Source organism: Rousettus aegyptiacus, unplaced genomic scaffold (genome assembly GCF_014176215.1).
Source record: "Rousettus aegyptiacus isolate mRouAeg1 unplaced genomic scaffold, mRouAeg1.p scaffold_m13_p_10, whole genome shotgun sequence".
NCBI lineage: Eukaryota > Metazoa > Chordata > Mammalia > Chiroptera > Pteropodidae > Rousettus > Rousettus aegyptiacus.
Genome location: NW_023416285.1, coordinates 27,039,042 through 27,183,220, shown reverse-complemented (window position 1 = coordinate 27,183,220; position 144,179 = coordinate 27,039,042). Strand labels below are relative to the sequence as shown.

Below are 144,179 nucleotides of genomic sequence, written 5' to 3'. Positions count from 1 at the left end.
ATAATAATTCCTTTTGCAATTGCAACAAAAAGAATAAAATATCTAGGAATAAATTTAACAAAACATGTGAAGGACCCATATAATGACAACTACAACATTCTATTAAAAGAGATCAAAGAATATGCAAAGAAATGGAAAGATATTTCTTGTTCTTGGATTGGAAGAATCAACATAGTTAAAATGACCATATTACCTAAAGCATTATACAGATTTAATGCAATCCTCATCAAAATTCCTTTGGTATTTTTTAAAGAAATAAAACAAAAAAACCCCATCAGATTTGTATGGAAGCACAAAAGACCTTGAATTGCCAAAGCCACCTTGAGAAAAAAAATTGAGGCTGGAAGCATCATTCTTCCCAACTTCAAATTATACTACAAAGCAATAGTAATCAAAACAGCATGGTATTGGCAGCAAAACAGACACATGGACCAGTGGAACAGAATCAAGAGTCCAGAAGTAAACCTATATTTATATGGGCAAATAATTTTCAACAAAGAAGCCAAAATCATAAAACATACAATGGAGAAAGGAAAGCCTCTCAATTAATGGTGCAGGGAAAACTGGAAAGCTGCCTGCAAAAGAATGAAACTAGAGTGTTATCTATCACCACACACCAAAATTAACTCAAAATGGATTAAGGACCTGAATATAAAACCTGAAACAATAAAATGCATAGAAAAAAATGGGAACTAAACTTAAGGACCTTGGATTTAAAGAGGATTTTATGAATTTGACCTCAAAAGCAAGAGAATTAAAAGTTAAAGTAAATGAATAGGACTGGATCAAACTAAAAAGCTTCTGCTCGGCAAAAGAAACCATTAACAAAATAAAGAGACAACTATCTAAATGGGAAAATACATTTATAAGCAATGTCTCCAATAAGGGACTAATATCCAAAATATACAAAAATCTCATATAACTCAATAATAACAAAAAACCAAACAATCCAATTAAAAAAAAATGGACAGAGGACCTGAAGAGATACTTCTCCCTAGAGGACATACAAATGGCCAACAAATATATGAAAAGATGTTCAACATCGCCTGTTCTTAGGGAAATACAAATCGAAACCATAATGAGATATCATCTCACACCTGTTAGAATAGCTATAATCAACAGGACAAGTAATAATAAATGTTGGAGAGGATGTGGAGAAAATGGAACCCTAACGAACTGCTGGTGGGATTGCGAATTGGTACAATGACTATAGAAAACAGTATGGAGTTTCCTCAAAAAACTAAGAATTGATCTACCATATGATCCATCAATCCCTCTACTAGGTATTTACTCCAAAGACTTGAACACCCATTTCCTAAAAGATATTTTCACACTGATATTCATAGCAGCATTATTCACTGTGCCCAGGACATGGAAGCAACCAAAGTGTCCTATGGTAAGTGATTAGCTAAAGAAGCTGTGATACATATATACAATGGAATATTACTCAGCCATAAGAAGAAATTAAATACTGCCATTTACAACAACATGGATGGACCATGAAATAATCATACCAAGCAAAATAAGCCAGACAGAAAAAGTTGAAAATCACATGTTATCACTTATATGTGGGATATAAACCTAAAAGCACCAGATGAACAGGACAAACAAACAGAGACTCATGGACATGGACTATAGACTAGTGGTTACCAGAGGGTAGGGAGTGGGAGAGGAGGGGGATGGTAGATGGGGTAAAGGGGTTCAAATTGGGTAGGAGTAGGGCAAAGTGGGTAAAGGGGATCAAATACATAGTAGCTGAAGGAAACTGGACTTTGGGTGGTAAACACACAATAGAATATACAGATGTCAAATTATAATGTATACTTGAAAATTATATAATTTTATTAACCAATGTCACCCCAATAAATTAATATAAATAAATGAATACTTCCATACACACACACACACACACACACACAGGGATTTGCCTTTGACTTATTTCACTTAGCCTAATATCCTTTAGGTCCATCCATGTTATTGCAAATGGTAATATTTCATTCCTTTTTATGGCTGAGAAATATTCTTACATTCTATAAAAAAATAACACACCACCACTCCTTTACCCAAGTACATATAGATGGGCTCCTAGGTTGCTGCTATATCTTTTCTATTGTAAATAATGCTGCAATGAACATAGGGGTGCATATATCTTTTTAAATTAGTGTTTTGGATTTCTTCAGATACATACACAGAAGTGGATTTCCTGAGTCATAAAGTACTTCTATTTTTAATTTCTTAAGGAAACACTATATAATTTTCCATAGTATAGTATGTGCCAATTTGCAAGCCCATAAACAATGCATGAGGGACTCGGGGGACTGAATGAAAAAGGTGAAGGGATTAAGAAGAACAAAGTGGGTAATTATAATAGCTTGTATACATCTTCAGGAATATTATTCTTGAAATAGCTGTCTTTAGAACATTTCTGATAGATGGCTGCATGTGGTTTAAGAGGCAGCATCTACACTATAGGGGAACAAAATTCCTGTTTTTGCTCTTATTATCTTCTTATAATCTAAACAACAACATGATTTCTTTTTAATTACCAATGATATATTTAGATATACGTGACCTAGAGAAAGGTGGTTAAGGCACTCTGTTCTCTGGTCTGCGTTAGTCTAAAATGTCTCTTACATTAATCATGCACAAATTTCTTCACTGGATCCAGGTTGGTTCACAGGGAACACGACTTGGACTAGGTTGGATTCCCTGGTTCAACCTACTCTGAAGTTATTGCACATTCCTTAAGTATATATAAATGATCCATTAGTCATTCATTCATTCTTGAATTTAGTAAATATTTGAGCACTCAAAATGTGTCACACGCTGTTCTTGGAACAGGAGACATAAAAGTGTGCTCGCTACAAAAAGAGAGTCTTGGCTGTCATGAAGCTAATATTTGGGGGGGCAGTGGAGGAAGTACAAATTGAGAGTTACAAAATAGTTATGAGGATGTAAAGTACAGCAGAGGGAATATAGTCAATAATGTTGTAATAACTGTGTATAGTGCCAGGTGGTTACTAGACTTATCAGGGGAATTACTTTGCAAATTATATAAATGTCTAACCACTATGCTGTACATCTGTAACTAATATAAAATAATACTAAATGTCAACTGTAATTGAAAAAAAAATACACAAGGATGCAAGTGTGGTCGCATAAAACAGATGTGTATTTTTGATCACATTAAAATTAAGATAATCTCTTCAATCCTATACTAATTAATGAATACTCTATTATGTAGACTAAGTACATACAGTTCTTCCAAATGTATATGTAAAGAAATAAACTAAAATGAACAAAACAAATATTCACTGAAAAATAAAAATGCTAATAAATATTTTTAAAAGTGTTCACCCTTACAATCATGAGAGAAAATTAAAATCACATCCACCAAATTAGTAAAAAAAATTATATAATTTCTGACATTACTGTTAGCAAAGATAAAGTGTAATAGGAACTCTTAAACACTGTGAGATGAGATGAATATTGGTATGTTCACTTTGGGGAGCTATTTGAAACTATGATGGGAAGTTGAAAATGAAGATGCCCATAGCATGTAAACATAATGCTTTCTATTCATAACCCTTGAGTAACACCTGCAAGTGAATGTTCAGGAAACATAGTCTATATTAGCAAAGTGCAGGGAAAAATCCAAATTCCATTAGTAAAGTGATAATAAACTATTTTAGACAATGCAATACTATTCAACATTGAAAATAACTGTTACTACATAAATCAATGTGTGTGAATCCTCGAATATAAAGAATGTATGCCCTTAAAAGGATTAAAAGGATAAAAAAGAATAGAGAGCAGAATATCCTTTTGATACATTGAATTTATGAAAAATTACTGTCAATTTTTAGATATATTAATATATATAAATGCTGTAAAATATACACATGAATAAGGTAGATGGTATGACTATTAATATTGTTTATACATTGTTTTTAACATTCCATGTAGGTTTCTGTCTTTTAAATTAAAAAAAATAATAAATCACATTTTATTTCAGTCATTTCTTTTATTTAATATCCACAGTACAAACCCTCTCACTCTCATGCTTCAGAAAAAGTAAGCATTCCTCAATTCCTTTTGCCAAGTTCTTCCTTTTTATATTCTGTGGCAACACCACCTGCTCCCAGTGTGTCAGCATTCAACTTTATGAAAATATCCTTCAAATTTACATCTCCAGACTAAACCACTCCCTCAGTAATTCTGCATGTCCAGTTTCCTGTCGGGTATTACCAGCTGAGTGTCCTCCTGGCAACTCAAAGAGGAATATTTTATGGCACAAAGCTCAAACAAGATTTAGTGAAAGCTCATTGAGCATTACTACAATTAGCTGACAATGATATGGAAGTCTTTGCTATGGGCACTGATTTCTCCTACAGCTATAGTAATTTATGAACCTCTTTTCTGATGTATTATAAAAAGAATCTCACACATATAGGTAACCAGAATCTAAGATGGAAGTCTCTCTTATGAGGTAAAATTCTAATTTTAAATGAGATAAAACATGATTATGTCCCCCAAACCTGAGTATTTTTTCATATGTCTATTGGCCATCTGTATTTCTTCTTTGGAGAAGTATCTGTTCAAGTCTGCCTGTTTTTTAATTGGATTGTTTGTTTTTTGTTATTGTTGAGTTGTATGAGTTCTTTATATATTTTGGATATTAACCTCTTATCAGATGTATCATAAGTGAATATCTTCTCCCAATCAGTTGGTCATCTTTTTGTTTTGTTGATGGTTTCCTTTGCTATACAAAAACTTTTAGCTTGATATAGTCCCATTTGTTTATTTTTTCTTTTGTTTCCCTTGCACGAAGAGATATATCCAAAAATAAATTACTGTTAGCAATATCAGAGAGTCACTGCCTATGTTTTCTTCTAGAAGTTTTATGGTTTCGGGTCTTACATTTAAGTCTTTAATCTATTTTGAGCCTATTCTTGTATACAGTGTAAGAAGTCAGTGTAGTTTCTCTTTTTTTGCACATATCTATCCAATTTCCCCAGCACCATTTATTGAAGAGACTGTCTTTACCCCATTGTATATTTTTACCTCCTTTGTCATATATTAAGTGAGTGTATAGGTGTGGATTTATTTCTGGGCTCTCTATTCTGTTCCATTGATCAATGTATCCATTTTTATGCCAGTACCATGCTTTTGATTACTGTCAACTTGTAGTATAGTTTGATATCAGGTAGGTAGTGTGATACCTCCAACTTGGTTCTTCTTTCTCAAGATTTCTGTGGGTATTTGGGGGTATTTTATGGTTCCATATACATTTTTAATAGGGTAATTAGGATGAAACTCATTGATGAATTGACATTTGGGCAAAGACTTGAAGAATGTGATTTAAAAGGATATCTATGAGAACTGCTTTCCAAGGGCCTAAGTCAGGATTTTGCTGTAGTGTTGAAGAAATAGCAAGGACACCGGTGGAGTAAAAGAGGAGAAGAGTAGGAGATAAGGTAAAATTGCTAATAGAGAAGGGATAGATCATATAAAGCCTATCTGCCTCTGTATCATATTCATGTAGAATAAAATGGCCTTATGTTATATCTAGGCCACTGTAAGCACATTGGTTTTAATAGCTTAGGGAAATGTGGAATCATTGCACAATCTTGAGTAAGGAATTGACAAGATCTGACCTGCATTTTAAAAAGATAACTCTTTAGAAAAGACATAGCAAGGACGTTGATAGAAAAAGGGAAATTTTTTGAGAGATCATCAATTAATTTAGGCAATAGATTATGGTGACTCAGATCACGGTTATAGCAGAAGTGATAAGAAATGGTCAGATTCTGAATATCTGTCTACCTACTTGCCTATTAAGAAATTTATTTGAAGAAATAGGCCTTACTACTGTGGGGCTAGCAAGTTTGAGATCTGCAGTATAGGACAGCAGGCTGGATACTCGGCAAAGAGTTGATGTTGTAGTCTTAAATCCAAAGAGAGTTTGAAGGCAGAATTCCTTCATCCTCCAGGGACTTCAGTTTTTTCTTTTAAGACATTCAATTGATAAGATGAAGCCTACCTCTATCATAAAGGTAATCTACTCAAAATTCTTCTGATGTAAATTTCATCACGATTAAAAATTGCTTTCACATTAATACCTTTACAGCAACTGTTATTAACCAAATGACTAAGTACCAAACCTAGCCAAGTTGCCATACAACTAACCATTTAGAGGTCACTGATAAAATTGAGAAGTTTTTATGGAGTATTATTCACTACCATACCCCAATGTCTTAGCATAGTATTTAGCTCAAAAAATATTTGTTGAATAAATGGATTTTCTACTTATTTTTTTTTCTTTTAAATATTACAACCTCACTTAAACCAAATTAGATAAAACATGCCGGAAAGAAAAAAAAAATACTTGATTTTGGTTTGTAAAAACACATAGAGGTTAAGGAATAATAAAAATTATTTAAAAATCAGTCAGTCAAAAGCCACAAAGATAATTTTATCAAGTATGACAGGAAAATATATGGTATGAATGATTAAATAATTCTAAAACATATTAAATAGCCAAGTATTTTGTTTTCTGTATGCCTTTCTATACTACAAATAATTTAGGACTGCTTTTTATATACCCTCTATTTAAAAGGCTTGAAAACAGAGATGATAACTACTGATATTCCCTAAATACTGGAGAAACAGCGCTAAGTAAGATCCATAGATAATTAAATATTTTCATTGACGACATCTAGCAGATTTAATTTTGTTTATCATAAGTTTTTGCTAGAGTTGTCAAAATACTAGATAGAGAAATTTTTTTTTTTTTTCCTTCTGAGTAATCACTGTCTGGTAACATCAGACTCCCCAAAGTTATCTTTCCCACTGAACAACTTCCTGATATCGTTTGACTTTTTACATTCCAAGAGCTGAACTTTCCACAACAATTTTCAGATTTCTAAAAGTTCTTAAAATGAATGTGACTGTTTATTTCCTTTCTTAATCTAATTATGCTTAGTTGAGTTGCCTGATTTATTGGTACAACTGATTATTTGACCATATCCTAGATCAAAAGAGTTTTTATGGATTACCTTTAAAGTTTCTAAATTAGCTAGACTGAAGATACATGGTGAGGTAAAAATAGAGCACTTCAGACATTCTAGCTCTCATTACAGTTTAGTTTCATGATATAATTTGTCAGAGTATGTAAACTTAGGTTTTTCCATATGCAATGTTGCTACAAGTTATGTTTCTGTTACAACAATGATTTTATATACTTTGAGAATGTTTAGATCAGTTATTTCCACCATTCGAAATGATTTAAAATAAGATTCTGCTCATGAATCGCCAATTCAAAATAAAATCACAGTTTATCAATTAGCCATTTCTGAGGAAGAATAATTTTGACTCTAAAAACTATGTATTATTAATGTTAGGTTAACTGTTCTTTGAATTGAAATAATATATAACATTTTCCAGTTTTTAAATTTGTCACTCAATGTCCATTGGTAATATAGTATTAAGGTTTTAAAACAAAACAAAAAATCTCTTCTAGATTATATCTATCTTCTGAAAAAAAATTGTTTTATTTTTTTCACAGTTGTCTTTGCCAAAATCTTTAATTCTTGGAACTAGGTCTTATTGCATAGTACTTAGCATATATTAATCATGAAACAGATGGTTATTGTTTGAATGTATAAATGAATGAATGAATGAATACATTAATGAATGATTCCATTAATTATTAAAATTGGCTCTGAACTTCTTCATAGGAAAACACAAAGAAAATATGGCAGTCTATAACATTTTTAGTGCCTAATAGAAGAAAAAAAATATCAAGTGAAATTTCCTTCATGTTTCTCTCCTGCCAGATTCTATTTCCTTAATTTTCTCCTTCTCAAGTCAGTAGAATATGAAAATTTCTTCCTATGTAAAGGTTATTCTACTAAAGACAGACCATATTCACTCATACTTTTCCTATAGTTGCCTAATTGGTCTCCTTGCTCTTACTCTTGTTCTTTTATGGTGCAATTTCAGCATAGCAGGGGTTCTGTTAAAATGTAAACTGGATTACAGCCTCCGATCAAAATCTTTAAATAATTTTTGTTTTTTTACTGAAAAAACAACAAAAAACACAAAACCATAGAAATTACAATGGGTTACAATATCTGTCTTCTTTGTTAACCTCTGTCATCCATGTCTCCTTTCTTTGCCTTATTTTTTTTCCTATTCTATGCCTAACTCATTCTGCTCTAATCACGTTGGCCTCCTTTGTCAAACATGCTAAGCCAATTATTCTATAAGTTATGTTTTTTCTGTAGATACCTATAAATTTATTTCCCCACTTTCTTTAGGTTTCCACTCAAATGACTCTTTAGTTATGAGTTTCTTTATTGACAACCTAATTGACAACCTTATATAAAATAGCAGCCCCCTTCAACTATGTGGTGACAGAAAGAAATCTATGGTCAGTGAACATACAATGCAAAATATATATGACTTACTGTTGAATTGTACACCTGAAACTTATTGGATTTCATTAACCAATGTCACCATAATATAAATAAGTAAGTAAGTAAGTAAATAAATAAATAATTTTACTCCAAAAAAAATTGCATCCCTCTTCCTTATCAATTTCACTGTCATTCGCCACCTTAATTTTTTTCCACAGCAATTTTAAGGAATAAAATAATGAATGAGTTTCTACTTTTCAGCCACTTAGCCCTTTGCATTTATATCTTTAATTTATTCCTCTTTTTTTAAGCATATAAAAACACTAAGATTTTTCCCATATTTTTTTTCTGAGGGCTCTGTGAACTCATTCAAATAATAGCCCACTTGTGCATGCTTTAGCAGATGTGGTACAATATGTTGCTAGAGATGATTAATAAGGCTTCAAGTTTGTGAAATATGGCCACTGATTTAGCACATTCATTGTTTTCTGTTTTGATTAGAAAAGAAAATTAGAAGAGTTTTCATTTATGTGGAACTAACTAAATAGTTATTTACAGTTTTCACTTAAAAAAAACTGTCATAAAATATTTCAGAAAGGTCTGGATTACACTGATATCTCATAGAACGCTGATATATTACCTTGATAATATCTTGCAGATTTGATAGAATGATCAAGAATGATCTCTCTATATATTCTAAAGGGTAGGTTTAAGTTTCAGGAACCTGCCACTTTAGTAATGATTTTAGGGTTCCAATGGTCAGGAGTATGCTAATATGCTCTCCAAAGTAGGACAAACTGCTGCATCTTGCATCTCCTACAAAAAAGAGGGAATGAAGTGTCTAGTGACCTCTGCATTCTGGGGGCAGCACACTTCACATGTAGAAATAGTGTTTGGACCACATATTAGGTGGCACAGTGTGCTGCCAGTGTTGAATGGGATCAGGAACAGTATAGGAATCTGCAGTAATCCAGGCTATGATCCAGACAGCCCCATTGCCTGGGCCATATCATTCATATGCTGTTAGAAGTGTTAATGTTAGAAAAAGAAGCAGTGTGGAGTTTATGGCAAGCCGCAGCTGGAGAATCACAGTGCAGTTATCTGGGATTCTGGAGCAAAGCCGTGTCATTCATAGAAGAGAATTATATACCTTTTGAAAAGTAGCTCTTGGCATGTTACTTGGCCCTGGTAGAGATAAACTACTTAGCCATGATGTTCCAAATAAACTTGTGTCCAAAACTACCTATTATTACCTGGGTGGTATCAGACCTACAAAGTCATAAATTTGGGTGGGTCCAGCAGCAGTCTATTGTAAGATGGAAATGGCACATCTGGGATCAAAGTCAAAGTAGTACCAAAGATCACAAGCACACTGCATGATCAGGTTGCTCAGATCTCCATGTCACCAATTATAGTGCACCAATACCCCTCCCTCAGATCACATCCATTTAGAAAGTCCTGTATGACTAAGGAGAAGGAGAATAAAAAGCCTAAGCTTTGTTAATAAATGGTCAGCTCAATATAAGGATGCCATATGAAAGTTAATGATGACTGCATTACAGCCACATTCACTGGGAGAGTCTTGAAAGACAGTAAAAATCTTCCTGATGTGTGGGATTGTGAATGGTGACATAGGTCATTTACTTTGTGTGAAACAGGAAGTGTCCTGAAGGCCTTGGCTAATGGCCTGGCCAGGTGGCTAAGAATTTAGTAGAAAAATGACTAAAGAAGATTAAAGTTAAGAGGTAGGCAGATGGACTTATGGGAGTGGGCCAGAAGTGTAAAGATTTTTTTTATCACAAGTTAATGTCTAACGGAGAGCATTCACCACAAAAGAAACACTAAACAACCAGTAGACAAAATAACTGAGGCTTTAACATTAGCTAGCCTTTGTCATTGGCCATGCAGGAATTTGCATAAAGAACACATGAATGGAATATACCCATTATGGCAGAGATGGAGTCTATATGTGAACCCAAGAGCCTGAACTCCCAGAAAGGCTGATCTAGTTATTGCTGCCTCTGAACATCTAAAATACCAGCAATGGTGATGAAAACTGAGTCCTCAATATAACACTATTCCTAGAAGAGACAAAAAAGGCACTTTTAGCAAGTCAACTACATTGGTTCCCTCCACTGAGATAGATACTTATTCTGGATCTGGCTTCGCTTTTTTTGCTTGCAGAGAGAGCCTTGCGCAACACCACTAGCTAAGGCTCTATGGAATGCCTTTTCAATAAGGTAAAATCATTTGCCTGTTTCTTGCCCTCAGCCAGATTTCCTGATCGACATGGATTCCATGCAACATAAAATCAGACCAAGAAACTTACATATTGTATAAAGTATAGAAGTGGGTCCATGACCTTGGGATCAACTGGTCATTTCATAATCCACAAATTCCAGAAGCAGCAAGACTCATAGAGCAGCGGAGTGGCTTTCTGAAGGCAGAGCTGAAGTGCCAGTTCAGAAGTAACACAATATATCTATTAAATCAGACACCTCCATAGGATTTTGTTTCCCCAATAGGAATACATGAATCTGAGAACCAAAATCATGGAAGCAGGGCTGACCCACGAGTATTTTGTGCTTTCGATTCCTGCAACTCTGGGATGAAGATTCTGATCCTCAAAGGGGTTGCATTCTTATGGAACACAACATGAGTCTCTGGAATTATAAGCTATGGCATATCTAAGTATATTTGATCTTAGAACTTCTTTTTATGGAGTATATTATGGCACTAAAATTTTAAAGTAGTACTTTGAAATGTAATCTTTGCTGTTTCTAATACATACTTTAATAACATATTAAATATTTAATAATATATGCCTTTAATAATAATTCTAAACATCACATCTCTTATCATATTTCTACCTCACTATGCTTAGTTTCTTCTCTGTATTTTCTGATATTTTCCAATGTTGCTTGTGTATTCTTAATCCTCCCCCAAATCCTATCATTTTTATATTTATTAACTTTACAGTGGGTAGTAGAGTCTTTTTGATAAGTTACAGAGTTATAGACAGAATCTCTCTCTCTCTCTCTCTCTCTCTCTCTCTCTCTCTCTCTCTCTCTCTCTCTCTCACACACACACACACACACACACACACACACATACACACACACACACACAAGTTGGATTAAATTACTGAATTATTTAACTGAGGATATAAAATCTTACCCACACAAGATGGTTACTCAGGACAAATACTATGTAGCATATCTATTAGACTTTTACATATATATGAAGTGGGCAGCTGGATGTGTAATGAATCTGGAAAACACTGGAAAGATCATATCCAGAAATAGAATTTTGGAAGTCAGTTCTGTGTGGATCGTATTTGGAGCTATAGAACTGAGTGAAATCACCTATGAGGAATTGGACAAAAGAAGGTGTCTAATAAATCCTGGGTCATTGAAGGAGAGCTAGTTATGTGCACTGAAATAGGAGAACAAGTAGAGTGTGGTGTCACAGAAACCAAGAAATGAGAGTTATGAGGAATGTTTTGTCACTGTCTTGAATTCTGCTGAGTGTTCAAGTAATATAAACATACTTGGCCACCTAGAAGCATTACTAATTGGGGCAGAAACTACTTTGTTATTTTGTTTTTTCCTCCCAGGCACACAGTTATACTCCCCCCACCCCACCCGACCCACCGCAGCTTCCCTCGTAGTTAGATATAGCCATGTAAATAAGTTATTTATATCCGATGGATTCTCCCACAATATGATTCTACTTCCCCATCCTCCAGATGAGTGGATCTGGAGATGGATCTTGGGTCTGTGAATCCATGAAGGAGAGAGATTCAGGAGAACTTCTGGCATGGAACACCTGTTGCTTCAGACTACTCACTGCATGAGAAAATAGTAGTCTTTTATTTTGTTCAACTACTGGGATGTTGGGTCTGTTTGTTATACATAAGTCTGGACTGTAGTAGACTGGTAGGAGTGGGGGATCCTGAAGTCAAATTAGAGAAAGATGTCTAGAATATCCACAGGTATTTGTGAACTCAGTTCTGATAGTCTACTAGGTGGTGGTGACAGCTTGTAGTCTACAATTTTCAATGCTTTAATTTCTTCATTGTTTGAAATAATGCATCTCTGTGAGTGGCCTAATCAACTATTGGCTGGACTAATTCTACCTAGCTGTTTTCTCGTATTTTCTCTTCCTCTTGACTCCTTTATATGGTAAATCTTAACAGTTAAAATGTCCAACAGTTGTTTAGATGGAGCAATACCAAGCAATTTCCTCAATAGTAAGCACTCTAGCAAAGATCATTAACCAAAGGGCATTAGTCCACTGGGAGCAAAAGGCTCCCTGATACCAGCCAGTGTTTATAAACAGCTTTCCTTCAGGATGATGTCAAGAAAGTTTCTGTTGTCTCTTCTGCCTTGAAGAATATTACCAAATTCCTTCTTCCTTCCAAGGTTCAAAATATTTCAAGGCCCATAAGGAGGGATGGGAGAGGAGAAGAAAAAGTTTCTCAACACATTTTTATGCAATAGACTCAAAAGTAAAAGGTAGATCTACTGTGTTCCATTCATTCTAAGGGGTGTATTTTTCATATTTCAGCATATGTCTCTTATGCTCAATATAGTTAGAAAGCATTATGTCATAATTCAATTGGCACCACATTTTTTTACTTGTATTTAAAATATGGTCTTACAATGAACTGAAATTTTTTTCTCCTTTCTTAGCTGTTCTTAGAATAATAGTTTATCTTACAATTGACAGTGTCTTTGATTTGATGAAATATAGTCATAGCTACATATTTTCTGGATCACCATTCTGTCTTTTAAATTTACATATTAAACAGAATTTACCAGGCTATTTTTTGTTCTATTATAAGAGCCATGTGTTTTAACATTATGTATTGTTTCAACACTGACCTGACTTCTACATATTTGAAGTTCTAGTGTCTTTCCTACAACAATGCAACCACTCCAGTGATTATTAAAATAGTATTAAAGTGTTGAGGGTTACGCTTTGGTTTCCAAATCTGTCACATTTATTAAAAAAAATGTCTCATTCAAGTTCTCACCCAGATCACTTAATTCTCTTCTCCAAAGAGAAACAGATTTCCTGTTGATTCCTAGAAAACTTGTTTTGGCATCGATACTACAATGATGTGACAAAAAGGATAGTAGTATTCTTAATGAATTGAGACATGTGAAGTCACTCGAGCAGCTTTAAAACCATTATTTCAAACTTTATGGTAAAGTGGGGTGGTATATTTCCTTTTTTTTCCTACATTCTAACTCTCTTCTGTTATGACTACTGGGTCCATAGATGATTTGACCCAGTGTGGAGAAAATGTTTTATCCCAAAACAACCCTTTCATGCTTCAGCGTTAAGATCTGGCATAAAGATGAACCATATCAACCTGCACAGAAGGCACATTCACAGTTCAGTTACTATAAGTGGTGGGCTTTTGACACTTGTATCATCTCTATTTTGAATGGGAGAAGATAAAGCATTCCATTGGAAGAATCAGGTATCTCAAATATATACATCAAACCAGTGGCAAAACAGAATGTACGTAACCCATCATTTTTTTTTCACTTCCTCCTAGCTCATCATCACATTTGCAGACCAGGGTCTTTTTCCACCTAAGATAAAACTCAATCACCTACGATGCCCACTATTAGCTTTAGCCTTTTAGGAAGATCAAACAAATTGGCTACAAAGAAACAAACAAAAGCAAAAATTCACATATATCCAGAAAATCTGGTGAAATAACATTTTTTATAACAAATATTTCTTACTTGAAAGATGAAAATGACAGGATGACAAGATGTTTAAAATATTGATTGGGAAGAGGAGGTATTAATTCAAAGTATTCAAGTTTAGTAGAAGTGTAAACTCATTTTCAGCCTATGTAGTGGCTGAAGAAAAAAAGACCTATGTGTTTTGTATTAGTTATGGTTTCCTTAAAATTTTTTTAGAGTTTTGCAGATTGATTTTTTAAAAAGTCCACAAGTTTGCAAAACTAATAAAACCAGTAATGAGGATGGGTAAAGAGAATAGAGACAGGGAAAGGAGGAGACAGTACAAAAGAACTGAAACACATGTCTGAGCTGTAAGCTTTAGAGGCAAGCAGAGATCTTCAAGACAAAAGAGCACCAAAAGGAAACTACTTTTTGCCAATAGTTTGCAAGCTGAGTTCCAGATTAAAGAGTTTAAATGTGTATTGGCATGAAAATGGTATTTTGCATGAAAGGGACATTGTACTATTGGTTGAAAAGGAAGCATAATTTCACTTTTTCTGAAATACTCAGGAGTGATTCTTAAAGAGCTTTGTCACTCTGAAACGGAACAAAAGAGAACAAACATTTTTATGGTGCTTAGTGAATTATTTCTCATCACTACTCAGTCAAACACGTTTTCCCCTTTCAACAGAAGGATGGAAGTGAACATATTTAGGACATATGCTAGAGCAGAGTTTCTCGTTCTTGGCACTGTTGACATTTTGGGCCAGAGAATTCTTTGTTGTGGGAAGATGTCTAGTGCCACATAGATGTTTAGCAGCATCCCTGGTTTCTATCCTCTAGATATCAATAGAAGCCTCCTATAATTGTGACAACCGAACTCCGCACACTGCCTGGGAAGCAAGGGCAAAGTCACCCCTGATGAGAACCACAATGCTAGAGGCAGGTCTAACAAAATTAGTATATTTTTTGCCTTTACATTTTTTTTTTTCATTGTCTTTACTTCTACTCATTTTCCTCTGGAATTGAAAACATACAGAAGGCCCTTCTGGCCATTGTTTTGTGGCTGCTCACACGCAGGAGCTAAGCTCCCGATGTTCATGCAGCAGAGAGACTGGAAAGTCTTGAAATGGCCACTCAAGGTAGGGACTGAGGAGGTGACGTGGGAGTTGGGTCATACTCTCTCTCCGAAGGCTCTAGGGGAGAAGATGTTTTATGCAATTTTTTTTTTTTTTTTTTTTTTTTTTTTAGCTTCTGGTGCTGCTGCGAATTCTTGGAGCTCTGTGGCTTATAGGTGCATCACTCCACTCTCTGCCTCCATTTTCATATGGTGTTTTCCCTGTGTCTGTCTCTCTTTCATCCTCTAATTAAATATGGCCTCCTCTAAATTTGATTATATTTGCAAAGACTCCATTTCTAAATAAAGTCACATTTATAGGCACTGGGTGTTAGGACTTCAACATATTTAGAAGGGGCACAATTCAATCTATATAATAGGATTCAAAAAGGAGGGGTTTGTTCTCAAATGGTTCCAAGAGAAATAGTCACCAGGGAGGCTTTAAGAGCATTAATCAAAGGCCCAGCCTCATTGAGAAAATGGATAGGAAATGAATATAGTAAAAAAGACAATGCTGGAGCCTCATCTCACTGTGGGATCTCTGGGGGTTGAAAGATACAACTAAAATCTGAAATAAAGGAATATTTTTTACTTTGTGACTTTTTTGTATATATGAACAGCTAATGGGGAAGTTGTTCAATAATGGACAGTATTTCCTTCTTGTTCACTATTGGGGATGTCAGATCATGGATATATAGGTTACAGATAGACATTCAAGTTAGGATAATTTGAGGACATTTTTTAAAAATACTTTAGTGGGGGAGGGAAGAAGTTAGGAATGGTAAGGAGGTGGAAGGGAGAGAGAGAAAGACAGAGACAAACAGAGACAGAGAAACAGAGAGACAGAAAGAGAGAGATAGAGACAGATAGAGAAACAGAGAGAGAAAATATCCTGGTCTCTTCCTTCCCTTCCTCCTTCCAGTGCTACCCAGCTTTTGGTTGATCAAACCCAACCAAAAGCCAGAGGGCAACTTGTTGGTATAGTGCATACAGCTCAGACCTTAGCCACTAGCTCTCCCAACCCCCATACTGCCATCAAGCCATCGCATAAGCGAGTTTAAGAAGGGTGAAGAATGTTATACATAAGAAAGTATAACAAATATATTTTCTTCTTTACATTGTTTCCTCTATTAAAAAGTAAAATTCAATTTCAATTTACTTGGCCATATTTTGACCTTTTTATTTGAAAGTGTTTTACTTGGTTAATTTAATAGCTTTTGAATAAAACCAAGTAAAAAAGTTTCACAGTGTATCAGACTGGTAGGTGATATATAACTAAATCCATCTCTGATTTTGGACATTCTGTAGAAAGACATTGTGGCATTTCATAATGTTAGTGTAATATTTGGGGGCTGCATCCCAAACAAGGACAAGATGATAACTAGGAGTCAGGAGATTTTCCAGTCCCAGTTCTACAGATAACTTAAGGAGTGATTTTCATGCAAGTCACTTGAATTCTTTATTTTCAACTGTAAAATTAGGGTTTGGGGCATTTCTTCTAACTAGACAATTTTATTACTTCTAACTTCCCTTATTTGGAGTTTATTATTTATAACCATATTACATTCATTAACATATTTACCTTGGTTAAAAGTTATATATTTTCCAAAATAAGAGACAAACAGCAATGAACAAAACCTTATCAATTTGTGAAACTGTGTGTAAAGATTAAGAAATGTAGCCAGATGTAGTTAGTAGTTTAATCAAAGAATTTAGATGATTCATGATAAGGAGACAAAGATATTCTAAAATCTCAATTTTCTAAATAGCTTACACCTTTTTTGACCGTAGAACCCTGCTACATGATATTTTCTCTTCTGCAAATTTCCTGTCCTTGCTAACTCCTCCTCTTCCTTCATCTCACAGCTCAGTTCTCAGTCAAAGAAACCTTCCTACCTTTCAAATAAGGTCTATTCAGTTATTGTTACTCTTAGAATCCATGTATTTTCAGATTGCGCTTTTATAATTCGTAGTTATACATTTGTTTGTATGATTGTTTTTTTGTTCACCTCCTTTTTTTTCCTATTTGATTATAAATGATCTCTGATGGTAGAGATCATATCTGGATTTACTTTAATTCTGTCTCCTTAGTGCTTATCACCATGCCTTACCAAAATCAATCATTTTTCACATGGTTGAATGAATAAGCTGAGATATGCTGTCAATGGACATGTAATTATTATATCATGAGGAGGAATTTAGGCTTGTGAATCTTGAAATAACTTAATACAGTATGTTATATTTATTGTCCAGGGGTTCATAAAGGATCACATATGAGGGACTGCATGGCCAAAGGGTGGAAGGTGGCCAACTTCCTTTGTATAGGCCATAAATGCCAAGGAGATAAAATATGTAGAATACATTTATAGAAAAAGCATGTTAAAAATAATAAAATATAAAAATAAAAATGATGATACAAGAATAACACAAACAAGACTACTTTAAAAAGTTTATCATTCTAAACCAGAGTTTCTCAACCTCTACACCATTGGCATTATTTAGACCAGATAATTCTTTGATGTGGGGAATGGCTTGTGCATTGTAGGATGTTTAGCAGCATCCTTGGCTTCTATCCAGTCAATTCCGGTAATGCCTCTCCAGTGTGACAACCACAATTTTCTCCAGACATTGCTAAATGTCCCTTAGGAGACATAATTGACTCAGTTGAGAACCACTGCACCTCAGAATTAATAAACAAAATACCAAACCAAACCAAACAAAAAACAATACTCCTTACACTACTCATTATTATTTCATTGTCCCAAGAACCTTAAAAATCTCATAAGGCAGGTTAGTGTTACCTCCACTTCATATATAAAGAAAAGGAAAGAGGGAAAATTAAGTGGTAACTTCCATGCCACACAGTAAGAAGCAGAGCGAAAATTAGGAAACCAGGCCCTTTAGCTCCACAGCATGTGCTGTTTCTACAAATCTACTTTGCTACCTTAATAAAAACACCCACTAGAAGGAAGGACTCCAGAGCAGAAATGAGCACCAGCCCCATATGACAGTGAGGGTCCTGGGAAGTGAGTGGGCTGTAGCTATCCTGCACACCATCACTCTCAGGGTTGAATGTCTCCCCACTAAGGGTTCCAGGGGCAACGCCTAATTTGGGATGCCTGGCGGCAGTCATCAGAGCCCCCCCAGCTACATATTCCCAAGCCTCAGAAGAGAATTTCCAGATCTTCTCTGACTTGTTCTTTTATGGGAGTCATTGAGAAGAAAGCAATTCTATTTTCCTTTTCAATATACATTTGTATTAACTCTGTAACTTTTAAGAGCAGAATCAGTAATAATGTCAGTGGTTGATGTGTTTTTAGAAGCATTGAATTTTTGTTTTATTTTCTACTTGACCAGGAATAGTTTAGGGAAGAAGCAGTCCAGGAGAAATAGAATCACAGAAAGAGAAACACACATAGTCATGGACCAAGAAAGACTGAAAGAAAATCAGAAAGAGACAGAGACAAAGACAGAAAAAGATTCACTTAGACACACATGTGGAGCCATAAAGAGAGACACCAGACAGAAGCACATATAGACACATGGAGAGACAGACACATAGACACACTATGGGTTAGAAGGCAAATGAGAGATGGGGGCTTGGGGAGGGAGAGACTGAGGGATGGGAAAGGACCATTCGAAGGAGCTGTGAAAGGCGGGAGGAGATCGATTAATCTGCTCTCCACGGATTTGACCAAGTAACAGACCTGATTTCAGTAATGCTTCAGACTTTACTATTAAGCATGTTGAAGAACATTTCTCTCATGTTGAGAAATATAGTGATATTTCAGTACATGATGTGTATAATATACTGAAAGAATTCTCAAACTTATCCAGATGATAACCTCTTGAGAACACAGGCTGTGAGCATCCATTTCCCTCTCTCTCACTTTTCTGTCCCTTTCTCTATATCCCTCTGGCCCTGCAAGTCCAAGAGCAGCTGACTTAAATATATATCAGGAAAGGTTTAGAGCAAGCTAGGTCCATTGCAAGCAGTTGTGTGCAGCCTCAGTGGGGGTGCGGGCAGCTATGAGCTTGATGTTTGGGAGTGCCTCAAAATCTGTCTCTCCCTGTATCATTGGACCAACCTAGACTTCTAGGATAAAGCAGACAGCACTGCGAGAGGTTCTATCCAATTTATAGCATCAGAATTACAATGAAAACCTGATTAGGCTGGGAAGGTCTTTAGTGCCTGACCCACATAATATTTGATACCTCCCTCTGGATCAGAAAGCCCCAATGTCAACATTCGGGATCCAAATATTTCTTAGCTAGCTTCTCATCCGACAGCCAGAGCCAGCCATGAGAGGTTTGACCAGTCTGTGTGTAGCTGACAGACCACAGAACAGATAACCTTCAGGTAAGAAACTGAGTTGACATTGAACATGGAGGAAGTGGTTATCATAGTTTATGATAAAAATAATTTCTGAGTCTATGGCTGTGGCATTCAGCCAAGTGATCCATGCCTCCTCTTAGTCAGTGAATGCTAAAATTAAAATATCATATGGTAATTATCAGGAGCATAATTTTCATTTAAGACAGAGAATTTAGATTAAATCATGACAGTGCACTGTTCTGTGAAGTCCTAGAATCAGAAGGACCTCAGTGGTTTTCTAATCCAGTTGCTTACTTTACTTATGCTGAAGATGTAGGGTGCTCAGGAGATGAACAGGTACACACCATATGTTGCTTACTTTACTCTTTTCTCCATTTCAGTTATCTAAGAGGACAGAGTTTCATTCATTTGTTTGCCCTCAAGTAACCTTACTTTACTTACTTTACTTAGTAACTAGTCCAGTTTACTTTACTTTTTCCTTTCCTTTCCTTTCCTTTCCTTTCCTTTCCTTTCCTTTCCTTTCCTTTCCTTTCCTTTCCTTTCCTTTCCTTTCCTTTCCTTACTTTACTTTACTTTACTAGGACCACAGAGGTTAAGAGACTTGTCTAAGATCATGCAATAACAGGCTTTCCACTCTTCATCCTGTTATTCCCACTTAAGGTAAAAATAGACAGTAATGTTTTAAATAGAAATTGATGGTCTTTTTAAGAATTTTCAGTTAATCACCAAAGGAATGTCAATGCATAGAGTAAACATTTAATAAACAGTAAGAATTAGATGGTAAACTAAAAAGAAAGGTATCTAGCATCTAGTCTTACGGAAGTGCAATAAATGTTTATTGAATGAAGTAAGTAGAGTCAAGTTATTAGCACTCTTCTCAGGAGGTTCCCATTGTATGAAACAGCCACAAAATGATTTATCTTCATGAGCGAAAGGGCTCATGACTCAAAAGGTATCATTCCAGGAAGGTGTTTTTCTTATATAATTAAAACTAATGAAAAATTCACTAAGCAATAAAATGCTGAAGATATAGGGTGCTTAAGAGATGAGCAGGTACACACCTTATGTAAGCACTTATTAAAATACATTTTCAGGAAACGTGAAGCTCCTCTGTTGTCCCTACAGAGCAAAGCAAGTTCTATTTCCCAAGTCTCTTTATTTTGTATTTTCTCATACTGTGGAAAAATAAATAAATAAATAAATAACCTCTTGCTTGTAAAATTCAATATTGTAGACTACGAAGTCAGAATTCCATAGAAATGTTAAGTTATTTGAGGAGAATTACCCTCTCTCCCAGCATATCACTTAAATAAAACTTTTCATCAAGTATTGCCAATGGCAACATAGGGCAGGGGGCAGTGTTTCTCCCAGAAGTTGAAATACCATTGAATGGTTGAATGAACCAGATTGTATGTCATATTTTTCCAATGACTAAATTCTCTGAGGACTAAAGAATGGTAAAGGTTTAAAAGGATCTCAATGAATCTCTCAAGCTTCCTTGTACTTATTGGTATTCTGACCATGAATCATGCAAAGTGTTCATCGAATTAACTTATTTCTGTGTTTGTGTCTAAAGACCCTAGTTCTTGTTTGGCAGCTCTGTGCCTGTGCTTTCAGGTCACCTGAGTGTGGAAGATGCTGTTCTGTTTACATCTTCCAAAGTGTCATCTCTTCCCCAAGGCTACATCTTCCTGGAGTTTTGACATATTGAAAGGACAGAGATGTTGCAAAACAGCTCTTTGAGCATCTCTATTTGGGGTTATAAATAGCTAAATGAACACAGAAGGCCAAGAATTTCCCTTTACAATTGTTCCCTGTATTGGCACAAGACAAAATAATGCTTACCAAGATCATTTTGGGCTAGTTGTAATAAATTACAATTTCAACCTTATAAACTTACTATGTTAAAAAATATATTTTAAAGTAGTTTGGAAGAGACTAAGTCAGTCATATGTTAATGAGAGAGTGAAATTTTTAATTTATTGATTAAAAAATTAAAGATTTCTCAGGGAACATTATATATTTTGGCAATATATACTTTAAAGATTCGTATGTTAAATGATTCTAAAAGAAAACATTTTAAAGCATATGAGTGTTCTGCATTTTTTAAAGCCTTACCTTTTATTCATATAACACACAAACTAAACTTTATCAAGACTTTACCCAGCATTAGTCATTCTAAGTTCATAACCTTTCCAAAAAGATATGACTAAATGCATGTTGAAAATTAAAAAATATGTTTCAGAAAGATTAAGGTACTTGTCTCAAGACACATAACTAGGAGGAAACAGGGTAAGACTTAAATCTTCTAATTCATTAGAACTTTTTTAAAAGATATTTTCTAGCATATTGTCTCTTAAGTGCTTGATCCTTCAGCAACCATTTAATGCTTTTGGGTTCATGTTGGAAGGAAAGTATGTATTTGTCAAATTATACAGGGCTGGAAAATATATATTGTTATAAAAGTTATATTTATAAACTCTTAGACTGAGATCAGAAGATAAATTTGAAAGTAATGTATCTTTTTGCCATTTAATTATGTTCCTTGTAAACCACCCCAGAAGATAAGAATTGATTTCAAATCTCAAAAAAAAAAAAAAAAAAAATTATGTACCTTATTTGTGTCAGCCATCCCATTGTTGAAAAATTCTACTTAACTAAAATTCTTTGTTATAATTTAGAACTGTTCACCTGTGAAGAATTACTGATAAGTTCAAAAAGTATTGAATGTTTTATTGATCAAGTTGAAAATATATTTAAGAATTACTGTTTTAAAATATTATTTTATTAGTTAGTCTGCTATCTGTAACTACCATCATTACTGTTCCATTTTCTCAAATCTTTGCCATCTGGCAGGCATTTTTGTTCCCCGTTACTCCTTCTCAGCACTTCTCCTTAGTTCACAGAAGTGGTTCTCAAATTTTAGCAAGTTTAAGAATCATCTGGAGGGCGTGTTAAGACATAGGTTGTTAGGTTTCACCTATAGAGTTTGTAATTCAGAAGGTCTAGAAGAGGCCCAGAACTTGCATTTGGAGTTGGTTCCCTGATGATGCTGATGGTGTGGATCCAGGGCCCACATTTTGAGACCTCCCTCCCCCCTCATTCTGCATGTTTCTATTTCTTCAGTTTACCTTTTGGTACATTGAAAAGACGACTTTTGTGAAACAACATTTTTCTCTATTTCAATTATCCAAGAGAACAGAGTTTCATTCATTTGTTTGCTCTCAAGCAACCTCGTGATCTACTTGAACTGTAATGGCTATTCATAGAGAAAAGAAATTCTTCCTTAGGCCATTTAAAATATAAGCGACCGCCTACCATGGCCTGTGCCCTGCCTTCTGGGATAGAGAAACACAGGGAAGAACAGCTCCTTCTTAGAAGAAGAGTTTCTAAACAAAATTAGGTGAGATAGCCAGAAATGTATAAGGTCTTCGGGGCTCTGCAAAACTTTTACCTTTGTACATTCAGAGATATATGATTATTTTTCATTTCTACTATGGCCAGATGAGGTGCTATGCAGGCAGAAAGCTGTTGGAATTATTGGAGTGATTCCTCCTAGTTCCTACACTCAAAATAATTTAACCTCTTCATAAATAAAGTAATAACTTCAAGCCATTAAGCTACCCCTTAAATCAATGGAAGAAATAAATAAGACAAATTAGGCCTGGACTCATATAGGTGGAGCTGGAGTTAGTCAATGTAACATCTAAACTGCTTTTTTGCAAGTCTTATTATAGCAAGTCTTATTGATTTTTGTTTTGAAAAGTCTCTTGGCTTCTGATTTTTATATACTTTCTCTTGAACTGTATAAAAGCAAAGTTTCTAAAAAAGGCATTTTATTTGACTGTACTAACTGAGCATCAATCATGTGCCAGATATTAGAGTCAATATTTAAAAGACATGGCGCCTGTCCTTGGGAACTTACATAAAATGTAGACATAGCGGGGCAACATTAGACATTTTTCTACATAATTAGAGCTACGTAGGGAAAGTGTAAGTCATCACACACTCTATAGATATAGAAGATTATTTGGCTGAGACCCTTTCATAAGGGTTTAACCTTCAGATGCATTCCTTTTCCTCCCACCAGATGTTTTTTCTCTTAAAAACATGTCCAAATAATCTAATATTTTATATAGTGAAATTACTTCATAGGAGTAGAGAATGCTTTCCCTATCCTGAGGACTAATTTTTCTATGAAACACCTAGTCACAGGAGGTCAATATCCGTATGTTTCTGTGGATGGGCAAAGTACTGTGAAAGAAGCAAATGGGGACCATAATGCAAGGCAGGGCAGCAGTCCCGGTAAAAAAAAAAAATAAAACAAACAAAAATATAGACAAAATCATTCCTTCTTCCAGCCCTTGCATTTGCTAAACTGTCGGCTGTATTTGCCATATACTGGTCTTGAGCTCATTAATCTTTAAACACATTAATTATCACTGCTTTGACTGACTCCAAGGGATATTTACATGCTGTAAACAGTTCTGCTATTCTTTGCAAACACACACTGTGAAGGACCCCTTGGGCTCTAGGGCACTGTTTTTCCTTACTGAACATTTTATTTGTTCTTTAGTAAATCATGAATGTGACCTTTTCACCTTCTAGCAGTCTCCTGTGTATAAAAATGAAAATGCTTACCCATGGGGAAAATAAATTAAAGCATCTTCCTTCGATCCAGCATTATTACACTGTAATAGGTAAACCGTGGGCCTCTTTTGCATACTATCAAAAGCATCTTATTACTTCTCTGGAATGGAGTCCCTTTGAACTTATTTACTCTCCTAATTAATAGTGCATCTGCAAGACTTATGTCTACATTTTGCCACCACTTTAGTCCTCAATGTGTTAAAAACCAACTTTGCCACCTGTGACCACATTGAGATGGTTTCTTCCACCTCAAGCTCAGAGTGCGTTACTTATGGGCAAGAGGCCTGAAAGGAGAAGTGTGGGGGATGCTAACATGGTCCACATTTGTTAACAGGAACCTCCTTCTGGTGAATGAGCGAAGCTTAATCCCGTGGAAGTATGGTTTCAATTTTTCATTGAAATTACAATCAAATAAGTTGCCAGCACACATATTTCTGTGTCAGATGTTTCCCTTATGGTAGATTTGGAACACCCTTGGGCCGGCTTATAAACCTTATCCTCTGCCAGTGTTGCTACAGACTCTTCTCTTTGTTTTCAAATTAATTTAGTCTTTTGCTCCAAAAGGTGGATACATTTGATACACAGTAGTACCTGACAGGAAAATGTCTCTTCAACGCTGACTTTTTGCAGGACTCTGATGGAAAGGACGATACATTATTGGCTCTTCCTCAGCTCTCTGTGGGGGAACTCAGTATGATAAAAATCACAAGAGCCAAGGGCCTGCAATTTCCTGATTTTCTAGCACTTATTAAAATCGTATTTATCAAGGTTGACTCTTGGCTGCTGGTTGAACTGGCTGTCCTGGAAGGAATGGCTTTTAGAGTTCTGCTTTGGGAACAGGGGATCCTGTGAACACTATTGGACGAAGTAGTCTTGGGAATGACTGTACTGTTTTTAGATTCATGAAACCACAAGCTTCTCAAGGGAGCTAAACCCAGGTTGGAAATCATTCACCTCCTTTTCTTTGAGCAAGCAGTGTCAGAGAGAATGAGCAAAGGATAATAAAGACTAGCTATTTTGATCTCTGGTCCTAGAATTATGTCCCTAATGGGTACAAATCTATGTCAAAGAAACTATAATGACACTGGGAATGGACCATGCTTTTGTTTTCAGTCCATCTCCAAGTAAAAGTGCAATGGAATTGATTTGGCCTCAGCTGTGACTATGTGAATCTTTTGGCAACTGCCAAATGTTACCATCTGTACCAAATCATTTCTTTCTATATCTTCGCAGGTGTTATCTTCTTAGGTGACTGTCTCTGCTTTAACTGAAGGGGGGATAAGTCCTAAAAACAGAAATAAAGTAACTACTATTCATTTTATATCTTAGTGGAGGAGGATCGTTCTAATAAGTACTTAATACCACATATAAAAAAGACCCAAAAGAAGAAAAAGAAATGAGGTCTAAGTTAACATGATTTTGTGATAGGAAAACTAGAAAGCAAGTGACAAAGCCTGGGATCTACTCCTGAAATACTGTGTGACTGAAGTAAGACATCTTTGAATTTCAGTCTTCCTTCTCACATATAATTATACCTCACAACATCATAACACCATTGAATCTTAGGAATGGGAGAGATGTTAGGGTATTACTATCTCTACCTATTTCAGTGGTATTTGGCGGATCAAATAAATACTACATCAATCTTTTGAATTTATTTTTCCTTTCCTATTACAAAAATCCCACTATATAAAAACATTAGGAGATGGACAGAAAAACTACTAAGATAAAAAAAGACATGATTTATGTCTTTGAAGAGATCTACCATCTCCTAAGAAATAAACATTATTTCATACCTGGGAATAGGGAGATGAAAAAGCATAGTTTTTGCTTGTTTTCAAGGCTTGTTTTTTGTTTATTGGAGAAATAAATAAGTAAATAGTTTAAACATGTAATAAATACTTGGTAAGTGAAAAGTCTTTGGAAATATCGTGGGGTTAGTGTCAGGGGAAATTTCTCAGCGGAAATAATTTGTACTTTGGGTCTCTACATAATGAAAGGGGTGAGTGAATGTGATATGTGTGGTCTGAGGGTTGGGAGTGAGGGGCAGATGCCAGATAGCATTCAGGAAGAAGTGATTTACCACAAATAACACCACCATTATCATTACTATCACTACCCAAAAGAACCACTAGAACCATTACCACCTTTGCCGATATCACTATTACCACTATCACCACCATCACCACAATCACTCCCACTACCATATTACTATTGCCACCAGCAACAACCACTAACAGTGTCACCACTACTGCTATCGCCACTATCACTAGCGTCCTCAACTACCAGTATCATCACGACCACTAACTACCACCATCGCTAACACCTCTACTTCCAGCACTACCACCACCACCACCACCATCACCACCACCGGCTCTGCCACCGTCACTATCATTCCTATTCCTGAAATAACTTTTCTAGACCTTGTTAGGCATCTTAATGTCTACGTATGCCCTAAGTCAGAGTTCTTACATGCATTAAATGGATGATATTGGTGTAGTCATTGTTAATGTCAGCTAAAGAGGCACTTTAATAAAAGCTTTTTTTCACAATGGCTAAAGAGAATTCTTTAAGCTCATGCAGAAAAATGAATTTTAAATAAGTTCTTCCCCAAAGGAACAAGCAGCAACAACACACACTATTGGATATACCTTTGTTTAGGGTATATTACCACATGGATCCTCAATATGTAGATAAGTATTTAAAGTTTATTTCTTATTTTTTAGAAGAATACCACCATAAATAAACAAACAAACAAACAAACAAACAAACTTAAAAATAATACAATTTATTTCTTAGAGGAGTAAAGACGATGGCATATTACTCATTTATGATGATCTCATATGTCTGCAATACTTACTTTTACCTTAGAATCCTGTTCTTTTTGAAGACTTCGCAGTTGAAGCTGAGAATAAGAATAAAAATAAGCCTTCATATAGGAAGGTTAGAGTCCCATGGGTAAAGTTCTTATACAGTAAAAGTTTACAGAAGCAGCTCGAATCAGAAAAAAGTGACCCCAGGACAGAGTTGATTATAGAGGCAAAATGAGAAATGGATGAGCGCACTCGTTTTCAAAACATGTTTATGTGGTTGAATACAAGGAAATTGTGTTTTATATTAAATGTGGAATGATTTTTCTCCAAGAAAAAGATGTGGAAAATAATGATACATATGTATGCAACATAAAAATCACAATCACAGGCTTCTATGGAGGGAAAAGCTGTTGAGCTAGCATAATAATTCTTTTCAACTTTTTCTTTAACATTTATTAGCCATTTCTTCAATTGTTTTATTATTTATTAGCACTTTACATGTCACTCAATACAGATCTCTTGAGACCACTGTGTCAAACTACTGAGTGAATGCTAGCTCTTGAGAACACCATGAAGACTATGCCTCAGTATCTACCTTGAAGTTTGTCACCTATTAAAAACAATACTAAGGCAGTGACATTACAGAGGGATCTTGCTACAATATATTTATGTACCTGGTCCAGTAAAAACACCTGAAACAGATATCTAAATCAAATTTAGCCTCATAAAGAACATGCTAAGAAAAGGAGGCCAGGATTACATATCATCTATTCTTTCACTTGAAGGATAGGAAAGATTTTGCTAGAACATGAAAGGCGAGAAGATAAAGAAGGAGGAAAGGATATTTTTGGCAAAAGGAAGTGTGTGCAAAGACAAAGGAGTGCAAGAGAAAGTTTAGTTTGTTCTAGGAACTGCTAAAGAGATCAGTATGGTGGAGATATTACAGTAGATAAATAAATCAAGAATGTGAAAGTTTAGAAGTCTCTGCCTGGGATCTTGCTAGTAGGGTTCTAATAACATTTTATTTTTGAAAGAATGATTCCATGGAGTTAAGGAAAAACCAAAAACAAAAACACTAGCCATTAATCCTAATCTGATTCAAAGGGTACAGAATGCAAGCCTCAAAGGAATAATTTCTTTTGTGTGTGTATGAAGTTTGATTATAAGAAATTATCAGGGTGTATTCAACTTTTAAAAAATGAGATTTTTTTTCTTTTTCCTTTTGTGTTTTTTTTTTCCTCTAATTAAAATCATACTTTTTATTTTTTTAAGACCGGGAAATTTAGAAAGTGATTAATTCATACTATGGTCTAATTCTTTTAAGGTGTATGGAAGAAAACTGTAGATAAAAGAGAAGGTACAACATCAACATTGCAGTTTTTGTCACAGAACGTGGGTTGGAGCGGGGAGTGGGGAACGGGCAGAGACCAGTTTGTTCATTCAGCTGTGTCCAGCCATGTGCTGCTTTACTGTATGCATTTTGGAAAATTTGCCCTGAGATCCATGGAAACTAATTTTGTGTGTGTGTGTGTTCTGGAAGCTTCAACAGAAGATTTAAGAACAATTGCTATATTTGAAGGTAGATGTGGAGAAATCTCTGTGAAGGCGATTTCACTAATTTTTTATTCTTTAGCTCCAAATCGCCACTTGAATTCATATATTCATTCATTCAACAATCATTCTTTTGAGCCAGGAGTACAAATATAAACAAGAAAGAATTATCTTTCTGTAAGAGTTCATAGTCCAGTGGAAGATACCTATCGATTGATCGATCGATTGATTATCTATCTGTCTATCATTTATCATCTATCATCTATCATCTATCAACCTACCTATCATCTATTGATCTATCTATCTATTGTTTAAAAAGTAATAAAACTACCATGTGCAAAACTGCGGAGAGCAGAGAGGAAAGGGTTCCTACCTAAATCTGTCTGGAAAATAGTAGGAGCCAAGGAAAGTTAAAAATAATGAACCCTCACCTAAACGTTAAAGCAGATATTTGTCAGGTAAGACAGAAAATTTAATCACTGAAGCTCCATGAGTGGCTGTGGAGTAAGACCCTTAACATGGGAAGGGGTGCCTTGCTTTCACAACTCTGCTCCCTGGATTCTCCTTTAAATTGTGCAATCATTCAACACTGGCCTAAGGAGAACTCTTTTCTCTCCTTATTGCTCAGAACCAAGTGTGGACAATTAACTCTTAATTTGTCACATCCCTGCAGACACCAGACAGGCATACTTAGGCTTTCTTAAAGATGTGATAATGGCTTTTCAAATAAGGGCATAACCAACAATTAAAAATGAAATAGTCTGTCTCATCAGATACCTTGCTCCTTGGAGACCGCTTGGCCTGTCCCATCCTTATGTATTCCAGGGCGAGAGTATATGCACAGTCTTAGTCTTTTTATTCTAAGCTTCAGTAAAATCTCCCTTAATCTTTCTTAATTTTGTGTGTACCTGTCCTGGAGGACAAAGGAAAGTGTGCTGTGTTCAAATTTGCAGGAAAGCAGTATCCTCTGAGCCTAAGAAGCAGGAGGGTTTGCCATTCCCAATATGAAATTATAACATAATATTCTTTTTGCTGAGTGTGCTGGTGCTAGGATAACCAGCTTGCTCCATTTTCCCTGAGACTGTTCCGGTTTATTTTTAAATTGTGGTAGAAAACATGTAACATAAAATTTAACATCTTAGTCATTTTTGTTTATACTTCAGTAGTATTAAATATATGCACATAGTTGTGAAACAGATCTCCAGAACTCTTTCATCCTTCAGATTTAAAACTGTATCTGTGAAGCACTCTGTTCCTTTTTCCCCTTCTCCAACCCCTGTAATCACCATTCTACTACCTGGTTCTACGAATTTGACTACGTTGAATATCTCATATAAGTGGAATCACATGGTATTTGTCTCTTTGTAATTGGCTTATTTCACTTAATGTATCCTCAAGGTTAATCCATGTTGTAGTGTGTGACAGGATTTTTTTCCTTTTTAAAGCTGAATAATATTTCAATGTATGTATACACCACATTTTGTTTAATCCATTCATCTCTTAGTAGATGTTTGGGTTGCTTCTACTTCTTAGCTATTGTGAATACTGCTGTTATGAACATGAGCATGCAAATATCTCTTTAAGACCCTATTTTCAAACCTTTTGGATATATACACAGAAGTATAATTGCTGGACTATATGATAATTCTATTTTTAATTCTTGAAGAACTTCAATATTGTTTTCGTAACAGTTGCACCATTTTACATCCCACCAATAGTGCACAAGAGTTCCAATTTCTCCTCTTCCTCTTCAACACTTGTTATTTTTGCTTTTTTGATAGTAGTCACCCTGATAGGTATAAGTGCTAGCTCAGTGTAGTTTTTATTTCTATAATGATTAGTGATATTGATCATCTTTTTCATATACTTATTAGACATTTAAATATTACTTTTGGAGAAATATCAAATCATTTGCCCATTTTTGAGGTGAATTATTTTTTTATTGTTGAATTGTAGAATTTATTATATATTTTTGATAATAATTTCTTCCATTCCATAGATTGCCTTTTAACTCTGTTGATTTTGCACTTTGAGGCACAAAAGTTTTTAAATTTAATGGAGTTCCATTTGCCTACTTTTTCTTTTGTTGCCTATGCTTTTGGTGCCATATCCAAGAACTCATTGCCAAGTCCAACATCATGAATATTTTTCCTCATGTTTTTCTATTTCTGCAAAAGATTTCATTGTAATTTTGATAGAGATTGTGTTGACTCTATAGATGACTTTGGGTAGCATGAACATCTTAATAATATTATGTCTTCCAATCCATAAACATGGGATTCTTTCTATTCATTTGTGTCTTCTTTAAAATTTTTCAGCGATGATGTGTAGTTTTAGTGTATAAGTCTTTCACAGCCTTGGATACTATTATAAGGACTAGTTTTATTATTTTTTGATAGTTTATTGTTAATGTATAGAACTACAACAGACATTTACATATTAATTTTATATCCTTCAACTTTGCTGAATTAATTAGTTCTAACAGTTGCTGTCGTTGTTGCTGATGCTGCTGCTGTTGTTTATTGTGGAATAATTAAGGTTTTCTACATAGAAATTATCTGAGTTTTAAAACAGGAAGTGCTGCATTTTGGAAAATTCCTCCTAGGAAATTTCCTAGGAAAATTGGGATGGTTAGTCACTCTAGGTATTGCTGGTGATGGTGGTGGAGAATCACTGATAATTGGTAGCAAGGTTGTGTTTTTTATAAAATTGAAATTGTTATTGATAAATTTGTAGATTCACACGTAGTTATAAGAAATAATACAGAGTGAGCTTATATACCCTTATCCTAGTGGTAACATCTTGCAAAATTATAACACAATCTGGATGTTGATATTAATCTTATTTAGATTTTACCAATTTTACTTCTACTTTGTGTGTGTGTGTGTATGTGTGTGTGTGAGTTTAATTCTATATAATTTTATTGCACGTGTAAGTTTTGTATCTCACACCAGTCAAGATACAGAACCATCCCATCACCACTAGGGTATCTCTGATTAGTTGCCCTTAAGAACCATGCCCACCACCCTCATATTCTTTCTACCCTAACCCCATTCTGCCAATTCCTGGCAACCACTAATCTGTTCTCCTTTTCTAAAGTTTTATCATTTAAAAAAATATGCATACATATATGTGTGTATATGTGTGTGTGTATCTGTGTATATGTGTTCGTATGTGTATTTTTGGAGTCATACAGTATGTAATTTAGGGAAATTGATTTTTTTTCACTCAGTATAAATTCCAAAGATTCATCCAAATTGTATCAATGATTTTTTCCTTTTTGCTGGTGAGTAGTATTACATGGCACATGTACTACTTGTGTAAAGCAAAAATAATTTTGGACTGTAATTTAAAAGCAAACAAACAAACAAACAAACAAATATGTATTTGAGCCAAAAGGAGCTACAGCCTGGGAAACAGAGATTTACCTAGCAACCTTGGTTATGTTCCACAGAGACAAAGTGGAAGCCACCCTTTATAGCACAAGTTGCCACCCAGGTTCTGTTAGGTCTGTTTTATGGAAATGAAATATCCAAATTGTGCAGCTCTGCTTGGATGGGACCAGTCTTCAATCTGTTGGTAGAAGGACAAACCTAGGGTTTCCCTGCAGTGATCGACTCAGACATAGTAAACAAGCAGGGAAGACTGCGGGAAGCAGAGTTCAGTCTGAGGTTCTTTCTGGTATACAGAGTATGGGAGAAGCCCCTGTCAGTAAATGGCCACTATGCTCTTATATTTATAAAATTTGGGCCCTCTCTTGACCATGGGGAGTCTATCTCACCAGATAAATTCCTTCTCAGGGTTCACATCGAATGAACCTTTGTTCTCAGGGTCCACGCATGGTACATGTGATAGTGGTACCAGAGTTTGTTTAACCCCTCACGCAGAGAACGACATTAAATTTTTCCCCCCTAGTTTTTGGCTATTATAAATAAAACTGCTATAAACATCATGTATAGGTTTTCTATGTGCACATAAGTTTTTATTTCTCTGGAATAAATGCTCAAGAGTGAATTGTTGGATTATATGGTTATTTCATGTTTTATTTCATAAGAGCCTAACTTTTTCAGTGCTTGGACCATTTTACATTCTCACCAACAATGTATACATAATCTAGTTTTTCTGCATCCTTGCCAACATTTGATGTCACTATTTTTAAATTTTATTTTAGCCATTCTGATAGGTGTTTAGTGTTGTTTCATTGTGCTCTCGATTTGAATTTTTCTATTGGCAAATTATGTTAAACATCTTTTTCATGTGCTTATTTATTATTTATGTATTCTGTTAGGTAAAATATATGTTAACATGTTTTGCCCAGTTTCCAATTAGAGTGTTTTTTTAATATATATAACTGAGTTTTCAGTTTTTTATACATGCTAGATGCTAATTCTTTGTCAGATATGTGGATTGTAAATATTTTTTTTCCAGTCTATGGCTTGTCTTTTCATTGTCATTATATAGTTTTTTATGAGACAAACATTTTTAGTTTTGTAAGGTCTCATTTATCAATTTTTTCTTCTGGTTTCTGTTTTGGTGAAAAGTATAAGAACACTTTGCCTGATCCTAAATCCTGAAGATTTTCTCAGTTTTTCTAAAGTTATATAGTTTTACATTTTAAATATAAGACCATGATCCACTTTGAATTAATTTTCGTGTTAGGTGTGAGGTTCACTTAAGTTCATCTTTCTGCTGTGGATGTTCAACTACTCTAGCACCATTTGCTGAAAAGGATATCCTTCCTCCATTGGATTGCTTTTGCTTTTTTGCAAAATAAATAAATAAAAATATTTATGTGGGCTTATTTCTGAGTTCTTTATTTTGTTCAATTGATTTACATGTGTTTATGCCTCCTCCACCAATATCACACTGTCATGATTACTGTTGCTATATAGTAAACCTCAATGTCTGAGTGATTTCTCTCAATTTATTCTTTTTTTGTCAAGGTTATTTTAGCTGTTCCAGGGCCTGTGCCTTTTCATATAAATTCTAGAATAAGTTTGACTACATCTATGAAAACCCTTGCTGAGATTTTTATAGCAATTGCATTAAATCTATAGATCAGTTTGTGGAGAATTGACATCTTTACTATGTTGAGTCTTCAAATCCACAAACATGGTATGTCTCTCCATTTTAGATCTTTCTTGATTTCTCTTATCAGTATTTTATAATTTTTAGAGTATAATTCCTGCATAATTCCAGTTTGTTAAGTATATATCTAAGTATTTCATTTTCTTTGGAGTGTTTTTAATTTTAATTTCTTTATGTTCATTGTTGGTATATAGAAATGTGAATAATTTTTGTTTGTTGCTCTTATATCCTGTAGCCTTGCTAAATGAAGGTTTTTGTTTGTTTGTTTGTTTTTTAGGCGGGGACATTGTTAGAAGTTTATATATTTTGTCCAGACTGGAGTATTTTATCTTTTCCTTTTCAATCTATGTTTTTTTATTTATTTTCTTGCTTAATTTCAGTGGCAGAATTTGCAGTATTATGTTGAATAAGAGTGGTAAAACAAACATCTTTCCTTTGTTCCTGATTTTAGGGGAAAATATTCAGTCTTTCACAATTAAGTGTGATGAAAGATTTTAACATGGTACTTATCAAGAAGTTCTCTTTTATTTCTGATTTCCTGGGATTTTTTATTGTAAATAGACTTTGAACTTTGTCAAATGCTTTTTCAGCTTCAATCGATATGATCATATGACTTTTCTTATTTAGCTTGTTGTAATAGTGGGTTTTATTGATTAATTTTTGGTTGTTGAACCAAACTTTACCCAGAATAAATCCCATTTGGTCATGGTGTATAATTTTTCTATACGTTATTAGATGCAGTTTGCTAATATTTTGTTGAAAATGTTGATGTATAAGATCACAAGACATATGGATCGGTAATTTTTTTAAAATTTTGATATTATAGTAATACTGTCCTCATAAATGAGTTTGGAAGTGTTTTTCCACCCTCTGTTTCCTGGAAGAAGTTGTGTAAAATTGTTATTTAAATGTTTGTTAAAATTCTCTAGTGAGACCATCTGAGCTAGAGATTTTAAATTACAAATTAAGTCTATTTATTTAACGGTTATAGGACTATTAAGATTACGTATTTCATCCTATATAACTTTCAGTGGTTTGCGATTTTTTAGGAATTGGTCTATTTCTTTTAAGTTGTCAAGTTTATGAGCACAAAGTCTCTCATAGTATTCCCTTATTATCCTTTTGGTAGCTGCTTGCTCTGTAGTGATATTTTCTATTTCATTTTTGATAGTAGTGAATTGCATCTTTCTCTTTTACATTTGTCTTGCTTAAGGTTGATCAATTTTCTTGATTTTTTTAAAAAACTGCTTTATGTTTCACCAATGATCTCTATTGTTTGATTTACTTTCCATTTCATTTATTTCTGCTCTTGTCTTTAATATTTCATTTCTTCTGCTTACTTCCGCTTTATTTATTTATTAGTCTTTTTGAGTTATAAACTTAGATTGTTGGCTTACAACTTTTGTTTATTCCTAATGTTAGCTTTTAGTGCTAGAAATATCTTCCTTGGTGCTGTTGCTTTAGCTACCTTCCACATATTTTTATATGTTGCATTTTCATTTTTATTCAATGCTATGCATTTAAAATTTTTTTTGATACTTTCAGATGTGTTGTTTAACCTTCCACATATTTAAAGATTTTCTTTTTAGTCTTCAGTTGTTAATTTTTAGTTTGATTCTGTTATGATCAGAAAACATTCAATGCTATTTAAATTCTTTTAAAATTTGTTGTAGTTTGTGTTATGAACCAGGATATTGTCTATCTTGGTAACAGAAGGCATAGACTTGAATCCTGGTGTCATATTTTGAAGTCTCTAACTGGGTGTTAGGAACATGTACACAATTTAGTTGAGAGGATCTGTCCTGAGTGTGGCTGAACCAGACATGGAGCCAGACAAAGTACATAACAGAGGGCAAAAGAGGAGTTTCATATCAACCAGTGATTTGAAAGAGTAAGTTAAAGGGAGAAAACATAATTACGTAGTGGAGTTGTGTTGCCATAATTCATAACTATGAAGTTATACCAAAGAAAGGCAGAATAAGAAAAGACAAGTCTAGGTCAAAAGGCAAAAGGGAATACAAGGGTGTGTATGGGGTTGGGGGTAGTGAGAAGGCTCAGTTGTTTCAGGAAAGGGAATCAAAGAGTCAAAGATGATTCAGAGACAGTTAAGGGAAAATAACACAAAATCAACAACTAGTAAGTAGCTGAGATTAAAAGGCAGGCTTTCTGATTCTAAATGCATCGTTTTTCTTACTGCTTCTCCAAATGTAGGGAAAATAAATAAACAACATGTGGCACATCTTGAAAAAGAAGGAAAACAGTACTGCTACAAAATTTAAAAGAAATTTAGCCAAATTTACAAGGCTGCTGTTTGCTTACAAACAGCTGTATGTCCTTATCTGGTAGTTAAAGTAGTGGTAGGTACTATACACAGAATAAACCCGAAATCTTGATGACTTAATATAATTTTTACTTTCTTGTTTATGTAAAGTCCAATCAGAGGTGGTAGTCAGAGTTTTCAAGTCTTTTGGGGTGTCACTTCCTCCTGATGAAAAGAGAGTATATTGTTATGTAGAGGTGTCTATGGGCCAACTCTGGAAGTTATGCACATTATTTTATCTACATTTCATTTGTTAAAACTAGATAGATGATAAAATTCAAATATAAAGGAGACTGGAAAAATGTACCCTAGTTTTTTGACTAGGAGAAAAGTGAAATAATTTCATAAACAGCTACCCAATTTGTGCCACACATTATTGATCCACCAAAATCTCTTTATATAGTGAACCGATGTTACCTGTGATCATTTAACTAACACTTATTGTCATATTCCTTGATTTTGTAAGTTGTTTTGGAAAAAGAATTTTCAGCACCCCTAAACACTACGAATGGGATTTTTAGTACATCGTTTTGACTAAAAATTTTTAAAGAATGTCATTGGCTGTGTTGGCAACATTTAATGGTGTCCAACTGATAATTAACAGGGCAAGTTCTTATTTAGAGATACAACCCTTCCTTAGTTACACTTTCCTTTTGAGATAATGTATCAAGGTAGAACAAATGAGAAGGAATGCTGAAAGGCTTCTTCAGTGAAAATGATTTGGAACTCTTGAATAAAAACATTGTTTCTTAAAATGTTCTTGCAGAATGCTAGTCCTTGGATATATTCCAAAGGGGGAAATATGTTTCTTTACCTATAAAATATTAGAAAATGATAAAATGCGAATCTGTCCGTTGAGTGTTTACAATGCATATGGACATATTAAAGATTCTAAATAATTCTACTATCAATAAATTTTTGATTTTAACTTAGCTTTTCTAATACTTGTTATGGATCACTATGTTTTATTTAGTACCATTTACTACTGTGAGAAACCTGTGGGCCAATCCCATTTGAATCGCACTGCAATCAAGCATCTTGGTATTGAATGTCACTTTATATATGAAAGATTTTATATATTTAATAGGAAAGCACTTTTTATACTAGAAATATTGTTTTGTAGCATTATTAAGATAGATGGAATAAAATAGATTTCATCATATTATCCCTTTTTATTCTTATTTCCTTTAGTTACCAGCAACCTTAGTACCAATAGAGTAAAATATTACTATTTTGTGTAGTTTTTCCTTGTTCCCCATTAAAAAGATCTTGCATTATAAAGACTTTTGTTTATTTTCTCCTTTGTCAACTTTACTGTATGAATTTTAGAAGTTCTTATACATACTACTAATACTTCTTTATTTTCCATAGAAATTTTTTCTCTCTGGTGTTCACTTCTTTTTAGGTACATAAGCTCAGACTCGTCCTGAGGTTGAGGTCAAAAGCATTTCTAATGTGGATGGAGAAGGCTTTTGGGAAGGTGAGGGCAATTTACAGTATCATATAGGAGTAGGAGACAACAGCATGAGATGGCATTCATTTATTTTTAGTTTCTAACTGGAAAAATTTGTGATATTTATCCTGGCACAGAAAACAAGAATAGAACTTTGACTATATTTTTTAAAATGACCTTGCTTGCTTTATATACTATCATTTTTTTATTATGTTGTACACATATACAAAAGTACTTTCTATGGAATCTTGGGAATATAATATTACAAAGATATATCTGCTAAACATTTTAATATTTGGAGTAAGCCAAAATTTATTATCTATTTTATTAGATACTTTTATGAGGCGGGGGGAGGAGGGAATTATTGCTTTTGCTTTTTATTTCTTTTCCAACACAATTACCAGTAAACTACAGATATGTGAACTGATATTTAAACGTTAGGACTCACTGACTGATTTTGCACGAGTCTACGCCTGCTGTTATAAAATGGCAGGCTCCTCCTTTTCCCAAAGGCTATGAATTAGTACCATTTGTGCATATGAACTATTGCAAATCTCCAGACACTAGATTATTTTTTAAATGACTTAAAAAAGAAAAAAGAAAAAAAATGTCCAGTCAGTGTTGTTGGAGTATTTTTTATTCTGATGAAACTTTGTAATTTTGGATTAAAACTACAAGAAATTAAGATATTGGGGATTCTGTATTATGGTATTGGTTTGGCTCTCAGGAAATCCAAAGGAAACGCTGATTTCCAAGGGCTAGTTAATCTGTAAATCTCACTATGTTTAGCTTTAATAAAGTTAAGTCTTAAATTATCTGAAGCTGTGCTTCCAATATGTAGCTACGATCCATATGTGGCCATTTAAAATAAAATTAATTAGAGTTAAACAAAATTAAATACCTAGTTTCTCAGTCACACTAACCACACTAACCACAAGGGCTTAATAGTCACATGCCAATAGTGGCTACTGTATTGGAGAGAACAGATAGTAGATTTCCATCATTCTGAAGTCATCATGGACAGTGCTGATCTAGAAGCTATTATTATTTTCAGTTTATATATGAATAGCAAAAAGCTGTAGCTGCATCATTGATTATTAGTCATTTCAATTTGTTTAAATTAGTCTTAATTGCTCGGATATCAGATGCTCTTCTGAACAGCTATGCAATCAACTGGAAAGAATATTGGATAGGGAGCTAGAATAACTGGGGTTTGGCCCAACCAGAAACTCAAGACTGTGGGAAAAGAATTTGATTTAAGTCATTTTTGTCAATGGAAAAATCAGTCTATGAAATATGTGCAGAAAAGAATAAACCTGAGTGCTGTTCTGTATATAATTTTCTGGCATATGGGAACTTGGCTGGCATATGGGAACTTGAATTTCAGGAGAGTCCCACCGTTGCCTCCTAAGAGGGGCTCACTGTGCCAAAAATGCTTCTTCAACATAGTTTATGCTGAACACCTTTCCTTCTGGGTCTCTGGAATCTGTGGACATGCCAGGCAAAAGGTGCCCACGTAACTAGCCCCAAATAAAAATCCTGGTGCTGAGCCTAACAAGCTTTCCTGGTAGAAAGCATTTCACATGGATCGTCACAACTCATTTCTGGGGGAATTAAGCATATCCTTGTGATTCCACCAGGAGATGTGTCACAAGGAAAGGGGCTACAGAGGTAACACCCTTGGACACGTCTGTATCTTTCCACAGTGCCAGGTTTATTGAGTGGAACCTTCTCAAATAAACCAATCAGGTACCCACACAAGTTAATACAGAACACAGAGAGATGGGAAATACAAAGTCTTACGCGACAGAGAGAATGAAAGTCCTTAGCATCTCCAAAGCGAGGAGGAGCGAATGGCTGCATGTTTATCTCGAGCCAGCGGCTTTGACGGCAGGTCAGTCTTTAGTTTTCAGCGCACTTGTTTGTGATGCTCTTGGGTCAGGCTTGAGCATCGTCTGTCTAAGATGCTCAGCTTATATGGACCTTACAAGGTGGGATCCCTATGCTTATCAGCCCCCGCAGATAGGACCTTATCCAGGACAGCCGTGGCTGACGCTTCTGAGCTTTTGGGCATTCATGTTACCCCCTAAAGGCCATGCTAGTTGACATTACTGTCATGACTCCCATGGAATTCATTTTGTAAAGCCCAAAAAGTCCTCATTTCTTTATGCTTTATATAAGATGACTCTGGAAGCTCATGCCTAGTTTCCCCTGAACTTTATTTCATATGTCTTTTTCATTTGTTGATTCTGCTTTGTATCCTTTCGTTGTAATAAATCATAATTATGAGCAAGAATATATGCTGAATTCTGTGAGCCCTTCTAGCAAATCACCCAACCTGGGGTGATCTTGGGGACCTTATAATTATGTTGAAAATGTAATATAAAATAAAAAGCTTAAAAGAAAGTTTGAATGTCAAATAAGTTTTCATGTACTTGCATACTATTACTAATAATTATAGCAAATAGGACAAAGAAAAAAATCAAACAAAATTCAAAAAATGTAGATAATAAAATTATTTAAAATGAAACTTAAGCTATAGATACTTGAATAAATTATGTCTAACATGTTTAAGACATATTTGCTGTGATTTGCTTATATTAATTGGTAACACTTTGAATCTCAACAACATATTTAGGCTAGAGAAGATACCTTGGTAAGAAACAGAAGGCCCCACCCCCTTTTTGGGCTTTTGAATATCCTCAGAAAAACTTCAAAAGCTGTCTGGAAATGTGAGCTAGAATGGCTAAGATAAGAATTATAGTGGAATAGAATAGCAGCCATTCTTCTAGGATCAAGTTTAGAGAAACTGAAGAGTCCTCTGAATACAAGTTTCTGGATACGATTCTGTCTTTCCACAGCAGGTTTCAGTGACTGAAGATCTCAGATCTGACATGTTAGGTGAATCTTGGCAGCAGCTAAGACATATGGCCTTGGGTTCCAGTGCTGGGAGTGGGAGCTGAGCTCTCTTCTTTATTTTCTAAGTCACTTTTATAAAGTATCTTCTTGCAGGAGATGCTCTCTTAGCTTAAACATAATTTTTACATAAACATGAAAATCTCTTTGTCATGCAATTCAGGCATCTCCAAATGCTATGTGTCAATTTACACACTCTTCTAATTTCCACCACCCATTTTCTATAACATGGCCCCATGGAAAAGAAATGCTTTCTTTCCTACAAAAGTATCTTATATTACTTGAGCCTTCTTTCTCCCTTCCATCCACCAGGCTCCTTAGTCAAACAACCAATTCTGGAAGGGCTGAAACAAAACACCTGTGTGTATCAAAGCATTTTGAGTGCCCAAGTTTGTGTATAAATAATTTCTAGGGGATGCTTGAAGATTGTCTTCATGACCACAGCATCATATAAATATATAACACAAGTGAGGAAAAACAAGTTCCAAACTTTGTGGAATGTAAAATAGAACAGAGGTTAAAATTGTAGAAGTATGGAACCAGACTTCTTGGGTCCAAATTCCATCTTATCCATGTATTTCTGTTTGGCCTTGGGCAGTTTTCTTAATTACTCTGTCCTGTGATACCCTCATCTATAAAATGGGAAAACTTTATAAAATCTTATTGAGATGTTAAGAAGATTAAATGAGTTAATAAATGTAAATTGCATAAGAATGCTTCTTAAGTTATATAAAAAAGTGATTGTCTAATTGATCACCCATGATCAGGGATTCATTTGACTATGAAAAGAGACATGTAAATAATTATGCTAGGACAACAAGTGTAATGTAACTCAAGTGTTTGGTATTATTGTTTTAAATTTAATTGAAAGTAAACTTGATTTTCAAGAAACCAGGTCCTGTACAGATGTCATACCCATTGATATAAAACTTCTCTGCTAATAAAAGTGCAGAATATGATTTTTAAAATATAAAATATACTCCTGTGCGATAGAACTCCAAAAAAAATAATTGATTTGGGTCGCAGGGGCACACACTGAACTATCACTGGTCTTCTGAAATCTGGGAGGCAAACCTTATTGAGTACAGGAAGACCTCTTCACACTTATGCAAGTACATGTTCCAAAACATGGAGTACCAGGGCCCAGAAAACCTTATTTGAAGAAGTTAAATTAGATTTGTAATGGACCAGCCAGTTATCAAAGCCACTAATGAGAGCAAAGCAGGCATGAGACAGCTCTAACAATTTGCCAAGCATTCTGACCTTGCTGGTTTGCATGAGTGGTTATGCTTTTGATAAAATGATTTTATAACTATCAAGTGGTACATGATAACTCAAACAATTTGCCATATCTCTTGATAAATATTGTTTCCTTCCTAAATGATATTCCCTAAATATCATTTATATCTACTTCCTTCTATTTAATAGTGACAGCAAATATTTCTACTTTCTCTCTAGCTGTCCCATCTAACTACATACCTTTTCTTTGACATTTGACAGAAGAGAGAAAGAATTTTGTCTTAGGTTGCATAATTCCTCAAAATGTGTTCACTTTCCGGAAAAGGATGATTTATGATAACGAGACAGGCAGGGAATAACAATCCCAGAACTGAAGGAAGAATTGACAAGTGTATCAAGCCTGCCTAATCAAACGTAAGCTGTGCTCTGCTAAGTAAAGTCTAGTTGAGTAGAGCCAAACAACACACCTATTCTTTTAGGTTTTCTTCTTTTTTTAATTTTTTGTTTCTAATGTATGACATGGCCTAGAGAAGTAAACAAACAAACAAAAAAACTGATGACAAAGGAATGATTTAAATGTTGCTAATCTTTGAAGATGAGAAAATGCCAAATGGGGAGGTTGATTCCCAGAAAGGAGAAAAAATAATTTGGAAAATGAAATTAATAAAAATGTTGATTAAAAAAATGAATTTTAATGGTCACTCATTAATATTTCTGATGTTAATTGAATGATCTGGGCTATTTATGTGTATACACTGAGACTCATTATAACACAGATTCAATTATATTGCCAGTCAAATCATGCTCTATTCTTGGCAAACAGAAACTATATAAATTAGAAGTATGATGTAGCACAGTTTATAACATTAGTCATGTAGCATAACTTGATATTGATTGAGCCCCTACTCTGTGCAAGGTATGTGATAATACTTTTCCCTGTTGTTTACATGCATTTGATCCTTCCAATAGCCCTAGAAATAGGTATCATATAGTCTCTGAGGTACAGGAAAGTTAATTTGCTTGCCCAGCAAATAAGTGGAGGAGCAAAGGTTTAACTTCAGAGCTTACATTCATAACTTTGTTCAATTCTGACCTCAGCATCATTACCAGAGATTCAACTCTGGATACATATCTTAGAATAATGCTAAATACTTATAATGTATGGCAAACAAAAGCATATAAAGGCAAAATGCCAAAAATCCTGCTTTTGTTAAACTGATTTACAGGTCTGATGTGAATTTAAAATAATTTTTGTGTTTATGAGTGTTTATATATTGTTTGTGTCAGCCAGGAATAGAACCAAGTATTAAGTATCAGAACCAAAGCCAAGTAAATTGAAGATGCCAGAAATAACTAAAAGCTCAGAATGAAATACACCAATTCTTTAGGGCACTCTGGAGTATTTAGAGTGGATGTTTCCAGTCCAGCTCTCAAGGCACTAAATGCTATGAAAGTCATCAAATAAATATAGCACTGCATAATCTTTATTTGGTGCTGTCCGAGAAATGTTTTTTTTTTTTTTTTTTTTTTTTTTTTTTTTTTTTTTTTTTTTTCAGAGAGGCAGGCAAATCTTTTACATTTGACATCCGATTGTAGTCCATTGCTTCATAACTGACTTTCGCTGTATGGGTTTATAATAAAAGATGTACTGTTAGATAATTAAATATTTTAGCTGATTAGATGGTCGGAAACAGTGAATTTAGAACTGTTTCTTTAATGTATTCTTATTACTCACTCCACCGGCTATCACAGATACATGCAGAGCAGCTCTGGATGGAAGGAGGGTGGGGTGGGCACCTGAAGCTCCAGCAGCTGCTTTTCCTTTCGACCTGTGCACTTAAGCAGCCCCAAAGGCACTTACATCACACGGCTAGGGCCCCCACCACACAGTTTGAAAGTAGAGCCCATGAAAATGTGTAGGAACGAAATTAAACTATGATGAAGAAGATTATAAAATTTAAGGAGATAAAATTTTAACTGATTTTATTTTCAACTCAATTTAATTGGATTTCTACATATTCCCACAATGAAGTTCTGTGCTGCTATATAGGTTATCAAATTGTGTCCATTAAACAAAACAAAGCAAAAAAAAAAAAACACCTTTGCTAATTTAACTTTTTTTTTGAAGAAATGTTATTACTGTATCAGTTGATAAACATCGCTTAAGCTAATCTTGGGTATCACCGAGGTGTCAGATCTTCATCTGCATTTTATGGAAGGTCAAATAAGAAGCTTAGCTAGGAATCCGTGAAAGTCCAACTCCACCTATGATCCTCCATAAGTCTTTGAACTGTGGGACTTTACAACCTCCTAGGACTTTAGTTCCCTAATTAAAGATAGAAGATCATACATATATGGTCTTTACTTAAAAGTTAATAAGAGTTCTTGTGTTTTTCAAAGAAAGTAATTACTTAAGATAAATTTGAATCAACTAGTGTAACAAGTTTTTAAAAGGCTTAAAATTGAATCCAATCGTGACTGTTTTTTAATATCAAGGAGGAAGATGTGGAGATGGTGCAAATTTATGGGGAAAGAAAGTTTTTTTCTTCAGTCATAATGACTCACAGTGAAGACCATAGCTACATATATAACATCTATATAAATCAAAATAATGTACCAGGGTCATGTTAGGAACCCAGCGGGATGTCCTGTTGTCTTGAAATTGTGGTTAAGCATCTGCAGCTGAGAACAAAAGACTACTATTCCACATTTTGAGTTCAGAGAAACTCAAATGTGCTGTCACATTCCAGCAATGTGATGGAGCAAACTAACTTTTAGTCAGCTATCGTGTTGTGTGTGTGTGTGTGTGTGTGTGTGTGTGTGTGCGTGTGTGTGTGTGTGTGCGTGCGTGTGTGTGTGTGGATTAAATTAGTTAAAAAGTAAAGTCCCGAGAACAGTATTTAGCACATAATGAGAGCTCAATAAGATTTCGTAATTAGTTTTATTGCTAATATTTGTTTTCCCGAGGTTATCATGGGTTGTGGAGGAGAGAGCTGTGTTATAAACGTGGTGACAGCGGGAGCATGTGTGATATTGTCTACATTCTCCCTAGGATGTAATTACAAGCTTTTAAAAAGTGTTGGCTTTATTCATTTTTCTCACAAACAAAACAATTTTGATATTTAATAATCTGGATGTGTGAAACACAGATGATACTAAACAAAGTTACAAGAGGCATTTGATTACATTTAGCCTAAGAATATATACATTAAAATTTAACAGATATAATTGAACATGTTTAACTTATTTATAACAACTGATCACTGCCAATTTGGTTTATAGTCCCAGCCCATTCCCCACATAAATTCCTTCTCAACCCTATAATAATGGGCAAAGGCTATGAAGATGAAGTTTAGAAAAGAGGAAACTACAACAGCAGCCAGCTTAGAAAAGTTTCTTAATGCATAAAATTCAAGTAAAAAAATAACGAAATAAAATCTCATAGCCATTTATTAGCAACAATTTTAATAGCTGAAAATGGGTATTAAAATGAAATATCCAAATATAATAAATAAAAAATTTTCCTCTCTTTTAGGCTTTATTAAGTTTTTCAGGTCTAAGGAAGATTTAGAAGAAAATATTGAAAATGTATGATGTCTTAGTGTGAGTCTTGACAAAAAGACAATTGTCAGTTTATCTTAAAAGAAACTGAAAGGAATTGAAAATCAATTTGCAATACATTAATAGTCTTAAGATAAAATTGTTCTATTTCTCACACACACAAACTCACATACACACACAAAAGCTCACAAACATTTGATGTATTACATAATCTGTTGTGTAATAGAAAGTACTTTTCAAATATTATATTTTTAAAATCCAGGCTTTTTGTGCTTTTTCTTTTATACACATTAGTGAGAATTTTATGTTCCCTTATTCTCTCTTGGACAGGACTCTGTTGTGCTTTGAATATGGTTATTTTCAATGGTACTGAGAGTAATATGCTTTAATGAGCCAAAATCTCAAAAACGGAGGCCTCAAGAGTTATGTTGATGTTTTTAAGATGCTGTTTATGTCTTCAAAATGAAAAAAAAATTAACCTTGAATAATGGCTAACAACCTCCACTTTGGAGAGCGGCTCATGGGATTGACCTAACACTTGTTGCTGTGTCATTGACAAGGCATTGCTTCTCTTGGGATAGCTGTGTTTTCTGCACTAATTCATATGAGAGGCATTTGCAACTTTAATTTCCTAGTCTTAAAGAATGACTGTATTAGATATAATAGGTTAACTTGAAGCCCAGAAGGTGATGACTTTCCTCTGCTAAAGTATTAATGTGTCTCCAACTACTTCCTAATTTTGTTCAACTTTTATCTTACTTCAATGATCATTGTTGGAGCATGGACTTTTGCAGTGTTAGTGATTTACCATTCTCTGAGGGATGCTGGCCAAACATCTGTGGTCAAAAGCACTCAGAGGTGAAGAGAGGTGAAGGATAAGGATGACTGCCAAGAGGATAATGTTGGACTGTAAATAAACAGGGCAACTCTCAGGTTGTTATTCTAAAGATTTAGATAGTGTTAAGGGCCACAGGGAGGCTTGCCCTATCTTAATATTCTGGAACCTCCTGTATTATCTGGGATGTTCCTTATATCTTATCTCTTGCCAAAATGAAATTATTTCTTCTTATGCAGAATGGACTAGTATGCCGATTCATATCAATCCTCAAGAAAACAAGTTTAACAATTTTTTTTTTTAGTCTTTCTTAGATTCTTGTGTTTGGTGAAATGAAAAGGAAGTACTGCTAATAAAATATACATGTTTCACCATTATGAGTATTTGCTAATTCTAAGGATGGAGCATGGTGGGGGGTAGAGCAAAGAAACAGAGACAAGAGAGTAAATCTTAAAAGTTCTCATCACAAGAAAGAAGAATTCTGTAATTATGTATGTTAACAGATGTTAACTAGATTTATTGTGGTGATCATTTCACAATATATACAAATATGGAATCATTACATTGTACACTTGAAACTAATATGTCATATGTCAATTATACGGCAATTAAAAAAAGAGAGAAACAAAGACAGAGGTAGAGATGAGAGGAGAGGAAGAGCAGAGAGGAGAGGAGAGGAAGGAAGAGGAGGAGGGAGTGAGAATGAGAACCCAAGAAACACTATTTGTGCTTGTGCACACATGTGGACAGATCTAAAAGATTCCACAACTTTGTTTGTTCCCCGGTTAAATTGGATGTTTTAGTCTTCATCATGGTTTGTCAGGCATTTTAAGTATAAGTAGTCAGACCACTTCAGTTGTTTTAACACCCCAAATCCAAATGATTGGACAGCTAAAACTACCCAACTGGGTCAACCATTTAGCAATTCCAGGGACTGAACAAGTGATTGATGTGGTGTATGAGACAGACTCAAACTGTAATTTATTACTTCAGAGAAAGAAAGCTAACAAATTCTTTTGGGAAACCCAAGAAGGATTGGATAAACTTGTGTTAAATGATAGGATAACAACATTTCTGGGTGGTTAGTCCTAAGGAGAGTCTTCCACACATGGAAGGAAGAAAAGACTACAAAAGTTGGTCTGCCTAAATATATTTCTAGCTTTGTCTTTCTGAAGGAGACAAACAGGCTCCATATGGACTTGAGGGAACTATTCATATTCTTTGCCTCTCAAAATGGCAGAAGATTCAGAAAATTGTGATGTCAGCTTCATTGAAAGTAAAGCTAGATTGGCAAATGAAGCTAGATTAGGAACCTATCTAGCTTCCTAATTTATATATATATATTAGAACCATATGTGGAGTCACTTGAGCAGTTAAGCCTCCATAGTAGTAACTTGTCCACCCAGCAATGCCTCACCATGTTGAGCCAGGAAGCCTAGGTCAGGGACATAAGACGGAGGCCTCCTGTGTGTGCGTAGTGACTTACCAGGTTAACTGTGACCACTACAGAGAGACATAGTCAATGAATATCAAACTCCTCAACATGACAAACAGATAAATCTCTGCTCCTTCTGTGGAGAGGAACAAATGAGATCTGGAAGGAAATAGAGACGCTCTTAATCAAAACTTCTGAGGGCACAGAAATTCTTGTTTTATGGACCCGTAAGAAAAGACTGAGGGAGAGAAAATGGCTTCTTCCAAACTACACATTAAATGTACCCTTATTTTACTCACAATCTTGGTAAAACAATCCACATAAATATGAATATGGGAAGTTTTGGTTCAATATTTGGGGGTGCTGATAAGAAATTCTGAGTTTATTACAGAGAAGAATGTGAGACAATGGAGTTAGGGCAGTAGAGTGGGAATTTACATTTGTGGAGCATCTACTTAGTTAAATACCATTCTAGGTTCTTAATACCAGCAAGTGTGAAGTTATTATCTGAGGTCAGGCAGCTCAGAAAAGAGAGAAGTATGGTGTAAGTCTAAGTTATTTTGTGTCCAATCTGGTAGTATTTATATTATATAACTGACTCTATAACTATAAATACTACCATCTCCTTTAGCCCCCTAGACAATAACATTTGACTGCCACTGGAAAGATGAGGAGACTTGCTAAAATTATTCACAATAGCCAGATACTGAAAACAGTCCAAATGCTCATCAACTGATAAATGGATAACAAAATATGGTATATCAATGCAACAGAATACTATTTACTTAACAACCAAAAAGAATGAACTACTGATATATACTACAACATAAATGAACCTCTAAAAAATTATGTTAAGTGAAAGATGCCAGATACAAAAGACCACGTATTGTATGATTCCATTTATATAAAATGCAAATCTATGGAGTCAAAAAGCAGATTGGTGGTTACCTAGAGTGGATAGACTGCAAATGGGCGTGAGGGATCTTTTGGGGATGATGAAAATGTTAAAAAATCGGGTTATGGTGATGATCGTAAACTATAAATTTACTAAAAATAATTGAATTACATACTTAAAATGAATCAATTTTATGGTATGTATATTATAACTCAATAAATTATTTAAAATTTATATTTAGCAAAGAGGATATGAATTGTGGGTATCCTCTATTTTCTCAGTTCAATAAATGTTTCTGTTAAAGATTGTTTGAGAATTCTGGGTACCTTTTTTTTATATGAATAAGCATGGCACCTAAGATTGTTTGTAAAAGGAAGTGCTTCTTTAAAATATATTGCTCTTATATGAATGTTAGATAGATTTTCTGTTTCAATAAATGCTGAAGAAGATGAAGGATCTGAGTTTCTACTCATGGAAGGAGAGACCTAGGGAACCCTTCTAAGAATCTTTCCTCCAACCAAACAGGCAGAAATCACTCTGAATTAGATGACGGGAAAGATACCATGGGTGTGGCTTTCCCCTCCCCTTGTGCATTCCTCAACTAATATCAGCAACTACTTATTGCAGCAAGCCTTGGAGTAAGTGCTTCCTAACTGTTACCTCACCTACATACCCAACAGGATTCTGATGGAGACCAATAGTGGTGAAGACTTATCAGTTGCTCACCAAACCCAATTCTTTTCCCTGGTACACAGTAAGACAAGGTATCCCAGCACCATTGTAGATAGGGGTGATGACAAAGCTGAGCACTAAGTTCACTGGTCAGTGAAATAAGAACAGAAATGATTGTGCTGATTCCAGACCCTTCTCATTATTAATAACTTTCCACACACCAGCCTCCTGTTTTATTTTCATCTGCTGGCTGGAAATCCATGCTTGGGGAGAATTCAGAAGCCAAGTTTTGAAAAATGGCAGAGCCAGAAGATGAAAGCAAACTGGGCTCCTGAATCACTTCTCTTGGGAGAGACCTCACTGATAAGAAATATCTTCCTCAGACTTTACATGAATAAGAAATAAATTTCTCTCTTGTTAGAGCCATTTCACAGATTTGGGTCTACAAATATCCAGCAATATTTAATTGAATATTGAATATTAACAAGTATATTCCTATTATCTCTCTTTTAACAGAAGAACATGTTGTGATTTAAAGAGGATAAGTAACTTGTATAAATTCAAGCATTAAGGAGGCATCTGAGTCACGAGCTGTACCCCAACTGTCTAATATTAGTTTGTGCTCTCATTCACTATCTTATTTTGCTTCTCTTTTTTACAAGAGTTGAATGATAGGTCAACAAACATTGATTATCCAGAATCCAAACATTTTCTAACACCATATAACACCTAACAGCAGCCCCATCTACTATTTCCTGGATTATTACACCGTCTTCTACTCCTGATCTTACTCTTTCATATTCTATCATAATCAGCAGCCAGAGTGACCCTGTCAAAACACAAAGCTGATCAAGTCACTCCTTTGCTCAAAATCTTCTGAAGAGCTCTCATCTCTCTCAGAATAAGAGCTATAGTCTTCGCAACTCTGGCTGCCTCCTTTATCTCCACTTCTCCACGTTCTCCATCCTTGCTCACTTTATTCCAGCCACATCAGCCTTTCTGCTATTTCTTTATATTCACCTTTGTTCTTGATAATTACATGATTTTCTTCCTCATTTCCTTCAAGTCTTTACTTAAATTTCCACTTAGCGAGGGCTTCTGTAACCATTCTGTTAAAATTTTAACCCTGTTTCCTGAGGCATTTCCTATCTACATATCCTACTATAATTTTCTTAGTAGCATTTAATACATTGAGCATATTGTATAATTCACTTCAAATAATTTTCATTTATTATTAGATTACTTTTACTAGAATTAATACTTAAAATATTTTTTGACTATGTTATTACCAGTATCTAGACAGGCGGCTGGAACAGAATATCTTCTGCACCATAAGGACATGTGGAGAGAATGAATGAACATTCTCTAAACTACAGGAAGAGGATAGAGTTATTAAGTCTCTCTGTGCTATATTGAAGGTCTTCCAAACCATGAGGAATCCAGTCATTAGGACAGACTTAGGAGCTGCTAAAACATCAAGGGGAATATGTTAGTGTGAAGAATGTTACATATAAGAAGCTCTTTCAGAGATAGTACTGTTAGTGATTAGAAAGAAAAATTTGATAAACCGTTTAGGCGGTTAAGGAAGATGAGAATATATTAGCTTGGAGAATATCCACAGGAATTCAATAAGAATATATTAGTTTGAAGAATGTTACATGTAAAAAGTCCTTTCAAAAACAGTACTAGAAGTGATTAGAAAGAAAAATTGATAAATCACTTAGGTGGTTAAGGAAGATGAGAATTTATTAGTTTGGAGAATATCCATGGGAATTCAATGGAAATATATTAGTTTGAAGAATGTTACATATAAGAAGTCCTTTCAAAAATAGTACTACAATTGATTAGAAGGAAAATGTTGATAAGTCTCTTAGGTAGTTAAGGAAGGTGAGACCCCCCTCCACAGCTCAATGAACACAAAAGTATCTTGCAAGATAGGTGGGCCAGGTTAACCACAGAATTGAAGATTAGGCAATTGCTTAATTACTCAGGACAGCAGGGTGGAGGCCACAGCTATCCTTAACTGCCTTCTTTCTTTGACCTTACCATGTGCAATGCTCAGTTTCTCTTATAAGTTAATATGTATTTATTGACTCATTAAATATTTATTTAACACTGACCTTGGCAGTCTCTGAATGCTGAGAATACAGCTGCAGATGAGAAAAGTCCTTGTTTTTGTGGAGCCTACATTTTGGCAGAGAGAGGCAGAATACAAGTAAAACAATGTAAATAATATTTAAAATATTGATATATGCAATGAAATAAAGCAAATGCTACAAAATATTATGGTGGGAGAAAGAGAGCCTGGGGGAGGGGTGTGGGGATGATAGGAATAGGACGGAGCCCTTAGCCATAGAACTTAAGCAAGGGCTTCTCCGAGGAAAAGAAGGTAGCCACATGAAGAGCTGAAGGAAGAGTATCCCAGGGCAAGGGTGTACAGTTCTGTGATTGACATAGCATTGAGCTCAGCAGAGACAAAGAACAGAAGGAAGGCATGAGTGCCTGAGTGCAGTGAGAAGAAGAGAGGTAGATTTGGAAATGTTCACAGGGGCTTGAGGGTGTAGGATCTTGAGGCATTTTAGGGAAATAGCATTTAATTCTAATGCCAACAGGGAGGTACTTTGGAGAGTTTGAACGTAAAATAATTGAAGAATGTCATTTTTAAAGTGTGTCAGAATAGCTTATCGAAAGCTACCTGTGTTTTAGTCTAATATTATCTTCAGATTCTTGCACTTGACTCACAGGAGGTAAGTAGCAGGAATCTAATCTGCGCCTTAAGTTTATTCTTTGGTGAGGAGAAACTCTTATTACAACTTTGAACTATGGCTAGGTGATCATAAAACCTGGGATCCTGCTTTTCTAAGGGATGTTTCAACTAATTATTGGAATGGTGTTAAGAATCAATGCTTAGTTTTAAAAGATAATCTGCTTAAGCAGCCCACCAAATAAACCCAAATGGTTCAGTTGACATACGATACTCTGCATTAAATGGCGAAACAATTTTCTTTAAAAGGAAGCACTTTAATGATCCACAGAAAGCAATCAAATACACCTATCATCTGAAATAAGAACCTGTGGTTAGGGAGACTTGTCCAAATGGTTCAGTGTGATAGATAAATAAACTTCAAGCTATCTGACAAAAAGACTTGGTCTTATAATAAAACACAAAGTAATACAAAGTAGGATGGAATACTAATAAAAGAGCAATGGAACTTCCAATTAATCAAATGTCACTTGACTTTGAGGAACTGGGGAGATGGTCAGCACTGTGAGGATAGAATGCCCAAAGTAAATTTATAAACAGATCAATCTCTTAGTCTCTGAGGAAGCAATAAGCATGTCTGGAATAAGTATGTTTGATGGATCTTGTATGAGCAGCTATTATCAAGTCTAGAAAAGTCACTTTGCAAGCCTCCAAGATTGAGATGTCTTTGTATTTCTTCCCCAAGGAATGTTGCTCTAGGAAAGGAGTGTGGGAGAATCTGAAGGATAAGGAAAAATAAGACCTGAGTATTAAACACAAAAATTCAATCCAAAAGTGTATAGGGATATGGCTGCCCCAAATTAGCTTAGGATAGGTGTAGGGGTTCTGTCATAAATATAACTGAGTTATCATTTGAGCTACTGATAGTTCAAATTTAAACAGGTTTGTTCTGTGGATTTTTAGGGATGACTCTTGCTCTTCTCTAAAGATATAGTTATTAAGTCCTTGTGGACATTTGTCTCTTTTTTCCATCTTGTACATGTTATACTGTAAAATATGTCCATTGTCTGGCACATGGTAGGAATTCAGTATTTATTGAGATAAATGTTAAAATAAGTTAAAAATATGAGTTCATCTTCTGCCTGCAAAAATTCAGACATAATGGAGTCATAATGGAGAAAAAAATAAACAAGACAGGCTAACTTTAGTCAATGTATTTGCTGTGTTGGTGCTGGGAAGGAATTGTGCAGGCAGTTGGTAAATGCATGGATTAGAGAAAGTATGGAATGAACAATCAGTTCCAGCTGGTCAGCTGCTTTCAGAGGGTAAAGATGAAGGCAGAGACATTATAAAAGAGGTCAGACGCATGAGCAAATGTTGATGTGTTGGGAAAGCTTGCAGAGTATTTTGGGGAGGAGTAAAGTCCAGTTTTGTTGAAGAGTAGTATCAGCAGAGAGAAGCTGGTATATGAGAAGAATAAGAACTTGTGAATAGTAGAAAATTCCAGCATGGCTATCACTTTGGGAAAACAACATTTATAATGATCAGTTTCCTCATCTAAAAGAGTATTGATGTTCTCTTTTTCTATGTTCTCCTAAACTACAAATAAGTGCTTACATTCGTCGAGGCCTTACTATGTGTTCAACACTACTCTAAGCACATTAATTTATTAATTTAAATACCTGAGTGAAGCACTTAACATTCATTACCTTATTCAATCCTCACAATAATTCTGTGATTTAGGATTTGTGAGGATAAAATGGAATCATGTAATGCAGTGCTTGGCTTATAATACATCCTTAGAAAAGTGAACTTTTTCACTCTTCCTATGTCTTTTCTGGTAAATAAATCATGGGAGGAAAGCCTGGAGAGGAAATTTGAGCCAAACTGCAGAGGAACCTTGCTATTAGTACTTTATTCAGCCAACAACTTTTGGTCTTTGAAGGTTTTGGAGTTGGGACATGTTTATAGTTATGATTTCAATTCAGGTCCTGTGGGTTGAATTTTTTCTCATTGCTTCATCAACTTTTGGAGAGATTGAATTTTCAATGCAAGTTGCAAATTTATTAGACATTCTTCTTTTAGAGGAATGAAACATCCCTGGGATGAACGGAGGATCTCAGCAGCATCTTTAAGATCTGCTTACTAACATGTCAAGTTCACTTACCCACGATGATACAGACAGCTGAGCCAAAAGTACTTTCTTGACTGTCTTTTATGCTATTTTGCCCTGAGAAATAGTGGGACACCCCTTTCACTATCTGCTGTCCCCCTCATTCTGTTCAACAGTTTTACTGTTTTTCCTTTGGCTATCATATGTCAGGTTAAAGCCCTATTTAAGTAGCTCTGCTATTTTTTTTTTAGATGGTACCAATTAGTACTTTTTATTTTTTTTAACTGCTAGAGATTTTTAGTCTCCTTTCTCAAACAGAGACCACTGGATGGACATTTCAAAATCTCTCAAAAAAGTTTCACATGTCTCTTCTATTTCAGCCTTCTTAATTTCTTTTATTTCAGTCCCTTATTTCAGTCTGTGTGTACAGACCACTGATGAAAATTAGTAATAATAATAAAGCAAAATAAATACCACCATCTTATGCTAAATCTCTTCATAAACCTAAGGTAGATTCAAGACAACAGTACTTGTAGTCTTCCAAACTTTTTTTAAAGTATACCTCTTAAAGAATTTGGCTATTCTAATTATTAATTGTACTATTATATCCAAGGATTATAAACTCAAGATTAAAATTTAAAAACATATTTAAAACTATTGTAAGTCACAGTGGTGATGAAAATTCATGAATAACATTTTTGACAGGTTAAAGCAGAAAGGGCGGAATAATGATTTGGGGTTTGCAGATAGACTATCCCTCTGACATTTTAGAACATACTCAATATGGCGAGATTGTTTGAAGATAGTTTATTCAAAAAATATATATATATATATATACCCTAATCTTATTCCTCAAGACAGGTTTACTCAGGTTTCTATTCAAAAGAAATACATAGTCACCACAGGTAATACGTATGTTCCCAAATGCTGTTTCCATAAATGAGTCTAAATTAGTTGCAGTGAATAGCCACATGATCTGAGATTTCATTTCAGCCTGCACAAGTGGGAGGCAACTATATTTATAGTATTTTTCATGTAATTTAATAAAAAATATTAACCTCTCATGACCAAAGCTTGTTTGCTTGTTTATTATCACACTCTATTGTAAACTCCATGATGGCACCGACTATATATTTTTGAATCTGTGCCCCCTAACACTGTGCCTGGCACATAAAAGCCACCCATGCTATTTTGTGGTTGTTTTGGAGTGACTTCGAGTAGAGGGATCAGAATTTTAGTCCAATGCTTCTCAAACTATCTGTGAAGATCTAATTTATTTTTTGATTTTCCAATGTCTCACATTGATTCTTTTACAAAATACAAAAAGTGGATTACTAAAAAATAAAAGGTTGACAAATAAACACAAACTTGGATTTTTTTTTTTTATTACATGGAACAGACATAAAACTCTGTCAAATTGCCCCCAAAGTTTCTAAATGTGTTTTCTTAAATTCTTACTTCTCTTGTTGAGAATGAAGAAAAGAAAGTTTCTGAACCAGCTGCTGTCAGAGAACCACACTTTGAACAGAACTTTTTATTGCTTGGTGTCACTAACTAAATTTGGTGAATCCATTTTAAACCCTTTAGGGACTGCTTGGTCATATGTAAAATGGAGAACAGAGCTGATTCTTCAGAAGCTGGTACCTAGCAGTGCCCTACTTTGTTCTTATATCCAGGTTAAGTCTAACCAGTACTTCTTCTAAAAGAGGAGTATCTGACAGGGGTGAACTAATGTCAGGTTCAGAGCTTTCTTTCATCTCTTAATCTGAAATAAATCCATAAAGCATTTATGCTGGGACCAATGCTACTACAACCCTGAAACTGGCTATTCCCTGGCCTGATCTTTGAAAACTTACATGTAATTTTAGCATAGTTAGTTATCTCTCCCTCTCCTGAAATATTTCATATTTTATTTCCTGCTTTGTATTTTCTTTGTATTTGGCTAGCCTATTTAGAATTATTTTAACGCTTCTTAGACGTAAGCTGAATCAGATCCGGTGTTTTCATCCTTTTATGTTCATTACTTTGAAAAAAAAAATACCTAAAACAGTGCTTGACACATGACAGACAGCAAATAAATATTTTTTGAATAAGGAAAAAATTAATCTCACATGTATATTGTCTCTAAATAATTTAATGTGAAGACTTCTTGCATGTTCACTACTTTAAGAATTTGGAATACTCCATTTTCCTTGAGTTTTACTATAGTTTTAGTGGAAAATTCAATAGTTGAGGTAATTTGAACACAACTTTGAAGCTTTTTAAACTTGGCTATTTATATTCTAGTTTTATTTTTCCTCTAATATATCAAAGAGGCTTTTAATGCATGTCAGATTCAAAGTACTCTTTTAAAATCATAGTTTGGACTCATCTGAGTACAAAAATTACACAGCATATCTATTTTTAACATAAAAACAGTTTTAAAATATTCAGATAAATCACAAGTGATTGAGTGAAATCCTTTTATATTTTCTAAGAAAAAATCTATTTTCAAGCTGAAAAATGAGCATGAGGAATTTTAGCCTTAATGATATGTGTTTGTATTTATCTTTTTTTCTTATGAGAAAAACTCAAGTACCTGTTTTTAGATATTTATTCAAGTTCTTTCTCAACCATAACTATACCATGACATTATAGTACTGTCAGCAATAAAACCAAACTGAGTTTTATAATCCTACATTTATAGTATGTTGGGAAAAGGTCCAAAATCTTTTATTCATGTCAAACAGTCTTTGCTTTGCTTTTCAGGAAATTTAGACAATGCAACTAAATAAAACACAAATCTGCTTTATGACATTACTCACTACAGAGAAAAAGAATTTAAATGTATTTAAACATATACAAACTTTTATATTTATTTTTTTTTGAGCCACATGTGCCTTAATAATTAAAAAAAAAAGTTCTTGTATGTTCTTTGTTCTTTTCTACTACCATCTTGGCCAGTCGACTTTTTCATTTTTTTTTCCTTCTATATTACCTGGTTTTTACTTCGGTATTCATATTTTAATACAGTTTTTATGTTTAGCTATAACAAACTTTTCCACAATTTGTTTTTTATTCTGATTTTAAAGTTTTGAAGTTAAATATTGAAAAATAGGGCGAAGGTCAGACCACTTTTTCCCTCTTCCAGTATTCCGATTAGCACAGAATCAAGAAATAGAAGCTTTGGTACTTTCATAACTAATAAAAGTAAAACTTGACCCTTTTTTCCATTTGTTTATCCTCCCCTCACACTCCCCAAGAAGAGTGGCTAAATTGATTGGTGAAATTATGAAGAACATCACTGCACTTACTTGACTCAAGTACAACTCCTCCTGCCCTCTTTGAGATCTGTTTGCACTGAGGAAGTGTGTGTGTGTGTGTGTGTGTGTTTTCTAAGCTCCTCTATAGTTAAATGCCCCTGGTTTAGGGTAGGAGAGCAGAGACCAAAGCCTAGTGAGTGTGGAAAGGATTCTGGGTAAACATTTCTACTCTGAAGGCCTCAACTCTACTTTGGAGGAATAGTCCTAATCTATAGGTTTGGGAGAAAAGACTTAAAAAAAAAAAAAAAAAAGAAAAGAAAACAGATTAATTCTGGTCATAGATCAAGCTGCATCCTTTAATCCAATATACCAATAATGAAAACAATACTTTGACAATGTCATCATGTCTATTTGATTAAGTGTGTGCAGACTAATCACTATATCTATTTCCAGCCAATTCAGCACATGAAGAGGAACATGGAGTTGAGACGAATGATCATTCTCATATCAGAACAGTGAATAAGGAAGGAGGTGTTCCAGATGCAGGGGATGATATGAGTGAAAATAGGCAATGTGGTTGTCTACTTCTGCAGTGTGAATGATAAGTCTTTTATGGCTGGAGCTTAGAATGCTTTTAGCAGCTTTAATGGAGAGGATATCAGGGGAAATAGAATAGGAACAAAGTTAGTTGATATTCTACACAAGAAAGAAACATGAAAGAGTTTGAATCTATATGGTCAGATACCAAAAGGATAAAAAGATATGAGCAGTGTGAAGGAAAGTCTGGGGGCAAAGTTAGCAATAATGGAGGGAAGTCTGGAGGGAAGAAAAATAGGGAAAAATGACCAGATATTTTATCCAACTGAAAAGCAATACAAATATGAACTGAAACCATCAGAATAAAAAAGAAGAGATGTATTAGGGATGTATTTTAGAGATAGATCAACAGAATTTAGCTATTGACTAAATACGAAACATGAGATAGAGAAGCAGAATTTGAAAAATTTTTAATTCATATGAATTGGGAGAATGACATTTTCATTAATCAGGTTAAAGAATATATATACTGTTTTTATCTTCTTTTTTTTCTTTTCTCCTTTTCCATCTATTTTCTTTTTTTTTCTTTTTTCTCTCTTTCTTCTTTTCTTCTAACTTTCCTCCCTCCCTACCTTTTTGTTTTTTCTAATCTATTGAGCACATGCTAAGTGCATCCTTTTTAATTTAATCTTTTAATATAATATTCATGGTGATTCTCTGAAGGAGATAAATTTTAGGTAATTGATTGCTTCATTTATTAATTAACTCAAGGCTCTGAGAGCTTGAATAATTGTCCGGGGTCACCAACTGGCAAGTGTGAACATGTGAGTTGGAACCCAGATCAATCTGAATCTGGAAATTATGTTCTCATCTTTAAAGGAAAATTGTTCCTTGATTTACAACACTTCTAACAAGAATATGTAGGTTTTCCACACCAAGAACTTCTTCAGTTTTCTGTGAACAACAATAAGGTGTCCTGCAATTTAATTCATTCTAAAACTAAGCTACCCAGAGTTAGCACAGAAACCACAGTTTAAGAACTCAGTCCTACAAGACTGCCTCCCTCTCCATTTAGAATGCCAATCACAAGTAGTGGGTCTCCAGATTACTTGTACTTCTGCCTGGCTTGGCTACAAATTGGAGATTTCCATGACTCCCTCTTTAGTTGTAATAATTTGCTATAATGGCTCACAGAAGTCAGGGAAATATTCTACTTATTATTACTGGTTTATTTTAAAGGATACAGTCAGATGAAGAGGTACATAGGGCAAGTTCTGGAAGTGTCCTGAGTGTAAAAGCCTCTGATCTCCTGGAGTTTGTGGCTTGCTACTCTCTTCTCACATGGGTGCATTTACCAACCTAGAAGCTCTCTGAATCTTTCTTTTTTTCCCTTTAGGTTTTGTTTCTTCTTTTTTACCTCTGGATGTCTTTATTTAGAGTTTTTCTTTTTTTAATGGAGGTTTCATACACTAGTTATTGGTGATTAACTTGATCCCTGGCTCCTCTCCCGTCTCTGGAGGTGGGAGCTTGGCTGAAAGTAAGTTCCAACGTTCTAACCATATAGTTGGCTTCTTTGGCAAGCAGCCTTCATCCTCCATGTGTCACTTCATTAGCATAAGCTCAGGTATGGTTGAAAGGGACTTCTGAAAAATAAAGGATACTTATTTTACCCTTACCACTCCGGAAATTCCAAGAGTTTTAGAAGTTTTATTTCAAGAACCAGGGATGAATATCAAATATATATGTTTTTATTATGTTGTGTTATCACAACCTTTACATGACAAGCATAATTTTAAGAGAAGATGGTTTCCATAAGAGGTGGCTGCAGCGCTACAGAGAAACCCGGTAGGCAGTTGAAAATGTAGGTTTGGGTTCTCAGATTTGGGGAGCCATTGTTGGAAGGATGAGAGTAAAACTATGGGAATGGGTGAGATCACCAAGCAAATGCGTGCAAAGTGAGCTGAGAGGAAAGCTGATGAGAGCATCTGGGGAATGGAACGCCTACATGGTAGGGCCTCGTGGAACATTCACGATTCCTTAGGGAATTTCTAGGGTTTGGGTCCGTGAATCACCAAATCGATTATATCTAATATTGTACAGGATTTAAAAAGCTTTTTTTTTAAAAAAAAAATCCTAAACAAAATTTACTTGGGATTAAAAAATCATTAGAGGTGTATTTATGGTAAATAAACCTTACATTTATAGAATTACTACAAGCATATTTAGTTATAAAATCATATCCCAGTCCTTGGCATGGTGGGGTCTTGCAATTTGAAAATTGCTATGCCAGTGATAAATTCATTTACTCAAGTTATTTCATTGATTATTTCATGCCTCCTTAATTTACCAACTATTTATTAATTTTATACTCTGCTCAAGACAAGTAATTTATATATTGAAAAGTATTTTTTAAAAGTAATATTAAGCAGTAACATAAAAATTCTTGCATATTTTTAAAATATAAACTTCCTCAAAATATACCTAGTCAAATGATTGCCTGGCCACAACTCCTAGAATGGAGTATGTATGACATTAATGTAAGAAAGTTAAATGACGTATTATAGGCTAAATTGTGTCCCCTCTCCTCAAATCACATATTAAAGTTACAAATCCTAGTATCTCAGAATATAACTGTTTTTGGAAGATCTTTAAAGAAGTGGCTAAGTTAAAATGAGACCCTAATGACGAATTCTAAATTCAATAGTCCTGGTGTTCTTATAAGAAGAGAGAGACACCAGAGACTGGTGCACAGAGGTGAAAACTACAGTCTAAGGTGGCCTTAGGAGAAATCAACCCTGCTGGCATCTTGATCTTAGATTTCCAGGCTCCATGACTGTGAGGAAATCAATTTCTGTTGTTTAAACCCCCCGATCTGTGGTATTTTGTTATGGCAACCCATGCAGACTACTATACTATGAAACTAGGAGCTCCCTTTCAAAGAAGGTAAAACTATTGCTATTAGTGAGGATTTCTAGATTGAGAGTGAAACAAATATTGTTTGGATTCTGACAAAATAGACCAGGCTCTTGAAAACTTTAAGCTGAGATGCAGGCTGTGTGATTTACTGGGTCGGGGAGCTGGGTAGCACCGGGTCTCTGACCAATTATGTTAGTTTTGATTATTGAAGCAGTGAGCAGAGACCATATTAATATTTAATTGTAAAATAGTTTTCCTTTGGTGCATAAAGAGAGGAAAAAAAGGCGAATATAGACTTTTTTTTCCCCCTGATTTTATAACCATGTGCATGGTTATAGGCAAGACTATTTAAAAATAATGAACATATAAAACGCAAACCAGCCACATTTATGCTTTCATAAGAACTTGTAACCATGCCTGAAAAACACAAAAATTCTCCTTTTAATGTTTTTAGGAGGATAGCTTAAAGTTGTTTTAAAAGTTTCAAGATCCAAATGCAAAGGACTCCACTTCTTTACAAGTGGTTTAATCCTATGGGTAGTGTGGTTATAATTCAGATGACTCCCTTGAGGGGCAGGGAGAAGCAATGCCAATATTTTGTGTGTGTGTTGAAAGGATCATAAAGGAGAAACAGATCATACTTGGTGGGTTGATAAATAGCTCGACACACTCAGCCAGAAGAATGAACATTATGCTCATTGCACAGCTAACATTTTTAAGACAGAAATGGGGGAAGGAGTTGTGTTTTTTGTTACTGCAGTGTCCTGACTCCTCGCTCAATGAGATGGCAAGGGTAAAAAGGCAATGTCAGAATTTAAAATGTGATATTGAAAAAAAAAGGTTTAGAAAGTGATAAAGATCTAGATATGGAGCTTAATTTCCTTTTTTTTCAGTTTCTGTTTTAAAATGAAAAATTGAAAGAAGCTTTAGAAATTATTAGAAGCAAAACTTTGGTGGTCATGTTTAGATCACAGTGAAAAGAAAATTGAAGTAGAAATGAAAGCTGAAAAGAAAGTTTAGGCTGATTTTCTTCTTGATAGATGACTCAAGGAAGAATTTATGTGCAGAAGAACTCACTCTAGTCGTGCGTGGGAAGTGCAGTACAGGGGGATTTGTAGATAATAAAAGTGTACCAGATACATGTGAAAGCCTCAGTTATGAATTCTCTGGGGAGATCAAGATTATTCATACACAGACCCTTCCCCTCCCATCTCTTTTCCTCTCTTCCTTTTTCTCTTGGTCTGTGAGGAATTCATTAGTAGTAAGTGAACACAATCTTATTTCTTATAGACATGATCTTGGTTACCATGGAGAGAGATCAGTGGTGATATTTTCTTCCCTCTTATCCTCAAGAATGGTCTGTTCTAGATTGGGCTAAATGAAATTTGTATTTTCTCACATAAGTGAAAACACCATTTCTTAAACACATCAAAGCCCATTTGAATTGGGTCACATCATAATTTATTTTATCAAACAGATTTTAATTTTTTCCAGATTTAAAAAATTTCCAGATTATTCCAAATTTTATGAGCCAAATTCTGCCCTCAATTACACACATGCAGCTAATTGCACACACATAGCTGAGGGCAGAGTTTGGCTTTCGGAACTGAAAGTCTTGGGAGCTCTGAATTTTTTTCTTGGAAAAGCAGACTTTAATCTATAAATTAAAAAAAAAATCTTCAAAATATTGACATCACTTTTTCAAAGTTTCTTTCAAGCACCGATTAGTTAATCCACCACGCCCTGGTGTAATCATTCCCTTTATCTTTTTTTTGCAATGATTTGATAGTCATGCAAATGACCTTATCATTTGCTGGAAGCCACAGAAGGAAGACAGTGATAAAATTAAGGTTAAAACTCAGTATTCTACTTCGGTGTTCTAGATGATAGCTGGAACTATTCACTAATTGTGATAAATGTGTTATTTTCTTGATTGTTACTTATTTTATTCATAATAATAATTATTTTATTATACTTTTCTACATTATACTTTTATTATACTTTTTCCTAATTATAAAGATAATATTGGAAATAATTTAAACAATACAGAAAAGTTTAGGGAATAAGATAATCACTTGAATTCTCAGCACTATGAGGGGGCCATTTATATTTTGTTGAATATTCTTCTAGGAGTGTCATCTAACATTTTCTCTAGTTTTATATTGATATAACATTAGACATGTTATTATAACCAGCCTTTTTCACCAGGGACATGTTGGAAATCTTTTTCAAGTCAAGGAATATGGGTCCACCTATTTTAAAGCCCATGTAATATGCCATTGAACCAGTAAGTCTTTAGCCAATTGGTTATTTTCACAAAAAGAAATGTCCTTCATTGCTGTAAATTCTGTTATTATGGGCACATTTATTTCTCGTAATTAATAATCATAACTCTTTTCTCTTTTAGCTATGTCAAAGGTCCAGGTTTTCACAAAATCTATTTTTTTCTTAAAACTGTAATTTTGAGTTGCATATCCATAGACTTATACTCACATACGCAACTTGAAAATGTCCTGGCAATGACAAATATGAATGACATAGGTATATAAAGTCCTCAGAAAATGCTCAAGTGTATTTTATAAATAACCTCTTATCATTACCCAACTTTAATCTAATGATCTGCTTAAAATGTCCCAATTGATATGGATTTGAGTTTAATCTCTATTTTTTTTAACCAATTCTTAGGAGATTAGAGTAAGCAATGGAATGAAAAATCTTGGATAATCTATACTTTGGCCAATTAATTGCTAAACACTAAATTTAGAGTGAAGTGTTTATACTTGTATGAATAGTTTTTGAAAAATTGAGAAAAACTCCATGCAGGCTCTGTACATTACCATTTTATTCTCTGCTCCTTCCACTCCTCACCAACTAAAACCCTTTTGCTCTACTGCTCTAATGAAAAACTCAGATCCATTATCAGCCTTGTATTCTTCACCGTTTAGATCTTATTCTCTGTAGCCTATTCAAGGACATTGTGTTGCTCTAGCAATAGTTCCTTCTCATTTCTTCATCATCAAATTTTCCCTCTCTTTTGAATTTTTGTCATAAACATACAAATATACAATCTTTTCTTTTATCTTAAAAAATATTTCTCTTTACCCATTTTCCACTCCACTCCATTTCTTGGCTTTTTGATTTCAATTCTTCTTCCTCTCTCTCTTAATATTATCTAATCAGGCTTTCTCTATCATGGATGATTGCCATGATCTTAAATAGGATGGTCGATTCTCAATTCTCATCTTGCTTGACCTGTCATTATCATTTAATGCATTCGATAGCTCCCTCTTTCTCAATAAACCTTCTTCACTCTTTCCAGAGTGGAGCTCTCTTCTAGTTTTCTTCCCATCTTACTGGCTGCTCCTTTTCAGTCTCCTTGGCTAAATTCACTTTTCCTGACTTAATTTTGGAATAGTAGATTATTTTCTCTCCCCCCCTTCTTTTTATCGATATTCATGGCCCTAAATATTATCTATATGATAACTACTCTTATATTCACATCTCTAAGACCATCTGACTACCATGCTTAACATTCATATATCCAGCAATATTTCCACTTGGATGTCTAATACTGTTCAAACTCAATATGTCCAACCATGAGTTACAGATCTTCATCATCATCCACAATCCTGCTTTACTAATCTCAGTTCCATCCCTACCTGTTCATTACTTATGATAACTAGAATGTCATCTTTGACTGCTTTTGTTCCTTCATACTTCACATCTAATCTTTCAGGAAATCTTGTTAGCTCTAATTAAAACATATACTCAGAATCTGTCCATTTCTTACCCCCTCGACTGAGTCATTAAAATCCCTAATCGGGTTTCCTATTATTCTTGTTCACTTAGACTCTACTATCAACAAATAAGTCAGAGTGAGCCTCTTAAATTTGAATCATACCATGGCACTTTTCTGCTTAAAATCTTTAAATAGGTCCCCATTTTACTCACGGTCACGACTATGGTCCATATAATAGCTATGAAGTTAAGGACTTCCCATTTACTCTCTGACTTTTCTCCTTCTGCTCTCTCCCTTGTTCAGTCTCCTGCCATTACAGTGGGCTCCTTGACATCTTTTCATGTTTGCCAGGGACTTTCCCACCTTAAGAGCTTTCCTTTGGATATTCCTTTTACCTGGAATGTTCTTCTCCCAGATATATGCTTGGATAACTCTTTTGTCTCCAAGTCTGACTAAGTCCTCCTTTTTAAATAAAGCCTACCCTGACCACCTTATTTAATACTATATATAGCCTCTCTGTCTCAACTTTGGCATTCTCTATCTCTCTGATCCAGCTCTACTCTGTGTGTGTGTGTGTGTGTGTGTGTGTGTGTGTGTGTGTGTTTCACAGCATTTACTATCTTTAAACATAGAATATTTACTTTAAAATGCCTGTTGCTTAATTTCTCTGTGCCCAGCAATATAACCTTTGAATATATCCTTGATGACAGAGATTTTTGTTTATTGTGAGTAGTGGAATTATAAGTAATTATCCCTTTATTAAAATTATAAATAAAATAACTAACTAAATAAAACCAAACTGTAAATATGCCAATGATGAGACTATGTCATAAAAAACAGATTGTGATTAATCCAATTCTATGCACACAAGATTCCAGAAAGCAAGCAAGCAAGCAAGCAAAAACCAGAGTGAAAGGAAGAATTGGGATAAGTGTAAACTTCATGTTTTTAGTTTATAAATTTTTGTACTTTTGAGAAAGGAGTGAAAACGAAGCTGCAAATGTTGGTGTTTGAACCTTGATTTAAGATTGGTTAAAGATTATGCTAATTTGGGGATGGAATGGGAAAATTTTGGGCTTTGAAATATAAATGTATACATCATTGACCCATCCCATTACTGCTTCTGAAAATTTTCTTCAGTTGTAGCTCATTAGCAACTAAAAATGTCAAGATTTATTTTGAGAATACTGAAGACTATTCTAGGACCTTGAAATAATTAGTTGCTCAAGGCCTAATTAAGAAATAGAGCATGTACAAAGCTATAATACCTGGCTAGTCAAGAAAGCAAAATGCTTTTGAGCATTTTATTCAGTGAGATAAATCAGCATGCTCTGTTTCAATCGGTTAACCAAATGTTGAAAGTATGGCAAACTACTTTTTGAACAAATAAAAATTTCTCCAGCAGGGGGAAGAATGAGAGCAACGAGATGTCAGGCCCACATGAAGTTATTTTATTGTAAAAACTGTAGTTGCTTATGTCCACTGATTTTGATAACAATTACTCATAGCAAAAGAGTAATCTTTGAGAGCTTATTTTAAAATATTAATTTCAATATTTAATGAAACAGCTAATGATTTAATATAGAAATATCAAGCTATACTAGTTTAAATGTTGGTTATAAAACAAGAGACAATATTTAGGTATAAAAATACATGAAAGTAAATTTCTTATTCTTTTTTTTTTGTATTGAGCTTTAAAATGTAAGGCAGTTTCATATACCATTTGCTGGGGTTTGAGGGACTCCAAATAAAGTATCTCATTCCCATTTATAAGGATAAACTAAGAAATCAAAGAGATGGATATCAAAATTCCAGTTTTATTACTAATCGAAATCCAGTCTAAAGAATACACGTAGATATGCAGCCGCAATCACCTTCATAGCGCTTCATCACTATTACTCATTGGGCATAAGCAACAATACGTACCTGCAGACCTCCCTCATGAATCAGGACGTTTACCACGTGATATGGAGCAGACCTGAAGGCAGGAACCTTGGATAGATGGCTTCAGAAGGAGAGGAAAAAGCTGAGGTACACTTTCTCAGTGACTTCTTCCACATCCCAATCAGACCAATTGATTCTCCTCACATAGCAAGGGGCAAGTTGGGGTGAAAAGAAATGGCTGAAGCGTTTCTTTATAGTTAAAGCCTCTTCAGTAGAAAACAGAAGTAATGGAGGATGTATCCACATCCCCCACTCCCAAGAACACACTTCACTCACTACATATGTGTGATCTATTATGGTAATAGCAACTATGCCATGTGTTTCAAAATGTGTGTGTTAGTGGGGAAAGGGGAATGAGAATTATTAAAATAAAAATTTTCCACCTCTGTTTTTTCAGATAATAATACAAAAAGTTACGAATAAGAGACTCATACATTGTTGGCAAGCACATTGCTGTGAATTAATGTTCATGAGTTGATGGCTCAGCCGTGCATGGAGAAAGAGGGAAATGAAACGGTGCTTTTATTAACGCACAGAGACGGGAATTGATAAAATCCTTCTCCTCTGCTAAAGGCTGCACTGCTGCCATCTGCTGGACTGTGAGCAGGAGAAACCCGTATGGGGAAGGAGCCAATTTATCTCCCTCCCACTTAGAAGGCATGATGCTCAGCGCCGCCGTGAGGGCATCTAAAAATAGCACATCATGTTCTCTACCTTCAGGGAGCTGGGAATCTAACAGGGAAGAGAGACTTCACTCAGGAGACTATGATAAGAGTGGCCCTAATGGGAGGGCCATGCCATCATGGGATTCACTGCCCTTTGGAATATCAGGAAAAGATCTACAGGAGGGGTTACCTGAGTTTATGTTGGAAGCAAAGTTAGGATTCAACAGGGAAAGATGAGAAGAGATTCAAAATAGGCACTGATCCAAACAACTGAAGAAATGGCTAATTAACAGTGGAGATATGGGTATGCTTTAACCTGCTTGAAATGTCCCTCCCTCACAGGACCTCAGTTGAGTATCTTCTATACTCTGCTCTGAAAATCATAAGAATATTTTATTTCAATAAATTTCTTTGGTCTGTGGTTTACCATAGCATAAGTTTATGAGGTTGAGTTTTACAAATTCAATTTTAATCAGATATTATTTTTGTCCTAACAAACTCTAAATACCACAAATAAAGTTTTCACCAGTTTAGAAACCATCTATAACTCATAAGTGTAATTAGGCTTAAAATGATGCTGAGATTTCACAGGATCCCTGCTCAACACTTGTGATTTTATATTCTGTGCCTCTAGTCCATGAAGAGTGGTCAGCTGGATATCTCCCTATTAAAAGCTCTGGTATGTTAAAGACCTAGCAAGTTAAAAAGTAATAACTTTTGTTTTGGCAACAGCAGAATAAAATGTGGGTATCTGAAACCATGACCAACAATCGTTTGACATGTGGTACTTTCAGGTTGCAGATATGAATGTACAGACGAGCTGTTCTGCCCGAATTTTATTTGACTTTTTGTGGTTGTTGAAATGGGTTTCTTTCGATGTTTGTGTCAATGGAGGTTGGTTCGTGTGGAACTCGAGTGATAAACCTGTCAAATACAGTGAAGTTTGTGATTCCATTGGGCCCTATCATAAAAATAAGTTTTTGAAACCTGCCAAACTTAGTGTAATTGGCTGATTCTGGGTTTAGGGCTTTTTGCATAGATTTAGATATTGTCTTTGCATATGTTTTTTAAAAATATCTTGTTTCAAATGTTTGTGTTTAAGACTCCTTCAGTAAAGGATTTGTAACAGTAAATAAATGCAATGGAAAACAAGTTTAAACAAATGTCTTAAATTTATTTATTCCCTTTAGTGTTTGAAATACTCTATTCTCCACCTGAAGCTGCAGTTTCTTCCACCACAATCTCATCTTTTTAAATCCAAATGCTCTTAACATTAATTTAGAAGACGTGTAAAGCCAGGCCAAGGATGATGAGACAGAACTACAAAATCCAGTTAAAAAGTGTAAGGAAATGAGCCAAACTGGAAGTAATGCCAGCATCCAGAATGATGTGGAATCCTGGAAAAAGACACAACTTTGGAGATGTAAAAGACTAAAAATGATGACAAATTCCTGTTGAGCCACAAAAAGGCACAATATTTTCCTGGCCTTGGGTAGCTTACAGTTTATTTGAGGAGATATGGTCTGTTACAGATGAAAATAAATGGCAATGCAAAATACCAGGTGCTGGGCCAATGAGTGGGGTAGGCAGCAGGTATACAACATCAAGGACTAATGTGGCTAGGAACAGATTATGAAGATGGTGGGGTTGAATTTAGGTCTTTCTTCCTCTATATTTTTATTTTTAGATTATGAAATACTGTAAGTGTTGGAATCAAAGGGTGTCCAGTGCTTAGTCAGAACAGAAACATAACAGATATTATTTCACAATAACAGCTATTTATCAACTACTATGTGTCAAGCAATGAGGTCAAGTGGTTTATATGCATTATTTTACTCAATCTTCGCAATTCTTCTATATCTTAAATACTATTTTTGCACCCCAAAATACAGATGAAAACTTCATAGCGTTTACATAAGGTGCCCAAAGTCAGATAACTACTACACGGCAGAGCCCAGACCTAAAGCAAAACTCATCTGTTTCTAAAGCCCAAAATCTAAATCATGCAGTTAGTGCCAGCATATGGCTAATGATCAATTATCTGTATGTTGTAATAAGACAGTCAAGGTTATGGTACTAAGAATTTTATTTCTAACATGAAGCATAGGTTAATTTGGAAAGGAATTCCTCACATGGTAATTGTGAAAATTATTTAACAAACATGGAAGAATGTATATCATATAATGTCAGAAGTAAAAAGAATAACAATAAAAGTGTACAGTGTGTTTACAATTATGTCAAAACTATATATGCAGATAGATGAAATCCTGCAAGAGAAATTTAAGAGGAAAATAATTTTTTTGAAATTGTAAAAGTCGTAGTTAATTTTTTCCTTTAAAAATCTCTTCTAGTATTGAACTTTTGTCATTCATATTTATAAAAATTAAATTAGAAAAATAATTAAAGCTGTTAAACTAATCCAACTTGTTTTAAAACATGAAATCAGTTCAAGAGGTCGGGACATAATTGAAATCCCCTAGCAGATAAAGTTTAGTTTATGAAGATGAATTTTTTAATTGTTTTACTGGAAAACAATGTTTATTTTTTTTTCAAAATTTGTATTAAATTATCATCGGAAGATGAGAAAATTTATAGAATAAGATCTCATACTCTTCCCTCCCTCTCCGCATACCTTGCTCTGTGTCCCACCCCACTTCATTTTGACGAACAGAAACCTTACATCCTTTTTGAGTTCTTTTCTACCACACCTTCTGTCTGAGAAACTCTGCTTCACTTCTAGGACTCGTAAAAGAGTAAGAGCTTTCCAAAATAAGAGGGGAATAGTATGAGTTTACTTTTTTCAGGCCTTAACAGTTGCTTGAGTGTGAGAACTGATTGATGGATGGTTCTACACACTTGATTCAAAAGTCTCCATGAAGCTAGAGATTGGACTTGTAGGTAGAGATATAATTTATTGTTTTGTTTTGTTTTCATTAGTTTTTCTCTAGGGATGGTGACAAATTCTAACTCCTCTTATCCTACTCTTTAACTGACCCATAAAATTAAGTATTGATAACTATTCCTTCTGTGAATACACTGACTTACACCTACTCCACTGAGAAGGTCTAAGTACCACATATTACTCTAGTACACCCCCTCACTTCTTATTCATCCACAACCAAATGCATACATACAAATACTATTTTTTGTTGGGATTGTACAGTTTAATAAAATATTATATACACTGATGAAATATAAGTTTAAAGTAAATGAAAATTGTAGAAAACTAAGTTGAATAATGTGAAAAGCATAAACATATGCCAATAAAAGGAATGATGATGAATTAGTTGTGGGAGAGATGGATTTCTAAAGAAACTTTAGAAGAATTATGTTCTCAGACTGCATTGCAAGTTTCTCTAAATTCTTGTTCTATTTTAAAGAAACTCAAATTGGAAATTTTAGAGAGTGTGAGAAAACCATTATTTGCAATGCTTCAAAGAAAGATCCAGAAGCTGTATTAAAAAATTGTCCAATAAATGTACACTTTCATTTTAAGCTAAAATAAAATCTTTAAGCTATGTACTTTTTATTATGATTCCTCATAATAACTGACTTTTTAGAAAATTATTAACTGATCAGTTACCAGTCTCACACATGAAAGATGAGAGAAGTTTGATTACATTACCCCGTATTCAAAGGCATAGCACATCCAATAGCAAGATTAGAAGTAAAGAGTCTGATATTTTGAAAGGTTCTTAATAATTTGGAACCCATTTGAGAGCTATATTTATTTAATTTCCTTCTATTTTAATTAATGCTAAAAATACTAAACCCATTTTATCCCTCCCTTTATTCATTATTTCAAACCTCTCATCTCCTTCTATACAGGAGACAAACTGCTGAACAAATACAACTAGTCTTTTTCAAACAAATTGATCCAGAGTTTTCAGCTGTACATACTGCTACATAGCTAGAAGAAAGACCACATTTCCTGACATTTTCTCCTGCTGAGTGTGACCAGGTATATTAGTTTTCTATGGCCATTATAACCAGTTAGCACAAACTGAGTAAATTAGAACCGCACAAATTTGTTATCTCATGGTTCTCGAGATCAGAAGCCTGGGTTAGCTTGGCTGGTTTCTCTCCACTTGGTTTCACAAAGTCACAATCAAAGTGTTGGCTGCCAAGATCTTTTTGGAAGGATCTGGGAGAAATCACTTTCAAACTCTATTAGGTTTTGGCAGAAACTAGTTCCTTGAATTTATAGAACTAGGACTCTGTCACCTTGCTGGCTGTCAGCTGCAGGCTGCCCTTAGCAGCTAAAGGTCCCTTGCTCCAATTGTGTGTGGGTCTCTACATATCAGGACCGACAAAGGCGAGTATATCAATCATGTTTGGAATCTCTGACTTCTCCTGATGCCATTGCTCTCTTTTACTACTTGGTAGAGAAAGATCTACACTTTTATGGGCTCATGTAATTAAATTGGCCCCACCTAAATAATCTGAGATAATTTCCCTATTTTAAGGTTTGTAACCTTAATTATATCTGCAAAGTCCCATTTGTCATGTAATTTATCATATTCACAAATTCCAGGGATTGGGGTGTGCTTTTTAGAGAATCTATTTGCCTATCACTGTGGATGATTAGGGAATTCTGGTTAATGAATGGAACAGGAGATGTGTAGGACTTGTGGGAAGTTCCCTTAAATATTGAGAGAGCAGATGCCTTTTTAAATTCTGTTCTCATCCTACCGCCTGGAGTGCTGAAGCAGCCACCTTGCAATATGAAGCAAGGACCACACCTCAGGGATGGTAGATGGGAAAGCTAGAAGGAGCTGAATTCTTTTGTAAAGTCATTTCGTTAGTCCTGGGTTTCTCATCTCTCTGGGTTTCTTTCACCTTAGAAATAAACTTATTAAATCCCGTTATTCAATATTCTTTTATGTGTGGTTGAACCTACTACTGAAAAACATATCTTCCAAACTTTGTAGGGTTTTCTTATCTCATTACAGCATCTGTAGTGGACTGACAAAATTATATATATATATAGTTTCCCAATTCATTATATTTAGTATGAATAATAACTGTTATCCAAAGTTTTAAAATTATATATTCATATAGTTATGAAAATATTTCTGTGAAGTAAATTTATTTTTCTTAGTATTGTCTAATTTTTTCTGTGTTAAAAATGTCATTCTGTGTATTTCAGTTTAATAATTTTCCTATTAGAGTAAAAACTAGAGGAAAGCTTGACTGTAAGTCTTAAGCTTAGAAATAAGAAATGTCCCATTTTTGTCTTAGAGGACACATGCAAAGTTTAATAAAGGAGTACTAAGACTTAATTAAATATACATTATCACAAATAGTATTCATTTAATCTCCTGTTTTTCATATTGTCTTAAAATATTTTCTTGTAAGGTAAACAATAGAAGAATGTGAGTTATCCTTAATTAAACAATATATACTCTTCATTTGCCTTGTTTATTTTAGAAATTTTGACAGCTCTCAGAAATTCAAACATTCTTTAAAACAAATTATGTAAGACATTTCTGATAATATTTTTATAGCCTCATGTGAGTATACATTTATAAATTATAGGTAAGACCAAAAGATTATTTATTAATTTTGACTTCATTATAATGACCCTGATGAAAAAGACATTTTTTAAAAAAATTTCTGCACTACATCTAGATAGCCATTTCATTTGAATGTTATTTAAAAATGAGCCATAAGCAGCATTTTAAGAATATTTTCTGAGACTCAAATTTCTTTGAGAATCTGATGAATGCTATGGGTCGGAAAAATATTCATATATTCTTACATCAACACTTTTTAGACAATTTAATGAAGTGTTCATAGATCCCATAAAATATAACCACAAAATCTGTGTTAAAAACCTTTGGTACAAGGGAATGTTGAATTTGGAAGAGTTTTACACACAAATTTTAAAAATATATGAATTTCTATTTCTAGGAGATTAGTAAGCAGTTAACCCTGAATACATGGAGTTTTAGTTGTGCTGTTATAATCTTTAGCATTTTGAGCTACCAAAAGGTTTCTTACATGTGTTAGAACCAACTAAACAAGATAGACATTTATGCATTTATAACTTATTTCTGCTTTCTCTTTTTTTAGATTCTATCTCTCTGTTCCACCAACTTAAGAAAGAGGACATAATTGATACTTCATACAATAGCAGAAAGGAAGCCATAGACAATTTATTTTACCCTGATCCAGAATAAGCCCACTAGACACAGAAGTTATTGTTTTTAATTGTAAAAGTAATATTGGAATCATTTTTCTTTATCTCCATTTACCTTTACTATTTTGTCTAGGCAAAGTCATTATAATTATTTCTTTATTTGAAATGATTTAAAAGGGCTTTGATATAATATCTAGCATTTCTGACTAATAACTCTAGTTTTACACAACTTTTTTACTTCATCTTTGGCTATAGTGGTACATATTTATATATTATGTATAATTCTATAAGTGTGCTCGTCAGAGATCACCATGTTTAGGCATAAAATTTTGTTTCATCAGTGCTTGTCAAACTTCTTTGTCTCAGGACCACTTTACACTCTTAAAATGATAGAAGAGTGCAAAGTTTTTATTGTATTAAAAATTAAAACAGAAAATTAAAAAATATCATAAAACAAAACTATAATGTGTACTAACACTTTGTGTTTACAAGTGGGTGGAAGAAAACTGAGATTTCAGAATAATGATTTATGAGTGATAATGAAGTTACAGAGATTATAGTAGATATAAATGAAGAAAGCTAGGAAGCACACATAAGTTCTGAGAAATAACTGAATTTCTGAAATTGCATATATTTATACTCAAAACCTATTTTTAAAAAAGAATGTACAAGGATTCATTTCTTAGCTATGATATTACATGTAGGTTTTTGGAAAGCTATTGTAACATTAAAAAGCAAATAAGAAGAAATAAAGCAAATAATGGCTTAGTGTTATTAGGAAAATAATTTTGAGTTTTAAAAGGAATTTAGGGACTCCTCAGTGTTCTGGACCACATTTTAAAAACTGCTGGTTTAGATGTTATCTCTTCATTCCTTAATGTAATTATGACATTATAGAGACAGATCAGTAGTTTTAAGAATCTCCCATCTCTTTTGAGCAATATTCTTTTTGATTACCTAAGCCATGAGATTCTATCTTTTTTTCCTTACTCTTACCTGTTCTAGTTAACTCTCATAAAGTTCCAAATAAAGAATAATCATAGACTATCAGAGTTGTTGAGAATCTTAGTCAATTAAAAGAAATGTTAACATATTTCACAGCATTCTTAATAGTCACCCAGAATTTCTCCTTGGATATTTCCCTGCTTGTGTGTCTCTGCTTGAGGATTTGTATCCCTTACCACTGTGCAAATGAAGATGACTTTTTCATCATCTTTTAATTATGTAAATTCAGCTATATGGTGGTATTGGGGGTAAGAGATAATGAAAAACTTGTGCATCTTGGCTACTAGTACAGAGTTCTTTTTTTAAATTTATTTTTAGCTTTAATTAACACTATTTTACCCTTAATATTAAAAATCTTATGCTTGGGTAGCATAGAAAAAAACTTTATAGATTTTCTAAGGCTTAGTATTTTTTACATTTTTAAAATCACAATGAATATATGGAGGATATTTTCAGAACGTGTTGGGAATATATAATATAACCTTTTCGCAAATAATTTTTCACCCATCATCATAAGTAAGTGACTGCCCCAAAACTTCTTAGGAAAGGTCTGCTTTACTTTAATAAGAACTGATGTCTAAGGGAGACGTACCATCAGGCAGCCTAGTTCAGAAAATGGTTAGCTGATTCACCAAGTAATTCAGTGTTTAAAAGAGAAAATAACACAATTTCATTGTAATGATTTATATAAAAATGTACGTTTTCCTGTGGGAGGTGGAGAGGCAGGGGTAGCTGTGAGCAGAAAAATTCTAAGGAAAAACTGATTGTCTTCATAATATTTAATTAAATAGATGTCTTTAAACAAATTGCACACATTTCTGGGTTACTGCAATTGTGCTTAAATCAAAACCTCAGAGTGAGGTTAGACTTTGTGAAAATGATAAGCTTTAGAAGTAACCTGTATGGCATCTATATCCAGTGCTCTAGTGAACCAAAGTATTTCTCTTCTAACTGGGAAGAAGTTTCTGTACAGCCTAATTGTGTAAACTTACTACTGACTAGCTTCCAAAGGCTTTCTTCCACCTCTAACCTTTCCAGTTCCAGATATATATGACTCTCATGATATTTCTTCCTGAAGACACTTTCCCAATTCAGTTTCTGGTTCAATCTCGATTGGAATAGAAAATGTCAGGTTGTTCCAGTGATGGATTGAATATGAGTTAATAGAAGGTCATATCTGAGATATAGATATGGAATGCTTTTTATTCCTTAGGTTCAACTCTGATTGTGAGTACTTAAGAGATGTAGGCTTTAGTCTGTCTTCTAAATTTTCCTTTCACTGTACAGTTAAGTTACCCTGTTACTCTCATAAATCCTGGCAGTCTTTCAGACTCTACTTTCCTAGCAGCCTATCTCTGAATCTCAGCTTGTTAGTCAGGTCTTTTCCCAGTTCCTAGAGATTATACATATCTACTTATTTTACTAAGCAGTTCCTAGTTCACATCCCACTATCATTGTTTCTGCTCAATTTGTGGGATTCTTGATATAGAATTCAATTCTTGAATTGGATTTTTCAGAATTAATAATTTAGTCTCAGCTGACACTAATAGGCTCCTCAGGCACTATTCTTTGTTTGCCCAGCTGCATTGCCAAGTTCTGCTCTGGAACTATGGTCAGTGGCTTCAGAGCCTCTTTTTGCCATTGAGTTTGATTGTTATTACCTGGGGCCTCTCTTCCTGTTCCTTCTGGCTGACTTGGAATAAACCAGGTTCTTTCTTTGAGTATATATTTTCTGTCATTTATGTCACCTAATGAGTAGCAATGTAGCTTCAATTTGGAATTTATATTGCCTTTGGAATGGTTTCTGTTTAAGACTACATTCTATATTTTAATGAGCTCCTCATCATAGAGTCATAAATAGATAAAGTTAGGAGAAAGAAGGCAGAATAAACAAACATAGTCAAGATGCATGGGAGTCAGACAGATGAGATTCATTGGAATTCCTAGCTACAGTTTCCTTCCCATAATGTGAAGCATAACTGAGAGGGAGTTGTGGAGAAATGGGAACAGCTGCTGGATAAATGGATGACTAAAGTTGCAGAAGTGAATTATAGGGGTTGACTCTTTCTAATGGGCTCCACATTAAATTGGAGGAATATTCTGAAGCCTGTGGTTATCCCATAGAAATGGAATGCATTGACCCAGTGAACAAGGCATTAAACTAAATCTCAGAAGAGGCAGTGGAGCCCATGTCTTCCAAGAAAGGTTGTTAATAGCCTCAGTAATTTTCCCTTTCCCTTTCACCCATTCATCTTTTTCCTTTCTTCCCTATGTGGAACACAGTAAGGTTTCAAGTAAGATGGAAAGGGAATCAAAGAGAAAATGTTAATACTTTCTCAGAGAAAATAAAGGGGTTAGTTATAACTGTTTGAGTCAGATATAGTGAGAAAAAAAGAAATGGCAGATACCAAAACTCACAATTACCAGAAATGAAATAAAGGAGTATAATACAAAAAAAGAAAAAGAAGAACCCAGGTTTAAAAATCATGAGATAGAAAAACTTTTCTTATAGACTTTTTTTTTTTAATGCAAAGATATATGACATAGATTTAACAAAATAGAACCTCAGGGATAACAGCAGACTGATATAAAAATTGAGATTGCCAAAGACAGAAAATAATGGGAATCAAAATAATATTATACTATAATTAAAAAACAAGTTAGAAATAGCTGACATAGCTGACACTTGAAACAATTATATACAAGAAAGGCTCAATATAACCACAGTAAATGTAAGTGAAAAAGAAAACAATTAGAAGATAAAAAAAAAAAACCCACAAAAATAGGACTAAAACTGTTGAACATTAGAAAAGGTGGTATACCTGAGTTAAGTAATTCAATTAAAGGGGAAAGAAAAAGATTTCTCTAAAGTGAAGAAAAAAATGAATCTACACATGTAGGGCTACCTTATGTTCCAGGGAGTAATTATCAATATATTTTGTTTAAATTATCAAGTCCTAAGGGCAAAGAATAATTCCTTCGTTATCCTGACACTTAAAGTCTGAGCTTATATTTCTCCACAGCAATAGTCAGTACCAAAACACAATAGAGTAATATCTATCAGGGGTTGTAGGAAAGAAAATATTTTTAAAAAATTTTATACACCGCCCAAGTTATCATGCAAGTGTAAAACCCACTGTCAGATATATTTCTAAATAGGAAAACTCAAGGAGCAACGCATTAAGAAACCTTCCTGAAAACAAAAATACTGACAAAACCAGGCAACCAGAGTGAATGAGGGAAGTCATGGTTTGATTAGTGCAAAGCTCAGTGTTAGATGACAGTGAAGCAATGGTTATAAAAATTATGAAAGGAGAATATGGTAATTTTATGGCATGCCAAGTTGTCTTCAGAGGAAAAAAATGCAAACATCTTGGGCAGGCACAGAGAATGTAGTACCTTCAAGCTCTTTTTGAAAATATTCAGTTGATGATGAAATCCAGACAAACAAGAGATGAATTGAAACAAAGGACAGACTTAAAGAAGCTGTGGTTTGAAAGACTAACAATAACAATAACAAAACCAAAACAACACAAAACTGGTAAAATATTTGACTTTTTAAAAATACAGAACATGTGTTTTTGTTCTGAAATGAGTGAATTATAGTTTAAGATTGGAATATAAGTATTATAAACCTTGAAATACAAAATTAATGATATATTTTTCAAAGAAGAATGGGGGAGAAGAGATGAAAAAAGCTGAGTTTATTTTTCAAAACATGGAGACAGTTAATGTTTCAAAGCAAAAATAATGTTTAAAAATCCAAATGACTTTAATCTCTTTATGATTTATATAATTTTATTTCTTAAATCAAAGATGTCTTTGAAGAACTAATACCTATTAGTTCTTGGATCAAATATCTATTGGATCTTCCAGAGATCTGAAATTCAGTAATCCTCTTAGTTTACATTTGGTCTTAGTTTTGTTACATTTAACTACAATTGAATTTTATTATTATTTTTTTTAGAATAAGAAATAGTGTTATCTTAATTTTGGAAGATAATTTTTGGGCCTATGTATTTTTGTAAATATGTAGTCATCTATCTGGACGCATGCATGGAGAAATGTCAAAATCATGTTCATTTATTATTAAGGAATATTATTTAGAAAAGAGGGTTAGGCGTGACTTATGACTCCCTTCTTTGAACTCTTCAGCATTATATAACTTTATAATACCACTACTACTACTAAATAATATAAAGAATAATTAACTTTTCTTGAGCACTTGAGAAATGCCCAGCAGTTTTCTAAGTACTCTACAATTAGCTCTATTAATCAGCAAAATAATTGTCATAATCTCCATCTTATAGATGAGGAAATGGAATAACAAAGAAGGGAAGTAATTTTCTGAGAGTATTATAGCTAGTTAGTGATGGAGCCAGGGTGACCAGATATCATTAAAATGAACATTTATAATATTTTGCCAAAACAAATAATTATTCTACAAAAGAAGTAGGTGAATTTAAAGATTTATAGGCATCATAACACTTGAATGCATTGAATATACAAAATTAAAACTTCTAGTGTAACTTATTTATGTGATGGCAACAATGCTTATATTGTCTTTATTTCTGGAGAGTAAATTCTTCAAAAAACTGAATTTCCTAGGCCAAAAATAAAAGTTTTTCACAAGTCATTCTATAATTCATTCTCTTCCTTTTCAAAAAGTAACTATCTCTAACTATTCATCTCCTATTGATAAAAAGGTGTTGAATTTTCTACATGTTACATTTTCAGAAAAAGCAAACAGTAATTAATTTCAGAGTCCAAGTGAGTACATTTTCTTTCTTACGGTTGTATTGAGCTGTACAGTGCCAGGAGACACTAAGGCCCCAATTGTTTGATACCCAAGTGCAACATTTTGATACTAGGTATAAAATGAGATTGAGACATCTGTTATTTTTCTACAAGTCAAAAATGTCTTAAACATGCCTCTAGGGCTAAAATTTCCGATTTCTACTAACCATAAACCTCTTTTGAAAGTTCAGGATAAGCCTATAACTCTGTCTTACAAGTACACAGCATGGAAATGTATTGAGCTATGACTCTGCATGGCTCATTATAGGCAATGAGATTGACATGTTACTATCTAATTTTGATGTTCAAAATCACGAGCCATTATATGCCTCAGATTGTGCTATGACACCTCTACAGAGATTCTTCTGATGTCAAAAGACCTCTCTTACCTGTGTCTACTTAGAATGCAACAATAAGAGTTTAGAGATTTGAGAAAGAGAACTTGGTGCCACATGACACTCAAGGAAATATGATGAAGAAAAAAGAGTGAAGACCATGAATATACTATTTGACATTTCTTAAGTACTGCTTCAGATCCTTGTTTACCTGTCTCTGGAGCACTTGATTCTTTCTTCAGCTCCAGTGGCTGCTGAGGAGGCCTGCTCCCTATGCACGTCTGGGCAGTTCCATTGTCTGACCTGTTAAATCCAAACTGGAACTCCCTACGAACAAACAGTGACCAATGGAAGATGGCGTAAGCAGATAGGTAAAGTTCCTCTCCATTTCCCCTTCTGTGTCCATTTTGGAGCATGGTGTTTCTCTATAGTCTGTTGATGTTGCAAGTAACAGAGGAAAGGTTAGTGCCGACTCATGAAACAAAGACCTCAAGGTCATATACCATTTCTTTGTTTCCCATTCTTCCCTGCCTTATGTTCATTTTTGCTACTCTGGTATTTCCCAGTAAAGCATCAGTACTCAAGTTTTGCCTCAGGTTCTGTTTTCTAGGTAACCTGGGCTGAACAGATGTACTACAGTAGATTTTTAGAGCTGAGTGATAGGTAAGGCTTGTATTTTCTCATTTTCTCAATATGTCTTTTATATTCAACAACAAAAAAGGGGGAAAAAAATAAGAGATAGAGACAATGTTTAGCTAGTACTGACTGTGAGTTAGTCATGCTACTGGTTGTTTTATATGCATATTTTATACACTTGTAACTGTCTTACAGTTTATATAATTTTTTTCTTATTTTACTGATGAGAGAAGCAATGCCCTAAAAGTTTTTGTGATGTGTTTAAATTTATATACTTACTAAGTGAAGGCACTGGAGTTGAAAGCTAGAATTCTTCCCCTCCAAAGCATGTTTTTCTCTTTAACCAGTTATTCTGTTTAAATCAGTAATAGGATATGATGTGCCAGAAAGGATTTTGAGTGGCATAATTAATAAGTGACAAAATAATACATCTTATTCATTAAGACTCATGGAACATTTACAAAGCAAACATGATTATCTTCTGGATTCCACTCAGCTTGAACTAATGCCACTTTCTATTTTTTCAACCTTTGCTAAGAGTTATAGATCTGGACTAATAGGACCTCTGATTGTTATAATTGATGCACGAAACCTGTGTATTTATGCTCCAATGTGTAGTTTTGCCAGCTGTCTTGGCATTGACTATAGAAGTAGTTATTCCAAGATGACTTGACAACAGCAGTACCTATAGACTTATTTGTCATTTATTGGTGTTGTTGTTGTTGTTGTTGTTGTTAATTAATATATTTTAATTAGTTTCAATATACAGTATATTGTTTCAGTATACAATATACATTGGCTAGACATCTATATAGTTCATAAAATGATCCCCCCCCCACCACCAATTGTTCCCTCCTTTCCTTAGTCCTCCACTTAACCAACATGTTAATGATAACTGCATTCCCTATGCTGTGTTCCCCATCCCTATGACCATCTATCAACTACTAATTTGTACCTTTTTTTTTTTTAACTCTTCACCCCATTGTTGTTTTGATATCGTCTCCAAAGCAGAAAAGTCAAGAAAATTCTAGTATTCTTCCCTGGTAAGGAGTCACCTTATATTATACCACATGTCATGTCCTGGATAAAAATATATATATATATATATATATATATATATATATATATATATATATATATATTTTAATGTGTAAGGAATTTTATGCACTATATGAAATGGGTATTATGCATCACAGGGGTCCCCAAGTTCAGCGACAATACATATTGCCTCCTTTGACTTCCTATTAGTGTTTGGTCGTTTGAGATCTTGTGGATTTATGTGTAGCATTTTAAGAGAAAGTTACATACAATTGATTAAACATCTCTTGCTCTCCTCATTATTTACTTTTTTCCTTTTTGAAGTCAATGAGATTCCAGGGATTAATTTAAGTAATGCGTAATGTCCCATAAATTTCCTTGGAATATGTTGTCGTTTTTATGAACTTGGATTCAAAAGAGCAAAAGCACCTAGAAAAATTTATTCCTAATAGTTTTCGTGGAAGGTGCAAAGTTATGTATTAACAATAAGCATGCTCTAGAGAAATACTATAATTATACAGGGGATTTCCATGTTATATTATCTGTCTTTCCTTGATCAACTCTAACAAACTTTGTCTTTGTGAGAAAGATAAACAGATGTATTTGAATGAATCCTCCTTTTGGAAGAATATGGGATTAAGATCAGTTCTTTCATTTAGAATGTTCTTTGTGACATTTTCTTTCTCTTTGGGAAGTGAAATAATTTATATTGAACTCACACTCATAATGATTCATTATCCTTTTATAGGGTTATAGAAGTTAGAAGAAATGTGAATTACTGAAAAAGTTTAGGAGAACTTACCCCAAAATGTGAATATGATATTAGTAATTCACATTCTTTAGAAAATGAAGGCATTAGGGAGGAATCTGAGTTAAGATGGTCTGACCATTCAAAACCTAGCTGAATTTTAGCATGTAAATGGACCTTTATGATCTTTCAATTCCTGATGGGATTTTTATCTAAACCTTCAATGCCAACATTTGAAATAGAAAGTCAAAAAGACAAGTTTTATGGGTACCCTGAGACGTATGCTTTCATTCTAATTCTTAAGACTCTAAGAGAGAAAGTTAAGGAGATTACATGTGGAGTATATATAAAAAGTGTTCTTTTTTTGTTATGCCTTCTAATAAGAAATACAGCTATTCTTGTCTCTTTAACTACCCCGCAGTGATACAGGTGTCAGATTGCATCCTATACTAGATTTCTTTGGACTTAATCCTTAGGAATTTGCTTGTTTCCTGCCCAAACACTGCTTAAAACTCCTCATTTGACTCAACAACCACCCGAAAACATAAGCTATGCAATTATTTTAAGAAGAGTTTTCTGCCTTTGTCTTACAAGAAAATAATGTTGAAACATCAGCCGGAGGAGACAAAAATGAGGGTGAGATTGAGCCAAAGCGAAGTATGAAACAGGCTTTATTAGGGTCTGTGGGCAAGGTTCTCTGGTCCCGAGGAAAGGGGCCAGAGAAGTCGCACGTGTCTGAGGTATAGGTGCGGTTTTTAAAGGTTTTGGCCCAGGATGTGTTTGGGGTTACAGGGCAGGGACTTCTCTCTTTGGCTGATCTTGCCGCCCAGGAAGTCTCTGCTGTAACTTTGGTCGTGAGCCATCGGCCATCTTAGAAATTGAGCCACCTTCCCGCTGGCGTAATGGTGCCCATGAGCAACCAAACAGAAACAAGTGTGGTGGAATTATTTAAAGTTTTATCCAATGTGCTTGCAGTTCCCTGTGCTTATTTTTTTCTTCTACTTAGTGTTTCTTCCATAGTCAGAGTTTATTTCAGTTGAGAAACATGGAGCAGAAAAACAAGGGGGAAAAAGACCCTTTAAGTTCTCCAATCTTAAACTTCAAATTGCAAAAGTTTAAGTTTAAAAACTCTCAAGAAACATTAAATCTGGGATGCTATAAAAGAAAGTTTTTTTCTTTATCTACACTGAAAAACATTCAGCAGGACAAGGAGAAAGATGGAAGGTCTAGGGAGAATAAATAATTTTCTGCTGACAGATCCCATAAAAAGGGTTCTTTCTACTGTATTCCAGAAGGAGGAGAAAGATATCAGAAATCCTCAGATAAATTGGAGTATCAGAAAGCAGAAGGGTCCTATGTGATCATTTCCCCCAAACCATCCTAAGTAGAGCCTGGGAAAGTGAAATTTCTGTGGGGAGTGTCAAGGCACATTTTTCTAAGTTAGCTTAACAATTACCTAAGTCTCAAAGCTGATGGGAGTAGTATAATATTCACCATGGGGCAAAGATGGGCAGCAGTGACTCGATCAATAATGGGGCAAAAAATGGAACTGCGTATTTCTTAACAGACGAGATGTCAGTATTAGTATTTGATATCACAAATGATACAGCCCCGCTAATTCACACTATACTATGGACTCGAGTTTTGGTGTAACTCCAGGAAGAGGATGATTCTGAAGACCAAGTTAAGTCTCTAGAATTTAATGGAATGACACTCAAAAGAAAATTTAAATTCAGTTATAGAAAAAAAATAATGTAAATTTATTCATTTATTTCATACTAGGATTTATGAGTTAAATTTGTATCTATTTTCCACCCCCTCCCCCCACATCTCTCCAAATTCTACCTCTTAGGCCACTGGGCATCCAACCTTCTGATGCCCTCCATGCTTCAGGTCCTCTTGGCTGCGTCTCTTCAGTCCATAGGCTCTTCATATATTCTTCTAAAGGAGAAAAGTGCAGACAGACCCATTGGCTTGATATGGCAGGGCACTTGGCCATCCCATGATTTTTATAGTCAGTTCAAAATAAACTGTCACTTAATATATTAAAAAAAAAGTTCAGAGGGCAAAAATAGTCACTAGGTTATTGCCAGTGTTGTGCTAGAGTTAAACACCACTAGTTGTTTAACAAATAGTTCTCCAGAAAATCAAAAAACCCATCATTTTAGATCGTCCCAATATCCTCGGGGTGATTTCAAGTTACCAACTTAGAATGTTGATGTAGGTGTAGGTGTAGATATAGATGGATGGACATATGAGAAGTTGAATGGATGGATAGGTAATAAATGGGTGAGCAAATGCATGAGTGAATAGATGGGTACAGAGATGGGTAACTCAATGGATGGATAAGTGAGAAGGTGGATGGGTCAATGTGTAGAAGGAGAATTGGGCAAATGGATGGATGGTTGGAGGTTGATTAATTGAAGTAAGAATCCCTAGATGCTGTTCCTAAAGCACCAGTAACTTGGCACATATTAAGCTACCAACTGTCACTGAATGTGAAAATTGGAATGAGATACACAAAATCATCTCTCCTAAGTTAGCACTTGCTAGTTCCAGCCAATCATTGGCTGTTGTCCATATGTACATGAAAATAATACCTTTTTTTCTCAGTGATTTATATGTCCATATGTAGAGCTCTGCTAGTTTCACTAATGGTAGAGGTTGTCTTTATAACAAAGAATTATTTTTTTTACAGGAAAAGATATGTGAATATATTTAAGAAAAGTCTCCTTTCCTTGATGTATATAAATTCTACAAATAGATGAGACAGAAAAGTTAAATAAGCATAACATCTAAATAGACACCTCTCAAAAAATCCATATACAAAATATATGTGTAAAAAGGTGTTCAGCATCATTATTTAACAAGAAAAGCAAAATTAAAAAACTCTGTAAGATATCATTGCAAACCCACCAGAATGGTGAAATGTAAAAATATACATACATACAAACATATATATGTGTGTGTGTGTATGTGTATAATATGTATGTGTATATATATATATATATGTACACACACACACATACATATATACACACACCTATATATGTATTCTCAGTGTTGGCAATAATGTAGAACATCTGAAAATTTCACACACTGCTTTAAAAGTTATTTGTGAAAAACAGGCAACATCTGGTAAATCTGAATTTATGTATATCTTATGACTAACGAATTTCACTCCTGGATATATGTATACCCAATAGAAATGAATATATATTTTAACCAACACTGAAGAACATTCATAGCAACATGATTTAAATTACCTAGTACTAGAAATGGCTCAAATGTCCACCAAAATTGGAAGTGATTAATAAATCATGATATATTCATACAGCAGAATAAAATGTAGCATGGGAAAATGAATATCTAGACATGTAACAAGAATAAATCCCAAATAATGTTCAACAATAGAATAAAATTCAGACACTAAAGCTCTTACCTGGTGGTAGTGGTGATGACTGAGGGGACGGGCGCCGATAATGTCATGTTTTGATTTGAATGGCAGTTACATGTGATCACTAAAAATTCGCATAGCTATACACTTAAGATTTGTGTACTTTAGAGTGTAAGTGTATGTTCAGCTTCAACAAAAAAAGTAAAATTTGGAAAAAATAGTTCTGAGTGTTGCCAAAGAAATACTTTTGGAAGTATATTTTACGTTTTTAAAGCAGAATTGCGAAAAAATGTTTTATATCTAGTTCTTACAGAAAAAGATCCTTTTGTATACACTGTATATGTTTTGCTGCTTCAGAAAGTATTTTGAGAAGTCATACTCGTTCGTAATTTAGTAAATCATTAATCACATGAATAAGTCTGTTTTAGTTCTATAGTGACAAGAAGAATCAAATTCTATATTTAAGAAAGTAAGAGAGACATCTCAAGGAAACAGTAACTACTAAATTGTAGCTTCACTAATGAATGTGTTTCCCAAAATACATCCTTTAAAACCAAGGGAAAAATTATTCAACCTGAATTTTTTTAAGTTTCTCTAGTGTAATTGAATTGTAATTAAAGTTCCATTTTTTTTCGATCCTTCTTAAAACTTTCTGAAAATAAATCTGCAAAAAATAGCCAAGTGTCATTAGTGTTATAATTGCAATAATTTTAAGTGTCAGAGTTCTATCCAGACAGAATACTGAGATATCTTCGATTTACATTGCAAAAGGGAGAAACCAATGTCTTAAATTTAACAGAAGATTCTGAGGTATTAATTAAAGATAAAAATATTTTAAGTTCTTCATTCTATATAGTTATTACAGAATTTTAACTTTGAAATTCTGCATTAAAAGAATTTTATCCTCCAAATTACTTAGAATAACTTTTGATGTTTGTTTTAACAGAAGCTTCTATTTACCCACTAAAATGTTCAAAATCAAATTTCCTTTAAAAAAACAATGACTTAAAATAGAAGGAAAGACTTTCATTGCTTTCAAAATTGAGGGGGGAAAGGTGCTAAAAGTTTTGTAAAACTTTTTGCCTCTAAATTTATTCTCTTCTTGGTCAAAATTGCAGGTGCAATTGTAATCAGAGTGAATTTAATTTGATTCTGAGTGATTTAAATTGAAAATGCACCATTACTTATTAGAGTTATCACAATTTTAAACAATGATCATATCTGAGGAAATAGATTTAACTATGTTAGCTTTAGTGGAGAAATAGTCTCCTGTTAATTGTTACTTTAAAATGAGTTACTGATTAAATTCATTCAGCTTCTAAACCACAGGGTTTCAATAATTTCCATGTTATTGCCTAAAGATTGCTAAAAAGTCACATATTTTAGTGATAATTAACCTGGTAATCAAGGAAAAAATAATCACTTCTGTGAAACTATAAATGGAACCAATAGATAGAAAATGATCTTTCAGCTCCATATAGTGATTTCTTTATTGATAATAAATAAGATGCAGAAATAATTTTTCTTAATAAGCTAATTAATTGATGGAAATGACAGTCATTGGAATCAACTAAAAAATATTTCAACTACTATATAGAAATTTCTTTATGATATGATATGAAATTTATGATCTGATTATTTCATTTCAGATGTAAATTTAGAAATAAATTATATGAGGGGTATACTTTAAATATGTGCCTCTTTGATTTCCATAAAGGGATATACTAAAAATTATTATTTACTGGGTAAATATGGTTTTTCCTAAAATCGTGTAAGCAAGCATATATATGGGTATATGTATACTAAGGTGGGAAAGAATGAGAGGCAATGAAGAACTGGATCTTTTTCTATAACTGCTTTTTCTGCAATTTAGAAGAACTGTTTACTAAGCTGAAACATACTGTCACTCCTGTTTTTTCTACTAGTTGTTTTGTTTTGTTTTTGAGGGACACTTCTTGCTTAGATGTGATCAATGTCAGTTACTTAACAGTGGGGATTTTGAAAAATGATGCCCAATTTTCATAGAAGTGTGTTGTTTATTTATGTAATAAATCCGAAGGTCTTCACTGACATCGGATGTCCAACATAGAATTTCTTCAAACTGGCATGGCAATTTTTCTGCTTTTTAATGGCATCCATTCACTTATTTTAAATTATAATGATTTAGTTAGCCCTCTTATTTCTTCTTACATACTAGAAACACTTATAGGATAGTATATATACTTGAAAAATATTTTAAAATACTAGATGCAATATCTCTGTTTAAAGCTTTTTTTGTACCCTTCACTACTCAGCCCAGCGCCTAGCATATACTAGTGAACACATATCTACATCTATCTATCTATCTATCTATCTATCTATCTATCTATCTATCTATCTAATCTATCACCTATCATCTATCATCATCTATTTATCTATCATCTATCCATCATCTATCCAGACATTCTCAATTTACAAGTAAGTGGTGTTTCAAATGTTCATTTGAACATTGGTTTTTAAAAATCTGGTTATTATATTTCCAGGCTGGCTTTGCCAATTGTCTGAAATAATTCTGATTACAAAGAAAAAAAGTAAAAACAATACCATTGCAAAAATAATGATGAAAGCATAAGGAAATAAAATTAAATAAGAAAGTATACTTAATCTCAAGCAGTTGTATTTGAGAAATTTTATGTTTAATGTGTAGAAAATGAAAAACTGAAGGAGACTTTTGAAAATTTTCAGTGTTATGTTTTTAGAGGTTAGCGAAACCAGCCCTTTATTGTGTCTAATTCAACTTAAAAGTTTATGGGTTTTCCTTTGTTTTGTGTAGTGAATTCTTATTGTTCTGTTCTGCTTTGACAATTTCAATCTGTGTGACCTTAAATATGTTACTTAACCTCTCTATGTCTCATTGAAAAAATGAGGATAATAGTAATTATCCCAGTGGGTTATTGTGAAGATTAAATGAGATAATAGTTATAAACACTTTGATAAAATTTGACATGTATTAAGTGCTCCGTAAGTTTTGGATATTATGTTTGTTACTAATTGCCTCTTTCTGAATACTCATATACTAGGTATCTCTCTAACCTACTTATCATATTACATCTTGTTTTCTATTTTTTTTTAGGTAATATCCCATTTACTTCACACAATTTTAATTCCCTGCAGACAGAGAATATTTTCTATTACACAAAGTCTAAGACATGACTTAGTATCCATACTGAACATATATTTATTTCAGCAACTTTTTTGTTGTTATTTCAAAGTAAAACAAAGAAGAGGAAGGACAGATGTAGTTTTCTTAGGGAATTGTGGAAGCATGGTGTGGTGATTAAATTTATGTGTCAACTTGCCCGTGCTGAGTGATGAGCAGATAGCTGGTAAAATGTTAATTCTGGGTGTGTCTGTAAGGATGTTTCTGAAAGAGATTAGCAATTGAATCAGTAGGTTGAGTAAAGAATATTTCTCTTCACCAATGTGGGTGGGCATTGTCCAATCCATTAGTATCTGAATAGAACAAAAAGGCAGGGAACCAGTGAACTTACTCTCTCTCCTTGAGCTGGGAAATCATCTCCTCCTGCTCTTGGGCTTTTGGATTCCAACTGGAATTTTACATTATAAGCCCCATGATTCTCAGGGTTTCAGACTTGGATTGCTTTACATCACTGGTTCCTCCTGGTTCTCCAGCTTGCAGATGACAGATTGTGGGGCTTCTCAGTTTCCATAATCATATGACATAATTCTTATAATCCATCTCTTCTTAAATCTATTTGTCTATTATTGATTGATTTATCTATGTATCTATATATCTAGGTATCTACATAATCTATCATCTACCTATCTATCATCTATCTGTCTTCTATCTATCTATCTATCTATCTATCTATCTATCTATCTATCTATCTATCTATCTAGCATCTATCTATCTATCATCATCTATCTATCCATCCTGTTGATTCTGTTTCCCTAGAGAACCCTAATACATGTGGGTACCCTTGAGTGAAGTTCTGAGTATGGAAGAATTTGCCAAGCTGTGAAAAATAAAAGGAAACCTAGGGTCAGTATCACAGATGGACTAATATTTAACTGCATTCACTGACAGTTGGATAAGGTATTTTCAAGAAGAAAAGAGAGGTATGTTTGTAAGCAGTTGTGCATACATAGATACAACTTTCTAAGTTATACCTGTAAGTATAACCTAAAAACTCCAGGTATCTCCAATCTGTAAGTCTAAATGAGGTCACATGGATGCCAGCTTTGCTCCCACAGAAATGGGAACTCTTTCTGAAACCTCCTTTAGGTTTTTAAGGAGTACTTCTTCAGCTTCAAAATCCTCATTAATGACCTAGTATCATCCTTGCTCTTGCCACATCTACCGGCTCCCTGTGAGATTTCTCTCCATGGTCAGGCTCTGTTGGTGGCACCTGAACGTGGGATGGGTATACAGCATCGAAGTCAGTGGAATCAGAGAGGCAGACAGTGGCCTTTCTTTAACTCTGCGTTGTATATATTCCCTAGACCCTCAGGCTCATCTTTGTTTCCTCATCTTATCAGTATCATAGTTGTTCATTCATATAATTCTTTCAGCTTCTTGTCCTGTCAGGCTGGTTTGAGGATAAGAGAATAAAAATCAATCCTTCCCTTTTCATTATCCTCATTCCTGTTCCCTTCAGAGTCCTTCCCCGCCCCAATTTTCTCTCTCTTCTAGGCAAAAACAAAACCTGTGAGTATCAGCACAGTCAGACGGATACTTGGTAAAGAGGCAGTGCTTCCTTCCTCTTGGCCGAAGAACCCAAACCACAGCTCCTGCTCACAAACCAAGATGCTCTATTGCAAATATACTCTAATCTGAATAGCACAACAATAATACTAATTTTTAAAGCAAGTGTAACAAAGTGTTTCTCTCACACAAAATATTCTTTACTTATTGATTCTATTTCCCCTGTTCTTTTGTAAACTTAAAATGAAACATGAGAAATAGTAATGGTACCATACTCTTAAAACGCCTAATATGAGGACATACATAGATTGGATTGAAAGACATTGGCTATAGCATATAGGCTACCTATTTGCTAATTTGAAATATGTTACTAAAAATACTCTAAATTTAACAGGGTATATGTTTATATGAATCCACCACTAACATATTCTTTAAAAACAAAAAATTCATAAAATAAACATTTTCCTATAGATCTGTGTGAAGAATTCACTTAAACATTAGGTATTGGAGATTCGGGGTACTTTGTGACAAAGATCAGGGGAAACATCTTCCTTTTTGCCAGCTCCTATTAATTAATAGGTTACATTATAATTATATCTTAATTGAGACAGATCTATCAGAAAGGATTTTCAATGAAGTCTTTTTATTGTTTACGGAAGATAACTTAAAATAATTATATATTATCAGCCCTTGTTCTCTGGCCCATCCCAGGTGAGGGCAAGGTATCTCCCTGAACTACTATTTCAAAGGTTCTAGAATAACTGAAAACCAACCTTGATATCATCCTATATTAGGTGGAGTAAACAAAAAGGGGCTTATATCAAGCTCTGTTAATAGGACCTGAGTATTCTTGTCAATTGTGAGATGACCTCTTTTAGACCCAAGATACTTAGAGTTAATGATAAAAATTTTAACTCTTTCTTTTTTGGAGAACTGAGAGATGAGCTTCCTTTTTGGTATTTCTTTGGACTTCTAGAAAGAAAAGATATAAAAGAGAGAAGTGACATAAATAAGAAGTGTTTTGAGGAAGGCATAGCATGTTGGCACTTGGTTTGTGTATGGTACTCTTTGGAATTTCCATGGAACACCTATCCTAGGTGACAATAAAGGAAATCCAGTAAAAGTAATATGTATAGTTTCAGTTTAAATGTAAAATGGAAGCTAATTAGTGTTTCTGTTTAAGATGGCTAATATACTTAAATGCACTTTTAGAAAAACAATTTGGAATTTTGGTTTTGGAATGATAGTGTAAAGCAAATCAGATTTACTATTTTGCAAAAGATAATTTTTAATTGAGGTTCCCAAAAGGTACCACATTAGAAATAACTCCACCCTCTATGTATAGTTCCATGAGTTTTGATCTGATCTGTAATCAGACCTTGTAAAGAATTTATATTACTTCATGATAGATAATAAAGACCACTCGATTCAAAAGTGTGCAACCTGAAATGTGCATCACAAAGTAAGGATGACAAAAAAATAACCCTACTATTCATCAGAGAAATTAAAATTAAATTCGCAAAGAGATACCTTTGCACAGCCACAGAATGCTAAAATTAAAAACAATATTAAGGATATCAAATATTCTCAAGGATAAGAGTGACTAGTACCCATAAATTGCTGGTTAGAGTGTAAAATGGCACAACTACTTTGTGTAACTATTTGGCAGTTACTCATAAATTAAATACACTAAGCAATTCCTTAGATTCAGCAATTCCACTGAGAAATGAAAACAAATGTGTACAAAAAGATAGCTTTATCCTAAAAAGCTAAATCCTAGAAACAACAAAAATATCTATCAATAGGAGAATAGATTAACAAAAAGTCATATTTATGTAATTGACTGTTACACAGGAATAAAATGAATGTACTAAGAAAAATGAATTAATAGGTAAACAACATGGATAAATCTCAAAAATGTTATGCTGAGTGAAGAAATCTAGGTAAAAAGTACATGCATTTTTATGAAGCTCAAAAATAGGCATGCCTGATCTGTAATCCTACAGGGCGACCACTAGGATTGACCAGCAAAGGGCTGAGGGAACTGTCTGGGGTGATGAAAATTTTAAGAAAAATCTTGTTTGAGATGTAGGTTAGTAGGTGTGTTTATTTCTCAAAACTAATGCAACTGTACATAGGACTGCATATTTTACTGTAGGTGAAAGTTACCTCAATTAACAACAAAAAATAACACTTTGGTTAAAATGGCTAAACAATGGTGAAAATTGAAAGCAAAATACATACATTTAAACTATATTTAGAAACTTGATACTTAATATAATAAATTAAAAAGATTATTTCTTCACTAAATTTTATTTTCTTATCTTCAAAGAAGGCATATAGACAGGAATGAAACACATATTTTCTAAGAATCTTAGCATAGGTTATCTCTCAAGTTGGAAATATATGTATAAGGTCCATTTATAGCTAAATTTGATTTTTCAGGTGGTATAATTACAAAGAATAAAATTTGCAATAAGCCCAGAGCATCCATATGCAAATCATGATTCTTTAATATTTTAGAACCTTCAGTAAGTTATAAATTAGGCCAATATATAGATATAATTATTGTAAACAATATATTTCAATAATGTAAAGGCTTGTTTTCTTTATTTTAATTTTGGAGAATTTATATAATTTTAATGAGTGTTTTCATTATGGACTAATTATTGATAGAGGTATTTTTGGACATCCATGAGATGATTTAGAAATAATATAACATATGAGTGATTGAAAGACAATATATTGCCTTGGTTTAGCTGGCAGATGAAACTATAACTGTTGCCAATATTTACCTAAAATTCATATATTTTTTTTTTGATAAGGAAAACATTACAGATATTTTATGTAGCTAGTCACTTTTTGCTTAGCTTTTGCCAACTCCACAAATGTGATTGAGTTGATGACAATTTTCCCAGGCTAAGTTCCTGGGATGCAGGTGAGAGCCAATTAAATCATGTTTCTGAACTATGCTACAGTTTATTTAAATCCAACTTGCATGCTAGTGATGATTTTTTTTCAATTAAATGATACAAATTATATTTTTATTTTATAGTCTTCTTTATAAATGCACTTTTTCAAATACGGTATTTCATTAACAAAATTTAAATGAAAAATCATTTAAGGCTAAGAATTAGTAGAAAGATTTAACAGCTTGGTACAAGTACAAAGAACATGGAAGGCACCACCCACCCAGCTCCTGCACTGTGGTCGGATGGGGTTCCCTTTAAGGAATAGACATTCGTAGCAAGGCTGCCAAAACCAGGCCTCTTGCTGGGAAACCAGAGGCTGTGGAACAATTTTTTTTTTTTAAAATATAGCCTGATGAGACAAGCCATATATATATTTGGTGATTTAGGGGACCTGAACTACAAAGGATAACTTTGAAAATACTTTTGAACTTTAGATTTCCTTTTTGATTCCAAAAAGCATCTGCCACACATAAATCTTTACTTGTAGAAATATCCTACATATGATCAACTATGCTATTTGTTTTTTAATATATTAATGAATTTTTAAGTCAGCTTATAAATAAGAACTTATGAGAGACCTAAACAATTTATACATTTGATAATTGCTTGATGTTAAATTGTTTATTTCAATTTTCAATTTTCATGTAATAAATATACAAATATTGATAAGACATGATATGTCTTAAGGCATTTGTAGTCTAGTGAGAAAAACAATTTTTTAAGGGGAGACATTTATTGACTGACCATTGTATGCCAGGGACTTAGAATACAAAGATATAACTGCAGCAAATGATATATTTTCTGTTTTTAATGGGCTCACAACTTGAATGGAGAGGCATGAACCTGACAGATGTTAGCGTACAGAGTGCTGTGACGGAAATAAGCGCTAGGATGCATAAAGACAAGGAATCTAACCTAGATTTTGGTCATGGTTTCATGAGAATTCTTGGAGAGGTGTAACATCTTACATGAGCTCTAAGAAAATGCGAACACAGAGATGTTCAGAAAATAGAGAGAGAGGGGGTGGAGACGTTTCAGTCAGAGCAAAAAAAAAAAAAATCATCGTAAAACTCTGAAGGCATGAAAGAAAACTAGAGCGTAGTGGCAAGGAGTTTCACTGTGGCTGAAATATAGTTACTTGGAAGGAATGTAAAGGGATTGAGGCCAGCTGCTAGGTGGGGACATGAAGGTATTGCACATCATACTATAAAAGAAGCTCAGAGCCAGCTGAAGTCTTTAAGCACAGAAGGGGTAAAATCAAACATGTTTTTTTAGGATGATAGTGTGGCAAGTGAGCTTGAGTAGAAAAAGAATAATGTTAGGATATACGGTTAGGAATTCATGGTGACAATCTGAATAAGAGATGATAAGGTCCTGGATGAAGATAACAACTGTAGTGGAGAGGAGGTCGTCAATTCAGAATTACTAGTGGGTAAAATCAGTGGAACCTCAGAATTAATTCAGCGTGGTTGGTAAGGGAAAGATGGCTCCTGTCAGTTTCAGATGGCCAGATGCACAGCAATGCCACTAAATAAGATAAGGGGATACGAGAAGAAAAATAGACCTGACAGGAAATTTGTTAGGTTTGAAGTACCAGTAATAGACGTTCTGCAGATGATTATACATCTTTTTTTTTTCGTAATTAACAAGTTGATACAGTTAGCATCCAATATTTTTGTCTCTTTCTGTCACTGCCAACCCAAAGACTGTTTTAATTCATTGTTATTAAAAGGCTACAAAGGGTTCAAGAAAAGATTGCAAAATCTCCCAGAGAAGTGCAGAGTTTATGGGAAAAATGTATAAGTATATGAACATTTAGAAAGGTTACTTTTTTTACAAGCTCTTCCCTATGCAGTCTAATTCCTCATAGATCCTTTTATTTGAACTTTTAATCTTTTCTGTTGCTTTACTCTCATTCCTCTCCAAATTTCCTTATCCTTCTTTAGTTTCTGGACCTTAAACTGGATGTACTACTCTAATAAGTGCCTAACCAATGTCCACTGGGTCAGTTTCTTCAGGGTACTTGCATGTTTTGTTTTTATTAGTGCTTTCTCTATCTTGCTGATATTTAAAATAATAGCATTGTGCTGCTGACTCATGTTTAAAGATAAACAATAGCACCTCTCAGCCTCTGTGGCAAACCCATTCTTCCCCATGCTGAATATTTGTTATTCTCTCTTCACTGCCTTCCTGCCAAGTATTTGCTCTTATTTCTTTTTGTCATGGTCATTTTGGGTTTCAGTTCATTTTTCAAAGAAACTAGGTATCTTTCTCATGTTTTTGTGTTAATCTAATTCCAAAACGTAGTAGGTATGATCTCTCAGCCACTCCAAGTCACCGATAAATATATGGGGTACGCAGGCCAGTGACTAGGACAAGATTCTCAAGACCGAGTAGATCATTTCCTGGAGGCACCTTGGGAGGGTGACTTTTCTCATTATTCTCTTGTCACATACTAAAGAATGAAGAAAAGGAATCAAATATAATCAAATGCTGTAAAAACAAAATAAAATGCTTGTTACATTAGAGTATTCAAAATGTTCGTTCCCTTCTCTTTTCACTTTCTGAGTAAATAAGCAAAAGTTATTTAATGTCCACTAAGAAGAAATAGGTGTTCTTATGATCAGAAGTTAAAATACATTGACTAACTGAATTTATGACTGACAGAATAAAATTAATTTTGATCTATAAGTATAAATTTACTTATACCAGTGGGAAAGAGACTATGCTTCTCATTTCATAGGTAAGCCAACAATCAGAAAAATTATGATATATCCAAATCATAGAAATATCACATGACAACACATTGGAGCATATGTCCTTTTTAAAAAAAGTAAACATATCTTAACTATCTTAAGCACTTCTAAATGGCCTTTAGAATCATAATTCTAGATATACGATCTTTCCATCAGGTACATACATAAACATTTTTATAATTGTTATCCAATTTCTTGATATATGGCTTATTTCCAATTTTCCACACTATAAAAAATTGTGCAGTAAGCATTCCCAAAAAAGCTAGAGTGTCATGATTCCAATGGATAAATCATTATATCAAATAAAAGATATATTTAATAACAAATTTGCTAGTCATGCTTTGCTATAGGTAAGAGTTAAAATATACGCAAATATATTTCAGATGAAAATTTTATAATTAAATACTATCTTTTCCAAAAAATATTCTACAAGCAGATAAAAATATCATTCATTCAACAAGTAGTTTTTGAGTACCTACTACATTCTAGGCACTGGGCAAAAAGTCAAGGACTGAAATTTGCTAAGAAATTGTCATCACCTTTGTGGTTCATACAGTCTTGTAGGACAATGCACATATGGTAACAGACATTGTAGTAAAATATGATGAATGTTATAGTAGGGAAATGTGCAAGGGTCATGTGAACATCTTTGCGATGTTTGTCTTATAACAAGTTACACATTCCAAGGCATAAGTTACACATTTCACCGCCTAGAGTATCCGAACACAAATACTCATGCTCACATGTAGTGAAAGGTACTTTTTAAGTTCTAAGCTTCTGGTTATTTCTTCTCCCTTTTTCTACTTTACCTTTCACCTGTCTTCAAAATTATTTACTAAAACTATAGTCAGGCACCGTGTATGATATTCAGAAATAAAAAGGAAAAAGACAGACATAGTTTCTACATTCATGAGCTTATTATGTTGTGGGAAAATAAATCAAATAAATAAATTATTATGAGATGATATGAGGCCAAACAAGGAAGCACTGGTTTAGCCAGTCTATTTTTATCTGCTTTAGAGATAAAAATTTTAACGATTTGTTTATTTCATTAAAAAAGCAAACACACACACACACACACACACACACATTACTCTTCTGCTTGAATATAAATTTGAGAACTGAATATTTTGGCAGATACCTTAATCTATTCAATTAAAACATTGAACAAATTTGCTGATGCTGTGCTTTGAGTTTTATTTTCCTCTCAGTTTCACATTCAAATTTCAGTCATTCAAAGAAAGTAAAACTTGTTAAAAATTGTTGCTATGTGGTTTCCACATGGTGGTAGTATATTAATATTTATGCCTGGACAAAGATCTCAACAACTCAACTATAGATGTAATCTTGACATTACTTTATTTGTCTTAGTAGTATCCCTTTGGTATGGTTCATTGGACAGTGCCAACTTCTTGGGTCCATCCTAACTCTATTTTTGTGATTTCTAAGCTTCTCTATATACTGCGCTACTTTCAGAACCCCCAAAATGAGAAGACATAGTAAATTATTTTCATTATGTAAACCACACATCAAAAATATAATTTAATTCATATTTTGAAATTTCCCTTTCTTTGACTTCATGTGAAGAGGACCCAAACATTTAAATTAAGACTTTAATCAACACCATGAATTGGTTTTGAATCACAGATTCCTTGTATACATATTCTGAGATTAAGATGACTTATCCCATTGCACCATTCCTAGGAAAAAGTACTCCCACCCCATCACTCTCAGGTAAATCAAAAATATAGTTAATTGTTTAATAAATTTTTTAAAGTCTTCTTTCTCTTCATTTAATAACAAGACTTCTACCTTTCTAATTCCTCTATTGAAATAGATAATTTCTTTGTATTAAGAATTACATTATTCAGCTTCCTTTGTAGAAGCTCAATTGACCTAGCAATTTATTTTGAAACATGATCGAAATAAATCAAGTAGATGCTTTATTCTTGGTCCTGCCTCAGTTGCTGACAGCAGCTTGTAAACCTAGAATTAGTCCTGCCAGCTGCAATCAAGAAAGGGCTGGCTGGGAAGGACATCTCGTGAATTATTATTCCATATTCATAAAACTCTCATTAATAGGAAATTTTATGGCTCCAAAATACTTACAACTGTTAATTAGTTAATCATATCTTCATCATATCTTCAGCCTCAGATTACTCTGAGTAATTTAAAGCTTTGTTTTTCCTTTGTAGTTTGTGGTATTCATTATAGTACTATTTATTTTGAGCTCCTAACTTGGTTTTATTTGGATATGTTTCTTTTGGATGTTTTTGTAGTTATTTTTCTTTTTCCTAATTTTGCTAGGATGCCCAAGAGGCTTGAGACATGGCTGCCTATAAATTAATATAAAGATCAACTACACTTGTATCCTTTATCATCTGCCAGAATGCCATTTGGAATCCTCTCTTGGAATATGAATCCCAAATACTCACCACAGTGGAATCCAGGTGCAAAGTAAACTCAGCAGTTCTAGTATCAGCATCCATTTAGCTGGGGGAAGTGGAAAATTTTTATTTCTTTATTATTGCAAACAGATTGTTTACTGTATGCTATTCGAAACAGAGATAGAGTGACTGATTTAAGAATCCATATTTTAAGTAATCATGTAACTTGCACAACCATTTTGCCTTCTTCAAGTTTATGAAACCACAGCCAAAATAAAAATGAAATATTCACTTTGCCAAAAAGCAATTCAAGTGGCAATTGGTAGTTTTCTATTTTCTAACTCTTTAAGATCTTTCTCCTGGTTCCCACCTACACAAACATTGTAAAAAAAAAAAAAAAAAAAAAAAAAAAATGGCTTCTCGGTGAAAGATGTGACTACTTAAAAGAAACACATTCGCAAACAAAACTCCTACTTTGACACCACAAATGACATTTTTTAATGCCATTCGGTGGCATAGAGATGACTGATGGCCTTGGGATTTCTTGGCACGTCCGGCCACAGTGAACCCCCTGAATCCTTTCCGGCATGGATCTGGCTGGAGAAGCACTTCCACATCTGCTGTGTTCACACAAAACCCATGTTCAACAGATAGCTCATCTTGTATCTGGGACTGGATTCTACACGTGTGTTGTTAAAGAAAAGAAGGTCCTGTTCCAGCTGGCAATGATGGGTGGATTGCCAAACACAAAATTCCATCTGAACCGGGACTAACATTATCTGAAGCATATTTATGCTGGTGCGGGAAGACTGAAGTCACAACAGATAAATTGAAAGATTGTTTCATGATGGATTATATAAGGCACTGTTTTTCCAAAAAAATAATTTCTATCACACCAAGGCCAGAGATCACATAACTCCTGTTCAAGACCATCCATCAAGCAGATGTACTCTCACCAAAAGGCTAAATTGCCAAAAAATAGAGCGTCAGAAGGACTTCAGCATTTGAGATTATATGTAATACTTATCATAATCTGATGATTCTAAAGATGGCTGAGTGCCCTATGCCTCAGGCTGAGATCTTGCTTTATTGAAATCAAGTATAAGATATCAGAATGAACGACCTAGTTTAATTAACAATTGTTTAATTGCCATCTTAGAGTAGAAGCCTCTTTTAGGTGTCTTTGGGGTAAATAAAAAAAAAAAAGGCAGTGATTCAATCTCCAGGGTACTTAGATTTAGCTGAATCAAGGTTTTGACGATGATATGTATGGACTGCAGTTAAATATGTTTACATAATAAACTCAATGTCATGTGGTGGTTGTAATACTGGTGAAACTGTGAGGAGAATGCGAACTTTTATCAGAGCTACTCTCTAAGCTTAATTAGAATGTCTTATTATTTTTTGTGCATTCTCGGGTATTATATTAAACTAAGCACTGAAATAGGCCCAAACAGCAATGTTACTGAGTCTACTGTAAGAAAAATTAAACAACTGACACAAAAATTTTGAAAGGAAGGTAAAAATAGAGTCATCTCAGTTATAAAGATGACTTCTAATGAGAGATTTGGAATCAATATATGTTTAATCTCAAGTTTCAAAAAATGTTTTTTCCCCTCATATATTCTATTCACATTTTTAAGATCTATCTTTGTAATACCTGTGAAAATTTGATCTTCATATATGTGTATAGTCCACTAAACATTATAGAAAAAATGAGTAAATGTGGTTTTCCTGTCTGCTGAAATTACACAAGAAAAATTTTAAGAGAGGGCTCTAAACATGCTACGGTGACATTTTATTTTATCAAATTGACTAAATTGAGAAGTAGGAAGCAAATGATAATTGTAAAAGATTTTTTTGTAGTCTGTCCAGACTAAAATATAAATTATTTCGCTAAATTGAATAAACATTCTGGCCTAACTCGCTTTATCAACATCATCTTAAATAGTCTCAAAAACTCTATTCCAAAGCAGCAAGAGTTCCACATTTACATAACTATACTTAGGAACTCAAGCACAAAATACTAAAAAGATTTTCTTTGATGAAGAATAAATAATTATTAGAGTTACAAATTGTAATTTGGTTTGATAATGAGGTGTTTTGGGTTTGTTTTGTTTTCGGATTCTAATCTAATTTTCTTTCAGAACTTGTGCTTGAGTTTCAATTTAATTAATTGGGAACTGAAACTATTGATCTATCTAAATATTTGCTAATAAGTATGTAAAGGAAACTACTATTTTCTTCTGTAAGTTTCAATTATTTTTATTGAATGATTTTTATACCAGGAACCAAATTATCCCCAGGGCCTAACAAAAGCCCTGAGACATTTTGTCTCAACAACAGGCAAGACCTCATTTCTCATTTCCATCTTCTGGTTCCCACTAACTGAGAGGGATCTTATTTCAGGTTCTGGGACACTCTGCATGACTCAGCCTGGGGGTTTAAGGCCAGATAAAGGGAGTCCAGTGTTAATAAATCAGTTCATTAGTGGCTTCAGGATCTGAGAGAACCATTTTTAATATCTAGTTTTATAAATCATTAGGGTCTCAAAATTCCAAACTTCTTCGTAATTCACTCTCTGTAACTTTCACCACATTCTCATTGGGGGACTAACTGACTTAGGAGATAGCTGTGGCACAATAGAATGTCACTGAATCGAAACATGGAGGACCTGAGTTCTAGCTTCAGTTCTCTTAAAAATTACTTGTTCTTGGGAAGGTCTCAGAACTTCTTTAAGACTCAATTTTATATTATAAAGCAAGAACATGACTACCTACTTGATATGGCTATTGTGAGGGTTAATTATCTAGTTTTCAAAATGAAGTGCTAAGCAAATACTAGATATTATCTTTTTGCAATGAATGGTTAATAAAACAATATAATCTTATTAAAATTAAAGCAATAGACAGATGTGGTTTCTTTAGCATCCGTTATAATATTTAGTCAATATATTGAAATCTAGTTCCTACTTCACTCTTGAGATCAATATTCTTAAATTATCTTTTAAATTCAATCTGCTGCCCAAATTGAGAACTGCTATCTTCTCACCTCAGATAATCTAATCTCTAATTCATCCTCCTATATCTAGGGATGAAAAGATGAAAGCTATAAAAAATTTAGCAAAAATACTCAACTTGTGTTCTTTAATTTACCTACTACTAACTTTTAAGGCTAGAATTGTTGAAGTGGATCAGGTGGAGGGAAATCCACAAGACCTTCTACTTGCCTGAGTTTTTAGTGCTCAGTGACTAGAAGCTCGAGTTCTTTGAAGCCGACCGAAACACTGGCATTAATATCCAACTGCAGTTCTCTCTCTGGCTAAAAAATATGAACTTGAGTTCCTAAGCTTCTTGATCACTTGGTGGTATTTGGTGGTGTTTGGTGGTGTGTAGAACTAAACCCTTTGCTTCAGAAGCAAAGGACTGGGATTATTCTTTCTTAGGCATTGTGGTGGACCGAATGGGCAGGAAAACAGACAAGAGAACTCAGAGGGAAACAGTTCCACTTCATAAGGGTCTTTCTGCTGTGAGATTGCTGCACTCTAGCTGTTATCTCAGTGGGACCACATTGTACAGCTCTGTCTTTAGAGTGCACCCAGGCCCTGCAATACTCAGAGCCTTTGACTCTCAAGCACCCGGTAAAAAGAATAAATTTTGGAAAAGTATCTTTTTACTTTTCTATCATGCTTCCAGCATACCATCCTGTGGTTGACCCATGAGCCTAAAGCTTTTTCAACCCTTCCAGGAACACCCAGATGATATATCTTCCATCAAAATACACCTGCTTAAGCCAACGAGTTTAATTGAATACACAAAACAAGTATAATAGAATTTTTAGTAAGATAGCATTATTTTATTTAATCCTATACTCTATTAGATGCAATCCACATAGAGAAAACACAGACATTTTGCTTCTGTCATTTCAGTACACGGCAAAGCAATTCCATGAAAACCAGCTGCTGGCTGGGCTACAATTTACCAATGTGTTAGTCAATAACCTTACTGTTCTCTTTTTGCATGTGCGGATGAATATTGTTTGTGGATTCCTCTGGGCACATTTTAGTTTGCCAAAAAATTAATCTGAAGGAAAAAAAATGTACTTGCTCTCCTTTGGAAACTTGTAGATGCTTATGCTACATGAGAATATTAAATCCGATATTTGAGGGTCATGGTTGTGCTGTGCTGAAGAAATTATTCAAAACTCCTTCTATTTTTTGGCATCAGCAACCTAAGTTGAAACCCCTCCCCTAAAACCTTCCAAGTCCTTTGTCTTTTTGGCTATTCTTTTACTATTTTAAAACCTGGCCTCTTAGCTGAAGAACAGGCCCTGAGAAACTCTTCAATGCATTTTTACTTTATCACACATAGTAAGCTTATGCATGTATTTTTTAAATATGCAAAATAATTTTTTAATATTTCTTTCCTTTTTCCACTCTCTTCCACTAATTCCTATTTATCACCTTTGCTTTTCAGTAAAGTTGAAGGAGGGTAAATTGACAGCTAGCCGTTTGTTCTTCCTGATGCTCGGGAATCTTTTTAAAGAAAAGTCATGAGGTCCATATTGCTCTTATTTAGCATTTGCTATAGATTTTGAATGAAGGAATATAAAAGGGCTATTGTACAAATCTATTTTATAATTTCACTTATAATGTACTGCAAAAACTCTGTTACAACATATGAAACATAAGTCAGTTTATCTAATACAGATTATATTTTGCAAAATCACTGAAATTTATTCCACTCTTACCATTCCTATTGAATAATTTCCCAGATATATTGTTACATCTCACAGAAAGTAGATCAATATTTGCCATGTCCTGGGGTTGGGGAAAAGGCTGACTTCAAAGTGGCATAAGAGAACTTTTTGAGATGATGAAAATAATCCATATTTTTACTGTGGTGGTGATTCTACAATGGTAGACTAAATTCATAGTCTTGTACCATAAAACAGTTCCAATAAATTGTATATAGATTACACCTCAATAAAACAGAATTAAGAGAAAGAAAATTCCAGGATAATACACAGAGAATGATCCTATTGATGTAAGAAAAACAAAAAATAACACAAATCATCTATGTCCATATTTATGTCTACACAATGTCCACATTTACACCTCCACCCATCTCTGTCTCTGTTGCCTAATCTATATAGAACCACTATTGTTATCTCTGCCTCCATCTCCACCTGCACTCAATACCTGTCATTTTATCTATTTGGGGACAGTATCACATGATATTTAAACATAGAATCTGGAATAAAAGTGCTTGGATTCAAACCTCAGCTGGTTCATTTTGAATAAAAGTGGTGAGTGGAGGTTATGTCTGGTGAGGGCTATGCTATGGGGGAATGGAGAATGTATCTGTTTCTCTATATATTTTTACAATCGGCATTTATTACTTGTTATCGCTTTTTAGTTAAAAGAAATGAGCAAGCGATACATACTATTTGGTTGAGGAATGCGTGTTTACCTTTTAGTAATAGCAACTTTCCATAGTTTTGTATTTTTATCAGGTTGGTCTCAGTTTTCCTGGAGGGCAGAAAGCCAGCTTAACTTTGTCCTCACCTGACATCAATGGGACCAGGAGCCTGGGTGCACCAGTCGGTATAGTTACCCTGGGTGACTGTCTCTAGCAAGGCTGCTGCCCATCTCACTTTAGAGGTGATTGCTTATGTCTGGTCAGGATATTTTTAATTGCCTCTCAAGAAGGCTTTGCAGTTTTAACCAGAAAGAGTGACTCTACCCTTGCACACATTTGGGCATACAGGCTTCTAAAGTCTGAGAGGCCCTGATGGTAATGATTTTCAGACCTAAAGTGAACTAGGTGAGGCTATTAACCTAGACCCATTATAAGAAATACTTGTCCTGGAAATAAACCTTCTCCGTAAAAATACCAAGTTGTAGGGGAACTCTTTTGGAACAGGATGGAAGAAATTCCCTTTGAGAGAAATACTGATGTGCTGATAAGCCAAGGAGGTAGAAGCCTGATTATTTTAAGCAAATGAAAATATAAACTATTAGAAGATAATAATGTAGTCTTAGGTGAGAAGTTAGCTGCATCACACATTGTCTTCACATTGCTATTGCTAATTTATTTGTGGGACATTGTCATTTCTTTGTATTTGTCTTCTTAGAATTCTTTAATTTTTCTCCTTGTATTGTAAAAATTAGAATCATTACATAGCCACTTGTACTTACTGTGCATGCCCAAGATATGAAATTCTTGTGTCAAAATTTTGATTTGATTTAGAAGATGATGATAAAAATGTGAGTACAATTAATTGAAGAACTTGATGATGAATATGACTTCAAACCCTACATGCACATTATTGAAAGAATGGCCCAAGTTCTAAAGACGTATCTGTCTAATTGTATTTACCTGCTGCTACCCATAGGTAGCACAGTTTAAGTCATTTGGGTCTTCGATGGAGTCTTTGGGTCCACAGATGAATGTTGTCGTAAACTCCATGAGGAAGGAAAGAAGGTTTGCCTTGAAATTGTTTCTCTGGCATAATAACTAGGACATGGATTAGGCAGCACAAATAATAAAAAAGAGTAGAATATGTGACTTGTAATCACTCAGAAGACTTTCCTACCTTCTGCATTCAAAGTCTGTGTGTCTTCAAGGGCTTTGAAACAAATTATTCTCATTTCTAGACATAATTAGTTAATTTCATTAAGTGCTTCAAACTTTGCCTGGGTGTGGGAAATGTAATGTATCTAAATGGGCTGAAAACTTTCTCTTGTATTAGGGTTGTATATATTTTTATTTTTATTATTTTTATTATCATTTTTTATCTTTAACATTTTATTTTAAAAAAAAATTTCCCCCTCCCTAGGGTTGTATATATTTTTAAATTTCCCGATTTGAATGAGGTTTATCCTTTTTAAAACAATAGATGGTCGGACATGTCAGCTAAGGAGAAATTGAGGGGAAGTAGACTGGTAAAATAATCCACTTTCGGGAGTGAGAATTATCTTTGAAAATGTGTAACAGTTAAGTAAGTCTAATGTAATTATTCATTGAAGGGGCACTCATGCTTACCAATAATTCATTCTCATTAAAAGAATTTCCATCTCATATTTTAAGTGCCTCTATATCTTCATTTAGATTATGAGTCCTAAAATCTTTGTTTTGATTGTATCTAAGCCATTCAGATATTACTTGGGTTGTGAATTTCTAATTAACAAAACCATGTGAACAACTCCTAAGTTTCTGTGAGGTTAATTGAAAAATTAGGGCCAATCTTCACCAAAACAGTCTAAATTTTCATAACTGTCTCAGAACTTATTTACACATTTGTGAACTTGTGGGAAATTTACACTCTAGAGGCAACTCTTGGCTTTTAAGGTAATCATCTAGTTTGATAATGTGAAACTATTTTTCCTTTAAGTTGACTTACTTGGTATGTTTATTTTATTCTTATTTTTGATGGCTCACATAAAATGTAGCAGATCATCAAGAACTCAAAAGGATGTGTTTTCTGTCGATTCACAGCTAGTGTGGAAATGGTTGAAATTTGAACTCCTTCACTTGACCTTCATGTAACCCTGACCTGGGAGGACAGAATGTCTCTAGGGGGGGAAGATAATTTAATTTCCATGCATGTCAAGTCCTCTGTTTCTTCTGTGTGGAGACTGCAGAGAAGTGTCAAATTCTGCAGAATCAGGTGTTCTGTGTTGGAGATGTGGAATACATTCTCCAGGGGTTAGAATTGAGACCACCAAGTAGACTTCATTTTGAGGCCTTAGGGGAGTCCTGAAACCATAGATTGTGAAGATGGAAAATATTTCTTTACCCTGTAAACTATTCATCTTCCAATTCACTTTTAGTATGTACACTCATGATAGCATCAACAAAGAAAGTTCTAAAGGCCACACTTAGAACATCTAAGTTTATTATTTTATACTTTTCCAGCTAAAAACAATGGTTCAAAATTCAAACAGTGTCAAACAGTGGAATTTAAGTTTCTAACGTGTTCCTTGTGTTTGTCATCCCCAAAGAATTATAGCACATTGCTCACAAAGAGTAAATGTAGAAAACTCTGCAATATCTACAAGATAAGGCTAATTCAACTTAGCTACCTGAATTTCCTTCTTTTCCCACATATCACTGGTTGTAGAATAATTTATTATCCTGTAGAGCAATGAAAATTTCCAGCAACCAAAATTAGTGGCCTACCATCATTTAGCACTTCTGCGATGCTGAAACTGTAGTTGTGTAGTTCAGTATAAGTTGATCTCATCTTTGTTTCATATAGCTAGCCTCTCTCTGTAACTCCCAGGTCATTATCCTACTGACTTCTCTATTCTCGAAAGTGAATTATAGTAGCTAAGAAAGAAATGGTTTTAGAATGGCCATTGGATGAGTCATGAGTAAGGAAGATACAAAGAATAACTTCAGCTAAGAGATGCTTTGTAAAGCTCCTACTGGTTTTGCCATAGCAAAGTCCTTCCACAGTGAAAAACATATATATTTTTAGAAACCCGAAGAGTAAGATTATGTACTTGACTATAACACTAACTTAGCAGAGAAGTAGTTTAATAAGGGGATGCTAAATACTATAACAAACAATCTCCAGACCTGAAGAAGCTTAACAAAATAAGAATATATTTTCTGCTCTTGTTGAAGTTTGGTGCAGGTCAGAGGAACAGAGACTGCTCCATATGGTCACTCAGAGACCTAGGCTCCTTTAATACTATGGTTCTTATTTCATATGTAGCTAGAAGTTTGCTTGGTCTCCTCTATCTGCAGTCAAAGAGAAGATAAGGCACAAAGAAGACACCTTGTCTTGACTCTCTGAGTAAAGGTGAAAAACGATTTCAATAAGTCTCAAAACAAAGTGTAAATTCTACCTAGAAAGAGGGAAAGTATTGGGGGAGCATATGTCAATCTCTGTTTTAGCCAACATGTACAATTAGAAGTAAAGTATATTGGAAAGGGTGAGCTTTTTCCCACAGGTATGGGACGGGTTGGATAGAACCTGGGAAATAATTTAAAAATATTGTGTGTGTTTCATTTCCCTCCAAAACTATGGTGGTGCTACAAGCTTTATCTCTGAGCTAAATTTTGGCCATTTGGAGTGACAGATGGTTGTTTTTTTTTGTTTTTATTTTAATTTATTTTATTTTATTTTTCCTATGGTAATTCTTTCAAATTGTGGCAAGTATTTTCTGGTCAGATTCAAGTAAACTCTTTCTCACTTTTGTGATCCTTTGCTAAAAGTTGATGAAGGCTTTGTGTTCTGTTTGGTAAACTTATCTTTTCAACTATCCATAAGGTGCTGACTTCTAAAACCAAGATCTAGGGGTAGACGGAGACAAAACCTCTCCATGCATAAATGAGTTGGTGTGACTAGAAATAAGATGTTTTGGAGCAACAATCTTCTGAATTACATATATACAAGTTAAACCTGAGGTTTAACAGAGGCCCTTTCAGGAAAGAGCCTTTGAGTAGGAAAGAGGCATTTACTAAGGACTTAAATTTAAAATAGCAACATTCACAGGTGAGAAAGGGCTAGATTCATACCTGGCTCTTTCAAAGGATTCTGAAGCTGACCTGACTGGCAAATGTAATAACGTATTCTGATTTCAAACAGGAAATACTAACTTTCCCATCTCTACACTGATATGAGCCTCTTCATGAACCTAACATTTGAAATTGTATAAATTTCTTTCAACATTTCATAATTTAATATACTTACAGAAAATTCTTAATGACACTCACCCAGTTTCACTGAAGAAATGTTTTAACACTTTGTTTTTGCTTGCTAAAAGTCATTAACATTTGACCCCAGAAATGAAGAATTTAAAGATTCGTTTCTAAGGTACTGGGGACATTATGCTCTGTTTAGAGGGACTAGAATGTCCACTTCCTTTAACTGTAGTTTTCAAACATCAAGATAAGGGTTCTGATGTTGTCAATGCTATGAGAAAAGACACCTTTAGTAAAAACTGCTTTGGAAAACTAATATGATTGTTATTTTTTTCATTATAAATATGTGATTTAGCAAGCAGCTGTGTACCTTCATGTTCCTAGCATGTGGTTTTTAATAACTAATTTACTTTTTCTTTTAAATATATGCATTTACTTTTATACATGTTGATAGTAAACCAGTATTGAATATTGTGTTAAAATTTTTTTAAAAAAGTACTACTTTTAAGCCATAGTATCCTGAGAGCCATATGTTATAATTTGATGGGAAATGTATTTCTGGTGATGTGTTACAAAAACACAGGCCCAAACTTAAAAAAAAAATAGTAAAAGTATCAGAGCAGAGTGAAAGTTATCTCTATAACACAATCATTTTCATTTACCAGAATAGTATAATATTCGCTTGGTGGGTGAGAAAGCACTACAGTTAAATTTCACTTGGAAAGACAGCACATAATTAAGATACCAGCTGGTACACTTTCTATAACTATGTAAACTTGTTGCATTCTTAAGCAAGAGACAGTCACTGATTTAATAATTGTTTCAAGTTGGCATATAAACTTTAGTGGTGATAATTGGATTCATGGTGTTCCAGGCTCATTTGTTGGGAATTTTTTGATTACTGATTCAATTTTGTTAGTAGTAATTGGTTAGTTCTGATTTACTCTTTCTTCTTGACTCAGTCTTGGAAGATTTGTAATTTTCTAGAATGTATCTATTTTTTCTAGATTGCTTAATTTGTTGGCAGAAAATTGCTCTTAGTATTTTTTTGTAATTTTTTGTATTTATGCGGAGTTAATTGTCACTTCTCTTTCATTTCTAGTTTTATTTATTTGGGTCTGTTCTCTTTTTCGCTTGATAAATCTGGTTTAAGGTTTATCAGTGTTGTTTATCTTTTCAAAAAACCAACTCTTGGTTTCCTTGATCTTTGTATTTTTTTTTAGACTCTATTTTGTTTATTTCTGCTCTGCTTTTTATTATTTTCTTTCATCTACTCACTTTGAGCTTTGTTTGATGTTACTTTTCTAGTTTATTTTTTTAGGTGTAAGTTTAGATCATTGATTTGAGATTTTTTTTCTTTCTTGAGGTAGTCCTTTATTGCTATGAATTTCCCTCTTATGACTATTTTTGCTGTGTCCCATAGATTTTTACGTTATTGTGCTTAAATTTTTATTTTTCTCAAGTATTTCTTGACTTCTTTTTTCATCTCATTTTTAACCCATTCATTGTTTAGTAACATGTTATTTAGCCACGTGTTTGTCTATTTTTCAGTTATTTTCATATAATTGATTTATAGTTTTATATCATTGTGGTCTGAAAAGATGCTTGATATGATTTCAGCCTTAAATATATTGAGATTTGTTTTGTGGCCTAATATGTGATCAACCTTGGACAATGTTCCGTGTGCACTTGAGAAGAATGTATATTCTGTTGCATTGGGGTGAAACACAAAAATATCAATTAAATTAATTTGGCCTAGTGTGTCATTTAAAGCCAATATTTCTTTGGTGATTTTCTGTCTGGAAGATCTGTCAATTGGTGTCAATGAAGTTTAACGTCCCCTATAATGACTGTATTACTGTTTTCTTTCCCTTTATGTTGGTCAATATTTGCTTTATATATTTAGCTCCTCTTAGGTTGGTTTCATAAATGTTTATTAGGGTTATATCCTCTTGTGGGATTGCTCCCTCTATCATTATGTAATGTCCTTCTTTGACTCTTATTATGGTCTTTGTTTTAAAGTCTGTTTTGTCCAATATACGTATTGCTACCCACCTTTCTTTTCATTTTCATTTATAAGAAATATCTTTTTTTATTCCTTTGCTTTCAGTCTGCATGTGTCTTTTGATCTGAAGTTGGTCTCTTATAGACAGCATATGTATGGGTCTTGTTTTCTTATTTGTTCAGATACCCTACATCTTTGATTAGAGCATTTAATCTATTTACATTTAAAATGATTATTGATAGGTAATAGTTATTGTCATTTTATTAATTATGTTTATTTTCCCCCTTCTTCTTCCTAAAGAAGTCCTTTCAATATTTCTCATAATATGGCTTGGTAGTGATAAATTCGTTTTAATTGAAAGCCTTGTTGGGTAGAGTAATCTTGGTTACAGGTCCTAACTTTTCAAAAATACTTTGATTATTTCGTGCCCATCCCTTCTGACCTGCAAAGCTTCTGTTGAGAATCAGGTGACAGTCAGCTGCCTTTCTCTTGCTGCTGTTAGGATTCTTTCTTTCTTTCTAATCTTTGGCATTTTAATTATGTGTTTTGGTGTGGGCCTATTTGGGTTCATCTTGTTTGAGACTGTCTATGCTTCTTGGACTCATATGTCTATTTCCTTCCCCAGGTTAGGGAAGTTTTCCATCATTATTTTTTCAAATAGGTTCTCAATTTCTCGCTCTCTCTCTTTTCATTCTAGTACCCCTATAATGCAAATGTTGTGATGCTTGGTGTGTCTCAGAGGCACCTTGAACTTTCCCCTTTTTAAAATTTAATTAATTAATTCTGATTAGGTGTTTTCTGCTACCTTGTCTTCCAAAGCATTGATTTGATCCTCTGCTTTACCTAATCTACCTTTGAGTCTTTTTAGTGTATTTTTTATTTTTATTATATTCATTTCAGACTGGTATTATTTTATGGTTTTTATATCTTTTTTTTTTAATGTTTACTACCTCTTTGTTGAAGTTCTCACTGAGATCAGCTATTTTTCCCCTAAATTCATTGAGAATCCTTATAATCAGTATTTTGAACTCTGCATCTTGTAGGTTACTTGCCCCCATTTCATTTAGTTTTTTTTTTTTTCTGGAGTTTTCTCTTGTTCTTTTGCTTGGTACATGTTCCAGGATGAGTACCTGTGAGTGTGTGACTCTGTGAGCGGGCCCTTTAAGGACATATCTGGGTTTCTAGCAGCCTTCCATCTCACCTGGTCAGTTAGAACCCCCACCAATTTTTACAGCCAGATTTTGTGGAGACTTCCCTCCTGACACTGGAACCCTGGGCTAAGGACCCCCAGTGTGGGCCCCTCACTCCTCTACAGGTACCTTCACAGCTCATATATCCCTCCTGATGCTCAATCGCCACACACAGGTGTAGGGCCATCTCAGTTTTCATCTCCATCCCTCCTACCAGTCTATTTGGCCTCTTCTTTATATCCTTAGTTATAGGAATTCTGTTCAGCTAGTTTTCAGATGGTTCTCCAAGTTGACTGTCCTATACTTTAGTTGTAATTTTAAAGTGGTCCTGGGAGGAGGCAAACACAGTGTTTACCTACTTCACCCTCTTGAACATAACCTCATTAACATTTTTTGTTGGTTGTAAACAAAAAGATTTGGATATATGTGTAAAATAAAACAAAGAATATATAGTAGATATTTTTATCAAAACACCTCTGTAGCATGTTAAAATAATCTTTCCCTTCCTTTGAATTTGTACAGACCCACTTCTACATAGATTTCTTCTTTTTAAAAATTTTATAAAGCCTTGATTAATGGAAACCATTTGTATTTAAAGTAAGCCTGCAAAAATTCAAAGCAAAGACAATGAAAGCATTTACAATTTTAAAAGTTCCTTATATTAAGTCTATTTTAAGTCCTAATCTGATTATTTAAGAATATAATATTTATAAAGGCAATTTTTCCCAATGCAGTTAAAATGTTATTATTTATGGAAGCTTATTCAGAAAAACTAAAGACTAAAAACACTAAAAGTATATTGTAAAGAAAAAAATTTTTTAGTAAGTGTCTTTGCTATTTGGGTCAATTTCCTAAAATTAATAATTTAGTTGTAGAAGTAAAGAAATTTTTATTTTTGTGATTTTTAGTTTTGCTGAACAATCCTCTCTAATTGCCATAATTTGATACCTCCTGTGAAATACAGGAATGTTAATGATAAAATAGAAAACTATTTAACTGTTGGGTTGCTGTATGGCAAGTATATAAGTTATGTCCCCCGCCTTCTTCATTCCTTTCCCCTACATGGATTTAAGCCTCCAGCTCTGCAACGTATGAGGAATCATACAGTATTTAAATGTAATTAAGTATATCTACATGAATAATCTTTAGATAAAAATGTTTCGATCATTTTCAGTCATGATAAGGCAAAGTCACTAGGATACCCAGCAAGAAAAAAATGTGCCAAGGAACACTGGGTTATGAAAACTCCATAAACTTTTATAGCAAACATTCTGGTTCCTACTATTGTTGCTGAGGACAATCAAGAATTTGCTACTAAAGCCCACTTTCTGAAGAGCAGAACGGGACTGTAATTTACATGGCATAACTTACTTGTTTTCATGTGTTGTCTCTTGGTATGCTTCCTGACACTCTTCTGGCAGAGTTAACATATAATTCCAGCTTTTCAGGCTTTCTTCATAAGGCAGATACCCTTGTAAAGGCTGTGTGACTCACATTTTCTATTGTGAAAAGCACTCATCATCAAATCCTGTGAAATGTTTACCCAAACACTTACAATTTTATAACCATAATCTAGAGGCCCAGAAACATACATTACTGCAAAACAGTGACTTTGCTGGCCTCTCACAGGCCCTGGTATGAAGCAACTATTTGCATTATTTGAAATATGGAAATGAGTGGACTATTGCCACTGCATTGTTGATTAAAGATAAACTCCAGAAAGGCATTCTGTCACCTCTTGAGACTACATTAATATTTAAAGCAGGCATGCCTAAATAAATTACTATATTATCTATAACTATGGGAAGAAGTAATTGTGTTCCTTTGACTTGTGTACTTGAGGTATTTCCTTATTCTTTTATTGAATAAATCTCAATTATTAGGAGGTCACACTATAAGTTTCCCTTAAATTACACTTGTGATTTTCAGGTGATTCATAGGTATCTGTATGCATTGTGTTTTAGAATATAAAAGGTTAATTTTAAACAGGCTTTGTATAGTAAGAGTTTCCTGGTATAGGTACTATAAGATGCCAAGGCAAGTAATCTTGAGATACATGGAACTTCCTTTTTTTGGTAAAGAATGAAGATAATATTGATGGTGGTGCTACAGGATCGATATAGAGAAGGAGAGACAGTTGTTTATATAAGATAATTGAGGTACAATCTTGCATGGCGCTAAAGAAATGGTGTTTTGACTTAGCTCTTTACTAGTCCTCTACCTTTGGAGACTGCCTTGTAAATGAGACTCACATTGATGAACTACTTCTTTCTCTGCATTCTTACCTCCTTAGAGAACTAAACATCGAGAAGACAAAAATCATGACTACGGAAGAAATACAGAACTTTAACATAGACAATGGATATTGAAATAGCTTATGATTTTGCTTACTTCGGTTTAGTTATCAATTCAAATGGAGACTGCAGTCAAGAAAACAAGAGAAGACTGAGACTTGGAAGGGCAGTAATGGAAGATTAGGAAAGATCAGTAAGAGCAAAGATGTGTCATTAGAGACCTAAGGCTAAGGTCATCTACATTCTCTTATTCCCAATTACGATGCGTGGATGTAAAAGTTGGACAATGAGGAAGACTTATTGAAAAAAATTTATTCATTTGAAATACAATGTTGGAAGAGAGCTCTATAGATACCCTGGACCACCAGTAAGATGAACAAGTAGATTCTAGAGCAAATCCTGCCAAAACATTACTGAAGGGAAAAATGACAAAACTGAAGCTGTCTTATTTCAGGCACATCATGAAAAGGAAATATTCTTTTGAAAAAAATAATTTGGAGAAAAATGGAAGGAAACAGGAAGAGGGGAACACCAAATATGAGAGACTGACTCCATTAAATAAGCCATAGACATGAGTCTACGAGAGGTGAGCAGGGCTTTGAGGACAGGACACTGTGGACGTCACTCATTCATAGGGTCGTCAGCATGTAACACACAAAAAGGACTGGGCAGTTTTAGTACCAAAACATAGCTGTTCTCTCCCTGATTCTCTGGTAAGCTCTTATCCATTTCGATTTAGGCCAGATGGATTGATTACGTGCTTAACCAGAGCTTTCTGAACATTAACCAAATTAGATGCTTGCTTTAATTCATTGCTATGAAATCTTCAAATTATGTGCCACAGAATCAAGAATAGGGTGATCATCTTGCTCCAGCAATATAATTTCTCCAGAGCCAAATGTAGAATTTAATGAAACAGAAATAAACTGCTGATTCTGAGTATTTTTCCGTATTTTTAAAATGCTAATTTTTGGCCTGCTTCTTGAAGTGCCATTGAAATAAAATAAAGGCACATATCTTTGCCAAGCAGTGTTTGGCATTTTTCTTCTGAAAACACTCAAAAGCACTTGGTTCTCATTGTATATATTCTATTACATGCATATTTTCCATGATTCTTGGTTGGATTATTTAATCAGTGCAAAAGTATTTCTCAGCTGTCACCATAGAAATAAGCTCTTGGGTGTGCCTATTGATAAGCAGACTGTTCCTGCTTTCCAGAGCCTTATAGTTTAAAGGGAGAGATGAAAAAAAAAAAAAGGAAGAGAACTATCATCTATACTCTTTCTATCTACCTAATAGGAAGGAGAGAGGGAGAGAAGGGAAGAGAGAAAACTAGAGTACAGCAATTGCACAAATATATAGAAGGTTCAAAGATGGCATTGGTAAGGCTGGAGTTAAGGAAGGATGCATTCAATCTGTACTGACTGTAGATTCATAACTAGCTTTGGGACATGCCTTTCTAAAGAGACCAATGGAGTCCTATGATTTGTTTCATCAGAATTTAAACCTCCTGCAATTCCTTTGTGGACCCACAGATGATCTTGTTTCAAATGACTCTTTGTGACACTTTGAATGTACTCTAGTTCTGAAACAAAATCTTGAGCCTACATTGAGCTTTCTCCCTGGAGCTGTCACCCCACTTTGTCACACTCTGTCATCTACTGACTCCCTAGTAATTAATTTATTTTGAAGGTTTTACTTTTATTTTCCATTCTCACTTTAGCTTTAGATATTAGTCCTCCTCTCTTGACATCTGTTTTGCTTCACCAAGAACACTGTCCAAATGTAGCACATTACAGTGTTTCTTTATTATCTTTATAGAACTGCAGGGTGTAGATATGTGACTATAATTCAAGAAGCTTGTTGAAGAATGCTAGGAACTTGCTGGGGGAAAATGCAGTACATCAAGGACACTGGAAAGCAGATGACCACATGGTGTGGCAGAAATGAAAATCCAGTATGCTTAGCTCTCATTTCTCAGCAACCCCCTCCACCCCTAGCCCATTGTCTGAACTACCAACAGTGTGGAGAAGATTCTTGAGTCCTCATTCTATGTAAAGGGAGAAGCATCTTATGCTAACCAAGCCAGGCACATCCAGCAGAGATCAAAATCCTTTTCCCAGACATTGCCTTCGTGATTCCTCTACTGGCCAAGAAAGCTACCCTTTAGCTACGACTCTCACTTTTGTTTGGTGGATGAGACATACTTTATTTTTTTTAATGTGGCAGAGAAAATTTTCATCATATTTTATGCTAAATAAATAGTTTTAAAACTCTTTTTATTTATTTTTTAACTGGGGAGTTAATGTTGGATAGAGTTGTATCAGGCATTTACCAAAGCACTATCAGAGTACACCATTTTATTTATTTATTTTTTAATATTTTTAATCTTTCAATTATAATTGGCATACAATATCATATTACTTATATCAGTTGGAGGTGTAAAATATAGTGATTAGATATTTATATACCTAATTTACGAAGTGATCACCCTGATAAATCTAGTATTCATCTGACATCATATATAGTTATTATAATATCATCGACTATATTCCCTATGCTGTATTTTACATCCCCATGACTATTTTGTAATTACCAATTTGTGCTTCTTAATCCTTTCTCTCTTTTTACCCCCCACCTACTCCCTCCCATCTGGCAACCCTCAAAATGTTCTCTGTATCTATGAGTTCTGTTTCGTTTATTTTGTTCTTTAGATTTCACATGTAAGCGAAATCATATGGCATTTGCCTTTCTTTGTCTGACACTCCACCCAGCACAATGCCTTCAAGGTCTATCCATGTTTTTGCAGATGGCAACATTTCATTCATTTGTTTGTTTGTTTAATTATTTTATTTATTTCATGGCTGAGTAATATTCCATTGTATTTGTGTACCACCTCTTCTTTATTCATTCATCCATTGATGGACACCCAGGTTGCCTCCATATCTTGGTAATTAAAGGACACTATTTTAATAAATTCTTGTAAGGGTCTTCAGTCCTTGAATGGAAGGCCATATATGGAAGTATATGTTAGAAATAGGCCAGCCTCACTGGCAAAGGTTAGGAATTATGAAAGAAACACTTACATAGTCTGGCAGAGTATTTCTTTGGTGATAATTTTTAGAACTAAAGTTTTTGTAGCTATAACATATTGAGAGGTTCCAGATGATGTTGGCATAATTAAAAACAAGTTAATGTGTCATGTAATATAACTTCCTGTGTTGAAAATGAGCCAGTAAAAATATATGCATATATATATGTGTGTATATATATATATATATCCATATATTTATATGTACTCAAATATTTCATTTTTTTTTGATTATGAGAAATAAGGTAGTATATAATATTGGTGGTCATGGAGTTAATATTCTTGGTTTCCATTATTTGTAGAGATGCTAAAAGTTATGACACATAGTCATCAGTGATTTTGCTGAGAACTTCAAGGGATTATATGCTCAGAGAGCCTTCATACTTAGAAAAAAGACATTTGACTAGTTAATGAGTTTAGCTGACCACTTAACTTCTTCATCATGCTTTATGGTATTATGTCCTCTCCACTCATTATCTTATGTGCAATAAACCAAAGTGAATTGAAGTAAGAATGATGTTATAGTTTTATAATCTAATTTCTCATGCATATGTGTGAGTGCGTGATCAGTCTCTATGTGTAAAAATAGCCCTGAAAAGAAAGCCAATTACTAGTCCTCATGGTAGACAGAAGAAAATGGATGAGGTCTAAGACAGTGTTCTTTTTAATCTGAAATTTTGGATAAATTAAAAAATGGAATGTTAAATTTGGTAATAGCCCTGGTTTCTGCTATGACTAGTGGAGTATACCTTATTTAATGGAAAAATGATACGCTCATAATGCATTTGTGAATTTAGGGACTTTTGAAAGGCTTAGATTGAATCAATCTAATTTTTAATAAAATATAAATTTAAATTGATAATTTAAAAAGACATAGTCCAACTTTTTGACTTTCAAACTTCAAATAAATAATTGGTGGTTGTTTTAAACTACTGAGTTTCGGGGGTAGTTTTTTATTCAGCAGTGGATAGCTGATACCATATCTAAACTGGCCTGGCATTGACCAACCAACCAACAAATAAATGAGCTGTGGCGGAGTGCAAAAGTAGTATAAATAATCTTTCTCCCTTTATTCATATCTTTTGGTAGTGCCACTTGCAGGGGCCAGACTGGTCCTGAAACTTGCTTTGTCCAATTGGACATTAAAAACAGGATGCAGGCAGGGATTTGAAAAGGGCTTGCAGACTGGGGCTTGCCCTCTCTTTCCACTCTTCAGAATCTTGTGACTGCTACCAGGTGAAGAAACTAAGCTAGCCAGCTAGTGATGAGAGACACAAATCCCAGTTGTCCCATTGTTCCGGCGGTGGGGGGGGGGGGAGGTTGGTGGGAACGGGGAAGGAAACCTTAGGCAATTTATCAGTGGTCCACAAATTCAAGATTGACCTCAGCCGAGACTAGTACAACTACCATCGAGGTGACTTCAGCCCAAAGTGCCAACCCACTGAAATGTCAAATAATTTGTTGTTCTTAGCTATTAAGTTTTGGAGTAGTTTATTATTAAGAAATAGATAACTGATACCAGAATCGTAAGCTGATTACATACTTTAAGAGCAAAAAAATGAATATTAAAAATAGGAAAGAAATTATTTAAAATGTTGGATATATATTTCAAGCCCAGAATTTTTAGTGTGTCTTCTAGCTGTGGGCTCTGGGTTTCAAGCCCATTTTTAGCCTAATCACTCTAAAAAAGCAGAAGAATATAAAGAAGTAGTCTCCAGGGTTTCTGGAGAGGTTTGATATTTGTACTCTTGAATGAAAAAAAAAAAAATGTTTTCCTGAAGTATATTTTTTTCTGAATTTGGATGAGACCAACTTGGATTAGTTTTAGCTCCAGCAAATGAACAGTTGGAGGAACCTCGTTAGCCCTTTGCCTGTTATTTATTACCACCTAATAGTATATCTTTGAGAGAAATGTATGTGATCCTGTTTTTAAAAAGTTGGAAAGCAGGTAGTGTTTTTTTTTAACAACACTGATTTAATACAAATTAGTTTCTATTCATTAGTGTATGAGCACCATAAATCCAGGGACTTTGCTTTCATTTATTTGATTCACTGCTATATCCACAGAACCATAACAATGTTTATGCACTGAGACTGAGAGGATTCATTCAAGGCACATTGGTGAAAGTGGTGACAATCAGTCTGCTTCATAAGTGTGCAGGCTGAGAGGTTTTTATCCCATCTCAGAGAAACAAAATAGACAAAAATATATAATATCCCTATAGATTCTGTGAGATTATTATAAGCAAACTTCTAACCCACATAGTGAATCATTCTTTGGAGATTTAGACTTTTAAGCAGAAATTTATTATGCATCACAAACATAATTGCATTTTGATTGAATTTTTGCTGCAAATATTCTATATTTGAGATATATCTATCAACTCTTCAATATGGGGTATTTCCTAAATGACACATTAAGAATACCATTTAGGTAACATTTATAATGAGATCCGCTAGACAGAGCCTGTTATGATGTAAAGAAATGAACTCTGGACTTTGAATTAAAAAACTTGAGTCTTGTCCTAGTTCTGACATTTACCAAATACATGACTGGAAAATCCATTTTATGTCTGTAAGCCTCAATTTTCTCACCTAAGTGAAATCAACAACAGAACAAATGATATATTAATTTTTTTCTTATACAATATGAAGTGTTGTAAAATGGAAGGTATTATTATTACAATATCTCTTGACCGAACAAAATTTAATATTTATAATGGTCCTAGAAATTGCCCTTCCAAGTGACACTTCATCACCACATGGAAGAAAAATGAGAAGAACACTTTCTAATATAAAGTTGTTTGTAGCATGTCAGGAGAGCAGAATACAAAAAAAGTGTATGTTCCAGATGAACTATAGGTTCATATATTTCAACACCTCCCTCAGGCAGGTAATAGTCACTCAAACTCGTGAGTATTATTCCATTCCAATGTAGGTAGACAACATATTTGAGAATACTGCTGCATTTATGACAATACTCATAAATGGCCAGGAATGAAACCCAAGTTGTTTTTGATTATTGTATATTGTATCAATTGGAGTTATTTGGCTAAGTTTTATAAAAGAAAAGAATGTATGGTAAACATATGGAGCAGTCATTGGAATCTAAGGAAGAAGAGCAGCTTAGGCCCTGGGACAGATGGAATCCAGGTCATTACCTCTCAATTTGGACAGACATGAGAAAAGATAGTGGAAATAGTATTTATTATTATACCTGAGTCTTTTGAATTGGGAGAAAGATAGTTTCCAAAAGGCAAATTAGGCTGCTGTTTCAACCAGAAATGGAGAGTTGCTGGGCAGGAAAAATTAAAGGATATATATGTTGGATATACTTTCCATATTAGTAAAGGCGAATTTAAAAATATTTTTTATGAGACCTGAACCAAAGTTATTTAAGCCACCATGTGATATTTGTTGCAAAAATTATACAGTTAGTGCTAGATTTTCCAAGCCATTTTCTGAGGGAATGGGGACTTTCTGGGAAATTCAGTGTCATCCCAACGATCCAGATATTGCACTAGTTTCACGTGAAAGCTTGGGATAGTCAATGGTTATGAATAATACAAATAACAAAAGGCTTAAACAAAAAAACAACAGGAATTTTCAAGTCAGTGTGGATTTTTCATGATAATTGGCTCAGTATTATCCTCTAACATAATAAGACTTTGGTGAAGCCTTTCAAAGCACTGTGAACAAGGACACTAGTGTTATACTCATATTCCTTAATGTATAAAATATATTTCTTGCTTTTCTTCATGATGGAAGGCCTTTTAAAAATTTGACATGGTTCAGGTTTGTCCACAGCTGACTATCTCCGATGCTACTGCAGACCTTGTGTTTGGAATGTCTGCTATCCCTGGAATTTTTCATTTCCTTTTAGATATATTGTGTTTTAAGATTTTATATTTGATTGCACATTTTAGAATATGGAAATGGATGATGGAATCAACAAGCACAAACTCACAAAACAGTCATGAACTCACATAAAATCTTCAGGAATCCCCATGTCATTTGATACAAGAAAATAATTGAGGAAAGAACAATGAAAAGCTATGTCATCACGCTATGCTTTTAGGTCCTTTTTTGAACAGTTTTTCAAATTTGTGAAGAATTATTGAGTAAAAGTTTTAAGCATTACTGTATGCAAATTAATTCCAGAATGTTTTTATACTGAAGGATTACAAAATATAATTCTATATTATTATATATTAAAATGAGAGCATTTCCTCCTAGAATGTAATTAACATTTGAGTTTATTCATCATAGTAAACAGGTAGATGCAAATTTGGTTATTGAGTAAATTGGCTACCTAGTTCAGTGTGTCTCGGAGTATTTTTGCTGACAAATCTTTGCTGTTTTACCATGTACCAACACAAATGGGAGTGAACCTGGTTGAGATAACCTTTAGTATATACAATTCGCTTAGCTACTTTTTCAGAGTACTAGCATTGTGACAGCCATTTTCATTTGGGATGAACCTGTCCCCCAATGCATGATATGACAATATCTGAAGTTTTTTTTTTTTTTTAATTTGTTATCTCATAAAACAAATGAATTAATTGTAAATAGTCAAACTTACATTAAAAATTTGTAGTTATACTGTTTGGTATCCTGCTCACTTTAGACTGAATATTAAAAAGATTACAAATATCTTATGTGTTCCTGGTATTATTTCAATGCATTTACCCTAGAGATTGGCAATGACTTTTAATATCCACAGAAATTGCTGAAATCCTTCCTCAAATGTGATGAAGGAATACATCTTTCCTTAGCTCTCACGTACCTCAGTGATCTCTCTTTGTTCTGGATCTCCAAAATCCATGTTAATTAGCCTTGAAACAGTTCTGTCCTATCTAGAACACATAAATCCAAGTCCACAAACTAGATGCACAACGTGGCTATCCTTATTTTTCCTATAACTGAATTGTAGCAAATCTCTATTCAACTGCATGATGAAATTAATATTTGCTTGGGTATTTTTTTTATTATCTCAAAATTTCATCCAAGTTCTCCAGTGAGAGCAGGATGGGGAACTGGGGCTTACATCATTTGGGGCATTGTATGGTACACGGGGTGAGATATCTGGCACATCTCATCTGAGTCATCATCATCGATTTGTTCTGGCTTTTGCTGAGATATTCTCTTTTTGGAATGCATTTAGCTCTCTTGCTGTGTTTTCCCTTATTCCCATCACCAGAGTTTGAGATCGTCAATCTTCTGTGCCATGTCAATATTGTCCTTGGGTGTGGGGAATACATTTAACTGCTCCAACACCACATTTAGGTGTAGGCAACTCTGTGAGATTTTCTTAGGCTCTCTGCCCAGGCGATGCAAACCACTTCTACTCTGCCACCCTGTCACACTGGGAATCCTGGGATCTGGCTGCTTCCCCAGGTCTTATTCAGAAGTGGAAGGCAAAAATACTCACTGAATTTTCAAAGAGAAATATACTTACTGGTGTTCTCTATCTCAGTAAATGCTACCAGCATTTACACTGTTATTCAGACAAAAAAACTTAGAATTATCTCTGATTCTTCTTTTTCCCCCCTCATCCTCATCCAATCTGTTAGGGAGTCCTCTCAACTCTACCAGAAATTATATCCTTAAGCCACTTCTCAATACTCTGTTACTACCATTTTATCTCAAGCAAGCATGTGGTCTTATCTGCCTACAGTAATAATTCCTTCACTGGCTTCTATTAATTCTGATTCTATAACTGCTGCCACCCTCCCACCCCCAGAATAAATTACTAAAAACTTAAATCAAATCATACTACTCTTCTACTCAACACTCCTCAGTTACTTAGCAGCATACATGAAATAAAACTCACATTCGTACCAAGGACTGTAAGTCCCTGGTTACTCTGCTTCTTCAGATCTGGACTTCTTGTCATTTCTTAATTATCCCAAGCCCACATCTTCCCCTAACTTCAAAGTTTCTAATTTCATGCTTTCCCTCATGTTACTCTTAAAAGTCCTTAAAATATTTTTTTTAAATGCCACCTCTTCAGGGAAGTCTTCATATCCTTATTCCCTTACCCGAGTTATTGTTCTTTACATTTATTACTTGAACCTAATACTCCCACCTGCAATCCATAACATGTAACATACTGAATGAATGCACTTGATATTAGAAATGGAGTGGTATAGGACAGTGCTTTATATTCATTATGTTTATTGGAGATGAGACAAATTTCTAGATTAAAACTGAACTCAAAAAGAAGTTCCTCTCATTTAGTAGAAGATATAGAAAGAGATACTTCTTATGTATGTTGTAAGATTTTACCTCAGGCTTCAGCAGAATGAGATTTTTCCTCTTTAACTATGTCATGTCCACTATTGTATAGCATTCATGAGCCAATAAGACATGTATCATCCTAAATCCAAAATCCATGATCCAAAATGCTGTTTAAAATAGCAGAAAATCAAAAATTCTGTGATATTGAAATCCTTTTATAAGCCATAGTAACTAATATATTCACCAACCTTGCTAAGCATGTGCAACAATATTAGCATAGGGCATCAAAAATTTCTGGAAAATGCAAACAGTGTACATTAATCATTTTATCATTAAGCCATGGAGATTATGTGTTATTATCAGCTGTGTTCCTTTTAATAGCATTTAACATTTATTCCTAGGCTCTTTCCATTGTGACTGGAACCCAATTTAAACTAGCTTAAGCAAAGAACAATATTTATTGGCTGACGTAACTGGCAGGTTGAAGCTAGAATCTGAGCTTAAACAATGTTTTCATGGCATGAGCTCTCTCCATCTCTTGGTTTTGCTTCTTATTGCTTTTACATATGTGTTGGCCACTTTCTTCTATGTGAATAGGTTCTCATCACATAGCAGAAAGTAATCCCAGATCTACATTTCTAAAGCTTCTGTTCTAAATAGAAGAGTCTTTTACAGTAGCTACAGATAAATTATCCCTGAAAGGATTCTAACTGGTTAAACTTAGGATATAGGTCTATACTAACCCTATCATTGTGTTGGGGAGATGTTGCATTATGATTGCATCAAAATTGATTATGTGTCCACGCCTTTTGCAAGGACAGGGAGGCATGAAGGGAATGGGGAATCATGTTGAGTTTGTAAAACATTAAAGTTATCACTATCAACACAGCAACATTATTTTATACTTCTTCAGGCCAAAATAAAAAAAAGAACAATATATTTTTGAAAGAAAAAAACCAAGTGTTATTATGTTACCAATCTTAAGTAAACAGAAATAATGCACTGAAAATATCAAATATGTAATGGTGGCTAATTCTGAGAATTCCAACATTAGAGACAGTATTATCTGGAATCCAGATGTCATTGAAGAGAAAATGGTCAAGATGATGAAAACAATGAGATAAAAAATCGATAGAAATAAAGGGTGGAATTCAGAGTGATGGGTATTTCTAAAGGAAAGAAGATAACAAAGAAAAAAACAATTATCATAAATCTAGACACAAAATTTCTTGTTATAGTTCTTAAATTATATAATTGCATTTGCATCATATTTAATATATGAGAAAATGAAGCCTCTACATTTTCCAACATCCATTCTCTTTATATATTGACTCTCTTTGTGGGCTTGTTTGTATCTTGATTTTCTATTAGTATTTCACTTATTTACCTTGTTTCTTGCTGTATTTCTCCGTGGAATTGGTGCCCAGCCCTAAACTTCAAATAGAATAGCAGAGGCTATATTTTGCTCATTTTCTTCCTAAGCCTGGATATTGATCCCTGATTCTTATACTCTCTCATTGTCTTTGTGGCCATCCTGCTATTGAAAGACAGATCCTATTGAACTCACACAGTTCAAATGGTTTCTAAAATATTCTCAACTCTCTGCTCACTAGAATAACTTCATGGCAACAACGATTTTTAGAATTAAATAAGAGTTACATGCCTTAGCTGACCCAACTGTTCTGACCAGAACCATCTCTATAACTGCTTGTTTTCTCTTCCTGGTACCAGGGCTGGTAATCAGCTGGTGTGCTTCAGTACAAGATGGAACCCACTCTGATTGAAGGGGTTATTCCTCTCTGAAAGTTCCTGTGCCTTCCTGCTTCTTCCTAAAACCATGTAAGACCTTAGTGAACTGCACTGTACCCAATATTTCTTTTCCTCTTTATTATCATTGGTAAATTTGTGAAGCCTCAGAATACTAATGTGGTCACTACAGGTCATCCTAGTACCTTTTTCTTTTCTCAAAAAAAATAAGAAAAATATTCAGGTTCTTCTTATTTGGCAAAATTATCTCCTGACTTTGGACATGAAGTATTCACAGGAGGTCTCATCTCAGCACTGGATCAGTTATGCTGTGCCTGTTTCCACAGGCTAAAGCAGTGACCAAGACAATGAGCTGAGTGTGACTCCTGCTGATGGCTCTGTCTGGCAACAGGCCTACCTTTATTGGCTGTCTTGATTCAGACAGTGGTAACCAAGTCCTAGACTGAGAGAAACTCCTAAAGGGATGAGTTTAGATTTGCATTGTGATTATCCAAATGGTTCTTATTTCAGAATGACTGAGTTTGAAAAATACTTTCTGACTTTTGGCCCATTTGACATTTTTAAAGCTTAAGAAATATATAAAAATCTCTTATTACTAAAGTCGTGATAAAGCTGAATGCTAAAACAATTAATTGAGAATATATTCCATAAATCGAATAATGTCTTATATCACTGATTGACTTCATTCTTCTTTTTTATATTAAGCTTTATGTATAAATCCCCTTGGTTTCACATTTCACATCTAACTCCTCTAGCTACAATATCTATATTTTCCTCAGGTTTTTAAAGGTAATTTGTAGTGTTACATTTATCAAAGTTTTGAGGACTTGGGAGTGAAGGGCAGGCTAGATTTATCTCTCCTTGGGAGACTGGAAATGCACCATGTGCTTGACAAGATTTTGAACTCCCCCACTCCCCACAAAGGGCAAATTCCAGCAGACATGTGGTAATGAGCCCTGACTGAATACAGACCACACATTCTATAGTTAACTCCGTATATGCATCATGAAGTAGGAACTTATAACCCTTGGCTCCCACATCCCACCCTTCCTCGTTTAGTTCTTTAAGTGCATCATTTTAAAAGGAAAATACCTCCTATATGTCGATAGGGTTTGTTTCTTCTTTCAAGGCAAATAACAGGAACAGAGATGTGTGCTAGAATACTCCTTTAGGTTAAATACACGAAGTAGGAAGTTTACAAGTATATTTTTATAAAAATCCATGTGTTACCCACATATAACTTTGAATTGTCAAGCAAAAATTATAGCAATTACTCTTCACAGAGTATCTTTGCAAATTTTGTATTTCTTTTTATTCTCTTCCCAAAGTATTGGCCTACTATGGTTAAAGGAAAATATATACCCTGTAATAGGTTGACCAAATAAATAATTGAAAAGGGAAGACTGCATATTACCTTCTCTATGGAACCTTTGCTAGAAGTGTGTCCTTCAAAGATGAGATAGCTGTGTTGGAGTTTGTCCGACAGTTTCCTCCTCAGTTTATATTAAATAATTCATAAACATACACCTAATATGTTGTACATTTATTAGCCTGCACTGATGACAGCTATATTACATAAAGTTCAGCAGAAGACCCAAACCAGCAGAGCTCCAAACCAGCATTTTAGAGCAAAGAATGTAGGTTCAATTAAACTCAAATTATCCAGTACCACCCTTTATCTTATAAAATACTAAAACCAAATAGAAAAGGCAAACTGATACTTACAATGTTTTGCTATTGCTTGATTCATTGATTCTCTAGACAGCTATAAACTGAGATCTTGTTTGTGATACTTCTCTGGCCATGTATCCCCTATTAGCCTATATAAAAAACAGAAATTCAAATGTTATTGGGCGAAAGGTCAGCCCTTGAAAGTAGTGGACTTCGGATCCAAGAATACACTTTGGTTTTGACAGCTCATACAATAGATTCCAAAGAGATTCTTTGCAGATGTTATTATGCTGTTTATGATACAATGTCTTTCCAACATAGTCAGATAACTGAAAGTGACTAACAAAGGGAAGGTGATGTTAGGGGAAGAGGGAGAACCCATTTGTGTGCATGATTTCATGAGAAGAGTAACTGGAGCATCACATATTTCAGAGTGACAGCCAAATAATACACATTGGGCAGAACCACTTCTTATTTGCTCTTCCAAGAGAACCTGAAATACAGATGTTACCAGTGAATTTGCAATGAAAATATCCCTTCCTTGAAAATGAAATTAAAGCTGGACCATTGAGATTCATGAAGCTTAAGTTCTTTGTGGCCCAATTTCTTTAAGCAACTTTTATAAACACTTCCTAAGAATTTTATGAGCTATGAAAACAGTGGGGGAAACTGTGCAACCACATAAAGGTCACATGTTAAGTACGTTGCTGGAAAACATACAGCAAAGATGAAGAACCAGCAAAGTTTCCTGAAAAATACTGTGCTTCTAAGGCAGAGTTCTGCTTCGAATTGTGTTCGTTAACCAGCAGGAATGCTTTTAAGGTTTCTCTTGTCACTTGCAATAAAATTATTAAGTTACAGATATACAGGCAATAGTCTTTCATTCACGTAGTTTCCTTTTGTAATCATTGTAATACTAGAAATAAAGAAGAAAGATAATTTGACTTCTGAAGAGGAATTTTTTTCTTATGCTTCCAAAATAATGGTTTTAATATTTTAATTTCATTGGTAAATTATTTGGAAACAAATTATGCCGTTGCTTTTTCCTTTTGTGTTTATGATTAAATTTCTGTAATATTACATGTTGTGATCCATAGTTTGATTTTGAAGTCTTTTCTTTTTTTCTTTTTCTGTGTATTTGTCTTCTTTTTTATCTTCAGATTTGACTGCTGTGGTGTTATTTTAGGTTTTAGACGCTTCAGTTAAGCAAAGCAAGTGAAAGTATATACAGAATGCTTACCTTAGTAACTGTCAGCAGCTTATATTTCAAGTTTGCTTGGCATTGCAAATATGCCAGAGAACGTGTTTTGATTTGAATGATAAGGGACAGATGAGAGAGTTGGAACTTTGAAAAAAATCTAGTCTAGGGTTCTAATGTATAACTCCTGTGCTTGTATGCTTTTCTAGAATCCAGGACTCTTAGAGAAACAAACAAACAAACAAACAAAACATTGATCTCATAGACTTTTAAGGTTGAAATAGTTTTTATAGATAACCTGGTGCAATCTTCTCATTTTACAGATGAGAGGACTGAGAACCTGTGAGGTTAAGTGACTTACTCAAGTATTACTTTCCACAGATGTTTTGAGATACGATTAATCTTTTAAATGGACTTTGAAAAAGAGTTAGTATCACATAAATTTTTTCATAATAACCAACTACTTAAATTTTTAATTAAAGTCAGCCTGACTAGAAGGAACAGTTTTGGAAATTAGAAACTTAGCACTTTCAAGTTCATATTTTTTAAAATAATAAGATTAAACAATACAGTTTTATTATTATAGGAAGTAGCGGTATATTTTGAAGTTAACCTGTAACACTAAATGCCCCAAACCAGTTCTTTGATCAGAGTAGCACAAAGTTTTTCTTTCTATGCATAGGGTTTAGTCTTTGTTTTTAAAAGGACGTTTGTTCCTTGTTAGTCTTTCCTTTAGGCTTGTTATTCCAAAGAACTGTTCGAGAGGTAAATAATAAGGAAATGGTGTGAGAAGTAAATCTTGTAGAAAGCAAATTAAATCTTGAAAAGAGGCATGATAGGGGAAAACATTTAAAAAAGGAACAATTATTATTTTGAATATCTAAAATATGTAAAGAATTCATACAACTCAACAACAAAAACAAATAGTTCGATTCAAAAATGGGCAGAGGACCTGAACGGACACTTTTCCTAAGAAGACATACAAATGGCCAATAGACATAGAAAAGATGTCAACTGCATCAGCTATTAGGAATATTCAAATCAAAACCACAATAAGATACCACCTCACACCTGTAAGAGTGGCTATTATCAACAAGACAATAACAAGTGTTGAAGAAGTTGTGGGGAAAAAGGAACACTCATACATTGCTGGTGGGAATGTAAATTGGTACAACTACTATAGAAAGCAGCATGAAATTTCCTCAAAAAAAATAAGAATAAAATTACAATATAACCCGGCAATCTTTTCTGGGTATCTACCCAAACAATTTGAAAATATTTATTTGTAAAAATATCTCTATATTCTTTTTTTATTCAGAATTATTGAGGTACCATTGATTAACAAAATCAAAGAAGTTTCAAGTGTATCATTCAACAGTAAGTCATGGATATATATATTGCATTGTGTGTTCACCACCCAGAATTAGATTTCTTTCTGTCACCAAATATTTGACTCTTTTTACCCTTATCTATCTCTTCCCTTCTAACCTTTCCTTCATAACCACTAATCTAATAGTCACGTCCACGAGTCTCTGTTTGCTTGTCACTTTCAGTTTTTATATCCCACATATGAGTGATAGCATGTGGTCTTCAACTTTTACTGCTTGACTTATTTTGCTTAGCATGATTATGTCAAGATCTATCCATGTCGTTACAAATGGTAGTGTTTCATCATTTCTTAGAGTTAAGCAATAGTCCATTGTATATATGTACCACAACTTCATTATCAATCATCTACTGAAAGATACTTCAGTAGTTTCCATGTCTTGGCCACCATGAATAATGCTGCAATTAATGTAGGGGTGCATGAGAGATGATCAGATCTATTGATTCCTTGGGTAAAAGGACTCCATTTATAGGATACTATTATAACTTGGAGATGTATCTAAAGTGAAGGGAGACAAATGCCAGATAAAGTGGTAAAGAGTAGAATAGTGCATCTTAAACTTCATATGGTAAAGTTGTCTATTTTTCCTCAACATAGAGGGAGCCCAGACATGGAGCTCCTCCAAAGGATGTTAAACACCGAATAATAAATGATTTTGCAAGTAGTGCTCAGGGATCAAAGTTCTAGCCAGAGAGAAGTGATGGAAGAGCTGCACACTTGCAGGAAAGCCAGAGCTGTTTGAGTCTTGGCCACCACATTTATAGAGCAAAAAACAAATAAGTTGAAATTGTTCATTTTGGCTGACTTTTCTACCACCTACCACTCCTTTCAACCTCTCAAATTCACTTTCTGAAATATCAACATAAGTTGATTCCCTCTGAAGGAAAGAAGAGATAGCTACAAGGGTCTTGCTGGTGGTATTTAAAAGGGTGTCTGGCATTTCTGGAAATAGATGATGTTCTATTAATACCTCTTTGAGATAAATCTTACAGAGTAAGAAAAGATAGAGAACTAACATTATGATACATTTGTTATTCTAAGTGATTTTAGGCCTATAAAATCTTTATTATTTGCACAGTTTGTGATGAATTGGTATTCATTTTCAATAGTATCAGGGCTCATATCTCCAACATAAAATAATCTATTACATACTTAAGGTTAGTAAAAAACATACATCAATATATTTGTCTTCCACCATATTATCAAACACTTAATTCTCTCTCATAATATGTGGAACTCATACAATGCTAGTGGTGATGGTATTGACTAACTTATCGAATTTATTTGTTTGTTTTTATATCCAACACTCATGCTAGCAAAAAAAATATGTAGTAGTTCATAAGATGTCTAAGTTCTTCGCCCTCACAGAACCTAGTAAACTTAGATGAGTTTTATAAACTCTCCGAATATCTGTGAATAAAGGAGTTGAACTAAATGGTTTTGAATGTACCTTCAATGCTCCTAATCTTTGCCATTGGTATAGAAGGGAGATGGGCACTGTGGTTTCCATGCTCTACTTCTCCCATTCCTTCCTTTTTCCAGATCATTTGGATGCTGAAGAAAATATTGAGTAAAAGTGTTTAGAAGGAATTGCTTTTCAGACAGAAAGAACTACTAAAAGAGAGAATAAAAGGAAAAGAGAGGAAGAAATTTTAAGCCATAGAATTTTGAAACCTATGGTTTCAATTCAAAAAGCTTTTAAAATCAGGAACGTATTTCTTGGTGTACCATTTCATGCTGACTTCAACTAATATTAATCCCAAGCTCTATTTGAGTAACTGGATTCTCTTAAGCTATAATTAAGATGTTTATAAACAATCACGAACACTTCCTGAGTTTCAGGCACAGATGAAGTGTTTTACTCACATTAATCTCCACAATCACCTTAGGACATAAATACTAATTACCCTCATTTTCCAGAAGAGAGATTAAAGCAGTCAAATAAGTTGTTTCAGTTCACATAGTTAGTAAATGGTAGACCCAGGATTTGAATGCAAAGGTTTGACATCACTGCCTCATCTTGCTTTATTCATCCGTTACCTAACCAAACTGCTACTTCCATTGGTTTATAATTTTTCATTAGAGTTTATTAAAAAAAATGTTCCTAGTGAAATCTTACTATATAGTCTTTTTTCATCACATACGGGTGAATGGCCAGTCAAGATCTTATCTTTTCTTCCTTTGTTCCATTGTAAGAAAGAATAAGTTAATAATGATGATTTCGGTTTGCTCTTGTTTTAGATTTCTATGAATGATGCAACAAATTACCACACATTTTGTGGCTTAAAACAATAAAATTTTATTCTCTGCTAGTTTTGGAGAGCAGAATTATAAAATCAAGATATTGGTTCAGTTAGTTCTGTCTAGAGGCTCGAGGGGGAATCCACTTCCTGTATCTCCTCTACTTCCGGGTGCTCTTGGAATTCTTTGACATTCCTTGGCTTGTAGCTGCATCTCTTGAATCTCTGTCTCCATATTCACATTTCCTGTTCCCAAATTATCTTTGTGTCTCAAAATTGCTTCTTCTTTCTCTTATGAAAACACCAGTTATTGAATTTAAGGCCCACCTTAAATCCAGGATAATCTCACCCCAAGATTCTTAAGTTAGTTATATCTGCAAATACTCTATTTCTAAATAAGGTGACATTCACAAGTACTAGAGATTGGACCCAGATTATCTTTTGAGAGTATTATGATTGAGAAGAAGAGATACAACATACAAGACAATTAATTAATACATAAACACGAACATTTCAGAGACTGAAAAATGGTGTGGAGGAAATTAAACAGTATGATTGATTCTGTTTGACTTTGGAGTCCTACGTTACTCCTCCACACTGTCAATACTGTATGATTTGCATTTTAAAATCAAATTCTATTTTGTCTATGGCCATGCTACTCTAAACAAGCCCGATCCTGTTTGTTCTTGGAAGCTAAGCAGGGTTGGGCCTGATTAGTACTTGGATGGGAGACCACCTAGGAAGACCAGGTGCTGTAGGCATAAAAAAATTTAAAAAATAAGGGATTGTAAACTGACAAGGTCCTTGCAATCTGTGAGGTCAACTAAGGGTCACCTTGTCTAAAAATAAAAAATAATAATAAAATAAAATTCTATTTTGAGATTTTTCACATAAAAGCCATCATGTTATGATAAAGTGGTAAAAAGAAACTAGAAATGTATTTGTCATTACTCATCTAACATGTTAAAAAAGTATTCATTTATGAGAGGAACAACATACTAGATCCTCTGATTTCCCTAGAAAATTGAAGAAAATTGAATTGGGAGAAAAATAACTAAAGTATCAATTCATGAGGCATTAATTTTCCCAAATCTTAAGCAGTTAAAACATTGTAAGCTTACTACCCAAAATGTCCTCAGAGATCTTTCTCTATAGCAACATAAAGTTTTTGGACAAGATTCAACCTATTGTGAGCACTCATATTTTACTTATCAATTATAATTGCAGTTTTTACAGAGCATATTGGCAAATAGTTTGGAAAATGTTATGCAGGAAGTAATTCATTGAGCCTAAAGTGACTTCTTAAAACTCAGTTTGAGTTCAAACAGTACCAGAACATTACACTCCATGATGCACCTGTCTGTGGATGACCTATGCCATGGATGTATAATCACCGATCGCAAAAAAAGACCATTGGTGATAGTTCATAAACTACTAAGAAGTTGTTCTGGCATACTTTTTGGATTTAGGGTTGTTGTATGTTCCTTTTATTTCCACACAAATTATTTTTCTTTTTGTAATTGGGTACAAGCAGCGGCTGGAGTTATTTTACTTTAGTTTGTGAATGCTTTTATAGAGCTAGAAATTAAAAGGCATAAATTCATTTTTCTAACTTGAAATAAAAGTTCAAGTGAAGGCCTAGTCATTTGCTTGTGCTTAAAACAAAACCAGTGTTTGTTTTGGCAAATATTTCAATTTTACACCTTGATGATTTGCTGTAGAACTCTCTCATCATTATCTAGTCAGGAAAGAAAAGGCTGCAATCTATTTTTCATTAGGAGTTTAGACATCCCTCTCCCTATAGGTAGTGAGAAATGCTTTTCTGGAAGTCATTTAGTAATAAGTTCAACAAAAACTATTGAATAAGGCACTATCATTCCAGTCGTTTTTTAAAATCTGCATTAATGAAAGAAGGTAAAAGAAACAGTAAAGAACAAAATAGTCAAAAATAGTGGGATGTGAAACAAGGGAAATGAAACTAACCCACACAACTGTATTTGGTGAGCTTGTGCTGCTATTCCTTTGCCCAGTGATAAGACATGATGTCTATAAAATTGTGATGTTGGCAAATTTGTCTAGATCTACCTCTTGCAGTTGCATGTTATTTTTCTTTCAGGAATTCCAATACTAATTTTATAGCTATTGATACACAACTAAAAATCAAAACAATACCCAACAAAACCAGTCTTTGGGTACATATAGCTTCTCCTTCCCTTTCCTACCACTTCCAACACTATTGTTGGTACTCCACTTTTTACACACTCTAATTACCTGCACTGTTATAAAACTGGCCAACATTTAAGCAACAACTATATATGTGCCAATTATGATAATAAGCATGTAACAAATATTTTCTCATTTAACCTCCATAACCACCCTATGACATAGGCATTTTTATTAGCCTCATTTTCCACAAGTGGACACTGAGGCACAAAGTGGTTTAATATCTTGCCCAATTTCACAAGATGGGCAAGTGTGACTACAGAGTATAGGAACCTAACCTCTCTAGCCTGCAACTATGATGCTTATTTCTGGTTACCAACTAAAGGATAAAGATCTTATAAGTTATTAAGGCCAGGGTGTCACTGCAGTGCAAAAAAGTGTTTCCCCAGCAGCTCAGTCTTATTGTATCCATCTGGTTTATGAGAAGCAGATCAGGAGAAATTCCTATTAACAACAACAAAAAAAAGAACATCGTTAATATTAAAGATATGTTTTTAAGGTGCTAACAAACCCATTTATAACTACATGAAAAATGCCAATTAAGTCTCTTTTCACTTAAATTTATGTATAAATGTTTGTGACCTTTCTGATAGGTGTTCCCAGAAGGAAAACTTCTGTGTGGGGTCGGGTGATGTAGGTGACACTAAAATCACATATCATTATGGATGAAAAGAATCTGTAGACAGGTTCGAAGTGGCCTAGCTCACTTACATTTATATAAATATCATAAAGCTTAAACTATAACTCTAGATGAATTATTATTTCTAATTTCGATATGCGGGAAGTGATTACCCTAAAGTGCTCATCGTGCAGAACTACGCATACCAAGGATGATGGCTCGGCTTCTGGCAGCTTAACTATAAAATTCCTCCTCCTTTTAAGATTATATGTCTCTGATATAGAGTTCAAAAATACACAGTGGAAGGAAATATCATATGTTGTTTATACAATTTGAAAAATATGCCCCTAAAAGTCTGCCAAAAAAGCTTGCGTTAGATGCTTCTCTGTTCATAATTTATAATATTCACCTAGAGATCATAAACCATTTTAGCACATTGAGAGTTTTCTTTTCCTAGTCCCTTGAAAAATTGAGTTCTGTTGTGTCAATGTGGCTAAGTTTGCCCTGAGCTACTTTTGATGATGGAATTCCTAAAATAAACACCAAGGATGATGAAAGGTAACTTGAACTGAATTTCTTCTGAACTTGAATGAGGTTGAGAGATCACTCTGCAAATATTTTCCAAGCTGAAAATTCATTTAAATTGCTGCTGTTACTGTGATCCAACTATGCATAAAGTGAGATGAAAATTTACGGTAAAAAAAAATGACTTGTTTATAAGGAAATTTAAATAAAATGAACATTCGAAGAGAGCACTATCAAAGTCTATGGAAATACTGTGAAATATGTTACAAATATAGACACAGCACTGATTTGTGTTAGCAAGGCCTACTTTTGAGAACTTCATTAGTAGAAGCCATCCTACTAAAAGGCATATTCATCTCTATGAAATACCCCAGAGTAAATATGAATAAAACTAAAGGAAATAAATTCTATTGCTGAATATTTAGATAATATTTCTGAAGAAACAGGTATTAGAAGAAATGTTGGTCATTGGAATTTTCTCATTTTATTTGTATTCAATCTATTTGAAGAGTTTAACAGAATATTAGGTTTTGTTGAAGTCACTATCACATTGCCTGATATTTTTCTTATTTGTTTATTCTTTATTTGATTATAATCTTTTTCTTTTCTCATTTAGAGTATAATTCTTATAAGAGCAAGACTTTCCAGTTTACTCAACTCAGTACCCTGAGGGTCCCAGGAACAATGACTGACATGTGTTAGGCCATCAGTTTAGGGAGAAGAAAGGTCATTTCTTCCCAACACATCCTGTAATACTAACACAGAACTTCATACACAGTGAATAAGCATTTTTTGGACAAAAAAAAATAGAGATTATAGCATTTCTGTCACCATATTTAAATGAATGTTGATGATAGGAAAATAACCTCAAATGAGAAATGCATCCCAGGAAGAATCAGTGGATACTCATGTTCGAGTTTGTCCTTTAAACTATAAGCCACTGTAGAACAGAGCACAGTATTTTGCAAAGAGAAGGAGAGGGAAGGTGGTTACCAATACATAATACTGACTCAGCAACTTTTTTGAACGAAAGAGTATCTGAGTGGCTTCTCTATGTTGGGTGGCTGTAAAAGGCTTTTATGAAGGAATAGTGTTTAGTCTGAGATCTGAAAGAAAAGAAAAAGACATTGATAAACATAATAGATGAAAGAGTATTCTCTGTGGGGACAGCAGCTAGTGTGAAGGCCTGGTGAGGATGAGAGCAGTATATTTGAAGAAAACAAAGAAGTGTTGCCTTGCATTTTATTACAATTGTCATCAAAAGCCAGTGGAAAACTTCAATAACATGAATAGTATGATATAATTTAGGTTTATAAGATCACTCTGGCTGCTGGGTAGACTAGAGATTATAGAGGGTTAAGAACAAAAACAGGGAGACCATTTTGGAGGCTGATTGGGTAACATGGGTGACAACATGGTAGGTTGGCCTTGAGTCCCAGCGGTATAGCCAGGAGGAAGTAGACGGATTCTGGATAGGTTTGGAGGTTGAATCAACAGAGTTGCTTGATTTGATGCAGGAAGTGAGACATAGAGGACTCTGGGAGAATGCTTAAAAATGTAAGATTGGAGGTCATGTGTGAATTCTACAAGTGGGTATAAAAAATATGGGAAAACTTAAGAAGATAATACTCAAAGAATCAATATGGATATTACAGAGACCAATCAAAGATGAAATGCTAAAATACTAATAATAAACATTTATTGAGTTCTTATTGGGCATACAGAGGATACTTCATGTATATTATCTCATTCATTCTAAAAAAATAAAAATCATGTGGCAGGTATTAATAATACCTTCATTTTACAGATGAAAGAACAGAGCCTTAGATAAGTTAATTAACTTGCCTAGATAACCATTTAAATGAAGAGAAGAGAGGTGTATAAAATCCTTCAGGACACAAACAACTGACTTTCTCAGATGCTCCTGGAGACCTCCTCAGGGGGTCTTAAACATGTGAATAAGTCCTTAGAAAATGAATGAGAAATTTCACAAAAGAAGCTCTGAAAATGTTGCTATAGCCAGGCTCACACATGTCTGATCCCAAGTACATTCTATTTTTAAACAAACTGTTTTAGAATGTTATGGAATTACTATTGTGACCACTTTATACTACTGTGCACAAAGCAAGATACTGGAGCTGTTGTGATTGAAAAGGATAAAAAGATGAAGAAGAAACTATTTCCAAGAGCTTATAAGCTAAACATGAAGGTGCTTAACAGCCTGGTATAGAGAAGGCATTCAACAAATGTGTGTTGAATAGTAACCCCCCTCCCTCGTCAAAAAAAAAAAAAAAAAAAAGCTGTGATTAGTAAGGCAATCATCAGAGATTAGTGAGAATCTGAGATCACTGGTCAAGGCTTACAAGGTAGATATGAACCATGAACCGTGCTACCATAAACAGCAAGGGAAGCCTTTAGATTGCTGGGGGACCACCACAGACATCACTCAATAACCATGGTCGACAGCCATAATAGAAACTAATGTCCCATGATCTTAGTTCCTGGGCATAAACTTCACATTCTTGAACTAATAATATTTTGCACTGCACCTATTTTGGCTTAACTTAGTGTTCTAAAATGTTGAGCAAACCAAATGAAAAGGCAAAAAAGACTTAGGAAACAAATTGAGGTTGGGGAAAGTTGCATCATTTTGTGCCAATTCAGGCTTTCTCTGAATTTCAAAGATATCTGTTATATTAGTTCAAAGATAAAACACGTTGGCTATTTTTAAAAAGGCAATGATCAGGAAAGAAGCATGACATTCATTATATAAACATATAAATTAATAATTTTTGGTGTAAAGAGTAATTTATAGCTTTGCTATTCCTACTTCTCCATTCTTAAAGCACATGGGTAGAAAACGAGAGAAAAGAGTCTCATTTACCGAGCTCAATGTCATTGTCAATGCCTATAGCTGGACTATGATCTTTATATTCCAATCTTAAAGGATAAGGTAGTTATATGGGGTTCTTATGACAGAAGTAGTGTTTTGTAAAAATAATAGATTGCCTCCTCATTTCTCCTAAAATAATGAAAATTCTTTTACTTGATTAACACATAATTGGGATATATTCTTATTATTCATATATTCATGAATTTGCTAGTTCCTTTACCTTAAGCAATATACTTTTAAAAGATGTTAGAGGACATTTAATGGAAAGTTTGTTGTGTCCCAGAGTTGTGGTTAAGGCTTCAAATTGTGGACAAGAGGCATTAAGTATTCTACTTTGAAAAGCAGCATGAAATAGAAGCCGGCCATATTCCCACTGGGCTTGTTAAGAGGTGAAAAGTACATAGCACCCCTTGCCAACAGTGACTAAGAACAGAGCTGGGAAGAGAAAACGGAATCTTCAGCCTTGTAAAGTGTACGAGTTTAGAATGGCGCTCACTGCTCTAACTAACAAACCCTTATATTTCAGAATAAAATAAAATTATATTTATTACTCATGTAGTTGAATAATATGGGTGTTTCTGTTTGAAAGGTTTTCCTTCAAACATTTATAAATTTATAAATGAGGGGTCATCTTTATTCCGGCCAACTAGAAAGGGAGAACACGGAGTATTGCATGTGGGAGGCCTTTATAGGCTGCGTTAGTTTACTGGGGCTGCCATAGCAAAATACAACAGACTACAAGGCTGAAACAGCAAATAACTTTTTTCTCATAGTTCTGGTGGCTAGAAGTCCAAGACCAAGGTGCCAGCAGGTTTGGTTATTTTGGGGGCCCATCTCTTTCACTTGCAGTTGGCCACCACCTGGCCATGTCTTCTCATTGTTTATCCTCTGTGTTCTGCATCTCTGGTGTCTCTTTGTGTGTCCAAACTTCCTCTTCTGATTAGGATACCAGATTGTATTAGGGCCCACATTAATGGTCTAATTTTAATTTCATCACTTTTTTAAAGGACTTATCTCGAAATACAGTCACATGCTGAGGTACTCGGAGGTAGAATTTCGATATATAAATTTGGGCAGAATGTAATTCAATAACAGGGGTGGACTGCTGAAGGGACATCACTACCACGCAATGGAATCTGGCTGGAACTCTGAGTCATGGTTACACCTAAATGCAAAAGGATCTAGGAAATGTAGCCTACTTATGCATCCAGGAAGAAGAAAGATAAATGGGTTTCGTCAGGGAGCAGTATCTTCCATAGTCTGGTCACCGAAATCCATTTTACACTTCTTACTCATGGAATTTAAGGAAGAATGAGAGATGCACAGCGGTGTCTGCTAAACAATAATGAACTCCTTTAGAGCAGGCAATGTAAGGGTCCATTGCTGTGGCAGTTTTTGATTAGACCCTTATTCTGCTCTCTGGGAGCACCATCCCTGACTGCTGTTCTATGAGGCCCCTTGCTCTCCTCTTAAAGGAGGTTCCTTCTTGTCTATTATCATCTATGGCCACATCTCAAGGGGGCTTTGGGGATATGCTTATTGGAAATTGCTCAGATTTTGTAGCCCACTCCTTGTTCAGGTAAGTTTGAGCACCCATGGGTTGTTCGAAGATATAAGAAATCAAAAACATATGTCTTTGGCAATACAATGTCCTCAATGCCTGAGGAAGACTTTAATCTACTTGCTTCTAATTGGTTCCATGTGTCAATAAGCAGGCCTGAAAATCTCTCCCTAATACAGCTCTCAAATCTGGTTTATGCCTTTGTGCCTCCCCTCCAGGCTTCTCTCAGCTTGGAGCTTGAGGAAAAACTACCTTGAGGCGATATGAAACTATAGTTTTAAGTGAAAATGCATTATCCTTAATTAATTCACCAGCATTGCATGAGAATTCTAGTTCCTCCATGTCCTTGCTAATTGGTGTTAAGTTTTTTAACTGTAGTCTTTCTAAAAGTGCATGGTTTACATTTATTGTGATTTTAATTTGCATTTCCTTAATGACTAATGATGTTGAGCATCTTTTAATGTGTTTGTTTCCCATTTGTTTGTCTTTGGTGAAGTATTCAAATACTTGCCTTTTTTTATTATTGAGTTTTGAAGTTTTTTATATGTCCTGGACACAACTTTCTGTCAAATATATCACTCGTAAATATTTTTCCTAAGTCTGTGGCTTCTCTTTTAAGTCTCTTTTAATAGTATCTTTTGAAAATAGAAGTTTTAAATTTTGTGTCTAATTTTTCCTTTTATGGATCATGTTTTTTATGTTGTAACTAAGAAATCTTCACCTATTTCAAGATCATAAAGATTTTTCCTGTGTTTTATTTTAGATTTAGTTTTTTAATATGTTTATAATCCATTTGAGTTAATTTTTGTATGTGGCAGGAGGTATAGATCAAAGTTCTTTTTTTGCACGTGAATTTCTAATAAATCCAATATAATTTGTTGAAAAGACTATTCTTTCTCCTCTAAATTACCTTTGGATCTTTTGCAAATATTAGTTGTCTATATGTGAATGCAACCATATATCTATTTGTCTACATTTAAACCATTACCACGATGCTATGATTGTTGTAGTTTACAAATAAGACTTTGGTCAGTAGCGTCATTCTCTGACTTTGTTCTTCTTTTTCAAAGTTATTTTGGCTTTTCTAGATCCTTTGCATTTCTTTTTTAGCTTGAAACTTCCTACAAAAAATGTCTGCTGAAATTTTGATTGAGATTGTATTGAATCTATATATCAGCTTAGGGAAAACTGACATTTTGACATTACTGAGTCTTCTAATCCATGTTCACACTATATGTCTCCATTTTTTAAACTTTAAAATTTTTTCCTCAGCAATATTTTATAGTTTCCAGTGTACAAGTCCTTCACATCTTTTTCAAATCTATTCTTAAATATTTTATATTTCTGATATTATTATAAATAATTTATTTTTTTAATTTATGATAGTTTCTAATACATGGAAGTAAAATTGATTTTTGTGTATTGATCTTTTATTTTGCCATTTTGCTAAAATCACTAGTTCTAGTGGCTATTTTACATATTCCATCAGATTTTCTACATAATTACTTCATCTGCGAATAAAGACGGTTTTACTTTTTACATTCCAATTTGAAATCCACATATTTATTTTTTTTATGCTTCATTTTAGTAGCCATGCACCAGTGCAATGATACAAGTGATTAAAATGATGACATCCTTACTTTGTTTTTTATCTTAGGGGGAAACGTCAGTCTTGCATCATACATGCAATATTAGCTGAAAGATTTTTATAGGTGACCTTTATCAGGTTGAGGAAGTCACCTCCTAGTTCTGGTTTGCTGAGTTTTTTTTTTTTTTTTTTTGTCTGTATTTGTTTTTGTTTTTAACCAGGAATAGAGGTTGGATTCGTCAACTGCTTTTGCTGCACTCATGTAGATGATCAAGTTGTTTTAATTTTTTAATCTCTTACTATGATGAAATATATTGATTGGTTTTTGAGAAAAATCATGTTTTCTTTACCTTCCTGGGATAAATTCCAGTTGGTTGTGATGTATTATAATTTTATGTATTTTTTAGATTCAATTTTCTAAAATTTTATTTAGAATTTTTAAATTACAATCATTAGATATGTCATTCTATAGTTTTCTTGTGATTTTTTCACTAGTTTTGGTATCAATGTAATGCTGGCCTCATAGAATGAATTGGAGAATGTTTTTCTTTTTCAAATTTCTGGAAGTGTTTGTGTAAGATAGGTATTATTTATTTCTTAAATATTTGTTAGAACTCACCATTGAAGCCTATTTGGCCTAGAGTTTTCTTTGTGCAAAGGTTTTCAACTACAAATTCAATTCCTTTAATATAGACAGAGTTGTTAAAATGATCTGTTTCTTCTTGGGTGAGCTTTTATAGTATTTTTCAAGAAATTTGTGCATGCCATTTAAGATGTTAAATATATTGGCATAAAGTCTAGGTGTCACAACTCCCATTATTGAGAGTGTAGATTCTGAAATATTTTTGCTCATCAGTCTGACTAGAAGTTTATTAATTTTATTGATCTTAACAAACCAGCTTTTTTGTTTCATTGATTTTCTCTATTTATTTTTTAATGTTGCTTTAAATGCAACAAGATAACCATAACTGACAAAGATAATTTGAGCAAGATGTTGCCAAGGGACTTACTACTGAGTTGGAAAGCAAGATCTAATATTTGGGAACTGTAATTGGAAAAAATAAAATTATTTCATAGTAAGACTCCTACACTGGATATACATGTATAATATAATTTGATTAGTAACATGCATTAATGCATTTTGAATGTCAAGTAACAATGCAGTATTTCCCAAAGTGGGTACCACTGAATATTACTTCCCTGAATATCAATATATATTGTATGAAAATAAACAAGGATGTAATTTTCAAACAATAGAAAATACAGGTTTAAACTCCTTTGGATTAATTTCTGTTTTTGTAGGATTTTTCATATTTTTAAATATTACATAGTGCATCTTTAATTCAGGAGCGGAATATAAAGCACGGCATTTCCAAATGTATTGGACTCGGGACCCTTTTTTTATGAAGCAGCTAGCAGAACAAGAATTTAACAAAAAACACTTTTGGGATAATGTTAATAGATTGAAGAACCTTTAAAGAGAAACAAACCTAGCTTTAAACTCTGACCCCGGGCACCAATTTGCTCTCTGGCAAGTAACTTAAAGACAGTGGCTCAGTTCACCTTCGAAAAGGGGATATTAAGAGTTCCCTTTTGGGCTGTTCACAATTAGAAATAATGACTATAAAGCACCTGACACAAAGCCTGGGACATAGTAAGTGATCAATGTTGGTAATAATAACTTAATTTCCAAAAATATGCAGAATACAAAGAGAAAAAAGTTACTTCATTTCCTTTGCTAGTGCTGATATAACAAAATTTTGTACAGTTTGGAGTAATGATTTTTATATTCTTCTTTAAAAAAATCATAACTGACCTATCTTTATACCTGGAAATGACATCAGATGAAGAATGTAAAATAACGTGTGACAGAATTGAGCTGAATGTTGATATTCAGGAAGAATACCATAAATTTTAGCATATGTGCTTATCGCTGATTTCTCAAGTGATCTCAAATAGTTTAAATTCTTTAAGCTCGGTTTCCTTATTTATAAACTGCAGTAATTGAATTGAAATTTTGAAATTTACTTTTCAACTGATACATACTTATGATTGAAATGTATAGCCTATGATTTTATCTCTATTTTCAGCCTCTGATCCTCACTCTCTCAACAATATGCTAACTACTTTTACCTCAAACCTTAGCCTTTGCAATTCTAATGCAGTTACAGTGATTGTAAAGACAATGCTTTTGGTTGTATACCCACCATTCACTTTTTTGTCTTCTTCCTAACAAAACCTAGGATTACTCAGGTATACAGCAGTGCCACATGCAGCCATATGACCCCAAGAGAGGACCTCATCCCGCCTATGGTAGTGTGACTAGTTTCTCTAAGGATAGACTGTGCTCCCTAATGATTGGTCCAGGATTGGAAATGTGACCTGATCCTAGCCAATGAGTTGTGAAATCTATTGGTGCATTTTCTGAAAAATGGCCTCAGTCTTAACAGATGTCTGCATCACAGGATGGTCTATCTCTTTTTGCTGTCTGGATTAAGCATTTGGCCCTGCTTCAGCCATCTTAACAGCCTATAAATGAGGTCAAAGCAAGGAGGGAAGAAAGAAGAGATGGTAAGAATCTGCGGTTTTAATGACATTGTCGGAATGTTTAAGTAACTCTTCCCAAAACCTGAAGTTTCTCTGAGTTTCTGTTACACAATATAATAATTTTTTTTGTGTGTGTGTTTAAATTTCCTTAGAGTTTCTGTTACTTGTCGCTAAAAGCATACTAACTTCCAAATTTTAGTTCATACCCTGATAGTTCTTAATTTTATTTTAATACTCTTTATTTTCATTTTGCTTACAAAACTCATAACAATTCATAACAGTTTTTTAGCATTTAAAAATACAAAATGAAAATTTGAAAAAAGAATATCCAGACAACTGTTGAGGTTAAAGCCCAGGGGGTGTTAGCACATCTCCAGGTAGTAGCCGTGCTTTGCGATGCTGCAACAAACTAATGTTTTAGATGACAGGCGGATACACTAGAAGTACAAACTGCTTAATCAGTTTCTTTTCAAAGAGCACTATTATTTCACCTTAGAGATTTTTTATTGTGTAAAATTTTATTAAAAATCTGGTTTTAACACTAGCTTTTAAATATTTTTTCTTCTTAAAAAATAAGAATTTTGTTTTGTTTTGTTTTAGTGAAGACTATAGAAGAATTAACTGAGTTTTGGGCTAAAAGAAATATTTCCATGAATCTCTTTTTACCTCCAAGAAAAAAAAAATAGGCATTCAGTGTTTGAAATGCTCTTAATCGTTTATAGAATCAGTGAACAACTCTTATAAAATGAGTAGGTTTTAGAATCCAGGACTTAGGTCTGACATTGATTAGCTACAAGGAAAGAGGTGGATCAAATAAACACTCATAATGAAAAGGAAATTTATGGACACATTATATTTCACAGGAACAATAGTCGAAAATTTAATTTCCACAGTAATTAAGATATATTGAATCACTAGTTAAATGTATTGGTGTAAGACAAATTTGCCATGAATCCTGTAATGGAAGAGTTAGCCTTTGAAAGGCTCATAGCCATTAGACAGTGATTTTAGTTACCTATGAGGGTTCCAATGACACGGTCATCATGGATGGAATGTTTTATGACACTAACTTACTGCATGTGGAGTTGGATTCTTTAGGTACTTAAATTATTCTCACATACTGCCTTTTTATAAATTGTTACACACTTGGTGTAAAGTGTGTAAATAGTACTTTTCCAGTCCTTGGCAAGAACTCATTCACTCTTTGGGCAAGGCTTTCTTTATTACAAAATATCTTTTACTAGCAGATGACACTGAATGGTTGCCATGCAGAGGGTGGACATAATGCCTTGGTAATAATTCTGGACTGTTGTAGTTCACTCAAATATTTGTAAGCTAATCCATCAAGAAACACACTTTGATTTTTCTCCTCATCATTAGGATGGGTGAGTCATAGAGGAGGTCTGAAGTACTTTATGATTAAATCCAGAAAGATTTGGAAATGCCATAATTCCATATTTTCCATGATAGAAGTAGCCAGATTTTTTAAGTTAAGAATTTTTGGACTTTTTAAAGACATGGATAGACGTCCAAATGTTTCAATGCTTATTCTGTTAGAATTTCAGGATTTAGTTAGCTATTCTCCCCCCATCCCCCACACTTTATTCTTCTTTCTCAGTCTACACTTAAAGGAGAGAAAATATTTTTTAGGGTCGGTGTTATCTATTTGTGGGGGGGGGGGGGCGGGTAGACTTACTCTG

The 144,179-nt window shown here is 34.2% G+C and overlaps 1 pseudogene; it reads left to right on the top strand.

Moving 5' to 3' along the window:
* The first annotated feature begins 131,165 nt into the window (after window positions 1-131,165).
* LOC118608946 lies at window positions 131,166-131,284 on the top strand (annotated as a pseudogene).
* Window positions 131,285-144,179: the final 12,895 nt, after the last annotated feature.